Genomic DNA, 109,992 nt, shown 5'->3' with positions numbered 1-109,992 from the left:
GTCCGTCCGTCCGTCCGTCCGCTAACTTTGCGACGCTACTAGTTTTTTATCTTAAGAGCTATTGTTCTACTTTTTTCGCTATTTGGTTCGTTATGGTGTCGAGTCTTGTACCAAGGAAGGAATTTTTTCTGTAACGCTTACAAAAAAAGTTATTGTAAAAAAAACAAAAAACCGTTTTTTACATGTTCCATAATTTTACACTTTTGCCGTTATTAACGATCCTAGAGATCGTTTATAATTTTGCATTGCTATCTGTCGCCTGCCGGTTGGTCTGTCCGTCTGTTCCTTTGTCTGTCTGTCCATCTATCTGTCCGTGTGAACGATAACTTTGTTTAGAAATGTTCGATCGCCTTTACATCTCCGTTAGTTATGAACTGAATTGCATGAAATTCAATATGGGCATAGCTTTAACCATATAATACGCAATGCCAAAAGTTGAATCGAATCGATTCAAAATTCACAGTGCCCTTTTCGCATCTCGACCATTTATAAACCGAATTGCAAACTTTTTTACTTATAAAAGTATTTGAATGAAATTTGATACATAGGCACTTGGAATAAAGGAAAATCAAACGCCAATTTCAAAATTTGGTTTTGCGCATGCGCAGTGCCAACTTTTTTTATTTATGGAAGAATTTAAACGAAATTTGATACATAGGCACTTGGGATAAAGGAAAATCAAACGCCAATTTCAAAATTTGGTTTTGCGCATGCGCAGTGCCAACTTTTTTATTTATGGAAGAATTTAAACGAAATTTGATACATAGGCACTTCGAATAAAGGAACATCAAACGCCAATTTCAAAATTTGGTTTTGCGCATGCGCAGTGCCAACTTTTTTATTTATGGAAGAATTTAAACGAAATTTGATACATATGCACTTGGGATAAAGGAAAATCAAACGCCAATTTCAAAATTTGGTTTTGCGCATGCGCAGTGCCAACTTTTTTATTTATGGAAGAATTTAAACGAAATTTTATACAGAAGCACTTCGAATAAAGGAAAATCAAACGCCAATTTCAAAATTTGGTTTTGCGCATGCGCAGTGCCAACTTTTTTATTTATGGAAGAATTTAAAAGAAATTTGATACATAAGCACTTCGAATAAAGGAAAATCAAACGCCAATTTCAAAATTTGGTTTTGCGCATGCACAGTGCCAACTTTTTTATTTATGGAAGAATTTAAATGAAATGTGATACATAGGCACTTGGAATAAAGGAAAATCTAACGCCAGTTTCAAAATTTTATTTTGCGCATGCGCCGTGCCAACTTTTTTATCTATGGAACTATTTAAGTGAAATTTGATACTTAGGCGCTTGAAACAAAGGAAAATCTTAGTTTATTAGTTAGTTATAGTAAATTAGTTTTAAAATTTAGGTTTGCGCATGCGCAGTTCCAACTTTCTTATTTAGAAAAGCATTGAAAATGAAATTCTTCTCATAAACTGAAATTGAAGTAGCACGTCAACAATGGATTGCCCATGTGCAACGCTATCTTTCATATTTGTGGGCGGATTTTTACGATTTTAACAGAAGTTGCATCTTACAAATGGGAAATGAATGCAAGTGGAAATGCGCTTTATGTAAATCGTTTACGATTACTTTTTAACTTGTTATTCGTGTTATTTGTAGAGTTTTGATTTTTTTATGGGGAATAAATTATATATTATAGGTATATATTATTAAGGATCCTCAGATCCTTTATAGTTTTGTATTGTCGTCCGTCCGTCCGTCCGTCCGTCCGTCCGTGTGCGCTCTAACTCTTTTTAAAAGTGGCCGATTGTGTTGAAATTTGGTATACGGGTACGTTGGACATTAAGAACGGACGCTATTGATTTTCAGGAAGCTGGTTCAACAGGAACAAAAGTTATACGACTTCGAGTGAATCGGGAACAGGAAAAACTGCGAACTCAATATAATAAAAATTAACATATTTCATTCCCTAGGTCATGTATCGAGTTCGGACTTTCGCTAGATTATTCCCTATGACTCTTAGATGTGTAACAATTCAATATAACTCTTCTCTGTGGTCTCGGTCAAAGTTTTAGAGCAAAATGTACCCAAAATTATTCTTTACACATGAATTTAGAGTTGTAAAAGCTTTCAAACGCATTATCTTGATGCTGAAAGAGTTGATAACGTGCACGTTTGATAACCGCATGTGTGTGATTCAAAAATGTTAAATTATTTTTCTGAGGCCACATGGATTTTGATCAAAATATGTCAAAATCGTTAATTATGCCCCAAGATCGTTGGGAAAAAGACTACGCGCATTATCTCAATGCCCAAGACATGAATTTGATGCATTTTTGGCGACCACGTGGATTTTGATCAAAACATGTCAAAATCGTTATTTATGCACCAAGATCGTTGGGAAAAGACTAGGCGCATTATCTCAATGCCCAAGACATGAATTTGATGCATTTTTGGCGACCACGTGGATTTTGATCAAAACATGTCAAAATCGTTATTTATGCACCAAGAGCGTTGGGAAAAAGACTACGCGCATTATCTCAATGCCCAAGACATAAATTTGATGCATTTTTGGCGACCACGTGGATTTTGATCAAAACATGTCAAAATCGTTATTTTATGCACCAAGATCGTTGGGAAAAGACTAGGCGCATTATCTCAATGCCCAAGACATGAATTTGATGCATTTTTGGCGACCACGTGGATTTTGATCAAAACATGTCAAAATCGTTATTTATGCACCAAGAGCGTTGGGAAAAAGACTAAGCGCATTATCTCAATGCCCAAGACATGAATTTGATGCATTTTTGGCGACCACGTGGATTTTGATCAAAACATGTCAAAATCGTTATTTATGCACCAAGATCATTGGGAAAAAGACTAGGCGCATTATCTCAATGCCCAAGACATGAATTTGATGAATTTTTGGCGAAAACGTGGATTTTGATCAAAACATGTCAAAATCGTTATTTATGCACCAAGATCGTTGGGAAAAAGATCAAGAGCATTATCTCAATGATCTAAACATGAATTTGATCTATTTTTATGGACCACATGGATTTTGATCAAAACATGTCAAAATCGTTATTTATGCCCCAAGATCGTTGGGAAAAAAACCAAGAGCATTATCTCAAAGCCCAAGACATGAATTTGATGCATTTTTGTTAACTATAAAATGTATTTTGTAAGATTAAAATAAATTGTCGTTAAAAGTGATTGTAATACTGAGGATCCTTCGATATTTCGTTGTATCGGTTTATTATTATAAGCAAATGCATGGCAACGAAAACTAGTACTAGGTCACAAAAAGCAAAATTGACGTTATCAATGAGTTTCTCATTATCCTGCCTTCCAATGAGTTTAAAATGTTAATCTATGAAACTAATTAAAGTCGCGGCATATTAAGAAAGAAATTCTTAAAATGAAAAACTCGAAGCACATTTGTTTCCCGGTATTAAATTATTCCGGTCACTTGAAGATCGCCTTTGGGAAAAAAACCTCTTTTAGAAGCTATAAATATATCGCTAAACTCGGTTTTCCTTGCATACATTATATATCACTTGCCAAGATTTATAGCAAAGCGTGATGTGATGGAATAGTGAAATAATTCCAAACGTATACTGCTCCATTTTTTTAGGTTTCAATGCTAAATTCGTTGTTTCCGACCCATCACCTTCGGTAGGGGTGTCTTTTTGATAATAAACGCGTAACTATAACGCCGCATTACATAACCATTTCTGATTATAAAAAGATCAACTTCTAAGTATATGTGCCGACGTTTATAATAAAAGCGTCTTTTTGATAAGAACTTCATCTTTTGAAACGGCAGTCGAAATTATATCAAAATTTTTATTTTTTGTACACAAAGGCGCCGGAAGTGCTTTTTTATGTTGATAGCAAAACGCTTTTATGTTACAGATATTTGGGTTTCCATATCGTTTGATCTGTCGATCCATCGTAGAAAACTATACTCACACCCTATCGATGTAATATTTATTCATTTGTGCCTGTTTCATTAGCTAGTTCCATCAGGTCCGAATACACAAGAAAATGGAATATTTACTAAATTGAATTGACGTGCTTCATTAGATCCACATCTTTGAAGGAAAGAAAATTATAGTATTATATAGGAACTACTGAAGTTGTACCTAGTAAACGCTTATCTTTCGCACCTGTGTATGCAAGCGCCGCCGCCGTGCAAAAATGTAAAATTGGGTTACTAGTCCAGGCTAAATAGCTCTAAAATAATTTATTTTCAAAAAAAATTAGTTACCGAGTTTTTCAGGCAGGTGAAATGAATAGAAATTGGGAAAAAATAATTAAAACAGCTGAATTTGTCCGCGGGTGAAATCACGGGGGTTGAAAGGGGTGGAAAGTGGTGTTTTGCAAATTGTGGAAAAACTATTAATTTTAGACGAAAATGTTAAATGTAAAAGTTATAGAGATTAAAAAAATGAGCAACTTTTGTATATACACTATTTTCACATAACCTCCAATTTTCCTAAAAAACCGGAAAAACTTTTAATTTCGTTTTTATCCTTATTTTTGCGAAAAAATATCGTATGGGTTTGAAATTTGGAGGAAACATAGCTTGTTTTATGATAAAAAAGAAGATAATTTTTTAGGCCTGTAAAATTGAACCGTTTTCAAGATCTCACGATTTCTGAAAAAAAACACCTATTTTTCAAGGAGATGAAAAATCTATTTTTTTCATCGTACAGAGATGCGTGAGGTAGCAAAATTTTCGTAACGACTTCATTTGCATAATCAGAAATAAAAAATATTATTCCAATAGAAACATTTTAAGAAAAGCGGCAAAAACTGGGAGAATAGTTTTAAGATATGCATCAGCTATAAAACAGGAAGGAAGAAGAGTCAGTTAACAAAAAGAAATTGTTCAGAAATCAGGAAGCAAGATAATCCGATTTTATTTCGAATTGCTTTTTTGCGGTGAAAATGCAGAAAAAAAGAAATAATAAAGATGTTTTAACTCAAACAGTTGAGCATAAGATAACAAAAAAACATATTCAAGTAAACATTACAGAAGCAAGAAGAGAGATTTCGAAAAAATCTTTATTAACATCCAACATGTTGATTTATCATGTCAAAAACCGTGTATATCTTAAAACTGTTTTTCCAGTTTTTAGCGATTTTCTCGAATTTTTGCTATAGGAATAATATTTTTTTAATTTTGTTTATTAAAATATAATTCTTCCCGAAAATTTTGCTACCCCGCGCACCTCTGTACGATGAAAAAAATAGATTTTTCATTCCCTTGAAAAAAAGGTAGTTTTTTTCAGAAATCGTGAGATCTTGGAAACGGTTCTACTTTACGGGCCCAAAAAATTATCTTCTTTTTTATCATAAAACCGGCTATGTTTCCTCCAAATTTCAAAAATATTATGTAGCCTGGCCTATACTTCGTGAATATTCAGTCTATTTATCGAATGAAGGTGCACTTTCCGGACATTCTTAAATAAAGGAGAGTTTTAACGAACCTCCTGATTTTGCTAATTTGAAGCGCATTTTTTAAGAATTAAAAAAAATGTGGTATGGTTTGCGTTTTGTCCGTCCGGGCCCACTTCTGCCGTTTCGAACTACTTCTAGACGGCCATCAAATTTCGCTGTTTAAAAGCCCCCCCCCCCCCCCCTCCACGAATTATTTTCGGAGATCCTGTTTTTGAAAGTAAAACGTGTATAACTTTTACATACGACCACCAATTGCGGACCTTTATTTATTCCATTGAAATTCCTTCAAAGAAATTGTCCTTACCCCGCCTTGTATATAAGTATTTCGCCTATCCCTGTATATACCCAGTTGTTATGTGCGGTGCATGAGTCGTCGAAATTAGCATGAATATGCGGACAAGAGAAGAAGATGTCGTACAACTGAGAGAATATAGACATCGGTCGTAAGGAGAACGGCGCCTATGTTGCAACAATTAGAAAGTTTTCGTCCATTGTGGACGTAAAAAACTCTTCCGTGGTGATCGACTTTCGGTACGTCACCAAATGGCCGCGTTCGTGAACATCGTTAAACAACAGGCACCTTTAAGGTATTCAACATCATCGTTATTTATTATTATATATATTTGTTCACAAACACCAAAAACATAATGTAATAATATGGACACCACTTGCACCAACAGAATACATACATCGACACTATCCGGTAGCTAAAATCGTACATCAAAAATTACACCAGAATTTACAACTTTTAGGTTTAGATAAAAACATATACAAACATTTACAAAAAGCAGTCATTATCAACACACGCCATATTGTTCGTAAATTCCTAAACATAACACATCCAGTGTCTTATGCTATGATATCTCGTTGAAAAGAGAATTAAAAAATCTATCAAACAATCTAAAAATCCAATATGGCGCCTATTTAACTTTAGAAAGTTGGTAAATATTCCTCAAAAGTAGCCACGTTGAATTTTTTTAACATCAATTTTAGATGAAGACAATAACTTTTATATAAAACTTTTTTTTATATCTCTTACACTTTCGATGATATAAGACATTTAAGGAAATGACCAATTGTAGTTTTTTTTAATTTACGTCGAACCTATTCGACATTTTCACTTTCCACAAGGAAATCTTAAATAAGCACCTAAAACTGCAAAACATTGTCAATTTAACCAATTCTCTATCTTTAATAATAAGAAAGTTACCCATGCAATTCCAGGCGATCTGGGACACACTGTATATAAAACTATAAATATAGGTACTGGTACCATTACAATGGGTAGATAGAGAGAAATGTACTTAAAATGCGCAGGGAGGTAACTGAAGTTATAAAGTAGGTAATGTGCGATTCCGAAGCGAAAAGCGATCAAAAATTCATAATCGAGCAAATTAAAAGCAGGCAGGGAGGGAGATTTTAATTACCTACCCAGGTGCAACAATCGTTATAACGAAATTCCATATAATTAATAAAAATTTGCTAAAAGCTTTTAAAATGCGTGGTTTAATCATATTGTAACGGAAATGCTCCAGACATGACGTCGCCTTTGGCGCTCTGGAATTTTCTACGCGCGCGATAGTGGGATTTTGTGTAGGAATATTCGAGAATGTACTGGACTTGCATTGCTTGCGTGTATAAATGGTTGCGGACCGAACATCGCAGCAGTCTACTACCGAACGAGTACGTAAACATCGAGCGCGGAAATATAAATTGCGAAGTGTGAGTGATATAAATAATCGATATAAATTGTACGGATTTTATAGTGTTTTAGTTTTGTTTAATAAATATTGATATAAATCGAACCCGAATTTATAAATCACGTTACAATATTATAGCGATTATAATTAAAATAACGTGGTGTGGAATTCAGCTTTTGCATAACATCGTAGTAGCCTGGCGAGTGTAAAAGATCTAACACATATTCGTTAGGTTCAATATCGGTTATTAATTATATAAGTGGCTAGTTCAGAATAAGGTAAACATTACAGCAAAAGCTCATAATGAATGGCAATGGATGGTCCAATTGTAGGAAATCGAAGATCCATTAATTTATTTGAAATTGGAGTCGTGTGTGCCATTGTGTTCCCTTTTCATATACTTTTTGCTTTTTATTGAATTGATGATTTATTTTCCGAAAATCAGCGGTCCATCGTTTCTTTATCCTACAGTAAACATATGTCTGCAATTCACGATTTATGCCGTATGAAACCATTTTACATGTGACATATAAGGGGCAAGTTTGGTAACATAAATCATTGCCTTGGCGCCTTAATATGTATACAAAACGATAAAAAGGATTGTCTACAGACAAAGATACGGTCTTTGCAAAAAAAAATGGAAAAAGTAATTATAAATAACATTTCACAGTAGCAACCAAATGGCTTTATAAACTAAATAAAACAAAGGATATATCACGAAAGTGGAAACAGTCGTGGAGAGGAAGCTGTAAACAAAAGAGAGTGATACATGGATGTGTCAGAAGAACTAACTAAGCGGCCATTTTATTATTTATTTTCGTGCGGTGAATTTGGTCTAACAGCTATGTGTGGGAAATTATTACATATTATTTTTTTGTTTTCCATTTTTTACGAATGTACTACGCCACATTTTTATGATCCGTTGAATTAGAATAGCGTATTAGCGCATACATATCTTTTTTGCTTATACGTGGTTGATACAGTCAAATCCCCGAATATAACTATTAACTATAGGTAAATTTATTGAAGCCCTTTTATAATTAGAAAAGTTTTTTCCTCCATTACAGCTTACTCGGTGATATTGTTTTAATAACCACAGCCTTAGCATAATTTAAACTCAAAATTCCGTAGAAAGACGCGGGTTTCGATGTGTAAGACGTGTAAATTAGTTCCTGCTAGGTGTTGTAAATGCTTAGTGATGAGTATATGTATACATTTCTGGTTAAATTTCTATATGGAGGTGTCAAATGAAATGAATGTCGATCATCTAGAACCTAAAATTTGGATTGATCTTGGAAATATTCTAAAAAATCTCAACATAATTAGAATTCCAATCCGCCGCTACGTCGAGCAAAATAATGGACTTAATAGGAAGATCTGAGTTTATAAGGCGGGAATTATGATGGTAGGTATATAATGTTAATAGAAAATGTATTTTGTATCGGATTTGGGCTTATTGATTTCCATAAACGCCTGTGAAACTAAACATTTTGGGCGCCACGCATCCTTGACACGCATCATCATCATCATTTTTTTTGTAAATAACAATTGTATACACAACAACATATGCAGTGTTTGTTTACGGGGATTGGACCGTAACACAGATGATAAGAAGAGAATAACGAAAACACAATTTTTACAAGCACTTACTCAAAATCATACTTCAACTGTGTACTTGAACTTTGAACTCGAACTTGAACTGTGTAGAAAATAAAGTAACTATATGTTCGACAGAGGGATCACGTATTTATATTTTGGTTATATTAATATTAATTGACCAATGAGTAAAGACAACAGAACAGCTAACATCGCGCTTAGAAAACAAATTTTAAGGTAACTCTACGTATGGATTACACAGCAGTTAACTGTAGATTAACTTTATCTAATAAATATATAGAATATAATACGAAGAGGATGAACATTATACACATACAGGCGTCTAGGTCTAGGGTTCTACCCTTAGTGGTCAGTTCCTATTTCAATAACTATCTTGTAATTCTACCCAGTAGTGCTTTTGTCGGTCATTTCTTTTGAGAAAATATTCTAATTCTACATCTCTGCATCTCTATGCTTCCTCATCTAATTGATCAAGTATGTACCTTCAGCCTTCCATCTACGGCTACGCAAACAAAACAATACTGCGCATTACCACCATTTACTGGATTTTTATAATTAAAATACGCATCTAGGGATAACTCAGAGAACAGACACAATCACTCAATAGGTCGTTTTTTTTTTTGGAAGGCATGCGGCTCACAATCTAAGCTATTTTCGGCGCTTGTCTGCAATACTTTTGCATTTATTAAGAGTAACTGAGTAACCACTGAAACAACACGTTTTAATGTGAAACATTGACAAAATGATATTTATGACATTACGATTGCAAGAACACGGAATAGCTGAACTCTAGCTGAAGTTATCACCAAAGTCGCCTACCTTATTATTTGTAAATATGGATGGTGTCATTAAAGTTTAATTAAATTAGAATTTTCATTTACCACCATTCGTAGTTCATTTCTCTACGGGAGCAATATGCTTATTAAATAAGCCGATATAACAGAATATCGGATCTCACTACTACCACCAGTTTTTTAACTAGCATTTATTTTAACCTTGCAACTTATGGATATCAAATTCATGTCGTGGGCATTGAGCTAATGCTCTTGGTCTTTATCGCAAGGATCTCGGTGCAAGAATAACGATTTTGATTTTGATATATAAAATATAAAGGAAGCTTTCATTGTGATCAAAAATGTTCATACGTCCTTCTCGCATGACGCCCTCTATATGTTCAACAAAAATGCATCAAATTCATGTCTAGAGCATTGAGTTGAGATAATACTCCTAGTTTTTTCTCTAGGGCTTAGGATCTTGGTGAATGAATAACGATTTTGACATGGTCTTTCCTGTCACGATTCACTCGAGGTCCTATGATTTTTATACCTGTTGAGCTAGTTTCTTAAAAGAGCGTCCTACTTTAATGTCCAACGTACCCGTACAATCAATTTCGATACAATTTTACACTTTTAAAAAGAGTTATAGCGCACACGGACGGACAGACGCACGGACGGACGGACAAAAATTAAATGCTATAAAATGTATCTGGGGACCTTAACTAGCAGTTATAGCGAACGGGGGGACAAAAGGACGGGCAACCATACAAAACTATAATTGATCTGAGGATCCTTAGGCCCGGCGCACATTGAGACGCACGCGACACACGCAACGCAAACCACGGCAACACACGCGTTGTATTTTGGCGGAATTAATGAGCAAATACATATTTTGACACAATGTACGATACCATACGACTCATATGTGACACCTCACAGTGTCTGTGACACAGAGTGTTTAGTAATTTCAACAATATACAGAGCATGTGTTGCCGTGGCTTGCGTTGCGTGTGTCGCGTGCGTCTCAATGTGCGCCGGGCCTTAATAATTGAAGGTTCAGTTCAGACGCACATTTGCCCTTTAAAATATACTTAGATTGGGACATTGTTTCTTATCATCTAATTATCAGATTAAGCGTACCTGGATTGTACGTTGATACCTTTTTAAAACCAGGGAGAATGTTGGACTGTAAAAGTTTTGAAGCGTGTGCGGTAACTTGATACAGGAAAACTCGTGTCGGTAAACTCACCCCCGCTCCCAGGAAGATTTGTCCCCTGAATATTTGCCGCCAGAAAATTCAACACAGGAAAATTCACCCTCTGAAGATTCGCTCCAAATTATTGGCGCGGGGATTAGTTACCACGCAGAAAATTTGACCCCAAGAAACCCGCCCCCGGAGTATTTTCTCCCAGAAGATTGACTGACCCTTGCAAACTTGGCGGCAGCATATTTTACTGGTAAATTAACTTGTGATCAATTTTCTCGTGATAATTAATGAATTATATAAAATAAGACTTCCAGTCCTATTTTATAATATACCTACATTTACTTCCTCTACACTGTGAGAATCGAAAAGGGATAAACCAGCTTCTGCACTACCTAAGCAAAATAGTTTTGCAAATGATGTGCTAGTCCATTTACATTTTGCCTACCATCACACGCAGTGTATAATTAGTGATGGTGAATTGTTGGATCCATTCTGCTCCGAAGTGACACCCTAGAATTAACGACATTTACGCCAGAAACATATCAATTATTTATAAACAACTTGGTTTCCCACTATTACTATTTACAACAATACACAATAATAATTATTCTTGCAAGAATGTATTGGTATATTTTGGATCAAAGGAAAATATGTCGTTTTTTTCATCCGCATTGTTTTCACATAGGAATAATAATACTTTGTTATTCTGCGAAGAATTTCTTCTAACTGGCTACACTTTGTGAAAGTAAAATTATACTATAATTTTATCGCGAAAACGGCGGCTGTTATTATGTTAAGTATTTGAAAACATTTGCTGAAGTCTGCTATAAATTTAAACAAAAGCGATTCGCTATTCCCCATACAATTTCAGTTCATTGGCGGATTCACTTGTACCATGACTTGAACAAATTGTACTGTACATTAACCCTCTTTTTAGAGAACGTTTAAAATGAGTAAAAGCATAGACTAAAAAAACCCTCCATGGTAAAAGTAATCGTTACAGTTCAGACCATAGTTTTTCTTTGCTTTTAATCTATTGATATTGGTTAAGTTTATTAACGAAGCCAACGAGAAGTTATCACTTTTAAAACGCCCTCGAGTTCGTGGAAATTAGAAAATTTATCAGAGAAAAATGGAAATGCATGTCAAAGACTTTTGACGGTTTTCAACAATAATCTAAAGTAGTAGCGCGTAGTCTAGTAGTAGAGTACATTGTATTATCTCGAGACAATATTTCTTAGATAAGGCAAACTACGCCTGTACTAGCACTAATTAAATAGTGAAAGTAGGTATGTTTCTTCAAAATGTATATAACATTCTTATGTTACGGTAGTAAATTGAGCGCACCCCTTGTCAGATTAAATTATTTATGTATTTAATTAAAACACTTTAACCTAATTTATGGAATAGACACAACATGCGGAGTAGGTATATATTATTAAACGTATTAATTAAAAGATAATTCATCACCTGCCATTGTCCGTGAATTAATTCATATCGAATTGTATAATTTCTCCATCTTGACGATTACTAAAAGTGGAAAACTTGGAACAATACACAAATGAGGAATCGCTACAATATTGGTAACCCCAGGCTATTCTAAAAGACGAAACCTGATTTAGCCCCACAATTACTTTTTAGGGTGAAAGATGCCCAAACCACTCGGTAAAATAACACATATAAACTGTAATAACAATTTATTCGCACTTTTAAATTATCAAACCGTCCATTAATTTGAAAGATACGGTTAAAGTAGTTAATTTTTCTCGCTCAAAGGTGTTTTTTGTTTCATGTAATGTTGAAATTTTGTGGACGCATATCAGATAATGAAATTATATGTCAATTAAAATCGCAAACTCGCACGATGAGTAAACATTAATTCGGCAACCCGGATTTCAGAAACAAAGCAAAATTCATTTCTATTTATCTTGTTTGTCATTTCACTCATTTCGGTCCGCAACTACCAGTGAAGCGCTACACATAAATAAATGAACTGATATAACGGATGTAAATTTGGTTTAAGTATTTATACGGTCTACATTTTTCATTTGTGCACAAATTCCTACAGGAATCGGAGGAAACTGTACATAGTTAAACTTACATGTCCATATGAGATATTTACGAATCAATTGTGGAGATGTGCCGAGATCAGTACGGCGTACATTAGCTGAATTTCGAAAGGGGCGATCAACGACTGACCATCTCGTCAGGTTAAGTGACCGAATTCTCAGGACGTTTGACAATATAGCGAGCATCTAATTGGGGTGTTTTTTGACATCAAAAGTGCATTTGATATGACAGGGAGGTACGGGATATTGGAAAACATGTTTAAGTATAACTTATGTGGCCGCCTTCCAAAATTTGTACGGTCATTTTTAGAAGACAGAACATTTGTCGTGAGAGTCGGTGACGCCTATTCAAAAGTACATGTTTTGGAGAATGCAGTGCCACAGGAGTCAACACTAAGCTGTTCCCTGTTTGGTGTTGCCATTAATGAAATAGCTTTAGACGTTGCTGAGGAAATAGATAAATGTCTATATGTCGATGACCTGATCATTTACTATGCAGGAAAAACAGTCGGTGTCATAACCCGCAAACTAGAAGGCGCAATAAACAAAATCTGGGAAAACGCCAACAGTGTTGGGTTTGTGCTGTCTGAGGAGAAGACGAAGATCTTACACTCTTGTCGACTTCGCAAACCACACTATGACCCACTCTTATTAATGAATGGCCGTATAAAAAGTGTGCCTCAAGAGGTCAAGTTTTTGGGGTTAACATTCGACAGAGAATTAAGATGGTCTAAACATATACAGAATATTATAACTAAAAGCAGAAAGTCCCTGAATGTAATCAGAGTTTTAGCTCATCATAAATGGGGAGCACATCTACAAGACACTGATCGTATCAAAATTTGATTATGGATGTTCTGTCTACTTTACATGTACCTAACAATAAAGCTTTGATTGGGGAACTTGAAAAAATCCAGAATCTTGCAATAAGGTACTCCCATGGGGCATACCCTACAAGTCCCATCGCCTCACTTGTAGAAGCAAATATTCTTCCTCTGGCTCTTCGCCAAAAACAGATATTGCTGAACTACTATCTAAAGGTATTGCTAAATGATAATCACCCGAATTACCACCTGCTTACAGAAGACACCACAAGTACGCGTTTGAATAGATGCTGAGCAATGGGCATACGAGCTAGAGAGGAACTTAGGTATTTACAACTAGAAGACACCAATTTTGAAGATATGTCCGTTAAAGCATTGAATAAAAACACTATTTTTATTCAATGGTTAAAGCGAGAAGTGCACAACGAACTCGTTCCATTTTCAAGACACTTCACGATTCATTCATACTATCAACGTGATACATAGACTGTGATATATTGTAAAGAATGTTTGAGTGTAAAATGTATGTGTTATGTCCTATGTAAGTTATTGTACTGTACATACATGTGATACAGGATGGTGCCTAGCGCAACGAAGCATAGGGATTTCAATGGTAATTCTTTATAGTCAATTACTAGCTCCCCTAATTATTTTAGAGCAAAAGTCTAAATACCTACGTTTTTTTAGAGAAAAAAATACTGCATCTGTTCACTACTCCGGACTTCCTCATTATGGAGTGCGCATAAGGTGCATTTTCCCACCTACAATAGAATAAAAAAAAACAAAAATTAATTCTATTGATTAATTTAAAAAAAAGGGCTAACATAAGTTGACAATTCAAAAAACATTGACGATATTGAATCTAAATTCTATCAAGCAATCTTTAAAAATTATGAACAGCGCAGAATCTAGCTTTGATAACACACAGAAAGAGATAAATTGCGACTAGAAAAGGAAGCTCCTAAAGTTAATAAAAGTAAGTAAGTAAGTGAGTTTTTACTGGCGATAGGAGAAGTTGACTGGCGAGCCTTCTGGCAAGCCTGTCATCTCCTAGAGCCAGTAAAAACTATTACCTGGCGTATAATGTACAATATTTTATTTGTTACTCATTTGTAAACAATAGTAAACGTAAATAATTAGTTCTTAAATTGATCTCGAAGAAATGTCTAAAATATCATGTTATCCATGTAACAGAGACTTCGCATTAATTCTGGCCAATGATATTACTAGATTACTAACTTGTAAAATTTTTACAGGTCAGCTGTCAGTTTTACAAGTCAGTAGCGTTTAAACATGACGTTTACCCGTTTGCGTTTTGTCTTGTTAATCAACGTTTACAACTGAGTAACAAATAAACAAATGTACTATAACGAACACCAAGATTTCCACTCACTTCACAGATTACCTGCTGGCACTAAACACCGTTTAGATAACTTACTAACGTATTAAAAATTTAATCTTGCATTTATTCACTCAGAAAAAGATAGCAATCACTATATGCTTTTCCAACTTCACCTATATAATAAGATTCCTTTTTTATCAACAGAAATATAGACTTTAAGTGGTTCTTAAAAACAGTTGAAAGACAAGAGTACTATTTTAAAAAATAAACCACACAAGGTAATTTTAATTATTCAAACTAATTGTCTGGCAAAAACAACTTTATAATACTCGGTTCAATATCTAAAACTTGGTTATTACGGAGAAAAGGTGTGTAAAAGCATAAATATATTTATGTGCTTAATATTACGATGGGCTATTAATTTTTGAGATGACGCAATAGAACTGGAAACCATTGATCTGGAATACTACGTTCATGAATGATTTTAACCATAAATGCTAATATATAATATTTAGATGCTTTTTAAAACTTTTAAAACGAGGAGATTTATTATTAGAGGGAAATTTCATGATTGGTTACAGATTATTTAAACATAATCTGTCAAAGAACAAAAATATATGGTGTATCACAAAAGTGTCAACCTCTGCAACTGACGATTCCTATACATTAAGATTAAATGCTTACCCATAGATCACTTAGACACAGCCTATCAAAGAAAGACAGATGTTTGGTGTACCTACTACATAAGTATGTTACAGCGGTTGCATCGTTGGGATTGGTTTACATACTTATGTTTTGGACAACATACTTACTCTATTTAATAAAATTACAGGAATTATTATAATGATTTTTTTGTTTTGTTTTCCTCTTTCCTGATAGCGTTGACTATTGTGGCCATCAATAGCTATGTTGGTAAGTATGAATTACATACTATCCCTAGATTTCCAATGTGAGTGTGTGAATTTTTATTTTATTTTTTATTTTTTTTTAGAACCCTACATAACTTCACCAAACACAGACACAGACACTAATCGTTACTTGATTTTAATACGTGCGATTAGTTAACCAGGCTAGACCTGAGTTCTCACAAGAAACACCGACCATAATATTAATAACGAGTATAAGTGTGAATTTTCCAGAAAATTACATAAATTTGAAACTAGCCAGAAATTTATTTTTATAGGAAAATTTAAACGTTACTTATACGTCATTTAAAGGAAGGAAGAAGTAAAAATATTTGATGTTCCACAAAAGTTACAACCGCAGAAAAAACCAGTAGGAAATTTGTCTTTAGACTTTTAGAGGACAATTTTTTTTCGTGCATACATTAACATTACTTCACTATTGTTATGTATAGAAAACAATGTGACCTCATGGTTGCTGAAATTGAAACACTAAACGAAAACTCATTAATTACGTTAAAGCCAAAAATTGTTCGTCGCTGATTGATTGCTAGCATAATCTACCCCGTTGCTTAGAGGATAATAATAATTTACGATCCACGCATCGGTAAGTAAAACAAACTAGGGCGTATCAAAACAATTCGCAAATTCTCCATAGAAACATAACACACATGATACCTCGCAGTTATTGGGCGAATCAAATAAAAAAATTTGACGTTTCTATTGATTTATGAGCATTGCAAAACCCTTTTACGACAAGCGAATTGTAATCCCCGTGTTAATTATTGTTTTACTATTTACTAACGACGGTCACAGCACAAGCGGTCACATTCCCACTGGTCTGAAACCCGAAGGGATCAACTACAACTTCCCGACTTGCCCACTCATGAACATCCACTTTTTACGTTTCTAGAAAGTTAGGACCCTTTAACTCCTTTACGTTTTTTGATAGTTTCCATGTAGAGTTACAGTTGACTTGGGATTTGGTATTAAATTAGGATCGGTGACAATTCGGCTTTCTACTATCTGCAAGATCGTCCAAGAAAATAATTCCAAACTCTTGCAGACGTATGTTCTGACATTTATTTGCCTTAATATTGGATTTATCTGTTCTGAATAACGCTCGCAATTTAAAGAAAAAGTGTAGCATGCTGTTTTGATATTCACATATGAAGCATAAAGCACGAAGATGCAACTTACTATACGAGGTGACGTATTAAATACAAAATCTAGTCTTTTCATCCCTTAGCTCGTGGTCACACACTCTAACATTCAAATCGCTGCATGCTAGGGTAGCGTAGAGCATCGTTGGCATTGCCTTCCTTCCCTAAACTTGGAACCGTAATTTTTTTATAATCTACAAATTCATTGATCTCGGTATCTTAACTTTGCCATGTACCTATTTATATTTTAAATTGCATTTTACATGTTATAGACAATATTTCGTCTTATCAGTCTAGTGATTTTACTCATCGATATGTAACGAGAAGTATCGGTAATTTACGCACAAATCAAGTTCGTCTAACTACTTCACTAAATTGCATTAATTACTATGGGAGTAAATTTTACAACATAAAAACTTTTAATATCGATCATTACCAATAACTCAGCTAAAAAATGTTATTAGCAATTATCTAAAAGCAAATGCCTTCTATTCAGTGAACGAGTTTCTTCAATCCCAGTCCATTGATCTGTGATATTCAGGTTTAATATATTTTAATTTGTTTTGTTTGTCTTTCTATGTAATTGTAGTTTGTTGTTTTCACTTTGACGAATCTTATATATTTCTACTATTTATTGATAAAAGGGGCCTCAAAAATTTTCATTGCTTAGGGCCTCTCAGGACATTAAGTAATCCGGCTCTGTGTCTGATATATTCTCAAAGCTATTGCCACTTCTAGATAGAACCAATAATAGTTTTCCCTATCCATAGTTCACCGCATATGGTGTGTATAGATTAAAAACCGTTTGCTGCATACTAAAGTCTCGGGAATATTTTAGTTCTAAAAAAGTATCTATTATTAACCAATTGGTTGTAGTAATTAAAACAAAATCAAAATCAAACTACAGCTATGATAATCCCTCCCAAGATTTCAGCTGACTATTTCTTAGGTATATTGATCCGACAATGAATTTAATACAACTCCTTTATAGGAGATTCCTCAATCGCTTTACTTATTGTTTCGGGACTTTGGAAAGTTAGGTACATTAACACTGCAAATGTTATAAATCTTTAAGGATTACATTGCCTCAATCCGTTGATAGTATTTTGCAATTTGTATCGTTAAGGGTAGCATGCTCAGATCCTTATTTCGGGATTAGAACTTAAACTTGTAACATATTGCATTAATTCCAGTTATCTAACTCTTTGCTTTAACTTAACCTGATTCTTTCGCTTGACACGAATTATTATACCCTGGATGATTATAATTGTCGTTATTGAAAATCGATTAAACCACCATTAAAGTTGGCACAAGTTCTAAACTATAAACTCCAAAGTGTTGATGATGTAATTATCCTTTCAACCCCTTTAAGACAATTATAATTAGTTACTCTGCATTGTTATAGTAGGATCTTATTTTCTCCATCAAGCCAAAGCTTAAAAGCATATTTTTACCTGATGGTGTTAAGTTATTCAATCCAATACCTATTACAAATAGTTAGCAAAACGCGATGGACACTACCACGTATAGTCCAGTAACTATATACATCAGACCATGCGTCATATCCGGTAGTTCTGATTTTTTGTGGGATTGCTTAATGCTTATGTTGTTAACCCAATGTATAATTCAAGTTTTCGATCTCGAGCCGCGAACGCAACATAGTCAAATATACTAAAAACCGAGAAATGTTCGTTTTCTTTTCAGATTTTGACGATTTTAACCCTGAAGGACCAGTTTGTCGAAAATAACTAATGAATACGCTTTGAAAGTTGAGGCTACAACCGTTTCTATAGACGTAATACTTTACGAGATAATGCTTTTCAAAGTTTATCGATTTTTTCAAAGTCGAAAATTGTTAGCACTATTTTGTTGTTCTGTAATTCTATAAAAGAAAACGAGAGGTGTAAATGATATTCTTAATTAAACTTCAAAACAGTCATTTTATAAAAAGAAATTTTGTTTGACTTCCATCTAAGTATATTCTCCCTTCTTGGACGAGCACGGTTGAGCATCGTCCATTTCCTCACTTGAAAGGTTTGTGGCTGGATTGTCAATATCTTGTGTAACATCTCTCCACAATACATCCTCCACCATTTCTAGATCAGAAAAAAATCAGGGAAAATAAAAAACGGCATCAAAATTATTGTAAAGTAAAAATATCCAGCACTGAACTGAACAGAACTAAATCAAACGATTACACTCTTGGATCTTTGACATTAACAGCTAATGATTGTTCGACAGTTTAGTTGGCAACAGAAACTACCACCTTACAAAATTCATTATTCGTTTTATTTTTCAGCGTAATACCGCCCATTCTTGGCATCTGTGTAAAACAGAATAGAAACGTCACCCATAAAGTATTGTGAAAGATTTTTGAATTCGAAAAATGGACAATTTTCGAAAAGCATTATCTCGGAATCTATTACACCTATACAAACGGATGTGGGCTTAAATTATAGCAAATTTGGTCTGCTTTGAAAACTTATTGAAACGTTATTGGCGAAAAACTGGTCCTTCAGGGTTAAAATCGTCAAAATCTGAAAAGAAAACGAAAATTCCTCGGTTTTTAGTATATTTGAGTATGTTGCGTTCGCCGCTCGAAGTCGAAAACTTGAATTATACATTGGGTTAACAACATAAGCAATCCCACAAAAAATCAGAACTACCGGATTTGACGCTTGGTACCCCCCATTTTCAGGAACAAAGTTACTGGACTATGTGGCCTGTAGAATCCATAATTTCAAACAGTTCCAAGATTGGGCTACTAGTTCAAAAGTTACAGCCCTTTGAATTTTCTTTCGAAATTGGTTCTAGTCTATAACTTTTGATTGAGAAGTCTGATCGAAAAAGTACGAATTGTTTTGGATTCTACGCACCAAAATTAATAAGAAAAAGTTTTTTCCCGAGAAATTTTGGTGTAGTCGATTTTTGGTAAAAAAGGAAGGTTATACACTGCCTTTTTTTGAGCCCCGAAAAAAAAAATTGTCTCAGATCCACCCGGAAAAAAAATTTCTTATAGAATGTGGCCTGTAGAATCCATAATTTCAAACAGTTCCAAGATTGGGCTACTAGTTCAAAAGTTACAGCCCTTTGAATTTTTTTTTCGAAATTGGTTTCTAGTCTATAACTTTTGATTGAGAAGTCTGATCGAAAAAGTACGAATTGTTTTGGATTCTATGCACCAAAATTAATAAGAAAAAGTGTTTTCCCGAGAAATTTTGGTGCAGTCGATTTTTGGTAAAAAAGGAAGGTATTACATCGAAATCACATCAAAAATTACATCGAAATCACATCAAAAATTACATCGAAATCACATCAAAAATTACATCGAAATCACATCAAAAATTACATCGAAATCACATCAAAATTTACATCGAAATCGTATCAAAAATTATATCGAAATCGCATCAAAAATTACATCGAAATCGCATCAAAAATTACATCGAAATCGCATCAAAAATTACATCGAAATCACATCAAAAATTACATCGAAATCACAGTTCCAAGATTGGGCTACTAGTTCAAAAGTTACAGCCCTTTGAATTTTCTTTCGAAATTGGTTTCTTTTCTAGTCCATAACTTTTGATTGAGAAGTCCGACTGCCTTTTTTTGAGCCCCGAAAAAAAAATTGTCTCAGATCGACCGAAAAAAAATGTTTTCTTATGGAATGTGGCCTGTAGAATCCATAATTTCAAACAGTTCCAAGATCGGGCTACTAGATCAAAAGTTACAGCCCTTTGAATTTTTTTTCTAGTCTATAACTTTTGATTGAGAAGTCTGATCGAAAAAGTACAAATTGATTTGGATTCTACGCACCCAAATTAATAAGAAACAGTGTTTTCTCGAGAAATTTTGGTGTAGTCGATTTTTGGTAAAAAAGGAAGGTTAATTACTGCCTTTTTTTGAGCCCCGAAGAAAAAATTGTCTCAGATCCACCCGGAAAAAAATTTTATTATAGAATGTGGCCTGTAGAATCCATAATTTCAAACAGTTCCAAGATTGGGGTACTGGTTCAAAAGTTACAGCGCTTTGAATTTTCTTTCGAAATTGGTTTCTAGTCCATAACTTTTGATTGAGAAGTTCGATCGAAAAGAACTGGCCCTTCAGGGTTAAAATCGTCAAAATCTGAAAAGGAAACGAAAATTCCTCGGTTTTTAGTAGGTATATTTGACTATGTTGCGTTCGCCGCTCGAGGTCGAAAACTTGAATTATACACAGTGTTAACAACATAAGCAATTCCACAAAAAATCAGAACTACCGGATTTGACGCTTGGTACCCCCCATTTTTAGGAACAGAGTTACTGGACTAGTAATATTCATTACCATTTTGGGTTATTAACGTTTACATGAAACGGAAAGCGTTTATTTTCCACAATGCTTCTTGTCAACACTAAGTAATCAAACTTTGTGACCCGGATGAATTTCATTTTCTCCAATGCAGGTTCAGATTTTAGAGAATTACGCGAAGTACGTAAACGAAATAGCTAATTTCAATTGGATTGGATATATGTCAAAAACCTGACCGGATCGATTCGAAAAGAAGTTGGCCGAGTTGGAAAACTGATGGCAGGCGTTTAAAATTTATAAATACCCTTAGGTAAACATCCACAAAACCGGAGTTAATCGATTAGGGTTCAGCGGTAACAAAATTATTTTTCTTCGTATTCCGTCCGATTCCCGTCTATTTAATTCTGGACTATTTGATAAAGTTCCCTACATTTCAAATACCGTGATCTCCTGCTTACAAATCATTCTCAGTCTCAACCGAGGTCTCAACTAGTTATGTAAACATGTCGATATTTCCAGGTATTGCCTATTCTCGCGTTTTCAAGCAGCAACGACGACACTAAGTAAGTTTCTTTTTGTCTTTTTCCTATCAATCAATCTCTGGCAACCTCTTTGGATAGATGTTCGAGGCTGATTTTAATAATAACAATAACCCTACAGAATGGAGAAAATTCATAATTGTTCCTATCTTAAAACCGGGTAAAGACCGGATGGTTGCAAAACACTATCGACCAATAAGTCTGACCTCCTGTGTAGGAAAACTACTAGAACGTATGGTTAACGAGAGGCTCCAGGAGTTTCTGGAAGGAAACGAGATATTGGCATCGTACCAAGCGGGGTTCCGAAAAGGCCGGTCAACTACTGACCATCTAGTTCGGTTGAGTAATAAAATATTAAAGGCTTTCGATACCAGGGAACATCTGGTGGCAGTATTTTTCGATATATCGGGTGCATACGACATGACTTGGAGGCACGGGAACCTGGAAAAAATGTTCAAATATGGACTACAAGGGAACCTACCCAAATTTGTGCAATCCTTTATGGATAACCGAAAATTCATCGTTAGGATTGGTGATGTTTGTTCAGACGAGTATGTGCTAGAAAATGGTGTCCCACAAGGATCAACATTGAGTTGTTATCTGTTCGCCATTGCAATTAATGAAATAGCGATAGCGCATATGGAGCAGGTCGACCGATGTTTATATGTCGATGACCTTATGGTATGCTGCAGCGGAAAGACAATTGGTGAAATTGTACGAAAACTACAGAGATCTGATAACCTTGTGTCTGAGAATGCAAATGCGGTAGGTTTTATCCTATCGGAGGAGAAAACGAATTGCGTGCACTTCTGCAGGCTCCGTAAACCCCATTATGGGCCTGTACTGTTCTTGAACAGTCGACCTATCAACGTAACACCGGAAGTCAGGTTTTTGGGAATGACTTTCGATAGCGAACTGAGATGGTCAAGTCACTTGGAACGATTGATCACAACATGTAGAAAGTCACTAAATACACTACGGGTGCTTGCACACCACAAATGGGGAGCAAACCCCAAAACTCTTCTTGACGTATATAAAGCCTTGATATTGTCACGAATAGACTACGGGTCGTACGCGTATTCTACATGCTGTGATACAACGTTAGGCAAACTAGATAGAATTCAAAATCTTGCCATACGGTACGCCCTAGGTGCCTTCCGAACTAGCCCCACTAATTCCCTACACGTTGAGGCTAATATACTACCACTTCCTTTTCGCCGTAAGCAGCTGATGGTTAACTATTACTACAAAATTCTGATAAATAGGGAACATCCGAACCACCAGGAATTTGTTGAAAATGTAAGAAGGGGGCGTCTTGATAGGTGCAGACCTTTGGCATCAGGGCAAGGGAAGCGATAGCAGAACTTGATTTGTCAGACCGGGAGGTCTTGCATCTGTCAAAGACAGCACGCCAGACCCTTGTGAAACGGAGAATGTGGGAGTACTGGGAAAGACAATGGGCAAACTCAGAAACTGCTCTGAGAAAGGTTAAACCGAATTTAGCACCAATGTTTTTAATAAGTGCGGCAAGAATTGACCTGGTGAGGATATACAGATTGCGACTGGGACACACTGCTATCACACATGAATATTTACTTTCTAACTCTAACCGACCCCAGTGTGAAAACTGTGAAGTTGATCTGTCGTTAGAACACATAATGTGTCAGTGCCCACGCTACGAACAACAAAGAAGGCGACTCGACATTTGTGCAACAGTAGAGGCAAACTGAACAAGTGAAAAGTGTAGAAAGACGCTAATCTTTTTTAAAGAAATAGGACTCCTTAATAAAGTCTAATACTTTTAACTTACCTCGTAATAAAGGCCAATAGCCTCAGCAGCTGACGCCTAAGGAGGGGTTTTAGTGTGTATACCCAATATTCGGGGGAGCCCCACACTTTGTGCGTAAATGCATTTCCCCTCCTAAGAAAAAAAAAATAATACGTTTATCGGTACAAGCCCGAAGGGTAAAATGTTCAGCCATAGCTGTTCTTCGACATGTACCCAACAATCACATAGCAATAAAACATCATACCTACATAATAATAGAGCATAACTTACGCTTTTCTTTACCAGTCCTATTACTAGGTATTAAATTTAAACCTGGCACACACAAACACCCTGTATCTGGCTATACTAAAAAATGTCCCACTAATAGGTGACCAAATGCGTCTGGGGCCTTGTTTATTTTCTCCTACCACTTAAAGTTGGTAAGTCAAAATTACAACTCAAACTGCATCAAACATCTTATTGAAATAAAATGGGTTGCACCTGTCTAGCTCAATCGATTTGAATTTATATATTCCACCTGTGTTATTTGATCTGATTACGTAACCTTTCACACCTGAAAAAATATTACTTCAACATTTGGGTTTTGTGTAAATTGGTACTGTCCAATACATTATAATTCTTGGTATATAAAAACTAGCGCTAGGGAGCTAATCAATGAAAAGAACGGACATAAAATGGACAGCATGGCGATATTCACAATATACAGAAAAGAAATTAAAATAAAAATGATTGACTTTCCATTACATACTCTGTTGTATTCTCTTTGAAATATTTTTTTATCGTTCTTTTAAATAGAATTTTATCTTTAATTTTGTTTATCATCTAAACGATTTAAAATGTAAATTTTGATTTAGTATTATTTAGTATTTACAAAACGGTACTTTTTGTATAAAGATTATGCTGCAATATCTTTACCTAAGTTTGTTTTCTTCATTATAATAATATAATACATTCTCAAGAAGCCTGTTACATACATTATCGATTATTAAAGAATTATGTCAATTAAATTACCATGCGTTAGTAGGTAATGACAATATGTACCTATATGCATATAATCCATTTCATTCTTTTATCTAGTATAGAGAACTTGTTTATTATTATCTCACCAATGGAAGTATAAAAAAAAATGCACTATTGGCACTAATACATGATCGTTTGGTGTGGATCACATTTGTTATATGTTTTAACACCATATATTTTGAAGATTATAATGTGCTAGTACATACTTAGGTACCTTAGTATGTATTCATACTTAACTTTGATCCCTATACATTATATAACATGATGTATTTATTATTACCACAACAAATTATAGGTAGGTACATATAAAGTAGTATTTCATACCTTATATAGTGCATTTAAAACAAAAACAAATGAGTTTGGCAAAATACAATGTTACCATGTTTTATTTATTACCCTATTGACTTTATCGTTACTCATTATTTCTCTCAGTGCACGCTTTTCGGCATTTCACGTCTTTTACACTGACAACTGAACTCGGTAACAGTGCATTATTAAAATTCAAACGCAGAACAACCGGTACCAAATGGCAAACCGGCCGGGACGCCGGGACTTAGATGTGAAATACGGACAATCCCGGTCAAACCGGGAGGTAAGCGTAAAACTATACATATTTAAATAGGTACACCTGCCATGTCGAAATGCGCTATTATGGCTACTTTCTCCTCCCTTCTGAGGTCTTAACTACTCCATAGAGGAACAGGAAATACAATTTCCTCTATGACTACTCCTACAGTTTTCAAGATATTTAATTCGTACTTTTTGCATTCGGTAGCTTATAGCTCTGGCACCTCAACCAAGAAAAATATTTACGATTAATGTGCCCATGCTCATATTGCGAAATGTCAACTTTCTTATGTAGGTACTATGGAGATATTTTTTGAAATTTTAATCACCAGATGCTTCTATCTACACTTTACAGTACCTAAGGCCATATTGTACCGTTCAATTCTATAAGCATCAGCACCTGTTTCATATAATAAATCTAATTGCGTGTACGTATACGTTAAGTCATACGACAGTAAGCTTCATAATAGTAGATCGAGTATGAAAATGCAGAAAAGTCGTCCAGAAAAGTTTTTTTGCACTTTGTTGCTGAAATGTGAGATCTACTTCATTTCATTCAAAAAATTGCAAATTGGAAAAATTGATTTTCCATAATATTGGTTTATACTAGAGATGAAATGGATATCCGGTCTTATTCTTATATCCGGCTAAGTACCGGATAGTAATACAATATCCGGCCGGATACCAGATATTCGAAGATTACAATTTTTTTTATTAAAGTGCAAGAAAGTAATATTTGTGAGGCAAATAAATAAATAATGCAAAAGTTACGTATAAAATAACTAGCTTAAATTAAAGTATGAGGCCAATCACAAGTCACAAAATAGCACAATTTAATATTCAAAATTAATAGTGGTAAATTGTGGTGAATAACTCATAGTGCATGTGAACACGCCCGAATTCGTGCGATTATATGGGCAGTATTTAGAGCTTGTCCAGATGACGCGTTTTACGTCGCGCCATGCAACGTGACCCCAGGCCGAATATCCGGCCATCCGGCCTTACAGCTCGCCGAATATCTGCTATCCAGTATCCGGCCAAACAAATATAGTTTCATCTCTAGTTAATACATTACCTAGCTGGGCTACCAAATTTCTGCAGTCCTTATGGAAGTGAATAAATCTATCGACTGATTCTGAAAGTGAAGTCGTAGTTTTTCCTTCTCAGTGGGAATTAAGAAAAACTGTTTGATATATTTGTTAGTAAAGATGCCACAAATCCACCAGTCAGTTATACTTAATCTGTAGCAAATAATATACAATAATAATAATAATAATAATAATAATAATAATATAATAATAATAATATAAATATTACTGTAGCTACCGCCAATTCGTAATGTTAGTGGATAAAAGTAAAAATGTATACTGTAAAGGGGTCCACAAAATAAAGAATCTCCTTTTAAATAATCATGATGCTGTTTACTAATTTTTCATTTGATTCTTGAAAATCGCAAATTTAACAAAAAAAGGTCCGTATTTCCATAAGGACATTATTTATGACCTATTGTCGAGTTCCACTATGTATATATACTGACATAATAACCGTTAGTATGTAATAACTAATAAACACTATATACAAATATAACAAAGGAAAAATCACCGTTGACAATTTACTGGTGTTTAAAAATTTTAAGTTTGTCTGTGTTTTTTTTTGTTTTCCAGGAAACAATATGTGAAATATGTTACATTTGTTAAATATTTTTACAGTAAAGTTTAAGTATTTTGGTTCAAAACTGATTTGCGGCATAGCATCAAAACCGTGTCCCATTCTCGCAGACTCATTCAGACAAGTTACTAATTTACAACTTCTAAATGTAAATAGGACCTTCGAAGGTTTAGATTACCAAGATAACCTTATTCCCATTAATGTAAATTTTCCTCCTTATAACGGGGTACTAAAGCACGACGAACAAATACACTTGTCAATAGTATCAACAATCGATGGTCCGATTGTGTATACCGATGGATCTAAGAGTACTGAAGGTTGTGGTTGTGCATACTATAACGATTCCACAAAGAAAAATACCTTAATAAAACTATCGGACAAAGCATCTATTTTTACTGCTGAAGCTTTCGCAATCTTAAAGGCCCTGGAAGACGCTCCGCGACATTATAAGATTCTTTCAATAATGTCGGACTCAAAAGCAGTTTTACAAGCGCTCGGGAATACCAAGTACATTTTAAAGTACGACCCAATAATATTGAAGATTAAAAAGAAGATAACTCTATTAAGACACTTGGACATTCATGTAAATCTATACTGGATAAAAGGGCACAGTAATATTAAACAAAATGACATTGTGGATAATTTGACCAAAAAATCGATTGCAGACGGAGCTGTGGATATGAACTGTTTGACGGTCGGGGATTTAATAACTGAACACCGGCATAGCATTTATAAAAAATGGCAAACAATGTGGGAAGAGTATATTGGGATGCATAAGACACAGTATGGTTATATACATCGAAACGTGAAATTTAAGAGCTGCTATGAAAAGAAAAACATGACAAGGTTCTTCTCTTCAACAATTTTCAGACTGAAATTAGGACACGGTTGCTATCCAGCCCATCTGTACCGAATGAAAATTATAGATTCGCCAGCCTGCTCATGTGGTGAAGAATTGGCAGATTTGGACCATATCATTCTAGCTTGCACAACATACGAAAATCAGCGCGTGACACTCCTTCAAACATTAAATAAAGAACGTGTGCCGTTACCCACTAACGTTACCAGCTTACTGTGCACCAACAATCTGATCGTTTATGAAGCACTAATAGAATTTATAAGGATGTCCAAAATACGACTGTAATATTTCACCAAAAAGATAACTGTTATTAGTGTTGTAGGCCCAATTATTTTTTCAGCGTTCGGTGTTGTCTTAATGTGCTTCCTTAATTGTTGCACCCTATGTATAATCCTCGAACGAAGGATTATTAGAATTATCACTGGCCTCGGGTATACAGAAAACGTACGGCAGAAGTTTATTGAACATAACTTATTGACACTTCCGTGTATTTACATCTACCATGCACTAACACAAGTTAAAACCGACATCGATGCCTATATAACTCAAGAAGAGACACATAACCACAATACCCGTAATAAATATTTATTAAATTTAAAACGTTTACGTCTAAACAAGAGTCGAAACACCATGAACTACTACGGACCTAAAATGTATAATCACCTCCCTCTGTGTCTCAGAATTGCACCTTTGAATGAATTCAAGAAAAAACTCAAACCAGTATTGATTAGCAAAGCGTTTTACTCAATTGAAGAATTCATGTCTTTCAATCATTTTAATATGTAATTGTAAGTGTGTTTTTAAATGTTTTTGATTTGACAAGTGTAAAATACTACCTGTATTACAAACACGAAATACATATTATTATTATTATTATTATTATTATTATTATTATTATTATTACACAAGGTCGTACTCCGTATCGTCATATAAAATGCCATGGTAGACCTCTTGGCGAGAAGCGTGTGTCCCTGTTTAATCCTTGTTTATATGTAATGATGCCTTTTCGTATATATAAGTTTAAAGTAATGTGGCTAAATGGGCTGTGATCCCAATAAAAGCCTACAAAAAAAAAAACCTGGTTTACAATTAAAGGCCAATGCATCAGGCAAAGTGTGCAATAGGATCGAGCTTGCTGCACTCGGCCTGTTTCTCTGTAGGACATTCGCGAATTGCCCCAACATTCACTTAGGATGAGGAGTACCTACTGGGGCATTTTCTACAGGTTGCCCGTATATGTCAAACCTAAATCTTCATATTTGGAATTCATCGGTTTACTTAAATATTGTTATAAATAGCATATTTGAAAACAGAGAGGTAAGTATACTACTTGAAACTGGGACATCAGTCAAAGAATATTTGAACATTTTGTTAAAATGAGGGGAAAACACAAAAACATAAGTTAGCGTACCTAACCGTTTATTATAGTGGAGCCGCAATCTGTGGGAAATGACGCAGCCTAATTCGCACTTTACCTAAATGTAAGTACATATGGTCAATACTCAATTCGGTGTAGGTATAGGTATGTTACCGGCAATCTGTATAATTCCGGTATTCTATATAATCCCTAGGAAATGTGTATATAATTGAGAGAAGGAAATTTGTTATACAGCCCCTACCAATGGCAGATGTAATTTCTCTTCCTCTAAGTTGTAAAAGTAAATGCACCTCAAATTTATAACAATGGCCAGCCATTATGATTTTATAAATATTTCCTAAACAAACTCGGAATTGCAATACGTTTCCTAGGAATTGTAGAGGATACCTGACATACAGATTACCAGTAACATATACATTATACAATGGTTTTTTCTGAACTTCGAGTATTTTGGGTTGCCTATATAACAGGGTGCATACTTATTACTTCATTATTGATTATAAAATTAAAAATTGAAATTTTACGGTATTTCATTAAATCTAAGAAGCTACAAACGCTTATATTCTATATGGGTTATTTTTTCCTCAGTTCTGCGCATCGACAAAAATCAATTTTTAATATGCAAAATTGGCAACAGGAAACGCCAATAACCGGTTATATTTGTTGCAATTTATGTATAAAATGTAGGCACCCATAAAATAAACGTAACAAAATAACTATTGCAAAATTAGATAACCGCAGCACGTTTTTTTAAATTAGAAATTCTGCCAAAGTAATATCGTTCTGACATCTAACGTTCGTTTAATAATCTAGTGCTGTCGCTACTAACTGCAGAAAATTACAGGAATCGACTGAGGATTATGTTCTGGTACTCCGGCTAACGATTGTCATGTTCATTGAACATTCATATAACTATCCAATGATCATGTTCTATATATAAAAACATACTACTACTACAACTACAAAGCTATGACCAAAGAACTCTGCTATTATTTATAACGTTGAATATATTCAATGCCAAGACTTAATTTGACCTGTGCTTTTACGATAAACTAAAAACATAATTGTCCACGAATGTAAATTCAAATTTTCGAGCTACACCCAATGCAATTCCAGTATAGGTACTCACTCAAGCCAGTTCATAAGCTTTCCTGCTTGGAAGGCATATAATTGGTTCATGCTTTAAAGTAGGGTTGCCACAGTAACCGTGTTGAATTCCTGAACACCATCCTTCCATCATTGATTATACGTTAGAGAAGGAAAGAGTGAGGATTGATAATAATGATCGTAAAGAGAAGCACAAATTAGTTTGTTATTTCACCCAAAAGTAACCTATAATTCCCTGTGAAACGACATTCCTTCCTGTGTTTTTCGGCTGTCACTTCCGTGCACTACAAAGTACCACTGTTCAATAATGTTTTTAATCGCACACTTCGAGACTTAAGGATCGCATACACATGAAAATGCAAAACAGTAAACAAACTTTGGCTCCGAAATTATGGCCGCCACAGGCTTCAACGCACAGCATTGCCCGTGATAGGATATTATTAGTTCCTTTCATAGTTTAATAAGGATTATGCACACTAACTTTAGCTAAAAGATGACAGAAAAAACAGGATGTTCCATTTAAAAAAAGTGAGATTTTTAATATGAAGTTTTGTTACTTTGAAGTTTGGACCTACAAAAGCACTCTACCGAAAAATCTTATCTTCAAGGTATTAAGTTACTCCGCGCAATAGTTGACTCACCCTGTACAAATCTGTAAATAATGACTATAACTGATATGCTTTCAGCTCCTTTATTTTTCAAGTTGTGCTCTATCTGATTTTACTAGACTACCAAGAAAATAACAGCTTTCAGCACTTTTATGGATATATATATAATTGTATTGTTTACAATGATTTTACGTATGCAAATGTTTACAAAATTGTACAAAATATTAGTTTAATTAAAGTACGTATATGTACCAAAATATAACATAGGAGAAAATATACAAGCACAGTACTATGACATTTACATGAATTGACAAACAAATAATTATTTTTTTTTAGTACTGTTACTCTTAAAAATATATTTACAATTATGAAATATATATATATATATACGATTTTTTATAGATGTAACAACCGTAAAAATAGGGAAATATCCTTTCTTCGTAGAAATAAAATTAAATCAAAAATAACAAATGTCAATAAAATGTAAAATGACTATTGGTTACACTGCTTCCAAGACTCATATCTACAATTTAGATTGGTCAACAATATCACGCAAAGAACAAACCTATGGCATTGTCATGAATCATGATCAACAAAAGATTATTGCTTTTATGGCACAAACGCCAGCATTAAGTACGAAATTAATAATGCCATTGAGGAACTACAAATTCAGCAATGATATTTACGCACTACATTAAAAATTACATGGAATGACAATACTTTAATGTTCATAAAAAACTTTGGCTTTATTATCTAATATTATTTTTATCATTAATACATAATTACTCTTTAGACAATAGGCAATCAATATATAGCAGCCAATCTCACAGTTTCTAGCTGCTCTTTATAATTTTCATGTATAAAATATTTTACAATAAATACTACAATCACTAAAAAAATTATAAACTTCGTCATTGTACCTGTGTTTCGTATAACGGTCCGCGTTCACAAGAGACAAAATAGTAAACATATAAAGCTACCTCAATTGCAAATAACAAAAAAAAACTAAGCGCGATCCATCGAAAAAGTACAATTAATTTTAAATGAGCATTTTTCGTTTATAATACAATTTAAAATTTTCTACTAAAATCACTTAAAAGTAGTCCACGAACTTTAGGTAAAAAATAAAATTAAATGATGTAAATCCAATTTTTGATTTGGTGTTGGTGTATGGTAAAGTGAGTATTTTCTGAAAATTCTCCACTGCATTTCAAATGAATAGACCTCTAGGCGAGAAGTGTGAGTCCAAGACTTATCCGAAGCAGATTATTGTATAGTTTTCGAATATAGTGGATTAATGGCAAAAGAAGAATTAAAAAAATTATAAATGAAACACTCCAACTTTAAATCACAAGTGGCATTGTTACAGTATAAGAACATCAAAAATTTGATGGCGTGCGCGCACTTTTGTTTTGCACAACATAATAAGAAAATACATTAAAAATAGAATAACAATATGTATGTTAGAGATACATGTATAATACTATACTGCAAGATCGTAGTGACATCTGGATGCTGTTCTGGAGCATGTAATCCATTAATTACCTGATTGATATCAAATACAAGCAGCAAATAAAATAAAAATAAAATGTGAAAAAATGGCTCTGTTGCGTACTATATAAACGCGAGACATAAGGGACTCCCAAGTATTTACTGGATTATCTAGACACTCCCTGAGAATGCACAAAAGTTGAATCAGACATTGGTTTTGTGTATAGCAATCAAGTGAAATAAATATGTCAAATGTTCACCAAGGGAAATAATTTGTTATATTTTATTTATTTATTATTTATGTTTATTCATCACCCTACCAAAAATCAACTACATCATTAGTTCTATTTTGGGAATATTTTTTGTTAAAAGTTCCTGGACTAAAAATGGCCAAGTAATTACAATAACAACTAACTACCTATCAGTTCAATTTGACGATATTTCTTTCGTAAATTAGACACGGGATCTTTAAAGAGCACAGGATCTAAACGTAAATTGGATCGGAGTAAAGGCATGTAACCGAATACAGCCGCGAATGTATTAAGGCAAGTCTGTCTTTGAATAAAATGATCTGGATCGTTCCAAGGCGATCGTCCACCACTGGGAGGTTGCTCCTTGTACTGTTTCCTCTGGGTTACCTTAATAGGAGGCCGACGAGTTACATGACTAACTAGAAAATTCATTAAAATGTCTTCACAATTTTGACTTTGTTCCACTGTCTTATGCAACAAAGGACTAAGCCATTCAGTATATAAAATATTATAATAGCGATGATAAAATGCTGCGCCAGTTAAAACTATAGAATAATCATTAGTCCACTTTGACGTATAACCCCAGGAACCCTTGGCGTCGTCCCAATAATGAGACCTGGCTGGATACCCCACTATCCGATCGGGAAACTGCATCCACACCTTGAAAGCAAAGTTCACCTCATCCGTCGTTAAAACGGTATCTTCGTCTAATGACAACACTCCAGAGGTTTGAATTAGAGGATGTGGATAAAATCTTTGCGAAATACTAGGCTTACTTGGATCGGAAGAAAATTGCAGCACCGTTAATGGAACATGTCTTGGAAGAGATGGCCAACGCCCTTTTGGAGGTGGAGTCTTGTCATTAGACCACACAATAATTATCTATGGGAAAAGATTGTAAATAACAATATGTAGATCAAAAATACTTACTCTGGCGACATATTTGCTACGCGCAACACTGATAATAAGACGGTAAAGAGGAGACGAGGAAATTACCAAGGAACCTAGCTGGCAGTAGATCACAGCGGTAAACTGATCCACGCCTTCTTCCATTGTGAATGGAAACTGTAGAGGAGAGTCTGAGAATTGGGGCAGAGTAAGAAGCGCTCCAGGAGAATTATTCCATACTGTTCCATCTCTTGGAGTTTGCTTTGGAAGGCGCTCTCTAATTATCTGTAAAATAATACACTTACTTAGCGTTACATATATCCTTTGTAAATGTTATCAATGCGCAAATTACACCCGAGCCGCACACATACACAGAACGCATTTCGAGACCAGTCAATGAATTTGAATCTTTGATTTTCGAGTAGACAGCTTTGGTCGGTCTATACGTTACCCTCCAAACTTGGGTGTTTCCAACTGCAGACAACTTACATCAATTGTCTGGGATTTATACCATGATGTCAAACAATAGACTATGAAGGATAAGGGTAGACATATGCCCTCGTGAACTTTCTTGTAGAATATTGAGTCCTCTACAATTTATCTTCTACACTTTTTAGGATTTAACCAGGCGATAGTGATTTTGGAAAAAAAAAACAACGTAAAACCCCACTAGTGGATGTGTGATAGACTGTACTTGCTTTTGCCATCTCTTTTCTTTTGTTTGACGATCACAAAATTGATTCACAATTGGGGGAGCACCTCTCTATTTTTCACCATAGTAGCTAATGAGTCATCATTCGCCAATACTTCTGTTGGTTGTGATTAATTTATTCTCTCTTGGAGATTTTAACATCAACCGTCAATATTATTATAATTAAGGTTCAAACAATCACTTTCAATTATCGATAATTTAATGTTATAATAAAATGATTTGTGTGGTCTCTATTTTATTTTACTCTATTAAACAACACATTATACCTGAACGAACTGAGTTGAACACCAATTAGTGAGTACTCTTGTTGAATTAAGCGAAGATTATAAATAAATATAAACAAATTTCAATATGTATTTATATACTTACTTCTAATGTAGTAAAAACGATCTTTTCAATCGAGGAAAAATACTTTTCCCACAATATTTGAGTTTGCTGACGTAATTCCAAAATTTTCGTAGGCGAAATGGAGCGTACAGTATTTGGAACCTAAAGACAATTCAGAGTTAGTAGTTAAAAAATTTAACTAAAACTAAAAGTGAATCGCAGTCACCTGAAGTAGCAATCGTTCATCTGCCCATACAACGGCCTTACTCCAATCAATTACTTGGGCGAATGGAAGCGCCCATCCATTGGAAAGGAGAACGGGAATGCAACCAGCCTGTAGAGCTTCGAGAAAACGATATGAACCCAGGCGACGCCCACGTGGAACCAAACAAAAGGTGGAATTTTGCAGCAATACCTCGTAATCATATCTGCAAAAAATTTAGCAGTCAGATTTCAAGCGTCTCTTGTCGAGACTACAATTTAAGTAGTAATTGGAGTAACTACTGCTGTATGAGTGTATGACCCAACGCGAATTTAAACGATTATTAATTACGATCAATTTTTTATTGGTACATAATTGAAAATTGGTTTGCTTTGGATTCCCTCTATTGTTTTGTGCATTTTTTTCTTAACACAGGACCTAACACATTTTCCCTCAGCGATCTTGACGTACTTTCCGTCAAATATGCGAAAATTGTTTAACGATCTTTTAAAAACTGCCCAAAGCCCCAAATCGCGAAATTCACGTCGCTCTTATTTAGCTTCGTAGATAGATAGATAGATAGATAGTATATTGTGTTAGAAGTTTCTACACTTTTACACGTGTCATTGTTGGGACTTGTACATCTTACTATTGATATAAGTTAACACATATTCGACTGAATACACAATATAATTATACCCGAGGGGTCTCTCACTCGAAAAAATTTGTACACATGCTCCGCAGTGTTCTTAAAAATGGGAACACTGCAAGACACTGCGATGCATTGCGGGGCACTGTGATGCACTGCGACACACTGCAGAACACTGCGATGCATTGCATATTTTGGTATTTCTGTTAAAAGAAATGAAGATACTGAAAAAATAAGACTACTCAAACACTATATTCCATTATTGTATTTTACCTTTTTAGCGCATTTCCACAAAAATTTAAAAAAAATGTGCTATTGTGTCCGTCTGTCCGTCCGTTCCTACCGGCGTTCGATCGCTACTAGTTCTTTATATTAAGAGCTATTCTTCTACTTTTTTCGCTATTTACTATTTAGTTCGTTATGGTGTCGAGGCAAGCACCAAGGGCCAAGGAAGGATTTTTTTTGCGTCGCTTACGAAAAAAGTTATTGTAAAACCTCAATTTTTTTCATGTACCTACCATAATTTTACAGTTTTGCCGTTTATTAACGATACTCGAGAACGTCTATAATTTTGAACTGTCTGTCTACCTCCGTCAGTCTGTCCGTCTGTCTGTACATTTTTGTAGATTTGTGTAGAATTCATTTCTAAAAGTCGAGTGATTGCTACACTCCAACATAAGGTGTTGCATTGAACCTTCACTACCACACAAACATATTGGAGTGTCTGCTAATTTTATTTTATGTAGATGTGAAGGGAATCTGCCATGATTGGCTCTCAATCGACAAATGGTTGCAATAAAAGGCCTGCTGGAGATATTTTTATACCATGGTTGTTGAGGTAAGTTTGGTTCTAATTGTTTGTAGTATTGCCCTTTTGTTCCCATCCTGTACTGTGCATTCCATACCTCTAATATGTGTGCTTTAATACACACCATGACATCTCTTTTAGGAATATGATAGCTAAGACTAATATCTCTACTGTTTGCTGCCTCTTTAGCACGAAGGTAAGCAATTTCGTTACCTTCAATTCCTGCATGCGCTTTTATCCAAGCTATGATAACATTTTTTTCTTGCTTGCGCGCTTGGAAATAAAGTTCAAAAATATTCTTAAGGAGGTGGTTATTATTTCGGTAGAAATCAAAATTTTTCAATTTCTTAATAGCGCTTAAACTGTCAGTAAGTATTATAAGTCGATTGTACCTTAAGCTGAGGACGTATTTTAACGCTTCTACTATTGCAATCAATTCTGCCGAATAAATGGAAGTGTATTTAGAGAGTTTTGAACTAAATCTAAGCTTGTAGTCACTATGATATACTGCGTATCCAACATTGTCATCATTCTTTATTGATAACAATCTGATACAACTGTATACCGAACGATCTTCGAGATCTTCACGCATCTATAAATTTTACAATACACCTTAAGGGGTTGATTCTGTCCCACTAGATCAGCATCGCTTTTAAAACATTGCATGCGCAAATACAAAAGTTGGGTTGCGCATGCGTAATTTTCGTTTTCATTTGCATAGTTGCATGAGGTTTAAAGAATGTGTACTAAGACAAAAAACCAGACATTCATATGTTCTTTGTAACAATAGCGACCTTTCTTATATCCTTAAGAATATTGTGTGCCAATTTTCAAAGCGATCGGGCGTTTCTAAACAAAGTTGTCATACCCACGGACAGACACGAAGACAGACATACAGCAATACAAAATTATAAACGATCTCTAGGATCACTAATAATGCGACACTTTGTCCCTTTATAAATTTGATCCCCAGCTTTATTTTTTTTTAATTATTATTGGTTTAGAAACATTAATTATAAATTAAGATTTACCGACCACATTGCGCACAATCATAAAATAAATTTATGGCGTCACACTGCGGCATTCGGAACGGCACTGTGGACGGAAATAAGGGATATGCAATGCACTGTGGCGCACTGTGACGCACTGTGGCACACTGTGACGCACTAAGGTGCACTGTGACACACTGCGGCACACTGCAGAACACTGCTAGACACTGTACAGTGCAAAAACAAAATGTGTACACATATTGCGGGCAGTGAGAGACCCCTCGATTATACCTCACACAGATAACACCATTGGTTATATCACTGATGTAAGAATGATGTTATGATAGGCTATTTTATCACAGAAAATGAATTACATTTATACTGAGATTAGATTTATCACAAATACAATTGCTATGCAGAAGATCATCTAATTGACTAGGTCAGTAAAGTCGTTAGAGATAAATTCCTCAATGCTGTAAAAAGCCTTGTTTACTAAATACCTTTTTATGAGCGTCTTAAACTGGGTAGTTTGCAAATTACAGCAGCTATATGGTAATACATTAAATAGCTTGATGCAGTAGTGGTAGTCACCTGTTGTGGTGCTATGTAATCTCTTGAAATTTATACGCATATTTTTCCAGTTTCTTGTGTAATGAGCATGAACTGCTTGACATGATAGCACAAACTAGATGGCTATTGCGATCACCATTTTTTGGACATGTTAAAAGTTCATCAAATGTCTACGTTTTAGATCATTTTAGGTAATTTCTTTTGTAAGCTGCGATTACTAGTTGCTTTAATCTTATATTTCATTCAATGTTACTTAATTAATTTATATACAGGGTGTCGATTATTGCGAGAACTAGCAGAGATTTATATAAAACGCTTTATATAAAATCTTCTTCATGCCCATTTAATGAAGATATGCCATACGTTGAAAACCGAGTTGAAAACCGTCATGTCTAGGTAAAAAATGGGTACAATTTTTTTGTAAACGATTTTATTATTTTCTCTACATGGCTATAGAAAACAATCCCTTACATGCCAACCTTTTTTCAAAAATATGTGTTTAGTTAGTGTTTCTGAAGCGAATACAGCAACAGTAACTCAAATCTTGTACATCAGCATCAAATTACATTCAATAGTTAGATTAATGTAGAAGAATTATAACGGTCTGTTAATGCTGAAATGCTTTTCCCTGGACACTTGCTCCCCTGGCCCATTTCAGTCCCTGCTTCTGATTAGGAAAACTAGGTAAGACACATGCGTCCCTATTAGTTTAATGAGTTGCATGACTCATGTGAACTACATGCGCGAGTACGTAGAGTAATAGACGTTTAAGACAAAATTGGTACCTAGCACTGTTTTACTTTGTAATACAGAATTTGAACAACTAGCAAAAAATTAACAATCATATGCTGTATCTGAAAAAACTAAATTACTGCCACTAAACACTGGTGGTTCTTGTCCACATGAAAAGGGGATTCAAACGGATTTGGCGATTACCGACCTATCCGCTTTCTCAAACATTCTTGAGAAATCTTGTCCACCAATAAAATAAAATAAAGCTGTCGAAGGCTTCCTGGATTTAAGAAAAGTTACAGTTGTATAAGACCTACGATATTTAAGTACTACATCAGTGCTCTAACTAAAGCAGCCCAATTTAAATGGTCTTTTCTACTGCGTGTTATAAGCAATGCAGAAGAATTTTTTGAACCCCTTACTAATGCATTGCATGATCAATTTTTGCCAACACTACTGGGAGGTGAAACAGCAAAGCTAGAAGCGCAGCTCTTTTCCCTTCCTGTTCACAAAGGTGAACTTGCTATATCTGACCCTTTCAATACACCAAACCATGCATACCAAACCTCAAGACAAGGCTCATCAATATTATCCACATCCTTAATCAACTCTCAGGATATAAATTTTGCTGAAAATCACAAGTCTCTACATGTTGCAAAAAAGAGAAGGAAATCAACAAAAAGAAATATATTGTTATAATTTTAAGTTCGACCAGCTGCTTTGTGGGACAGCGGCGAAATCCCGTCAAAGAAGTCTCGTCGAGACTCATGGTTAGCCTCGTCTCACCGAATTTTCGAGACGAGACTCGGCGGCATCACTACGGAATTGAATAAAAACTTTTAATTCAATGGTATGAAGGAACGGACAGAGTTCAAAATTACATTGTTAACACGTAACGAATTTTATACATTTGTCGTCGGGAAAAGCAAAACATTGTCCTGTTATCGGAAATAAACTGCATACAAAAACAGTGTGTTCTCAGGTACGCAGGAGAGACATTTTGTGTCACACGGTCGCCGCCACTGTCGTTTGAAGGCAGCGAAGTTGATCGGATTTATGTTTACCATAGCAGTGAAAACCCGTACCAAGATGGGTTATTGGGATATCAATTTTTCAGAACATTTTTGCTCCAAAAGTCCGTAGAGTATCGAGTATAGTATAGTAAAACAGTCGCAGAAAGAAAACCCTATTAAATAGACTACCGATCGAAATTACAAATTTCATTCAATCTCCGCGTTTTTGTGAAAATTCTAACTTTCCTTAATTTATACTGAAGTTTCCGGATTAAATCGTCTTATTTCCATAATTACCACATCGGAAAATATCCGAATCATGAAAATACGCCCAAAATTTATTTAATTTCTTTTATAAAAGTATGACAATGCAACCTATGTACCTATGGTAAAAATAGATCTAAATACATCGAGGTAATACCCATGGGCGTGTTAACAAATTTACAATTAAACGAGAAAATTGTATTTTAATGAATAATGAGCACTCAAGGAAAACTTATGGAGATGAAGACATTTTACTCAACCTACGTGAATAAACAATATTGATTGTAAGACCAAATTTTCTACACAATTACGTTGAGTGTTACGGAAATATATTTTGAGAGTAATTGCAGGATTGCGTAATGCGTATTTAAACTTTAATCATATTATAATCTATCAAAGAAAAAAAATATTTGGCTACTACAAAAGTAACAACCTGGGGCCCTGGAAAAGGATTACGTTTTAAGCGACGTTATACGTACAGCCATTGTTATAAATTCAATGGTACAGCATTCTCTCATAAAAGTGGATCCGTTTTTTTAGCACGGCAATCCTCGACGTGAACGGGAACTGTTAACACGGTTTCATACAGATTTGACGAACAATAACGTAATTTTAAGGCTTGAAGTAAACTTATGGAAAGACCTGAGTTAGGCATATTTCTCGCCTGCAGGAAGTATAGTTGGGTCCCACGTATAAGAAGGGAACAAATGATGAAAATATGCAAAACAGCAAGAAAGTTTGTCATAAGTCAGATAAGATAATTCTAGTTACTAAACTACTTACTTTCTTGGGAGAAAAGGCTCTTTGGTTACTACATCCACGTCGGTGTTAATGTTTTTATCTTATAGGAATTTACCTAAATGTAACAAGAGATGAACATTTTCCCAATTTTAAAACTATAGTATATGGAAACTCACCACTCCTTTGGCATCAACTTTTGTAAGTGCTCTGCACTCAAACAAAATAAACCATCTTCCGACAATCCGTTCTGGAGATATGGGAATATATCCGAACACGATAAGGGGTCGAGGCGTAGGACTATGGTTGGTAGAAATTAATGCATTTCGTTGAGACTTTTCAAGAAAAAGAGTCGCGCGGGAAAGTTATGGTTTGTACAAATCAATTTATTTCAATGAGACCTTGCATTAGAATACCATGAAGGGTAGAACGGATGTCCCCTCCCTCCTCTTTCAAAAGTCCTACTTGGCACCACTAAAGGCATGCATATGCAAAATCTGAGACCAATGCGTTGCAGTTATGCACGTTTTACTTTGAAAAACAGCATCTTAAGAAATAATTCATGGGAGAGCCCCCTCTTAAGACAGCAAAATTTGATGGCCTCTGACACACCTTCAAAGTATAAGCTACCTATTGCAAAAAATTCCAGGCCTCTAGGACCATTCGCCTAAAAGCAGTTCGAAACGGCAGAAGTGGGTCCGGATGAACAGACAAAACGCAAACAATAGCACATTATTTTTAATTCTTAAAAAATGCGCTAAATATTTGGGTGCCGGGGTTACCGCGCCTACTGTATTTACAGCTAGTACTGTGGTATTTCCAATTTCAAGGGGGTATTCAATTATAAAAACAAGGAGAAGGTACCCACCACTGTACTGTCATAAAATAAGCGTTCAGTTAACACACTGTATGCAGTGATCAAAAATGATTAACGATTTTAGGAGTATTCATTTCCGGCAAAACCATTGTCGAAAAGGTTTTCCAACGCCTTTTATTTAAAATTGTGGTAATTACCTGTTTGAGAAAAATTGGCATCGTTGGTAATTTCGCTGAGACTGAGAATTTTTGCCAAATTACTTATCACATTTAAGCTGTAATTATTTCTGAACGCATAATATGCACTTAAGATATTATTAAATTAGAGGCAAAGCGATATATGAGGAAGTTTAACGCGAGGTTTAACGTATCTAATAAAACTAGGGAATTAGAGAGAAATTAGGTACGCCGCTGATCTGTTTGGTAGGTAATTATGCTTCTGACAATATTAAGGGTATGGCTAACCGGGTCTATGAAACCCAAAAGAATATCATAAGTACAGTACATGGATTTATACTCGGATTTATAGAATATCCCTACCAACTTTTTAATTAAAAGAAACGATAATGGGAGCAAAACTAGTTTGCATCAGAGCAAGCATTTACGTCAAATTTAATTTGGTGTGCATACATTAATTGTAGCCAGAAAGTTAGTTTCACGGAGAATTAGATCTAACTCTAACAACCGAATTTGCATTGAGCAACATCCTTGGGAAAATGATTAAATTGGTCCACTAGAATTTTAAAGTTTCACAGTATTCTGCGTTAAATTTGAACTTTAAAGAAGCGAGAAAAAGGCACTGCCATTAGTTGTATTTAGGCTCGCTGGGAAACCGCAACTTCGCAAAGTAATCATCAAACTTTTTCGTTTGGACCAAACGAAAACTTTTCCAACAAAATATTATTAGAAGCAGTCACTGTCTAACTTTATAATTTATTTTATCAAACTTAAATACGCACCATTGCAAGCTGAAAGCAAGGAGTTAATCTCTACTAAAAGCGCTTACGGTACCATCGAAGATACCATGCTTCATTCAAAGAACATGTTGGCCAACAGGCAAATAAAAAGGAGATAAATCCTTCATAAGTAAAATCTGGTTAAAATTTCAAAGATCTCCATAAATAAGAAAGTTGGCATTGCGCACATCCGATTTTTACTATATGCGATATATTTGATTTTACTAGAAGTATCTGTGGTTAAAATTTCAACATAATATATTAATATACAGGGTATTTAAAACATGCGGCAAAAATGTAAATTGCTATTCCTTGGACTATTGTAAGGATATTTTGTCCTTCTATGATTTTTGATACAGGCGCTTTGATTTGATTTAAGAAATCGGATAATTACTGGGTGTAACGCAATCAGAAACGATCCTGGTGTTTTTGAAAGAGTTCGTGAGTCGATGAGAATATTGGATTCTTGCATCCGAGCGGGGGGTGGTCATTTTGAACAGTTCATGTAGATTAAGAAACATTATACCTATGTAATTTTTTTGGTAATAAATTGTTTTTGTCGAAATTCTTTTTCGCCCCGTATCTTCGAAACAAAGCGCCCTATCAAAAATCATCGAAGAACAAAATATCCTTAGAATAGTCCAAGGAATAGCCCCTTAAATTTTTGCCGCATGTTTAATAAATTGCGCAGCCGGTGCATGCGCAATTTAATCGTCAAGATTTTCCCGAGGATTTTCCTTGGCTCAGGTGCCAAGCAATACACTACCGAATGCCAAAAGAAAGAACTAAATATGTTGAAAACTGTAGTAATTAGGCCGCGGACAGGCAGACGGCCAGAGAAAGTGGCTGAAACAGCGTATCAAACCGCTGGAAAAATGCGCTAAAAAGAGAGAGTAATTGTGTGAGAAACCATGAAGAATACCACAGAGTTGTATAAAAGTAAATAGAGAGGCAGTACATAGGACCTTCACGTGGAAAAATAACTCCAACTACAGTGGCCGACCTCTAATGGCGGAGCCATTGGGAAACATGCTAAGTGCGTCAAAGAGGAATCAGCACGATTGTGGCTGCATTCGCTCAATTCAGTTACATAATCACAAAACAGAGCAATAACTTTTCAGATGCCTCAGATTCATTTGTAAATAAACAGACGCTTTGGAGTTGAAGCAATAATTTAAGCATGCCCATTACATTATACCTCGCATTATACTCTTAACCGCCATTTCATTGTTTAGTCATATATGTTTAGTAGGCGACGATATGTGCATAAATAAAGGTTATTTTAAACTCCTAGAAAAAATGCAAGAAAAGATCAACTATATATGAGTGGAAGGAAAACTCTTCGCAAGCAATTGTTGAAACTTTGTTTTCGATACCAGAAGTGTCAGGACAAAAGTAGGTTGGTAATGGAAAGAAGTGACAGTATGGAGTGAGTAAATGCTGACAATCAGATGAAGTATCAGAAGTTTATAAATCCAATAGGGCTGGTCAGAGGTACATCGTGCTGGTAGTCGTTCTGGTTTTGTAGAGGATGCCGCACAGTAAAGCGGGGGATTATGAAGATGATATAAATCATACCAACTTTATGCAGTGGTTAGAGAAGCAGCTTATACCAAATTTACCAGCAAACTCAATTGTGGTTATGGATAACGCACCCTACCGTAGTGTTCAAATAAATAAGCCACCAACCTCGCCACCAACAATTAATAATCGTAAGGAAGTGATACGTTCTTGGCGAAGTTCTTGGTTAGAAGCAAATAACATTCCTCCCACAAATGAATTTATTGACAATGTACAATTTGTTATGTGTTACTTTAGTCAATGTGAGCGGTATTCATTTCAATGTGATTGTTCAAATAACTGCCCATATTTACACAGCAGAAGTGCATCAGAATTGTAAATTGTGTTGAACGTTGTTTACGTTTTGTAGAAATAAAATTAATAATTTTACTGTTTCCCCTTCCCCTCATATCGCGTGGCCTACTTATTTATATTTACTCGTATATTTACTACAGTCAAATTTTGCATGAGAATGTACCTCGGAATATACAGTCTAAATTTCTAGCGCCCTCGGGCACGCCCTGTCAGGGTCTTTCTGAGCGTGGTGCCAATGTACATATCCTCTGCCGATGCTCCATTTTTGAGATATTTGAGTTATTGGCATTTGAAGTTTGTCGACTTTGTGGCTACCCTTATTCGAACTGTGTTTTCGTCATATACACATCTGAAATTCTGTCCCGCACCAAAATAAAATTTCAACTTATTTTATTCTTTCATTGCTTATTTTTATACTTACTGAGTTCATAAATAAATCTTTAAACTCGATCGCACGACAAATAGTATACGATTCCCTTTATACCAGAATCCCAAAAAAATCTCTTCTCGATTCTGTGTAAGCCCCTTACCAGCTTTGTATTGTAGTCTACTGTATTAAAAGTACTTAACGATTGTAATGTTTCTTATTTATTCAAGACACAGTGTTAACAAAATCCTTCACCACACATTGAATTTCTTTTCAATTTTTGTTGCAATTAGAAACCATATTATTTTCACGCCGAGCCTGCTTTAAGGGTCATTTAATTTGAAGCCGGCCCTGTTGTCGATTACTGCGCACACCGAGGCGCACACTCACCAATTTTCTGCAACAACACTGTCTCTCTATTTACTGATATACAACTCTGAGAAGAATACACACATTTGTTCGAGCATTTCTTTCAGTTAAAATATGAGTGAATAACTTGATATGGTATATGGAATATGGTTTGAGCCTCCGATTGCGATTTACATTTCGGACAAATAGAAACGGCTGCTGCATAGGTACCACTTTAGTGACTTAATGGCGGCATCGTTGCGCACAACATTAGTTATATCGTTCTTTTCAATAAATTTTATCGAAACATTCGATATTTTAAAACACCTGATAATTTGCGGCGCACTGATCACCACCAGTAAAAAAAACACATTTTCTTAAAATAAATAATTTTCACCAACCGCATCCGCCAAACTTGTAATGCTATAACCACAAACGAAGAAATATGTTTTAACTGAAACGTCAATGTACATTGTACGTACATTCGCGTTTCATATAAACGTATTATTATATATATATTATATTAGAGAAGACCAGCGACAATTTTGGATTCAGTCGCTACTCAGACGCCTTTTAGTACTCAGTTGGTATACAGAGTGGCCCAACGAGAAGTATACAGAGGGCTTTTAGGGTATTAAATTTAGAAATTTCGAAACTTTGCTTTGCTTTTTAAATTCTATTGATTCGTTTCGGAGATATTCGAATTTGAAACCAAAACAAATGCGATCTAAGTCACCTTGTATTAAAAAAGGTTTAAATTGTGCAAAAAATAACAAATAACTTTAAACCTCGCTTTAAACACACAACATTTATTTCAATAAATGCTCGAATTGCCTTCCGCCTGCTTCCATGCAATAATAAAGATTTGCTTCAAAACGCTGCCGTACATGTTGCAAGATTTCAGGGATAATCGCTCGAAATTGTTGAGTTATACCATAGTGTATTCTATTCTTACACTATGGTTATACGTGCTCGCAACCCCCATAATGTTCCGGGCGGAGTAGCATAAACTTTATTCTTTAAATATCCCCACAAGAAGTAATCTAAATGACTTAAATCAGGGGAAAAAAACCATTTCAAATGTGAATATCTCCGAAACGAATCAAAAGAATTTAAAAAGCAAAGCAGATTAGTAATCACGATTAAATTGGCTTTCAAATAATGTGCCATTTGCCATAGGATTCCATTTAAAATTTTAGGGGTTAAGCTCCCTATGTAGAGGGGTGAAGACTTGGGTTCGTGATTTGTATTCCAAAAGTTGTCCCCCTCGAATACAGAATTGACGTGTTCGAGGATTTTTCGAAATTTCTAAATTTAATACCCTAACAGCTCTCTGTATACTTCTCGTTGGGCCACTCTGTATAATAATTAATTATAATTTATAATTTTTTGAAATTTAAAAATATACTCACGTTTTCGCATAACACCACAAAAAAAAACATTTTATACGAGTAATCCGAGGAGTAATCCATTGGCTGACCAGCAGACCCTGTATGCAATGTGGTGTATAGAGCATCACCCGCTTTTTTCTTGAAGAGGACCATTACGACTTCAAAACAAAATTGGGTGGCCATTCCAACTCGTGGTAGCTCGGTAGGTAAGTTCGATGTCATGGAGTAAAAGCCGATACAACTGAATACTGAATGATCCTCGAGATCTTCACACATACATCATTTTTACCTCGATTTTTACAATATACCTTAAGGGGTTGATTGTATCCCACCAGATATAGCTTGTAAAACAAATTTTTTAAATCGGCATGAGTTTTAGTTTTATTCGAGGTGCCTACAAAATTTCACTTAAATGTTTTAAAAAATTTAAAAAAACTGACTGCGCATGCGCAAAACAAATGTTTTGCATTTGTTTTACTTTATTCGAGGTGCCTAGATAAAAAATGTCATTTAAATATCTTAACAAATAAAAAAATTGGGATTGCGCAAATACAAAAGTTGGAATGCGCGTGCGCAACATTTTTTTTTGAATCTGTGTAGTTGGCTGAGGTTTAAGGAATATTTACTAACAGAAAACCGGACATTCTTAATTATATTCTTTGCGAGGTTAAAGAAACTTTTTGGAGGTTTGGGCAGTTTTTGGGCTGTAACTTTTTGGCCCGTTGGTCTACATAGCCAACGGCGACCTTTATTACATCCTGAAGAACATATGTATCGATTTTCAAAACGATCAAACGTTTCTATACAAAGTTATCGTGCACACGGACAGCCGGACAGACAGATGGACAGATCGTTATAACAACCACTTTCTAAATTGGATATTTAGAGACACAGACCGACAAATACAAAGCACATTTTTTTATAGAAAGAAATGTGGAGAAAAGAAAAGGTCATTTTTAATGGAAAACCTCGTGGAAAACCTTGTGGAAAACATCTATAATTTTTTGCTCAATTTTTTGTATAGCCTAAATTTATGTTGCAGCGATTATTCAGTGAATACTCATATCGAAATGCCCTCCTGATTAAGAAATTCCAGATAAGCAACTTGACGCGTAAAGTTTCCCGCAAGGTTTCCCGACTTTCTCCCACAATTGATTCTTTAAATGTACCATATTCTTTAATAAATTTTTATCTTCCCGTATAAAGTCTTTTATCCTCACTACTTTCATTGATATTTTCGTGTAAGTACCTATAACTCGCGGTATAACTGAAATCCTCGCTGAAATCGAGGCTGAAATCAAACTAAAATGCAAAAAAATCTGTGTTTAGTACCCTCCAGCCTCGCCTCCACCTGTACAACCTGTCCTATATATGGATTAAGTCAGAAAGGAAATGCCTTACCTATCATACTCCTTATTATCTTCATCGCATCGTTCATCCTTCATATCTTTCCAGCTCTTCCCATGTCGACAGGTGGTCACCATAACGATATCCCTTTCATTGTGAAGATGAAAAAGTGCATTCCTAGTTTCCGATCCTATCCCATGAACGTATCGTTTTCCTTTGAAGGCAAGTAAGTAGCTTTTATTTAGTGGAAAATTGTTACTAATAACAAAACCAGGTTCTCCCCCTTTCTCGGGATGCTTCTTATGGAAAAGGGGTATACTAATATCAAATCCAGACCGAATACTATTAATCGAAACACTGGCTTTAGCAAGAATAGCCGTTCCCGTATCGAAATCTAAGCCATTCTCCGCATATGCTGGCCACGTACCCGAATATAGATTAAATATAACATGATTTTGTCCGTTATTCCAATATGGTAACCGTTGTATTCGTATTTGGAGATTTCGTACATAGTCGTTACTTAAACGGTCTCTATCTAAGGTATCTAAATTTAGAACAAACAAGCATGCCTTCGTAGGATCATTCGTATAATATCGCGATTCTTCCAGTACGCTTAATAACTTTTGATAGGAATGACTGGGAACCAAACTGTCATCTGGTGGATAGATGTAGACACGGAAATCCTTGTGACATCGACTAAAATCGAAGCAAGTCTCCATTCGACACTCATTTGTACTTTCACTTATGGGTCTTTCTTTATGCCTAATTGCACTACCTGTTCTAATAGCTTTCAGATCGACGAAATCTGGAAGGAAGTTAATTTCGGTAACACTAATTTCACTTTTCAGTCGATATCCACCAAAGTAACAATAGGCTAAAAAAGCACAAGACACAAACACCAGTAAATATCTTTTCTTAGCCTGCATTTTTAATATTCTAACCTATCCTAAGGTAACATGATATGCTTGAGGCAGGAACATAGTAAAGCAGTCGAGCAAAATTACTCGTAAAGGGATTTATGATAACAAAAGGGTGCTGCATTCTCCTCCAACACAACAAATTCCCAAATTGAGGTACCCTGGACTTCATGTTGAATGATATTTATTCCTACAGTTGAGCATTCAGATGAAAGAGGTGTTTGTTGTGATTGATATGATAAATTTCCTTCATTTTTATTGAGTTTTCCTTCGATACACTCGCTCATCAAAGGCTATTTCATTCATCAATTTCCAAATATTTGCACTTCACTAAATACGGCATTATAAAAAACACGAAAAGACATAAATATCACACGCTACTCCAATCAACACTAAACACTCCCGTCACAGTTGTACTTGCCAACTTGCAGATGTGTTGCACACCGACTCCCTCGGTACTGCGCAAACGCAAGCGCGCTTAAATTTGAATTTGCTTTAATGCGCTATTTAATTGTATTTATAAATACAATGATAAAGCCTTCGGTCATCACTGTGAATTCCAGTTACATTATAGCCCCAACTTGAAAGCAACCGTCATGATCCTTTACAGCATAATATGGAATAAACAACAAGAATTGTAACGTTATTAATGTTATTATTTATTATAATCAAAACCCTTCTACCATCATGGTGTACGGAAAATACATTAACATATCAGATAAGTCACTATAAATCAAGCTATAAACTATGGTGCTCCATTTTTTCCTATCACGCGTTAACTTCATAAGGCGCAGATAGACTAGTAAGTTATACTTGCGACCATCTCGCGGGAGAAACTTGTAATTACACTGTGAGTAATAAGTGTCGTGATATAAACTGTCGGGCACGTTGGGTGAGCCATTGCTGTCGCAAGTTCTCACAAAACTGTTTACACTAGCAGCACTTTTAGCTTCCGAAAATGCTGTCAGTTGATACATCAACCTATACCTAGCAGTTGTTTTCGAGAACTTATCTCACGTTATGGTCCCAATGGTACATCTTTGTGTTGCCGCGGCTGTAGTTTTATGCAATAATGTGAAGCATAAAAGAAAGTGTTGGGTGAGAGAATGAATTCCAAGAAGAGAAAAGTATGGGGCCTGCCATAAATTAATTGATGACCTGAGAATCGGAGAATCATAATCCCGACAATTTAAAAATTTTATTCGCATGTCAGCGATAGACCTTCAGGAACTGTTATTACAAAATTAAAAAGCAGGGTACTCATTTACGTGCCACAATATAATAAAACTCCCACGTTTACTCGCCAAAATATCGAAACGAAATGGATAAGTTGGTGAGAACTTGGCGAGCTGCACTTTTGCCTGTTTAGACTGGCAAGAAAAGTGTCGAAAGAATTCTTCCGCGAGTTCTGTCAAATGGACTCGCAATGCTATTTACACTTAAGAAAGTAATGTCCGACAGAAAATTGCGCGTGTTTTTTTTCTAGTCTAAAGGCACCTTTAGCCTCCTCCCATTCTATGGCTTGACCTTGAAGTATTCTTGCTACATAGGTACATATCCTATGTGGTCGTTATGCTTCCCCTTTTCTTCCTATTTTGAATTCTGGGGTTCCATATGTGTTTCGCAAGCCGACTGTTTTCCATTCGTCCAAGGCGTCTAAATAAGTGTTTTAATTTTTGTCTATCAAAGGTCTCTATCAGAGCATCCACTTCTTTTTTTATCTTCTCACTAGGAATTCCACCAACTCACCTTACCCTTCGCAAGTACTTCATTTCTGTAGCATGTAGGTAGTCTGTTTTTTTGTGATTCGTCCAGCACCCAACTCTCTCTCTACCGTAGGTCAATATTGGTCTGTAAGTAGATTTCATTAACTATTTCTAATTAACTGTTACAGTACCAGGCCTGACGAGAAGGGGGGTAAACGGGGGGATTCCCCCTGGGCCCGGATTTTGAAAAGGGGCCCATTGCATGGTTTTTTGGGAATAAAATTTTTACATCCATAAAGCATACCAATTTCACTAAAATAAAATATTTCATATTATGAGTCCTTGATTAGTAGACTAAAGTAATGTGGAATAGGTAAGTTTTAAGCACAAAAAAGGGGCCCGTGCTTAACAACCCCCCCCGGGCCCCAAGTTTCTCTCTCTGTACAGTACTTACCGAAATAGTTTCTTTCTATCGCCTTTGGCATATTCTAGGAATAACAACAAAATTCATCTTGATAACATGGCATTAACATATACCTACTACACCTACTTACAATAGGTAAGCAGGTAAGTTAAATTATCTTCAATTATAACGTTTGCAGGTTATGTGTATTATTTACCCCTTAAACTTGACAGTTGTACGAAAATTCAAATTTTAGCGCGCTTGCGTTTGCGCAATACCGAGGGAGTCAGTGTGCAACACATCTGCAAGTTGTAAGTACGGCGCCATTCCCTCATTTTGACATAACATTTGTCAACAATTAAATCAATGTTTAATTTCCCTAATGACCAGTTATCATTTGTTGATAACTATTATTAAGAAATGTAGTCACTTAATGAATTACAACAATGGCATTTAACCTCAAATGAATATGGGTATGCGTGCTCCTTATGTAATTTAAAGTTGTAGCAACAATGTTGTTTTCTTAGAACATGGGGTACCTGTGGAAGAGCATAATTCTGTAAAAATGGGAGCTAGTGGCAATCCAAATGCTGCTAAGCTGGCAGCATTACAAGAACGTAAGCAAGTGATCGAGGAAGCTTTGGCTAAACGCAACAAGGAATTACGACAGCTATGCATTCAGGTTTGTCATTTGCTGGGAAAAAATTACCTTGAGCAAAAATGCTATAGGCTTTTAGAGGACTGTAGTAAAAGTAATTTTCTTGTAGCATTTGTGTCATTTGATACTTATTTATGAAATGTACAAGTTACTCATTTCCGTGCCTTTGTATGTTGATTTTCTTTGTCTCAAACAATGCGATAACCTGCCTCTACAATGTCGCAATTTCGCCTTCGCGGTCGCAAAACCGCAGCTTAATCCCTGATTTGTTGTTGTGGAGCTTGTTTTATTCGTATACATATTTTAGGAAGCAGAGCTTACAGGCACTATGCCTACCGAAATACCATTAGACCCAGGCGAGTCACCACCATTGTTTAGACGACGTATTGGAACTGCCTTCCAACTTCCTCAAAATTTGGTTAATAGTCTAACTAGTGAAGATGAATCGTTTTCTTCCTTGGAACTTAACATGCAAGTCCAAGCGAACATGGCAGAAGCGGCATTAAGTTTGGCAAATGAAGCGAATATTAGTAAGGTAATGAAAATTAGCTTGCTGCTGGCAAAGAAACAAAAAGTATTAATGTCTTTTAAATCTAGTATATTCTATAACGATTATAGTTCCACGAACGTTGAAAACTTATTCCTTACAAGTCATAGACATAATTTTTTCCACTACTACAACGAATTGTAAAATATATTGTATAATTCTAACCAGGGTTAGCAGTAGACAATCCACTTGTTAGTAGGCGTGTGTGTGTGCGGTGGGTTGGTATAACAGATCCCTGTGACATATTTGAGTGACATTTGTCTAAATAACCACGGGCGATCCATACACTACGCATGCAAAAGAAATATCAAAGTTATTTGATGAATTCAAACAAGGTTTGCCCGTTGAATTTGTATTTAGTAATTGAAGATGTACAAATACTTGTTACGGTTACAGTACACATTAGGTAAATGTGCGCTACAGGTACTTAAAATTCAAAACTAATTTGTGGGTGCTCAAGCGTAATTAAAATTTTGACAGTTAATCATTTACAAGGTCCTATAATACATGTGCTCATTCCATCACAAGAGTTGGAAATTATTCCACTTCAGTAGCAGAGAGTAGGCGACATTTTGTTGTTACAAATGAAGCAAGTATGACGGGATTCTAAAGTAGTAGTAGAAAAAGAAATGAATGTCAGTTGTAATGTGTTTGACTACGAAATTTCCAAGTAAATAAGTTTTTCCCAGTCGCTCGACACAATTTCTGTAATATGTTTGGGACAGTCTTGCACATTACTCTTTAACACATTTTGTTTAAAGTGTATATGTTACTGGCATACTGCAAAATCGGGCATTTTGCAAAATCCCTAGGCATTTTGCGAAATGACCAATGCAGCAGGCAAAGTGATAAATGGAACTCGAGTTTGCACTTCTCCTGCCTCTCTTTAGGGATTTCGCAAAATGCCTAAACGTTCAGGCAAAGTGAGCATGCTCGAATATTTTCCACAGATTGCGCGTACAGCGGTGCCAAACGTAAAACCGTCGCGTTAGTACCTTCCCCCATTTATATTCTCCACAGTAAATCCAAAACTTCACTCAACAGAAAATGCAGTTTAAACGTGAGCGCAATATTTGGCGAGTACTTAAATAACATCGCAATCGTACGCGTCGTTTACGATCCAATGGCAACGCTGTATCCGCAATCTGTGGGGAAATGACGAAGCCTTCGCACTTTGCCTGCATGTTTAGGCATTTCGCGAAATCCCTAAAGAGAGGCAGGCAAAGTGCGAACTGCAGCTCCGTTTCTCACTTTGACTGTTGCATTCGTCATTTCGCGAAATGCCTAGGCATTTTGCAAAATGCCGGATTTCGCAATTTGCCGGTAACATATATAAAATTTTGTATTCTCATATGGCAATTTCAATGCGCAAGTTAGAAAACAGCTCCATTTATCGAGTGCAATTTGTTATAAAAAGGGATAATCGACTATTTGTATTTGTATTTACTTAAACAAATAAACATGATTATTATTAAAGGTAAGTATATGGAAGAATAGGCAAATATTCAAAAAATTCTTTAATGGCGATCGATTTCGGGCATATTGCCCATCATCAGGCCATGCTAAAAATATGGTTAAAAAAAAAAGAAAATTCACAAACTTATTCGTTTTTCACCATCTTATGACGGTAATGATTTATTATATTCATACAACATGTATTGTAAACCATATTTTCAGCACGGCCAGATGATGGGCAATATACCCGAAATCGATCACCATTAAAGAATTTTTTTAATATTTGCCTATTCCTCCATATACTTATCTTTGATATCACCGGCAAATAATGGACAACTTCATTAACCAGATTATTATTGTTATTGTTATTATATTGTAATTATGCCAATAAGATCATAATAGAAAATTGAAAGTTTTATTCATTACCTACAGACCATGCGGCGACAGCATATGGCTCAATATCAGTACCATAAGAGACAGTACAACGCTTTGGAAGAAAAGTTTGCATTCCATAAAACTAGATCGCAAATGGTTCAGCCCACTCAGTCACCTGTTTTGCAGCATCAGAAGCAAAGAAAGAAGCCAAGACCTCCAGATCCAGGTATTTTTTAACAGATTTTGCACTGAATATCTGAAAATTTTGTTTGTTCGTCGGAGGGTAATCTCACGATAGATTTGACAAGAAGAAATTTTGTTTGTGGTTTGTATGTGTGCGGACTATTTTTTTTATTTTTGAAATCGAGATTGATGTTGATCTATTAGTAGGTATTACCAAATATGTTATCAGTAACGCAAACTTACAGTGAAATTTATTGGTAACACATCAGCCAAATTTGAAGCTAATTCTGGTGTACCGCAAGGCTCTATTTTGGGACCTTTGCTGTTCCTGAGTTTTATAAATGGTCTACCTTCTCAGTTTAGTAACTGTCAATCTTTACTTTTCGCGGACGATCAAATATATTTATGCTCATAACCAGTATTTCTGATTATTTAAATCCATTAACAAAATGGATCAGTGGAGCTGTTTGAATAAATTACCTTTGAACATAAAAAAGTGCCATGTGTTATTGTTCTCGCTCAAGAAGAGTACACTCTTATTTAATTATAAAATTAGCGGGTTAAGTTTCAAACATGTAACTTCCATAAAGGATCTTGGAGTAACTTATGATAATTTAATTAATAATTAATAAAAACATAAATATTACAGTGGCTGGTGCATACAGAACCTTGGGTTTTATTGTGAGGCAAACCAAGAATTTCAAAAGCATAAGACAGTTAAACGACTTTATTTTACATTAGTTAGACCAAATCTTGAAGTATGCTAGCACAGTTTGGCATCCAAACACGTGTAATTTAATAAAAGTAATTGAAAAAGTTCAAAGTAAGTTTTTACGTTGGCGGAGTGCCTTTAACGTTGCAAGTGCTTTAAAGACCAAATTTCTCTATTATAAAAACTTGGCACTTATCCGAACTATAACAGCGTTAGATCGGTTCGTCTAAGAAAAGTTTTTGAAATTCAAAGCTTAGTAAATAGGAGAAATACAATTTTAATGCAGTTGGTTTTTAATATTCTGAGTTATAGAATAAAATATAGTTCTCTTAAAGTTGTTAGAGCGTGTTTGGCTGAAGTCGAGCGATTTACTTGGCCTCCCTATTGCCTACTTACTTAAAAGTAGTAAACATAATTAGAAATACGGTATGAGTGGTATTTTGTACCTCAGCACAATGCAAACGTCATAAATGATTTTTAAAAGGTATATACCTACAGTAGTCAACTTGACTAGTCTCTCTAAACACTCACATTTTATTTTATGGCTTTAGTAACTACAATTAGCTACTTACAATTATTTCAATGCTGTTTAACAACCTTATCACTGCATTTCAAAGCTTCGGGAATGACCTGGTTAAATGCAAAAGTCATTAGAGCAGACGCCGCCATGGCGGAAAATATCTTCCTTTGTGCATATTTAGATTTGTTACAACATTTCGCTTCGAATGAGACTCATCTCATTTAAGTCTTGATACGAAAATCTTCGCTAGCTTAGAAAAACCAAATCTGTCCATAACAAGTTCATGTTAAAATACCGCATGTTTACTGTCAAATATCTCAGAAACGGTACATAGGAACCAATTTTCATCAACTTCTTGTTACTTTTACCTAGGCGCTCTAACTACTTTAACTCGGATGCAAATTAAAATTCCGCGTGTAACTGCCAGAAGTGTACCTTGTTTTTTGTGATCACTTATGTTTACAATAGACCGTTTTTGATAACGTGTAGATGTTAACGAATTATTCAGCTTACTAGATTTAGACTTTACTGTAAAATTTAATATTTTTTCCAAACAATTAATGAAACATTATGTTGTGCCGAGGACTGCCTGGCACTGCGGTGCAGTGTCGATAACGGTGCCCCTCAGATTCCGGGCGACCTCCGAGTGGTGGCTCCTTTCCTTTGGGAAGGGGCTGGCAGCCAAGCCCTGGGCAAGCGGCTCTGCCAAGGTGAGACCGCACTACTCGTGGGAAGGCTAAACAGTGTCCTATCCTTCATTGAGGGGAACGGGCTCTGAACTCAGTTGCGAAAGATAGGGGGTAGGCACAGTGGGCCTCTGGTGTGCCTAAGTGCTACCCGGTCGGGCTCCCCTGCGAATAGAATAGAATTAGGGCTGTGCCCTGTATAATAATGAATAAATAAATAAATAATGACCAAATGACCACCATCCTTCATTAAAATGTAGATACGCAAGACGTGAATTACATATGTTTTTTTTTTGTAGATGATACTATATCAATGAATGCAGCTGTCGAAAACGCTGAACCATTTGGAAAGACAGTATTACGCCACAGCATACGCTCATTACAGCATCCCGTAATGAGTGATAATTCTTTGGAATTTCGCCACAGCTCTGGTCTTCAAAAATTAGCATACAGAAGTTCTGACGGTAGCTTACATTCGGATCTAAATTCACCACTACTTCGTCCCGAAGACGCTATGATATCTGGAATATACCGCCTAAGTTTGAACGGGTACAAAACATATATGGAAAGGAAAGAAATTAATAGCTCACATGTTACATCACATTTTATATCATCACAATCTAATCCTAACCTATACCATCAAACATCACAACCAATACCACATGCCAGCACACATACTCTTCCTTATGTCTCACAACGCAATCCGCAAACTGTGCAAGGCTACCTCATGTATCCGCAATACAGTCCAACACTCCAACAATCGCACGAATATCCCAAATTTGTTGTTACTAACAATAATAACAATAATGGTATCAGACAGTCGAGTAGTCCTGGCTCGACTAGTAGCACCAGTACATATTCCAAATCACAGTACTATCCTCCCCAATTTTATAACAACTGCAGGCAGTATGCTAACGTAGAGCAACAGTGTAGAACATTGAATCCTCATCAGATACAACCGCATCAGCAATATGAACATGATGTGATGAATGTTGGTTTAGGGGGTTACTGGAAGAGAACGGAATCGGGAGAATCGGTTTGGTGTAATTCGACTCCGAATGATACTTGGCAACGAGATAAAAGGTATGTTTTATTTTTTCTGCATCATACCCTGAGGCAATTTAAAATTCTTTTTATTCATGCATTGCGTGAATCGTTTAGCATTGTATTACAGCAAAATGGATTCATATTTGAATTTCGTATAGAAGTATAGGCTAGCCCATAGTATTAGATGTAGAGCTTTTGGAAAATTTTTTAATATAAGAGGTAATTATTTTTAGTTGCATATGATGACCGGTAGGTGGCACAAAAGGATTTCTTCTAAAATTTTACATGAAATCTTTCATTCTGTACCAAAGTACTGTCCATTTTGCATAGCGACAAGTGGTGCACTTGAAATTTAAATGTATTAAAAGTGTACTATTGCACATTAATAATAATAATAATAATAACCCACTCGTATACAACCGAAGCGCAAAAACCTTAACAGCACCACAGGCTCACAAAATACTGCAATATCTCCACCAAAAACCCAAGCAACCTCACAAATACAACCTCAAGAACAAAGAAACACCATAAAAACCAGTAAGGCAACATGCACCACAAAGACAGGTCCAATAAAGTTACACGTCCTAGCAAAGTTAAAAAACACAAAACTCCTTCTTCACAGAAACACACCACGTTATCACAACCCACTCGTATTCAACCCAAACGCAAAGCCAAAGAAACACTTACACAATAAACTCTATATAAAATTACAGGAATTATTATGATTTTTTTGTTTTGTTTTCCTCTTTCCTGATAGCGTTGACTGTGTGGCCATTAATAGCTATGTTGGTAAGTATGAATTACAGACTATCCCTAGATTTCCAATGTGAGTGTGTGAATTTTTATTTTTTTTTTTATTTTTTTTTTTAGAATCCTACATAACTTCACCAGACACAGACACTAATCGCTACTTGATTTTAATCCGTGCGATTAGTTAACCAGGCTAGACCTGAGTTCTCACAAGAAACACCGACCATAATAATAATAATATACAGGAAAAAAATTGCTTGCATTCTTACAAATTACAATGGAAATATTACACATAAAAAACTTAAAATTGAAAACTTAAAAATTCCTCAAAGTTATAGAAACAATTGTTTAAAAGAAGTGTTTTAACTTTTAACTTAAAACGTAGCATTTTTCAAATTTTTCATAGACCAGGGGAGATGGTTGTAGAATTTTACCAGCTATGATTTGTTGTGGTTTACATTTATCGATTCCAAAGTCCATTTGTATGTCAGGTGAAAATGTTTCGGTGATGTGTAGGAGGTGATTAAGTTTTATGCTTGTGGAAAAGTATAATTTAATATGTTATGTAATTGATTAATAGTTTGTAGTGATGTTTGTGTTATTCTTAGGGGTAATGTATTCAGTGTGTGTGATTTCTGTGATAATCCACGGAGAACCTGGGGTGGAAGGGGGCACTGGGGTAGCACTGGGATGGCCTCTACCGACTAAATTTTCACGTCCAATACTGTACTATCACACAAATTTCATTGATGACACGACTCCCGTAACATAGCAACGCATCGCGACAAGAAACGAAGAGTCACTCTAGGCTAGAATGTCAAATGGTCGGTGCGCATAGGTGTTGTTGTAAATAGTGATCATTTTGACGTACAGTAAGTACTTGTTTTGTAAGCTTTTTCAAATAATTTATGATTGTAGCAGATAAAGGATGTCTTGTAAGATGCATGCTGGTGAAATTACGTACTTTTTTTGTTCCATTGCGTGTGGAACTTATTTTTGAACAAAACACTTGCGCTTGAGGTGGAATGGAGTTTTTATTGTGGGACGGAATGGGATATCGGTTTTGCAATACCCCATTCTGCCCCACACATTGAATCAAACCGAAATAGTTTTTTTAATTTTTTTAGATGCCCTGTCCGTACAACAGGAAAACTACTCGGCAACAGTGGTCAGATTAAAGTATGAAGCAAGCTGTGCGAGCAATAATAGATGGCGAAGTGGGCTATAAAAAAGCTGCTATACAGTTCAATCTGCAAATGCAGTGCAAATAGTATAACATTAGTATAACAGTTTGAGAACCATTCAATTTGTCTATCCCGTGCATGGGGTAGAACGGGGTAAATGTACTATTTTACGATAATCATAAAATGTTAACAAAGTCTAATTTTTTTGGAATTTGTGACGTACATGTTTTATAAATAAGATATTTAGTGAACAAATTTTTCATAAAATTAAAAAAAAATATGGTGACCTGCATGTCACTTTTTTAACTTGAAGCATAAGTACCCCATTCCACCCCAGGTTCCCCTATTGCTGGAGTGTGTGTAGAGATGGTGGAATAAGTTTTTCATTAGTGCTGTTTTGTGTTAGTAATCTGTAATATAGTTTTTCGTTATGTTTAAATTGTGTGTTATGGCGCTTTCTGTCTACCCTATAGCGTTTTAAACGGTTTGATTATATTGATAGTTTTTGTGTGAGTGTATCTCTATGTTCGTTATAGTTTGTATTTTGTTCTCGTGTGGTGTGATTGTTTTTAGTTTTGTAGTTATGTGTTGTACTTGACTTATAATTTGTGACGTAAATTCATTTGTGTTAAAAATAGTTTACTATAAAAACAATTGTATGGTAAGGAACCGGCCGATAAGTTTCTTAAACTTGGCTGGACCTTATAATTTTTGTAATTCTGTAAATAAACAACTCAATTATTATTGTCATTGTCTCTTGTTAGAGCTCAGGTCTAGCTTGGTTAACTAATCGCACGGATTAAAATCAAGTAACGATTAGTATCTGTCTGTATGTCGTTCGTCTTGTCATGTTATGGTCAAATGCTACGTAAAGAAAAAAACTAAGTAAGAAACTATTTTCTTTTTTAACCACATGACGTCATTTGACTAATGCTAATGCTAATATTGTATAAACACCACCAATAAATATTATTATGGTCGGTGTTTCTTGTGAGAACTCAGGTCTAGCCTGGTTAACTAATCGCACGGATTAAAATCAATTATTATTATTATTATTCTTATTATTAATGTAGTCGTTTTTTTTTCTGTGTTCTCTGGTTCTAGTGAGATATTAAAAAACTGATCTACCTACTGTATCTGTGCAATATAAATACATAAGAAGTTTCATAAAGCATCTTTTGCTAGTCCACTGACCTTATGGTGATTTTGCGGTAACTGTTCATAAATGTTCATGTTTTTGGAAGAACTGTAACAAACTTTAACTTCAGCAGACCTCTTGCTTGTTTCCTTAAAGGCATACCTGCTTGGTTTGTGACTTGTTAATTGTGCTAAAGAAATACTGGAAGAAAAGATGGCCTCGCAAATTCAGACTTCACTGGACTTGATAACTTTAGAGGATCACCAAACAGTCACTTGCGATGTGAAGGTTTAATTTTATGACGAATTTTGCATATTAAAATATTTGTTAGATTATAATTTGAATGTTTGAGCTATAAATCTAAATGAATATATTATATAGAATTATAACAATTTCACATTGAGTGGAACTTGTAAGGTTTGTTGCTTACAAAACTGTTTTGTGTGTTTATATTTTCATATTTTGAACTGTAACTGGTGTAAAATGTGTACAAGTACTGACATTGTGAGTTTTTTATAAGAAGTATTTCATCTATGTTTTATGTATGTAGTTTATCATGTTCACACTAACTTAGGAAATACAAAGTTCGAAAGGATTTGTACTATACAAGCAAAGAACTCTTTTTAACTTAAGTCGATTCCGGATATTCAACAATAGCTTTGACTGAGTAAAGATGATTGCATTGTACTCTGGTTAAGCAATGAGTAATGTGCTTTATATTTTATTATAAAATGGGGGAGCGTGGTAGTAACTGTTCGATCAATCCACCATACATTCATATTAGCACAACAGACACGACCACAGTGAAAACAATGAATGGCATAAAATAAATTTAGACTGAATTATTTCACAAGCTAACTTTTTTAATAACCATTGCAACTTCCAAACTTGGTTGTTTATTATTGGTCATAGTTTGAACATGTCAAATTATCTGATTAAGGTTCATTTTTTTGGAAATTTTTAGTAAAAGAGAATGACATTTTTAGCGTGTTCATCATCAAGACTATAGAGTTGCTGTTCTTAGTCACACAAGTTGCGCGATTTGCTGGTGGGAATGTGAACCGCGCACACCTCATAGATTGATGTGTTTTTTTTAAATCGAACATAGGGAAATTACATTGCATGCAAACTCCTATGTTTGCATTTAAAAAAAACTCAGTGTATTTGGTTTTGCGCCTGAGCAATGTTAAAAATTTGGTTTAACGCATGTGCAATGCTAACTTTCTTTTTTATGAAGGCATTTAAATGAAATATCATATGTAGACACCGTGAATGAAACAAAAACTACTACCGGTTTCAAAATTACTGTTAACGCATGCTGTATGTTTTATTTATAAAGACATTCAATGAAATTTCTAATGTAAGCAATGCGCAATGCTATTTCCAAAAGCATTTATAAAAAGTTCCATATGTAGACACTTCCAATAAAAGTTAAACTAATGCCCATTTCAAAATTTGTATGTATTTGTATACACTCCACTATTTTTCATTAAACTGTATAGACTTTGACGATAGGCGGCTCTTTTGAAAGAGAATGGGGTAAGGAACTCGTGCCTACCGGTATTTTTTCCTGGTCCTGGCATTAATATTATTAGGAGGAAAATACACTCTCATCATTCATCTTTGCATAATGACTTTTTAATATATATATTTCATCTCACTGTTTTCCTTTTAAGAATTTCGTTTTTAGTTTCTAAAACAATAATATTTTTTTACCGGCTGTCGCTTAGTTTAGTTTTTTATTATTTATTTACACAAGATTTATTTTATAGTACTACAACCATTTATTCATTCCCTTGTGAAGAGCATAAACATATCCAACGCAATATTCCTATATGTATCGATGAGGATAAAGCAATTTTGTAAACAGGAAGGTATGAAAGCTAAGAAAGCTAGTGTAGAAAAAAGAAGCTATCTAAACTATGTAATGGCGGAGATGGAAATTACCTTAGACCAGTTCCGAGCATTCTACCGGCTACTTCGAATTAGGTTTTCCTGCAGTTTTCCTAATTCGTAAGGTAAATACCGGAGTAGTATAGACCAACTTAAGACCTTCTGCAGAGGCACCTCTAAATAGCATTATGCGGGTCACTCTGTAATTGGGCGCATGCCTGTTGAGGGCCCAAAAAAACAAGAGAGGGATAATAATAATAAATGAATATTATTATGTTACTGGTTAATACAAGATTATTAAGTACCTACCATTAATTATCCTGAAATATTCATAAATAATATGCATGCGTTTTCATTTCATTGAAAGTTTCGCCTTCCAACCAAATTCCTAAAAAAGATCACTACTGTAGGTACATCTAAACCTTGTTATTTTTACAATCAGAAGTATGTATTACATATTGATATCCACTTCCTAGCGACATGACCATTCATTCACAGTTTTTATACGATAATGGACAGAAACACCCAGGTTTGGTAGTAAACAATGTAACGTGCGAATGGATTATGTACATATAAATGCGTTCTGAAGCGGACGGAATTTGCTCTCCCTCTCGCACACTTCAGGTCGGTGACAGCGTACATGCTAGACGCGCTCGCCGTATCACCAGTCTATACCACCGTGCCTTCAACCTCAACTTAGATTCTCTGTGACGTTTGTAAACCACAAATTACTGTAAACTGTTAATTTGGCACTACGACTCCTCTTTAAGCAGAAAATGACTAAAGAACTTCATGATATATTTATAAGCAGACACATTAAACCTAACAATGGATTAGTTACATTTTATGTGTAGCACTAAAATTCTAAATGTCAGTATACTTTTACCATTTTACTTACTAGTTACATCCGAAGGATTGTACAGTAGACAAATACTAATTGGTACTGTTACACCCTCTCATTACTTAGTTTTCATTGTTAAGGAAAAAGACGAAACAAGGTGTTGTTTCATATTCATTCCGAAAATGTACATTTTGCAGTATTGTATTATCATTTTTTACAATGAACAATAGCTGCTCGGTTATCTGCGCGGGACATGCATATTTTTAACTTAGCGCGGTTCTGCCAGGTGTCCAAAGTTATAACGTTTATAACCTTTTGGCTTGTTTTAACTTTTTTCTGAACAAATAGCATGTTAGGGATCTATGTAAATCTACAATGAAGTATTGCATTACTGTAGATTTATGTGGCTAGAACGTCCTTATCTCAGCATGCAAATAGAATACTTTTGAAGGATAATCACACTTGGCCTTTGAAGTATTCTCTCCAAATATTATTGTAAGAATATGCAATAATGCAGTTAGTTAACTAAATTCATTGTATACATTATAGGTTTGGTAGTTTAGATCGAAGAAGAAATAAAAGACTTCATAAAAGGACTTCTCCATTAGTTGATCAAAAGTGTGCGACCATTTCGGTGGCAATTCCATACTACGAAACAGCCAGACCTGCACCTTCCAAGCCACAACAGGTACAGTCCTATCAGTAGCTTGCTAAACTTAATAAATTGTGCTTTGCAGATCGCCAATCGCAATAGGCCAGATAGTAGACAGCTTGTACGTACGCAGTCGTTGGGAAGTGTTGGTGCTCAAACTGTCGACAGCGTTTGGCCAAGCGATGACAATTCCTCTTGCGGTAGTGACGCGCACAGTATTAATGAAGTGAATTTGGCAGCCCGAAAGCAAAAGCAGAAAGAATGGTACGTAGGTAAATCATTTTTAATCAGGAAGGTTTACTGATCTTGTAATTAATTAGTTTTGCAAGGAGGGTTATTGGTATGTGACTCATTATTTTTTTATTCTTTTTCTCGCAACGACATTGGACGTCAAGTGATAACTATGTAACTATCAAGATTGTTGGCGATTTGAGAACTATTTAAGCATTCGAAAAATGGTAAGGCATGGTAGAGCAACAGTCTAGCCCAGGGATGGGGAAATAAATATAGAAGAGGGCCACATAAAATAATTACAGCACTTTAGCGGGCCAAAGAGGTTTTATTATAAGTAACAAAAAATCAGTTTGACAAAAATTATTGTTTTGATGTCCTGGGTGTGACATATGAAATTTTCACTGTTCATTAATTATATAGCGTCGAAATTTGGCTCTATTCAGTGGAAGAAATTTGCAAAACACCCTCAAGATGTGCCTCAGTCGTCCTGATCATACATTTGTTTTTGCAAATTTAGATGACTGGTATTAACCGCAGGCTGGATTGAACCATGTTGCGGGCCGCTATTTCCCCATCCCTGGTCTAGCCTCTAGTGTATGACCGAGGACATATCTCTGTGCTACTTTGGGAATAGTGTGAGTACTAGTGGCATTTGACAATGTGAAGTTCTTATAGCACAAACTTGCTTTTCTTGCCACTCGCACAACTCAAAGCTCACAAATAGGTTTACGATCAAGACTTTTGTTTCAGTTGATACTTTGATGTGGTCCAAATAATGCTAGAAACCATGTTAAGTGAGGAGTTAGGGGCCTCAGACCCGCTACCTACTTTATTCGTTTGCGTTTGCTTTTTACATACAAGCACATCAGTTGTATGCATCTTTCAAGCTGGACCTACCCGAAACCTTCAAATTTGGGTTTTTGGTCCCGTCAATTAGCCAAGACGTCCCTGTCATCTGCACAGTAGTAATTAGCGAGGTCCTATTGGAATCTTCTTTTTTTTTTACTTCAAAACTGTTTAAATTCCTTGATATTGGATAAATTATGGAAAATTGATTTTTGTAGTAATGCAGAGTCAATGAAGAACAATTTTGGTCCGTTCATGGTCACCTAGATTAAAAAGGAAAATTAATTAATCTTTGTTTGTCGTCAATCAGGGTTTAGAAGAAAATATCGCACACAAACAGCACTCCTTAAAGTGCCTAATAACATACACAGGGCAGTGGACAATTCATTATTAACATTCCTTATACTTCTAGACCAGAGTTAGGCATTTGATATTGTTGGTCATAAACTGTATGTGCACAGCTAAACGGGGCTGGGACACTTCGCCGAATGCGCACAACTCCGGCACGATTTTTTGATGGTCCATATCGCCGACTAGGGACACTACGCCGACCATGTCCACATCGTCGACAAGTGTGCAAGGGACACAACGCCGACCATGCCCACTTCGCCGGCAGACACTACGACCGACCATGCCACATCGTCGACACATATAACACTTCTTAATGAAGCTGGACGGAGTGCAACACTAAGTAGCTTTTGACGCGAGGTTATTGTATACTTAGAATATATTTTTTTAAACTTTTTTTGAACTAAAAACTCATACAAAAATTCTTAATGAAACCCGACGTAGTGTGAAACCAAGCAGCTTTGGATAGTAGGTTATTTGTAGGTTTAGGACATTTTTTTTTAATGCAAACTCATACAAAAGTTCTTAATAAACCTGGATAGAGTGTGAGGGGCCTGGTTTTTCGAATAGTCGGCGTTGTGGTCACATATGGCTTAGGGCTCCTTGCACGCGGGTCGGCGGTGTGGGCACGGTCGGCGAAGTGTCGTAGACCCATCTAAACTACATGGGTTTGGTCATGAATGCACTTGCCTTGAAAATCGATCTGAATGCGTTTGTATAAATAACTCATCATGGTCAAAGTTATACAATATTAATAAGAGAGTATCTCAGGGTAGTCTATTAAGACCTGTCCTATTTTCGATTTATATCCGAAACTGCCATACTGTCTGAAATACTGAAAAATCTATATGTATGCAGATGACATACAATTGTGTGCATCTTGTGATGTTAATAATGTATCATCCATGACAGTGGCTCTGTGTATAAATACCAGAAGAAATTGCTTTGACCCAAAAGTTTTCATGCTGTGTAATAATGGGACAGATATCGAATGGGTTACTTATGCTAAAAATGTAGTAGTCATTATTGACAACAACTTTTGTACAACATCTAAATGTATGGCATCAGTAGGCTGCAAAGATTACAAAATGCATGCCTCCATTATGCAGTAAACATACCATTCTGTATATGGAAAGAAACCAAATTCTAAAAATTGAGAAGAAATTGAACTATCTGCTCGCTGTGTTTCTCTATAAATTAATGAAGCATAGTACACCTGATTACCTCGTAGAGTATTTTATAAGACGATCCGAGGAACATGCCGTTAATCTACGAATGTATACATTTACAATCCCAAAGTACAACACGAGCAAATGTAGGGGCAGTTGTATGTAATGCAGTCTCAATATTAAGCATAAAAATTTAATTTTTAATAGTGAGTGATTATCTTTATTATTATTATTATCTTTATTTTTTTATATAATCCTGAATATTGTTAAGTATGTAGTAATTATTACTAGCCATAACTTACGATCACCTTTTATATCGGTCTTTGTTTATCAAAAATTGTATGTAAATTTATATCCGAAATGGTTAATTTGGTAGGGTAGAGCCCTGTACAATTTGTGAGATTTCTTCACAATAAACGCTATTATTATTATTATGATTATACAAAGTGTTGTATTGAAACTAAGAGTCATATTCTTATAGGTTTGAAACGTCGTTAGATGGTCCTGCGCCTTCAATTCCAACTCGATCTCATTCAGTAATGTCTTCTGCGGGCCAGTCTTCTATAGCCTCTATATCACCTGAAGAGCAATATATGGAAATGAACGCGCACAAATCGCCATTAGAAATACCAGCCGAATCAAATCCTCAACCTTCTCTGACAGTTCACGAGCCGAATATGGAGTTGTTTAACAATAACATCCCTAAACATGGAACGCTTATACAAGCCGGGCAGTGTAAGCCATATCACGAGGAAACAAAACCTTTTGAAATGTCAGATTTTTACAAGTATTCTACGAAATTCAAGAAATCACCAATTAAGCAGGAGTGTAATGAGAATAGTCAAAGTTCACATGAATCACCTTCACTGGCACAAAGTAACTTAAACCCATCCTTTGGAGAAGAAAGTCCTTCCGTTGTCCAAAAAGTGATTTATCAACCACTGCAACCCATGAAATGTCAACCATTCAGCCCAGATATGTAAATGGTAGCCATTACATTGCATTCTATTGAATTTGTACATTTCAGCACCTTTGATGAAACTATGGATAATATCGGAAGTCCAACTTCCTTAAATTCAACTCTAAACTTCAGTCAACTAACTTCGAATGTTGCCGAAAATTTTTCCGCTGAAATGAATGCCTGGTACCAAAACCAGGAACAAGTGGACAATAACAATACGGGACGACATGCTGCTAATAATCGATCTACCGCTACTCTTGTTTAATGTTACTAAAATTATTGGCTGACTGAGTGCTTTATAAACATTTTTGTACAAATGAAAATGTTATTTTTATACAGTTTATCACAACAAATTGCATCATTTATATATACATATATTTTATAAGAGACTTTTACATTTGTTGGGCAACATTTTCTGGTACTCTGCAAGTATCTAAAATGAATCGCCACATAGACATGTTAAACACATGGAAATATTCCACTTTGAAGTCTCTGTAATTAGTGACTTTAATACTAAAAGAATGGTGGTACATTTCTTGGGTGTTAGTTTGTACATTTTGACAAATGATCTCTTTTATGATTCACTATTTATGGATGGACTCCGTTTTAAAGAAAAATGTTTAATAGCCATTTTACAGATTTCACTGTAACATTTTTCTTATGTAAATCTGTGATACACATCACAATTAGATATAAATGTTTCGTACAGTATTTATAAATTTCTGTTACCTCGTTGTAACTTTAAAAGTTTTTGACTAATGTGTATGCTGCTCATATTAATTAATTACTAATGTTTAGTTATTTGTGAATCAAATTTTTTACTTATCAATTTGAAAAGTTGGTTCTTGTTTGTATGCAAAGTTGTGACCAGTGATTGTTTATATTTATACCAAAGTGCTGTTCCAGTGAGACAAAATTGATTATATATGATAATGAATAACAGAAAAAAATTTGGTTGTAAACTCTGACGTTATTTATAAATGTTAGTAGTCTTAAGTATAAATTTTAAATCTTTGTGAAATTCTTTGATGCATTTCTGTGAGAATTGTTTTGAGTAAATGTTTACTAAAAGCAATTGCAGTATTAGAAGCTAAACGTGATGTTTATATAGACATGTATTTGTACTTCAGAGTTTTTACTAGCAATAAATGTTTTATATTTGAACAAATCCCAGATCTAGTGTTGGTGTACAGTAGGTACGTACATCATGAAAGGTTTTGAAATAAATAATAAAACAAGATGTTGTCTTCCCCAAACAATTCATATTTCTGCTGCAGTAGTTACCGATGTTGCAGAATAAGTTGTTAAAGAGGCTGACATATGTTTCGGTCTGGTTAAGGACAGGCCATTTTCAAAGCAAACACTACAAGAATCATACAATTATAGGGTTGTCTATATTAGTAATTATTACTTATGTATTAAAGGAATCGATGTTCGTTACAACACTGGTTAAACAAACTGGAAAAACATAGATTGGTCAATTACACAACACATATAATTGCAGACAATATCCAGATTAAGCCAATCTATGGACGATTAAGGCCGTGTCACATAATCGCTAGAGTCTAAAAAATCTACACGAAATGTTGCCATCAACAACAAAATAACACCATAAACTAGGTCCTAGCAAAATCTGTTCCGGTACTGGGGATTATAGGCCAATCGTTACTTTAGGCTTACAAGAAAGTGGGCAATACGAAATATTTAGTAGTTTGCAAATATAGTGTAGGAGTACAGTCTGTTTTAAAATTGTGAAGGTTGCGTGTTATCTAAAGTATGGACATACGATTCGAGTAAGTAAAATCTACACCACATTTATAAAGTTTTTAAATGTTTTTCTTTACATAGACTTAGTAGATAGTCAAATAAAGCTGTAGGTACATATTAAAATGTATTTTTAAAACAAATGTTTACTATGTTAGTCCTAATTCTAGTGTTTGGGGGGGGGCAAGATGTATTTAAATAAAATGACAAAACTGAATTGACAGATATTTGAGTAAAGGTTTCCTTAGCAACGCAGTTCGTATTGTCGCGAGAAGTACAACAGCCTATCTGCAGTTTAAAACTTCAAATTTCTATAAATCTATACGACTGACTTCAATATATCGTTATTTGCAATTTACATCTGGACTTATGGATATTTTTTGTCAAAATAAATGTAGGTACTTAGCATTCAACAATTGTGGTAAAAAAACTGTTTATCTCTGCCAGTGGGAAATTCCTTTCTTCTGTGGTTCTTGATGCATTTTGTTCCAAAATCAATACAGATAAATATCCCTATGAAGCTTCGTCACTAAGTACGCAAATTAACTGTGATAAATATTTAATGAAATTCATATAAATATTTCGATGGCGGCGGTGCATAAGAACATATAGGTACTTATTCGAACATTTATTGTAAATTGTTATATTAGGAGACCGTTTTTAGTAATTTGGTATTTCTTTATGTTGAATTCGCTGTTCTAAATATTTTTGATAGAATTTGATTTGTTTTATAGCAGACATTCCATGGCATGACGGATATTGGCGTAGTTTTTGTATTATAAAATTCCATGGCATCACAGATTGTTGAAAAAGATTGGGGTTTTATTTTTCCAATTTTCGGTCTTTATTATGCAAAAAATTGAAAACTAATACGGTTGATTGACGTAAAAAATTTTCTTCTGCAAAAAACCTTAATACATTGTTGCTCTAAAATAATTTGGGGAGCCAATAATTGTATGTGATGAGTTTTACATTGAAATCCCTATGATGCGTTACGCAAGTCACCACCCTGCATAGATAGGTACACGCTAATTTTATTAGCTAATATAAGATGAAAAATTACGTATACAACAAGCAAGTAATATAATATTTCCGTTTCCGAAATGCGCACTTTCGGAATGCTGGCTTTCGTCATTGAATAACGAATGTTTTCCTCAACGCTATTTCCTATAGTAAATCGGATTCTGTTTATAATATCCTCTAGTTTCCGATATTCCACAAATCCAAACAATTATAACGATAACATCGGAAAATTGTACACGTAGTAGAGTATTCAATAATGTAATTTCTACTCAAGTGACGAGGGAAAACCACAAAAATACATACATATGATCTGGTCGTATGGAGTACAGGGATTTACGAAAATAAAGTAAAATGTGTCTAACTCAATTTTCATTGCGGTATAAAGTAGACTACGAACAGATTATTGGTTTCGAAAGAATTAACAAAACCTTTTTCTACATGACAAATTCGACGTCGATCTTTTTCAAAAAAACGTCAATTTGATATATTACGCAATTATAGAAAAAAGTGGGAAAAATGACCTAAAATTCGAATCACCTTGTACCTATCAACAATCACAGTAGATTATTTCTGATAAATAGTAAATAAAAAACAAAATGTTAACGGATAAGATATCAGTGTAGGTATAATCACGTATTGACGTGGATTAAACAACATTGTGAAACATTTTGTCTTAATTTTCACGGTACGTATGGTTTGCAAAATGTTAGTTCGTTTGTCCTGTAAAGTAAATAACTGTTCCCATGTTCAAAGACGAATTCATCTGTAGCCCTTTTAGGTTAGCCGCGCAAAATTTGATTCAAGGACGGTTACTTGATTGTAATTAATAAAGTACTGCTCTACATATTTTCGGGGCCGACAAAAATAAGTGAACAGTTAGGGGTGAATGGTTTTTTATTTTAAGTTTAAAAAGTTTAAGACCTCGTGTTGGATGAGTAATTTTGGCGTAAATACGCGTGCGCAGTAAGAATATTGTGGCGCTAGTTGTGTTCCGTTTGATCACGTGATACTCGCATACCATAAAATAACGCGCACCTCCTCGGATCTTCTTCCTTTCTGACTGATTTTTCGTGGAGTACGGTTGCCACGTAGTGTTAATTACCATTTTTAGTGTTTGCATTTTGGTGCAGTTATTTTTTAATTAGAACATTTATTCATTTCAAAACGTGAGTACTCATCTTTTCTTCTTGATATGGAACGCCTGGCTTTTGCGTAAATTTTGTTACTTCAATTTTACGGCTCGCCGAACGGTTCACCACGTGTCTTGCAATTCTTTATCGGCCGCCATATGTTGAATCCACATTTAATTAATTTCTTCGCTTTTATCTTCGACGTTTTAAATTATTTCTTCATTTTACTAAGACATTTAAAATTTTTTTTCAGATAAAACATGGGCAAGGAAAAGATCCATATCAATATTGTCGTTATTGGGCACGTAGATTCTGGTAAATCTACTACCACTGGTCATTTAATTTACAAATGCGGTGGCATCGATAAACGTACCATTGAGAAGTTCGAGAAAGAAGCTCAAGAAATGGGAAAAGGCTCGTTCAAATACGCATGGGTTCTCGATAAACTAAAGGCCGAACGTGAACGTGGTATCACCATCGATATCGCTTTGTGGAAATTCGAAACTTCAAAATACTACGTGACAATCATCGACGCTCCCGGGCACAGAGATTTCATCAAAAACATGATCACTGGAACCTCTCAAGCCGATTGTGCCGTCCTTGTCGTTGCTGCGGGTACTGGTGAATTTGAAGCTGGTATCTCTAAGAACGGACAAACCCGTGAACATGCTTTGCTCGCTTTCACCTTAGGTGTGAAGCAATTGATTGTCGGCGTTAACAAAATGGACTCCACTGAACCACCATACAGCGAAGCCCGTTTTGAGGAAATCAAAAAGGAAGTATCCTCCTACATTAAGAAAATTGGTTACAATCCAGCCGCCGTCGCGTTCGTTCCAATTTCTGGTTGGCACGGAGACAACATGTTGGAACAATCTGACAAAATGCCATGGTTCAAGGGGTGGAGCATTGAACGCAAAGAAGGCAAGGCTGACGGTAAATGCTTGATTGATGCTTTGGATGCCATTCTCCCACCTTCCCGCCCGACCGAAAAACCCCTTCGTCTTCCACTACAAGATGTCTACAAAATTGGTGGTATTGGAACAGTACCCGTTGGTCGTGTTGAAACTGGAGTCTTAAAACCTGGCATGGTCGTCGTATTTGCCCCGGCTAATCTGACCACTGAAGTAAAATCCGTTGAAATGCATCACGAAGCTCTACCTGAAGCCGTACCCGGCGATAATGTTGGTTTCAACGTCAAGAACGTGTCTGTCAAAGAACTTCGTCGTGGTTACGTAGCTGGTGATTCAAAAAATAACCCCCCCAAGGGTGCTTCAGATTTCATGGCTCAAGTCATCGTATTAAACCATCCCGGTCAAATCTCCAACGGATATACTCCAGTCCTCGATTGCCACACCGCGCATATTGCCTGCAAATTTGCCGAGATTAAAGAAAAGGTGGATCGTCGTTCCGGCAAGACTACTGAAGAGAATCCTAAGGCTATCAAGTCGGGTGATGCCGCCATCGTCAATTTAGTACCGAGCAAACCTATGTGTGTTGAATCCTTCCAGGAGTTCCCTCCGCTTGGTCGTTTTGCCGTACGTGATATGAGGCAAACTGTCGCCGTCGGTGTCATCAAGAGTGTCAGCCACAAGGATCTTACCGCTGGCAAAGTTACGAAAGCCGCAGAAAAGGCGCAAAAAAAGAAATAACCAAACATCGCCATCTTATAAACTTATGTTTCAGTTATTTTTACATATATTATATTTTCATTTTTACATACTGAACACTTATTTTTGACCGTACAACACTTTCATACAATTTTCAAAATTGTGGAATAAAAGTTTATTTCTTAGTTTTTCTTTTTTATTTTTCCCCAGATTCTTCAAGTGGGTAATTTTTATGAAATTATGTTCATTTTTGGGAGAGCTGTTATGGGTGTTTGTACAGATTGTGACCTCTTGCGAGTGATTGAACCAATAACTTGTAAGGGTGGTTGCATACTCGTGTGAATGTGGTAGGCAACACACTATACAATCTCAAATTGCACCATTGAATAAAAACACTAAGAAACCTAGCCCCGTGGAAATAAAGCGCGACAGAGATTGAACTGAGAATATAATGGAAACACTGTCAATAGTGTCGATTCTTGAACTGAGAAGAATGAGAATTTGCTTTCCTCCTATTTACCGCAAAGAGAGTTCGGTGATCACAACCAATGCGGGTGCAAGGGGATTTGTCGCGCTTTCTTCCATAAGCGTTAGGCTTCTTATAGTGCTTTTATTCAATGATTGCACCTAATTTGGGCTGCAAATGCTACTTCTGTTTCACCCATTTGAATTTCACTGTTTGCGATGATCACCTACTCTTCAAACCATCTAGGCTTGCTTCACATAGCATAAGTACTCTTTACATTACATACTGTAATATCTCCAAAACCAAAGAGTTGCCAAAACAACCACAGAAATGCATTGTACTGAAGAAACAAATACAAGTAACGCAACATACACCGCAGTGACAGGTTCACTCACTACAAAGTTACACATCCTAAAACAAGTAAAAAAACGTCCCTCCAGTCAGAAACACAACACAGACATATGTTATATTAGTTACTTGGTGTTTACCTGCGAGCAGTGGTGCACAATTCACAAAAAAATTTATGTTTATGGTTGTATCATTACTGAGCATTTCACAAGAAAAAGAACTTGCCATGTTTTAACTGAAGAAATTATGTAAAATCTTTAATCGTACCATAAATAAAACCTTTTATATGAAGCGTACGTAGAAGAAAATCCAATTACCTCTGTTCGTAATTTAGCTAGAGAACATAACTGTCAGGCATATCGATGGATATTTTAGAATTGAATGTAAGGGCATTGTATAATATATACAATTATATGTGTCTTATATATGGGGTGTCAATTTTAAAACTTACTTTCCAAACTAAAGAAGATATTGAAAATTGCACAAAACCGTTTCGGGGGTATCGAGCCCCCCTCTTCAAATATCCTAAATGGCAACCCCATATATACTTGTGACACTACTGAAAAATGCTTTCCAGTGGTACCATAATAAAGTCAATATTCATTAAGACAATTTAATAATTAACAAAACAAAATTAAATGTTGACATTGAGGGATTTATGGCAAATTGGCCAAGAACTTCAACCTGAGCTGCTTCATTAAGCAATCTTGGTTGCTTTCTTTTTTATTGATAACAGATCCCGTTTCTTCGAATTTAGCGACCAAATCTTGAACATAGGCTAGGTTTAATTTTTATTTTTTTTGTTAATTATTAAATTTTTGTTAAATTGTCTTAATGAATATTGATTTTATTGGTACCACTGGAAAGCATTTTTCAGTAGCTTTCCAACGATGTGTTACAAGTATGGGGTTGCCATTTAAGATTTTTGAAGAGGGGAGGCTGGGGGGTTGTCTATGGGAATCTATATTAGCTAGTTTACTTATATGAAAGGTAAATGAACTGCGTTTCCAGGTTTGATAAAATGACCGTGAATTGTTGTAGTACTGTATTAAAGCACCCCAATTATGAACATCTTCGAATGAGATGAATGTGAAATAAAAACACGGGACAAGCTAAAGTCATTCTGCAGTCCTCCCTATAATGTGAATTGTGAAGCACGTCGTCGTGGGCTTGAAAAGATCCTGTTTGTTGCAACTGCAGACCAAAAGACAAAATATACTTACTTTCAAAATGATTGAAGTGTGCCAATTTTATGGCGTGAAATATTACAGATAGTAGTACTAAAGCCTGAGAATCTTAAAAGTATATAAAAATTTCGCAAAAAAAATGGTTTGTCAAATCCAAACGATTCACAAAATTCTGTTTGGCAGGGTTCATACTGAGGCTATATAGGTATAATATATTGTTGTTAAGAAAAAAAATTTTTTGTTTACAAACGTCAATTTTGGAAAAGATAAAAAACAAGGGACAAATACATTTAATGACTAATTTACATTGAAATTGGATGAAGACCATTGACAATTCAGAAATTCGTTAATGTCGTAAAAACTTTATTTTTTAAAAAATGTTTTAATTTTATTTTCGAAAATTTTGGATTGTAGCCTTACTACGTCGCTAGGTAATTTGTTTAAAAAGCGAGGACTGTAATAATTGGCCCCATATCTACTGCATTGCAATCTCATATATTGATGCCTCACTATAGTTCACCACCCCTGGTACTGTAATTGTGGATTTGATTTTGTATAGCAATGTGACTGTTGCTTAGCATGCAATAAACAAGCAAATATGTACAAACATGGTAACGTGAGTATACCCAAAGAGCTGAATTTACTCCTGATGCTCTATAAGGAGTACCTGTAATAGCGCGAAGAACCCAGCGTTGAAGGCCCAAAAATCGTTTCGAATGATGAGAGTGTCCCCAACAAAAAATTGCATAGTTAATGTGAGAATGTATTAGATGTAGTAAACTAAAACCAGCGTTTTCACGCTTACCTGTCCATACAGCCTCCGCATAACGTATATGTTACGGCTAATCTTAGAGGAAACGTAATCAACATGAAAGGACCAGTTTAATTTGGGACTTGACGTATCCCATGTTTTCTGTATAAAGCCGGTTGGACAAATAAATATTATTATTATTATGGTCGGTGTATCTTGTGAGAACTCAGGTCTAGCCTGGTTAACTAATCGCACGGATTAAAATCAAGTAACGATTGGTGTCCTTGTCTGTGTCTGGTGAAGTTATGTAAAAAAAAAATAAAATAAATAAATAAATAAAATAAAAATTCACCCACTCACATTGGGAATCTAGAGATAGTATGTAATTCATACTTACCAACATAGCTATTGATGGGCACAATATGCCAACGCTATCAGGACAAAACAAAACAAAAAAAAATCATTATAATAATTCCTGTAATTTTATTAAATGGAGTTTATTGTGTAAGTGTTTCTTTGGCTTTGCGTTTGGGTTGAATACGAGTGGGTTGTGATAACGTGGTGTGTTTCTGTGAAGAAGGAGTTTTGTGTTTTTTAACTGTGCTAGGGCGTGTAACTTTATTGGGTGGATTGGGTGGACCTGTCTTTGTAGTGCATGTTGCGTTACTTGTATTTATCGTGGTTCTTTGTTTTTGAGGTTGTATTTGTGAGGTTGCTTGGGTATTATTATTATTATTATTATTATCTAAATAAACACCCAGGAATTTCACCAATTCAACACCGTTTGTATTTTCTATCTCATGCGAAATAATTAAAGTTTGAGTTTTTTGCATATTCATATATACTTAACTCCTTTGCATGGAACCAATCTACAATTTTTCTAGTCCATTTTTCTGCGACCATGGATGCCTCCCCCACATCCTTACGGTGCTCTGAAACAGTAGTGTCATCGGCAAACAATGTGAGATGAGCATCAGGAACTGCGTGACTTATATCATTTACAAAAACTAAGAATAATACCGGTCCCAAAATGGACCCTTGTGGTACCCCTCTATTTACACTTCTAAAATTAGATGTACAACCATCAACGTAAGTGCACTGCTTTCTGTCAGATAAATATGATCGAATAAGCTCAACACTAATGGCATCAAATGCGTAATGTGCAACGCAGTCAATGCCTTTTGCAATTCACCAGAATATATAGTAGGCGATATGCTGCGCTGATTTATTACTAAGCAGGTACATATGTACATACAGCAGGCGATATTGCGCGGCGGCGACTATCAAACTTTATTTATCGCCTCCCTTTGAATTTCAAGAATTTGCTCATGCGTATCGCGTACCACGTCTCGCCTGCGATATATCGTATATCGCCTCAACATGAACCCCACCTTTCAGGTTCAAGTGTATGATCAACATCAACAAAGTCCCACCCAATTGAAATGTTGAACAGTCACTACTTAGGCTAGCAGCACAATGGAAATGCTCTAGAAACCACCTGCATTGTAATACCTTTGGGTGGTTTAAACTACCATATGCTTCCTAAAAAAAATGACAACTGTACATTCCGGAATGAAGCAGTGATCAATGTTCTGAAGGAACATTACTGTGACCGGTTTTTATTAGAAAAACATTTTGCAGCTCGAACCTAATATAAAATTTTAATAACAAAAGTTTCAATTTATCTGTTTTTAAAACATCTACTTTTTGATATTAGATACAGAACAATTGTTTTATCAACTTGTAGATGTATAGGCAACGGTATAGGCATACCTATTGTTTGGTAGTATAAGCTGTTTTGTTTTCTCAAGGTTTCAATATAATTTGAATATTTAAAACGACTATTTTGTTTTAACGCGCTGACAAAATTCATTTCACATAAAAAATTAATTTGTGATCAAAATTTGACTAAGAATGTGAGATGAAACCAGCTGTAACGTCGCCTACTACTACAACCATCAGAGGCGTTCTTAAAAACCGTTTGTGTTTGGCATTTTTTGAATTTTGCTAATTTTTGGAGACAGACAAACGCACCATAAAGGTGTAAACAAAAATAACGATTTTGGTGATGTAAATTAGTTCTGAAAATGAGCGCGGAGGTGGAGCCATCTATTAATATCTAAATAAAAAGTAAACTCGCTTTTGTAGTTGCGCAACGGCAGTGTCTCTGACTTCTCTCGATAATGTCGAATATGTGATAAATGAATATGCCTAAAATGCGTAAAAAAATGTTAATTGTGTTCGTAAAGGAGCCGTTCGGACGTATAATTCTCTAAAATTTGTAGAAAGTGTCGTTTTGCAGCCATTATGATCGTGAAACCTGTGAACTTGTAGTTGTCTACGTATTCAGAGTTCCGAGTATTGGACTTCTCAAGAATAGTGCATCATATATTCCAAAAGTGTAGAGGTACCAAATGTTTTATCTTAAAAATGATATTATTAAACGAGTTGTCATCTTGGCAATTAGAATGTACAAGCATTTCACTGATTGAGAAATTTAAGATCATCAGAGTGCTTGAAACATTGTTTACAAATGCAGGTTCATAAACAATCATGATATGACTTTTGGACACTGATATGCCTGGCAATTTTTAAAATACATACCAACGTCCTCCCGTTTTTCGTTTGGGAAGCCCATTCATTGGTTACTAGTGGTTATCAATAGATTTTTAAAATTTTATCTGCTTACTAGTAGGGAAAGTCTAAATTCATCCAGTTAGGATTATCGGAGGTATTATCCTACAATTGCTAAAGAATGATCATATATAGGTACTTTTTCGTTTCGATGTTTTTAAAGAAGAGTCAAGATTATTTATACCTACTTAACAGGCTTGTTTCTATGGTTACATTGATTTTGAATTGCATTTTAAATGCATATCAAATTAAACAGGTAGAGGTGAAATTTGTAACACCCTGTAAGGTCAAGCCTACTGTTCTCAGAAACATCTTGTACATAGGCATTACAATAAACTGACTCTCGGTAAACAGTTGTAATTATTTTAATACTTGGCAATTGTGTTACCCTAAACTAGTCAAAACGTAAACTGATTTGGGAATAGATATTAAGGTAGCGGCGATAGTACCTCAATCTAAGTGCAAAAATATGCCTGTGAGTGCCTACATAAAAGTTTTTTTCATTTTTCGTAAAAACTATGCCGCAGTAAGTATGTAAAATTATGCAAATTATATTCTAATAGGGATATTCAATTTATTACCTTCACAATTAAACCAACCAGAAAGTTTTAGTCTCGGTTTCAGTGCGTTTCCCTGCATGAATTGTCCTTTCGATGTAAATTCCAGTAAGAAATGTGATAAGCGAGGTGATGAGTTCTTTATAAATATAATACTTGTGGTATTAAAATATTGCTCTGTATATGCAAAACCTTTTACCTAATAGTTTTGTATTGTATTGTAATTGTATTTACCTACTATATGTTAAGATTCGTGCCAATGAACTTTGTGTAAGGTCCGATATACATAGTTATAATACACGAAATTGTAGTAATCTTGATCTAAAGCATTACAGAGTAGAAAAAACTCACAGAAGTTTTGTAAATATTTTGTTTGAACTTTTTAACCTGCTACCTGGCCAGACCAGGGATTTACCGTACAATACCCTGAAAACTAAATTTAAAAAATTCCTTACTGAAGGCGTACTTTATACTATTGATGAATTTAAAGACTGTGATTTATGTGTAATTTAACATGAATGTATAAATGTTGTGTTGTTTCCTTTGACTTCTGTAAATGTTTTATTGGCATGTTAACAGTAATAAATATTATTATTATTATTTTAATATTGCGCCACGTGGACGTGTTTCTGGCTGGCAATCGATTGTTTCATGGGTAAACAATTTTAGGGAAACTGGTGATGTGAAGAAAAAAAAATTAAAATGAGTACGGAATGCACGTTGCGTGGCTATGACTGAGCGACCGTTAGAAAAGTATGCCTCGACGGCGAACACGCGTTCCGCCTTCGTCCACTACATGATGGTGACTACACCACGCGGCGGAAAAACTTTATATGCCCTTCTCTCAAATATACCTATTCCCAATTTCGTCGGAGCATCCGTCGCCTAAGGGCGCAGAATACAAATCAGCAAGTTCCTCTGCCCCACCCTGTATATTATGCAATAACCTTGCACAAATTAAAAGAAATATATTTTCTCAAATATTAAGTACAACCAGTGTAGGTAGTAAAAAACGTACAAACCATATTATTTAACTTTTAAAATATTCGTTATGTAACACTACTCTATGGAACGCCGTTTTACTTTTTAATGGCAACCGTATTTAAGAATTTAGAAGAATGAATTATGAACAAATAAAAATATCTTAGAGATATTTTTAATTAATTACAAGTATCTTAGATATTTTTAATTGCACTTTTTGCTTCAAGGTTATTTAAATTATCTCTGAGATATTTTTAATTCGTGTATACATAAACGGGAAAAAATATAATTTCGGTTTTATCGATATCTTAGAGATATTTTTAAATAATTAAAAATATCTCATAGATATTTTTAATTCAAATAAAGAAGAAACCTCATTAACTTATTTAAAAATATCTCTAAGATATCTTTAAATTGTGTATTTATCAATATCTTAGATATTCAAATATATATAGACTCAATTAAAAATATCTTAGATATTTTAAATTAAAGTTTATTTAAAAATATCTAAGATATTGTAAATTACCGCCATCTAGCAGCAACGTTTACGAAATAGTTATAAAATAAGTTTGACAACCTCGCAAATTTCTTGTATTGGGTACGTCGATCAGCTGATGTGTGTTATTGTTTGTTTTGGTGGAAATTGTGCCAATTCTGTTATTTTTATTATTGGTTTATAGAAACTTATGACTTTTTGTGCGTGTTATTTTTGCTTCAGTGTTGTACTCAGTATTTCTCATTTTCTGTACATTTTTACAGGATCGCGTTAACGGTGCAAGAACATTTAAGAACGTTTTAGTGTAATTTAATTGTAAATACCTAGTGATTAAACATTTTTTGAGAATCGTTTTGGTATATATTAGATTAGATACTAGCAATGGCAAGTTGTGCTATAAATGGTTGTAAAAACAACAGAAAATTTCCTGTGATCAATAAAAAATTTACATTCCATAGGTTAGTTAAATTCAGCACTGATACATTATAAATCAAAATTTATATTCTTTTAGTTTCCTTAAATAAAGGTGAAATGCGAAAAGTGTGGTTAACACTGCATGATAATCTGCACCAACTAATACTTCTTGTGGAAGCTCTAATAAAGCATTAATTGATGAATTTAATGCATTAAATGTAGTATCACAAATGTTACTACGGATCCTTCTGAGGTTTCCTAATGCAAAGTGCAAATGTGAATGTGGGAATTGTTTTGTAGTTTCATATAATCTACAAGCACTTGCTATTGTTCTTCTGAGACGACTCAAAACATCCCCTACATCCATATTTAAGTTTTAAGTAAAACCTAAAACGAGCCGTTGATCACACGCAGAAACGATAACAAACATATACCTATAGATATATGACCACCAATCAATACACGTAAATTAATAATCAGAAATGAAAACTTCACAGAGGTTAGAAAACAAACTAATTACAATGTTGCCAGATGTCTTAATATAATTAAAACCGAACTTCTCACTAGGTGGCGCCAATTTCCTATATCTTAGATATTTGAAATAACATTTATAAATATCTAAGATATTTTCAAATGAGGTGTATTTTAAAATATCTAAGATATTATAAATAAAAATTAGGCATTTTAATATGAAAAGTCGTTTTACTTTTGAATGATAATCGAGTTTAAGAATTTAGAAGAATAAATTTTAAACAAATAAAAATATCTTAGAGATATTTTTAAATAATTACAAATATCTTAGATATTTTTAATTGCAGTTTTTTCATCTAGGTTATTTAAAATATCTCTGAGATATTTTAAATTCGTGTATACATAAACGAGAAAAAAAAATAATTTCGTTTTTATCGATATCTGAGAGATATTTTTAAATAATTAAAAATATTTTTAAATAATTAAAAATAATTAAAAATATCTCATAGATATTTTAAATTCATATAAAGAATAAACCTCACTTTATTGATATCCTCAAAGCTTAACTTATTTTAAAATATCTCTAAGATATTTTTAAATCGTGCATTTATCAATATCTTAGATATTGGAAAATATATTAATTCAATTAAAAATATCTTATATATTTTTCAATGTAGCGTATTTATTGTAATCGTGTTACACAGTATTGAATTGACACAATTAAAAATATCTCTAAGATATTATTGATCATTTACTAATATCTAAAATTTGACAACAAAATGATTTAAAAATATCTTAGATATTTTTAAATAAGTTAATACGGTTTCTTCCTAATTTGAATTTAAAATATCTATGAGATATTTTTAATTATTTAAAAATATCTCTAAGATATCGATAAAACCGAAATTATATTTTTTCTCGTTTATGTATACCCGAATTAAAAATATCTCAGAGATAATTTAAATAACCTAGAAGCAAAAAGTGCAATTAAAAATATCTAAGATATTTGTAATTAATTAAAAATATCTCTAAGATATTTTTATTTGTTCATAATTCATTCTTCTAAATTCTTAAATACGGTTGCCATTAAAAAGTAAAACGGCGTTCCATACTACTCTGGTATTGGTATTGGCTGTTGGGTAATAATTTATTATTTATTAATATTGTAACGGAAATGCTCCAGAATTCTCTGGAATTTTCTACGCGCGCGATAGTGGAAGTTGTAGGAACATTCGAGAATGTACTGGACTTACATTGCTTGCGTGTATAAATGGTTGCGGACCGAACATCGAGTTAGTCTACTATCGAACGAGTACGGACGAAACATCGAGCACGGAAATATAAATTGCGAAGTGTGTGTGATATAATAATCGATATAAATTGTACGGTTTTTATAGTGTTGTAGTTTTGATTAATAAATATTGATATAAATCGAACCCGAATTTATATAAATAACGTTACATTGGTGTCAGGTGTGGAATTAATTAAATTAATTAAAAGTAAGATTAAATTAAGTGCTTGTGCTTGTGTATGCCTGTAACAAGATCTGCTGCCGCTAAAATGGAAGAAACGATGCTCAATTTGCTCCAGCAAATCCAAAATGGCCAACAGGTGTTGCAACAAGAAATGAAAAGCAACCAAGAGAAGTTGGAAGAAAATTCTAGAAATTTTGAAGAAAATTCTAGAGTTCGAGAAAATGGAAGAAAATTCTAGAAAGATTAATGAAGAAAATTCTAGAAATATTCAAGAGAAGTTGGAAGAAAATTCTAGAAATTTTGAAGAGAAGTTCAAGAAAATGGAAGAACATTCTAGAAAGATTAATGAAGAAAATTCTAGAAATATTCAGGAGAAGTTCGAGAAGTTGGAAGAAAATTCTAGAAATATTCAAGAGAAGTTCGAGAAGTTGGAAGAAAATTCTAGAAGGATTAATGAAGAAAATTCTAGAAATATTCAAGAGAAGTTCGAGAAGTTGGAAGAAAATTCTAGAAAGATTATCGAAGAAAAAGTTGAAGATAGAATTACGGAAGTTTCCAAAACATTTAAAGCAACATTCGTTGAGATTGAGCACAAGTATGAAGAGCTGCGCGAGCAATTCTTGCGACTGACTACGGAAGAGCGTACTAGTAGTGCCCCAGATGAATTACTGATGGACCGTCTTCTTGAGGTGCCACAGTCTACTCATTACAAGAAGGTCGACCCAGAAACAAATACAAGAGTAGAAGGCGACGTTCAGCAAGCCCGAGTAAAGCCACCTACTTTTGATGGTAAGATTCCTTGGACCACGTACGTTCGACAGTTTGAAGCAGCGGCTGCGGCAAATAAATGGACTCTTCAAGACAAAACTACAGCCCTGATTCTTGCTCTGAGAGGAGATGCTCTGGATGTGTTGCGGACTATCCCCGAGGATCAACAGAACTTCCAACAAATAGTAGCGCGACTCGAAATGCGATATGGCGATAAACACCTTCAGCAAGTTTACTATGCCCAAGTCAAGAACCGAATGCAGAAACCTGGAGAAAGTTTGCAGGAACTTGAAGCGGACATCGCTAGACTGATTCGATTGGCATACCCTACGGCACCGGAGAGCTTTCTTGATCAACTGGCTGTACAAACATTTATCGATGCCGTTCGTGATGGAGATGCCCAGCAGGCTTTGAGACTGGCTAGGCACGACAAAATTGAGAAAGCTTTGGCCCATGCGTTAGAATTCGAAGCCGCCAAGAAAGCTAGTCATGGAAGTGCGCGAGTACGTATGGTGGAACCTCGCAGTGAGAGCCGGGTAAGAACCATCGAAGAGGAAGGTGGCTCTGAAAGTTTTGAAGAAAAGGTCAGTAAAGTAGTGGAAGAAAAGGTCAATAAAGCAATAAAGCAATACAGTCACTGGCAAAGAAACGTGAACCACGATGTTGGAATTGCGGCGAGATTGGACACGTTCGCCGCAACTACCAAAAAACCATTACAGCAGTCGGAAAACTAAGAAAGGTCGACAGGAAGGGGCTATCGTCGACCTGCAGAAACAAAGCCCCGATCTTCACTGTAAACATTACGTCGTCTGGAAAAGTTCTGAGTCTGTACATCGACGGCCGAGTTAATGGAGAAGACAGATCCTTGCTAGTAGACACAGGTGCAACAAGAACTATTGCAAGACCAGAGTTATTGAAGAATCATTCTCGGATCTCATCTTCGACCGTGCAGTTAAAAACAGCAACTGGTGAAAGAATAAAAACGCACGGAGAAATACAAATGTCTGTCACCATCGGAAAGACCACCATCAATCACCAGGTGCTAATTGCTGATATTTCTGATCAATTCATCTTGGGGATGGATCTTCTTAAGAAACTCGGAGCTGTGTTAGACGTGAAAAAGGGCGTGTTAAAGGTCGGCGATGAAGAACTCCCTTTCCATGAAGACAAAGAAGATGTTATCCGCCTGTTAACCACTCATGACGTCATTATACCCGGACTTAGTGAAAAAATTATAATGGCCACTATAGATGGATATTGTCGCCAGGGAAGCCTACGGATAGTCGAAGCACTAAACGAAAAGGAATTTCTAGTGGCTAGGGCTCTGGTGAAAGTTCAAAATGGCGTTCCGATTCGAATTATGAATTTGAAAGATAGTCCTGTTAAGCTAAGCAAACGAACTGTAGTTGGACAGTGTGTGCCCATCTCGGCTATTCGCTCTGTAAAATCGGAAAATCTATCTAAAGGAAAGTATCCAAGAGAGCTGATAGATATGGTCATTAAAAACACCCCAGATTTGGACAATAGACAACGACAAAAGGTGAAAAATATGCTTGTGGAATTTCGGGATGTGTTCGCGGTAAACGACCAGGACAAGGGAAAGACAAGCATAGTCACCCATAAAATAAATACTGGCAATTCCCAACCGATTAGACAACAGCCAAGGCGACTCCCATTGGCTAAACGAGACGAAGCGGAAGAGATTATTAGAGACATGAGAAAACAAGGTGTCATCGAGCCATCGAATAGTCCTTGGTCATCACCGATAGTGCTTGTAAAGAAGAAGGATGGCTCCACAAGATTTTGCGTTGACTACCGTCTATTAAATTCGGTCACCAAGAAAGATAGCTATCCACTGCCAAGAATAGACGACACCTTGGACACTCTATCTGGAGCCCAATGGTTTTCCACACTCGACCTAAAGAGTGGTTATTGGCAAGTGGGGATGGAATCGACAGACCGAGAGAAGACCGCGTTTTCTATAGGCTCTGGACTTTGGCAATTCACAGTAATGCCTTTCGGATTGTGTAATGCCCCCGCGACGTTTGAGAGACTTATGGAAGCAGTTCTAAGGGGACTAACGTGGCAGACATGTCTGGTATATTTGGATGATGTAATTGTCGTAGGAAAAACTTTTGAAGAACACCTAAAGAATTTAAAACTAAGTCCCAAGAAATGCTTTATGTTCCAAAAAGAAGTTAAATATTTGGGGCACATCGTATCTCGTGATGGTGTTACAGCTGACCCAGAGAAGATTATAGCGATTCAAGAGTGGCCGATTCCTGAGAACAAGCACGAGATTCGAAGTTTCCTCGGTTTGTGCACCTATTATAGACGATTCGTGAAAGGATTTGCCAACATTGCCAAACCATTAATAAAGTTGACAGAAGAAGGCAATGAGTACGAATGGAGTGAAGACTGTCAAAGAGCTTTCGAACATCTCCGGCAGGCTCTTACTAGCGCACCTATCCTTGGCTACCCCAGAAATGAAGGAAAGTTTGTGCTAGATACCGATGCCAGTAACACCGCCATTGGAGCTGTTCTCTCTCAATTGCAAGACGGACAGGAAAGAGTCATTGCCTATTTCAGCAAAGTACTGTCGAAACCCGAGAGGAATTATTGTGTGACTAGGCGAGAGCTCCTGGGTGTGGTAAAGGCATGCGAACATTTCCATAAGTACCTTTACGGCCGCAAGTTCCTGATAAGGACAGATCATGCAGCGCTAAAGTGGCTCTTGCAGTTCCGAAACCCAGAAGGACAGGTGGCAAGATGGTTAGAACGTCTTCAGGAATATGACTACGACATTGAACACAGGGCTGGAAAAGTTCACAATAATGCAGACGCTTTGTCAAGAAGACCGTGCAAGGACAACTGCACACATTGTTCTAAAATAGAAGACAAGATTGGCCATCTGCGACGAACAACTGTAGAGAGTGAGGAATGGAAGCCAAGCGAAATCAAAACGGCCCAAGAAAACGACCCAAGTTTAAAAACTGTTCTTAATTGGATGCGCCACGGACAAAGACCAGACTGGCAAGACATTAGTGCCACAAGTCCTGAAGTAAAGAGTTATTGGGGCCAATGGAATAGCCTGACTCTGAAAGACAACCTGTTGTATAGGACCCTTGAAAGTGAAGATGGCACCGAATCGACGCTGCAATTAGTAGTACCTAGAAGCAAAGTGTCGGAAGTATTGCGAAAATTGCATGACGGCGCTTCCGGAGGACACTTTGGTATTACGAAAACGTTGCAAAGGGTACGTGAGCGATTCTATTGGGTCAACCGTAAAGAAGATGTCCGGCGATGGTGTCAAAAATGTGAGTTATGTGCTACTGGAAACGGACCAGTTTCCAAGAAGAAGGCACCCATGAGGCAGTATAACGTTGGTAGTCCGATGGAACGAGTTGCTATCGATATCGCAGGACCGTTTCCCGAGACAGATGGCGGAAATAAATATATCCTAGTCGCTATGGATTATTTCACAAAGTGGACTGAAGCTTACGCCATTCCAAACCAAGAGGCAGCTACAGTTGCAGAAGTGTTGGTAAAGGAGTTCTTTACACGTTTTGGTGTTCCTGTAGAAATCCATTCAGACCAAGGAAGGAACTTTGAATCGGCTTTGTTTCAAGATGTTTGTCGATTGGTAGGAGCCAATAAAACCAGAACAACACCTTTGCATCCTCAGTCAGATGGAATGGTGGAGAGAATGAATCGTACGATGGGTAAATATCTTTCAAAAGTCGTGGCAGAACATCAGAAAAATTGGGACCAGTACCTCCACCTGTTCCTTATGGCATATCGATCAGCCGTCAACGAGACCACGGGTCAGACTCCTGCCTGCCTTATGTTGGGTCGTGAACTACGCCTTCCATGTGATCTCGAGTTTGGGCGTAAACCCCATGAAGAAGATGTCGCAGGTGAAAATTATGTTGACCAACTAAAGGCGAAGATGAACGATATTCACGACTTGGCTAGAAGTCATATTCAGATTGCCAGCGATCGCATGAAAAATCAATACAACCTCCGCTCGGCCAATGAAACTTTTGAAGCTGGAGATCTGGTATGGCTGCACAATCCACAGAGGCGAAGAGGTCTTTCTCCCAAGCTACAAAGACAATGGGAAGGTCCGTATGAGGTGATCAAGAAAATAAATGACGTGATATATCGTATCAGAATGAACCACCGGAAACCGAAAGTTGTCCACATTAATCGACTCGCACGATATGCCGGATCCAACAACAACGAAGAAGTTAGAGGTATTCGAGAAGAGGAACGCAGCTTTGGGATCGAGCCAAACTTTAACGATTTTATGTCAAATTACGCCCAGCGGAAGAAAGCTCGATTTGGCGTTACTCAGGAAATTTGTCAAAATATTTTTGAGCTTCCGGTTAACGTTTCCATCGCCCATTGTGTCGCCGAAGACCTTCGCATGAGTAGAGGTATAGCTTCCGTATTCCGGAAAAGATTTGGAAGAATCGACGAGTTGTTAAAGCAAAGACCACGAGTGGGTAAAGTACTGCGCTTGGAAGATAGTCAACGCTCTTTGTTCTACTTGGTTTCAAAGAAAACGTCAGAAGGCAAACCCACCTATGAAAACCTCTGGTCTGCTTTAAAAAGCTTAAGGAAACTCATGGCATACTATGACATAAATAGCTTGGCGATTCCGAAGATTGGATGTGGTTTAGATGGGTTGGACTGGAAAATAGTGCGAACCATGATCGAAGTGATTTTTAGAAACACTAGCGTTCGAATTACAGTATGCTGCTTCAACCCACAGGGGACGACCCTCCGCAAAACTGTGGACTGTTACTTTTTCAAGAAAGGTGTTTGTCGAGCAGGCTCTGACTGCAGATTCCGACACGAGGCATTAAAAAGTAATACTAACGCAGTTTCTGAACGAGACGTCCAGAATTAAGAAGGGGGCAGTGTAACGGAAATGCTCCAGAATTCTCTGGAATTTTCTACGCGCGCGATAGTGGAAGTTGTAGGAACATTCGAGAATGTACTGGACTTACATTGCTTGCGTGTATAAATGGTTGCGGACCGAACATCGAGTTAGTCTACTATCGAACGAGTACGGACGAAACATCGAGCACGGAAATATAAATTGCGAAGTGTGTGTGATATAATAATCGATATAAATTGTACGGTTTTTATAGTGTTGTAGTTTTGATTAATAAATATTGATATAAATCGAACCCGAATTTATATAAATAACGTTACAATATGAATAATTCCAGCATCAAAAGATGTCCATGGATAATTCAAAGCCGGTCACGCAGATCCAGTGGATATGCCTCGGGATATGCGAAGATATCTGAGGAATATCTACAGACCTCGGAGGATCTTGTCTTGTCGTCAATATTTCAGTATATGGACACGTACAAATGAATGAAATACTCTTGAAAGGAGAACAGCTTGAGTTTACTTTCTTCAAGTGGTGTGTAATTGGCACTGTTTATTTCATAAAAGAAAAAAAAGTCCTCTCACACCGAGTCTAACACATACTTATACATACAGAGGGTTCATTTGAAAACTTCCCACCACGGATTTATCGAAATCGAGATCGAAAACCACTGATTAAAGGAAAAAACGCCGAGACACCTCAAAGGATTTGTCAAGGGAGACAACTTTTTAACTGAAAACTACTTCACCTCTTTTCACCCTCTAGGGTTATTCCCGAGGTCATTCCCTTACACATTATAAATGACATGTGGTTTCGAGTAATAGCTTATTTGAAAGGTTTTTCGAAGTCCTTTATTTTGAAGTTTGATTTATTAAAATGGGTCAGTTCATTTTCGAGAAAATTAGAAAAATCTTTATTTAATTTATTTAATCGACTTATCTTAATTTGTTCAGGTAGAAAAGAAAATGTGGATTGTGCTTGTGTAGACCCAATTTTCTTATTAATGGAGGGATTTTTCTGAAATTTTTAAAAAATTAAGAGATAAAGCGAGATAAAGTAAACACATAAAAAAATACACTATGCATCCACGGACTAAAAGACGCAAGAAAATTACATTTCACAGACCTCGGCACAAACTTTCTTATTTGCGACGCGATTCTTCTAAAATTTGTGAAGCATCTTCTATAAATGCCGAGATAAAAGCAAACTAAAATCATATTCGGTTGCGTACGCACAAATTGTAATTATTATGTTTTAAAAAATGGATTGAACATGTGTAGATGTACTCGTGTAGATATAACTTTCTTATTTGTGGTCCATTCTCTCCTTCTTATCCTTATTCCTTATCCTTATTCATCTTATAAAAGCCTATTAATAATAATAATGTAAATGTTTATTGGATCTATCTCGGGATTTATTCAATTTACATTATGATTACATGCACATTAAAAACACACGTAAAAAAATGGATTGCGCATTCGTAGACCCAATTTTCTTATTTATGGAGAGATTTTTCTGAAATTTTTAGGAAAAGTGCCATAGGTACCTAAAAAATAAATTAAAAGCGCATAAAAATATACTGTGCATCTCGAGGCGCATCCCAAGACCAAAAGACACGAGAAATTATTGCGCAAGCAAATTAAAATGACGTGTCAACAAATTGTACCAAGAGATATTATAGCCGAGATTATAGCTCTACCCGAGGCTCTACCTTTTTTTTGTATGTCAACAAGGAGAGTATGTATAATAATATTACCTATGAGGCGGGGCAAATACAAAATTTCATAACTTTTTTGTGCCGAAGATATGGTGGGATTTTTACGGCGCGAAGCGATTTTTTTGGAGTTTGTTATTATTGTGGTTAAATCTCGGGTGAAATGAGTGTAAAGGAATTTGGCTGGGATTACCAATTTTTTCGGAAAAAAACCTGTTAATATGAAAATGCCCTTTTTGTAAATCGTTTACCATTACCTACTTTTGTGAAGACCTTTCTCGAACATTCGTACAGATAAAAGTTTTTCCTATCGAAATTGGGTCACTCTGTACAATTTTAAATGGCGTAATTCTCACTGTAATGTTAATTAATCCACGCCTTACCGGAAACTCGTAAAAGTTGGGATTTTCCGAAACGGCTTCAGAGAGAATTAAATATTTCTGTTAGTAAATTATCTAAATGATGAACCTCGGATGAACCTTATGTGATAGTTTTGTCCTCGGTTTTGTCCATCCCCCTAAACGGAAAGAGACAGCGATGTCCAACCTACAAGTTCGGATCAGTGCTAACTGCTATTGAATATGAGGCGGATTAAAACTCTCATTCCAAGTGCGAGCTGGGTGTCAAAAAATTCCCCTATCTTGTTTTAACTCGCTCCCCTCCAATAGTTTTTAAAGCGGCTCAACTATGCATTTTCGAGATATAATGGCCAATTCAAATATTCTTTTTACCGAAGTCATTTCTGGAACACCCATAAATTATTATAATTCGGATAATGACGTAGCTTTAGGTTGATTTATAGTTAGAGGATGGGTGACAATGTTTTATCATGACCAAATGTAAACCGCAAAAACTGAGATAAAATGCCTCCGGTATTCAAAAATGAATTAAACGCTTAAACATGTAATTTTTAACTATTGTAACCAAATAAACTCCCGCTAATAACCCTTCACATTGTCCACGTGAGCGGAAACATGCGGCCGGTGCGGTTGTCGCGGCACGCACTGCTCAAGCGTTTTTGAGGCGGCACAGCAGGTCAAAATATTTGATATTTCCGCGTCTGCCGCTTCAGTCTAACTGCATGCGCTTGAACTACTTTATGTTCGGTGCTTGGGCGTAGGACGCTCTGGTCGCGTTTGCTGTCTACGCTGTGACTGCCGGCCGCGTGTTGCCGCTCACGTAGGACAATGCGGTAGTGGTTGAAGCGGTATATAAAAAAAAACCTCAAGTAGCTTTCTGTTTCATATTTAATAGGAGTGCTAAGGGTAATTTTCATTATTAAGGATCCTCCGATCCTTTAATTGACGTAAAAAAATTTTTCCTACAAAAAACCTTAATACATTTTTACTCTAAAATAATTTGGGGAGCCAATAATCGCATGTTATGAATTTTACATTGAAATCCCTATGATGCGTTACGCGAGGCCCGTTCGCCCAAGCTTTCAGCCGTGGTTTCAGCTCTGATCTGAGCTTTGAGATCCCATAACATTTTTAACGCGTAGGGTAGATTGAAAAGAAATTTGGAAAATAACGTTTTTGAAGTAGGTACCTACTGTCCTTCTCTATACACATACTACCATACTGTTTCCACTTCGCCAAAAAGTCTAGGTAAATAAATCTTTAGTAATGTTCTTCAATATTTGTGAATTTGTTAGCGAGGGGTCATGAGCTTACGATTAGGGACGTTGAGGAAAATTTGGATGCTACCAAAAATGTGTTATATTGCTGAGCGATCAAAAGGACATTTCAGAATAAACTATATCCGTTTATTAAGAATTGAAAGGCTGGTGCTCTGTGATAACTCATTGATTAAAGACCTAGAGGCTTGAAACTTGGTAGAGGTATTTGATTTGTATCAGTTGATTTTCTATTGAAATGATAGCGTCATTAATTTTAGAACGTTTGAACAAAATTAACCGTATACTCGTACAGATAACTAGTCAGATATCATAACTTTTTTCAAAGAGAATAGTCATTTCGAAGGCACTTTAAAAATTCATTAATAGGTAAACTGTCACATTTAGAGTAATTTATTGATATCTTCAAAAAAAAATTTCCCAACAGTTCAGAAGTTATCTCCATTCATTTATATCGATTGATAAAGTTGAATCCGGTATTTTAAATGAACAATATTGAAAATAACAGCTCTTGAAAAAGACGACAACAGTGCCCTTTAGTAACCCGCAGTTTCTCATTAAGCACAAGGCGTATCGACCAGGGATAGTACAAATAAATTCCAATCGTTACAACATATGACCTCCAATCAACTTGACATATACCCCAGCCACACACTCGCCGAGGAGCATGGGAAGTAGCGTGACGAGGAGGCAGAGACATAGTGTGGCAACATCACTCGCATTGCTGCACGTCATGCTCCTCGTTCTGTCAACTGCTCCATGTTTTGTCGGTTTTTTGGGCGCGAGTTAAAGGATCAGCAATACGAGCGCGAGTGAGCGAGATCATGAATTTAATATTATCAGTAAGCCACGGGGCAGGTGTTTTAGAGACCTTACTGTTTTACATGCTGTGTACTTATCAAACAACTGAAGTATATTTGTGTTTAAAACTTCCACCTTCTGGTCAATATTAGGTAGCCTGTATAATACTTGCCAATCAATAGACATGAGGTCAGTTTCAAAAGCGTCAGCATCAAAATCATGAAAATCTCTATATGTGTATAAACAAGAGCTACGCTAATTGATGATCATAGATATTGTGTACACTTAATGTACCAGATTCTATAATGCTAACCGAGATGCTAACATCTCGGGGAACAACATAATATAATCGATTAGTGTACTGCTAGATCTACTACTAATACGAGTAGGTTCATTTATGAATGAACCAAAAACGACATCAAAAGTCGCTTAAAGAAAAATTGTCTAGCATGAAGAAAAAAATAATGCAAACATTCTTCTCATCTGAAATTTCCAATAGAAATTTCACAATTTTTTGTTGTAATAAACTATGTAAGGAAATCTGATTTATATGTGGGGGTGGAACCTCTGAGTGCTTAACATTAAATCACAAAAGCATGTAACTTCAGAAGTTTGTGCCAAATCTGTGTCAAGTGACCCTTTTAGCGTTTAATCAAGAAATTTTTCATTCAACGCTTTTACGTACAAGTATAATTATTATGTTAATTAAAGTAAAATTCAATTAATGTTAAATTATTTTCTTTTATTCTCACATCAAATGAAATAATTTAAAAAAAAACAGCTCCTATGTACATGATAGTTATGGAAAGTCATTTTCTCGCTATCTTGTTGAGTTAGTCAACTTTATTATATTATTGCATAATAAATAGGTTTGAATATATCGAAACGTTGACCAGCGAACCTTATTTGTAGAAGATTAAAATTTTTTTAAAAATCAATAAAATTACAACTTCTGAAAAAACTACTTGAGAAACTTGTACGACTGTGCCTATTAAAATTTTTATAGACCCCGTGTATATTTCCTGTTTTAAGTGCGTTTATTTTGTGTACCGTTTTTTATACTTCAACTTAAATTACATATTTAATGACAATTTCAATTACCCAAGCTGTACTTTACCTTACGACGCGTACAGGAAAACCATTTGTTTCAATTTCTAGTTATTTTTATGCATTAACTCATCAATTTCGATATAAATTTGCAAAGTTGCCAATCTATCATCATTTATGTAGAAATGTACAATTTCAGCTGATTGCGAAATTATCCGTAGGTGGGTAGTTATGAAGCTTGTCTTTTTCTTTGAAAATAAAATAATGACCGGCAAAAGCCCGCGCGCCAGCCTACGTTCAGACGGGATGCTATTGCGCGATGGGCCTTGAGATGCTTGCCGATGCGATACGAAATTTTTTACAATGTTCTAGCAAGTTGCGTTGCGATGGAGTACCTCGCAAGCGATTTACATTGAATATTCAATGGTATTTACGAAAGCAGCCCATTTTACTTTTTAGCCTCTGTTATGTGTACAGCACAATGACGAAACTTCGATGGCACGTACTAGGAAAGTTCTCTACTAACGGATATTGTATTATCCAAATTAATCAGACAAAAACGTAAATTGGTAAATACCCTCAATATGAAGCGAATTGAATTTCATCACCTGTTTGCAAAATTGATGGCGGAATCTGAAAAATATGTTTATTTTCGGATGACCTGGACACATTCAATTATACTGACAATAAAATAAAATCAGTATCTACTTGGGATTTGTGCGATGGCTTGCGATCAAATCAAATGACATACCGGCTTTATGGTTCAGTGGTAGAGCGCTGGACTATAAAACCGGAGGTCGGGTGTTCGAACCTGGGTTGAGGTGCATTTTTCATCTGTGGCAGAGATGGGAATTACCTTAGACCAGTTTCGAGCATTCTGCCGGCTACTCCGAATTAGGTTTTCCTGCAGTTTTCCTAATTCGTAAGGTAAATACCGGAGTAGTATGGAACAACTTAAGACCTTCTGCAGGGGCACCTCTAAAAAGCACTATGCGGGTCACTCTGTAATTGGGTGCAAGCTTGTTGAGGGCTCAGAACAAGAGAGGGATAATAAATAAATAAATAAATAAAAAACGCGGTGTGTTTCTGACAAGAAACAGTTTTTTGTTTTTTAGCTGTACGAGGACGTGTAACTTTATTGGGTGTATCTGTCATGTTGTGAGTCAGTAATGCTGTTTAGGTTTTTGCGTATTATTGTTAGTATTATGGTTGGTGTTTCTCTTGTAAGAACTCAGGTCTAGCTTGACTAACTAATCGCACGGATTAAAATCAAGTAACGATTAGTGTTTGTGTCTGTACGTCGCTCACCTGGTCAAGTTATGTCGGGTATATACATATATGCATAACCGGTGTGTACTATCACATTATAGTTTTGTCAATCCGACGACTTGAGATCTCAACACAGAGATCCTTTGAAGCGCTGCAGTTTTTTCTAAAATTAATAGATGTTAATACGACGACCAAAAGAAAGAATTTTGTCAAAGAAATTTCTATCTGCGCATTCTCTTTTCAACTTTGTTATTTGTGGAGATATTTCAATAAAATTTTGTTAACAAATAACTACTTGTAACACTCAACCCAGCAGTATGTTTAAAAATGAACGTGATCACGCGTTAATATTGGGTTGGGAACTTAACGACAACTTTCATATAAGTTTCTCATATGAATCGCGGAACTCAAAATCAACAGTGGCAAGGATTGCAGATTGAGGAACAAGAATAGCGTTTGAATTAATTAAAATAAACATAAGCATTTGAGGTACTCGGAAACAACTCAATCTGCCCACTTCGTCGCTGTAAAGTGTTCATAGTACCTACTTATAATAATTAGCAAAATGTTTCTAATTCGTTTATTTGCTTTCCAGATTGTCTCAAAAAATAAGCTCAATGAAGTTTAGAAAGCTGTTCAAAATGTGGAAAATTGAATTAATTCCAATTATGATACATCTTTAGTACAGTGCTACCTATGTAAGTAATTGGTTGGTCAGTAAAATTTTGTTGCATTAACCAGAATTACGAAAGTAGTACAAATTTAAACAAGATACTCATTCAGGGAAATTGATTATGGTATTGCTTAAGAAATTATTAATGAATATTATAATACGTGGATTTTCTCTTAGAACACATCAAAATTTAAAATGGGCAATTGTATATGGTGGTGCTACATAATCATTACAATAATTGGAATGGTAGCAGCTGACCGTCAGTGTCATACGGGTGTATCCACCCCAGGCTGTAAGTTTTTGGTTTTTGTCAGCAACATTTTTTATCTCCATTTTGTAGATACTGATCCATATGGGGACATTAATATTGAATATGGAAATCCGTTAGACATTACTTGTATATTAAACGATCATTTCCTTAAACTGCATCCGGAACACTCCAGTAGCAAGTTATACTTCATTCGCGGTCAAGATGTTATTCCCAGTGAAATGGTGCGTCGACATATGAAGAAGTATACTGTTAATTATGTTTGTTTTTAGATTGAAGTGCTAAATTCGACTAGCATTAGTTTACATATAGACAAACCCCCGAAATCCGCATCAGTATATACATGTAAATTAATGAACAATACAAACGCAGTTTGCTTAAATAATGTGGTTGTCGGAAGTAAGTATTTTATTTTTCACTTTGGCCCTCCAATTTGAATGTGGTGTGTTTCTTTCTGAAACTGCAGTGTTAATAAAAATTATTACTATGAGCGAGTACACATCACTAACAATCAGTCTAAAACATAAACTGTATGGTAAATATGGGTAATTGGCATAAACAATCTGCAAATAATTAATTTTGAGTGTTAGAACAAATTTTAACCAGCCTTTTGATTTCAGCAAAACCACTTCCTATTACGGATTTTAAGTGCTACAGTCTAAACTTTGACAACTTAACGTGCACGTGGACTGCGCCTGAAAATTATGCAAAAACTGGTTACAATCTAAGTTACTACCTTCCAACACGTGCGGGCAGGCAGGTAAAAATCATTTTAAGCAAGTAGTTCATTTAAATCGTAGGAATATGCCAAGTCAGTGTCCGCACATAGAAGAGATGGTAAAGAAAGGAGGCATAACGAAATTAAAATGTGTGTGGTCTGTTGCGACGAAACCGCAATATAGACAAGTACAAAGAACATTTTATTTTGAGTTAAATGTTACAAATCATTTTGGTAGCTATCAATTTAATTACACGTTCTCTCATTTTCCGCACGGTAATTTACTCCCTTTCGAATATTACATTGCTCAATATACAAATTGTAGTTTATTCGGGCCCACCTGAAAATCTCACTGTGGTCAATTCGACAACGAATTCTCTTTATCTTCGATGGTCCGTTCCTAAATCGATGCATGCATTTCCTCCAGGACTTCAGCATAGGATCCTTTATCAATCTCAATACGAAAAACAGTGGCGGGTAACAAGGCTTTATTCAAAAAACATTTTTGGCAATTCATTTTAGGAAGCCGGCTTCTTGCGCACTTTAAGCATGGAAGACATGGACAATGTGTATTTTAATGTGACCGGTCTGAAATATGCGCACGCACTATATGACATTCGAGTGTCACTAAGATCTAATGCTGCCGATAAAGATGATGAATCATTGTGGTCTACAAATACAACTGTCACTTGCTTCACAGACAGTAAAAGTAAGTGGGCAATTTGCGTTGCACCTCAAAGAAATGTTGTGTTTCAGTTCCAGGAATTCCTCCGATGACTAATATTGGCAGCTTTGAAATTATCTCTTCTGGTAGTACCCTAAACCAAAGAGAAGTTTTTATATATTGGCAGCAAATTCCTGTAGAAGTTGCGAATGGGGAAAATTTTACATATTATGTCGAAGTATTGGAGAATATGTAAGTTTAGATCGATTATTTATTAGCCCTTCATAGTTCGAAAATATTGTATACTATATACTCTCTATACTCTGTTATATAGGCTTATTATCTACCCGAATCTTTTTAATTGACACTTGAATGATTCTACACAAGCAAATTTCAATATCGCGTTTATACGTCTGGACACGCAATTGTTGGATAAACATCCCATAGTTACAGCAAATGTTGTTACTTGAAATGCAAAAAATTCTCTCCTCGGTAGGCGTTTTTGGGAATTTCGGTTTTTACTGCATATTCGAAAATAGAAAATTTACAATTTTTTTGCATTATCTCAAAGCATGTAAGGAGTGATTTTGGTTAGCGCTCCTCTCTTCTTTTGTATTATCAGAGTTATGGCAATTCTAAGATTGTCGTTTCTTTTGCAGAGAAATTAGGCCACTGGAAATAACACATGCATATGCCAAGTTTACTAATCTCAGCGTTGATCAGAGGTATACATTTCAAATTTGGTCAAAAAATACCATTGGATTATCAGACCATAAGTCTATATTAGTTGTTCCAAAGCAATCTGATCGTAAGTTTGTTCTTTCTAAACGACGAAATTTTTTGACTGTATTTGTAGGTATAAGTGAACCATTGTCATTTACTAAGATCGCTTTTGGAAATGGGCAGTACGAATTATCTTGGGAACCGCCGAGGAATCTCAATATGCCCATAAAGAATTATTCGCTTTTTTGGTGTACGCATGACCGAGATAGACCATACCAGTGCACTGTATGATAGTAATTTTTGGAGTTTCTTCAAATTCATTGCCACTTTTAGGGTCATCTAAGTTGGAAAGAGTTACCCGCCAATCAGACAGTTCATAACATTACAGTCTCGGAGGATACTATACATCAATTTGCAGTGTCTGCAAATGCTGAGGAGTCGAGTAGTGGCATGGTTTGGGCTGCATGTACTGTCATTCATAATCAAGCGATTGGAAAAATGAAGAATGTCAAAATATCTCAAGTGTTCTCAACTCTCATTCAACTTTCATGGAAATTAGAATGTTCTGATCGGGTGGGCAGTGTTGAAGGTTTCGTTATCTATTATTGTAGCATTGTGAAACCGTCCGTTATTAACTGTAAAGGTAGAGTTAAGCAAGAAAAATCCTTGGGATTACGCTTTCAATTATAGGTCCAGAGGAAAGCTTGATTATTAATGATTCCACGGCCGAACAGGCAAATATAACAGGACTTCTACCGTATGAAACTTATATGTTTGCTGTTTCTGTAATAACCAAACATAACAGTCAAAGTCAGAAGAGTGACTATCAATTTGCCACAACTCTTGAAGCAGGTGAGTCTGCGTCTCCCAATTCCATCATTAATTGTTGATCTGACACAGCTCCAAGCAGGCCTTACGGACTGCATGTAATTAATGTTACCAATACATCTATCTCTCTAACATGGAATAGGCCTAATGTAACTAATGGCAGATTGAAATACTACCATATAATTTACAATGGAATGAATGAAACGATTGAAGCCGAAATCGAAGAGGTAACTAAATTTTACTGACCTAAACGATTCTAATTTGATAGTTTTCAGTACACAATATATAATTTGTATAGCTATGTAGAGTACAGCATTAGCATTACGGCATGTACCACGTCCTGTTCCGAACCATCTGTACCCTATTTAGTTCAAACTCTAGTCGGATGTAAGTATCTCAACTGCAGTACTTTTTGATTCACATAGCGACTTTTCAGATCCGGAGAAATGTTCACAGCCGGGGGTCACGTTTCAGAATAATTCGTATATATTGGTGGAATGGGAACGGCCCAAATATCCCAGGGGAAGGAATGAAATTTTTGAAGTAAAATTTAAGGAAAAATTAAATGGCGATAACTGGACTCATCCAATTATTAATGTTACAGGTATTATTTGATTTTTCCGTACAGTTTAGTGGCAAATTGGTCAATCAAAAAAGGAAGTTTTGTCTGAGCTAACCTGTGTGATTGTTACAGTCGAACAATCTGGTGCAAAGCCCGTTTGGTGTATTTTAATGTTGTAAAATGATTTTCAAGTGAGTCCACTTCAAGGCAAGAACTGCAAGCTACAATAATTTAAAAATTGGGCACTCAGCATATGGGATGTGTTGTACAAAGTAACTTTGGCGTTTTATAACGAGTAATGATCCACATTGTCCTTACAAGAGTTGCCTTTTATGTTGTGAGATTTAATTACAATAAAAGAACTTAAGCAAACGAGGATATAGGACATAGGTATTGTTTTTCAAAGTATTCACCGTTAAAGTTAACAGAATTTTGCATTATTTTGAACCACTGCGCAAAACAGTAATCCCAGCCTGAAGTTGGAGAACTTGAAATCGCAACTTTGTAAGCTTCAACTTCTTGTTCTGGCAAATCCCTTCCACGCAACTATTTCTTGATTCTTAGAAAAGTAAAAAAAGTCATTAGGGTTCAGGTCAGGAGAATATGGTAGATGATTAAGAATTTCAACATAACGGGCTTCCTAGAATTCTGTTGTGCGACAAGCAGTGTGCGAGCTGGCATTTTCGTGGTGGAGTAGGATGCGACGATTTTTGTTAATTTTTCGCAATTCGTTGATCACTTCGGGCAAACAAACAGTCGTATACAAATTATTAACAGTTCGTCGATCTTCAGGGGCAATAGTGGCGATATGTCCAGATTTAGCAACAAAACTAGCGACCATTTTCTTGGAAACCCTTCCGGAATGAATCACTTTGTTTGGTTTCGCTTCATGTTCAAACACTCACACAGCCGACTGAACCTTGCTTTCAGGTTCATAACATATTTTGAGACATTTGGACGTAGTTCTCATCGTTGTGATCACATTTTTTTTTATATTGTGCTTGTATACAGTCTTTTGTTCATATTAACGCTAACTTGATTTTTAAAGGGACAAAATATGGAATACAGGATTGTGGATCTGATGGTAAATATGATACCTTCTATATCTCGGTGAGGGCTGTAAATATTTTCAATGGTGAACGGTATGAAGGCTCTTGGAGTGAAGAGCTGGAATCATTTTGCCACACACCTGGAAGTATACTGCTTTGGATGTTATTACCGTTCAGCGTTATGTTTATAATATTTATGGTTTACATAGGCAGAAAGTAAGTGTTATATCTTCACATTTTCAGTCACCATCTTGTCTTTTAGGATGTATTTCCGCTATCTCGAAATGATCGATGTAGAAGTTAAGTTACCACCAGGTTTATTAACGATCGAACCTGTTAATATCAGCCTAAGTGATTACGATGGGTGCCCAAAAATTGAAGATTACGAAATTTTGCCGACTATGGCCGATAAAGAATTGTTATTGTTGAAAAGAAGCGGCAGCCAAAATATGAGTGGCGATTCAAGCGGATGTAGTTCTGCTCACGAAAGTGTTACAGCTTCCATTGATTCTGCAACCCATTCGTCTAATTCATCGGATTCTGGTACGGAGCAGCCGCGCTCTTCGTCGACGGAAGAATTGCAAACAAACTCTCTGCGGTTACGAAACGTCTCCGCCAACCGCCCCATCAGTAACAAAGGTTACGTCACCATGCCTATGGAGAATCCTAAAACGGCTCCGCCGGCTTTTTGTGTTCTTACCGATCAGACTCCCATCGTTAGTGTTAATCCCTCATACGTACCTGTTCCGGTAATACAGACAGAAAATCAGAAGATGCCTTACGTCTTGCCCGATCATTTACCTCAATCTACACCCAAAGACTTGAATAAGCCCTGCAATTCAAGCTATGTGCCATTAAGTTTGTCCCAAATTACTGAAACCAGCAAAGACAGTGAAATGGTCGATTTAGTGAGTTTAGAATCCTATAAGTCTACGGATAGTAGAGAGAATCTACCCATTTACATGCAAGTTGCGGATCCTACACGAAAGGTGGATGCTTGTAATTGTAATCAACCGCCTCTCGATATTGTGGCCCTTGAGACGGGGTACGTTTCAATTGGAGATGCACCTGCTCCAAGACCTCCCGTCGAAATATCTGCATCTGGGTATGTGCCACAGAGATGTTTCGATGTAAAGACACTTAAGGAGGATTAGAGAGAGTGCGTAGATTTATAAAGCAAGGCAACTTTTACTACATCGACTGCAATTTCATTGATATTAACCTTAGCTATCTGTGAAAAGTAGAAAATATGTTTTTATTTTTAGTTTTTTATGTTTTATTTTTTTAATTTTATTGTGCAAATCTTTAACTTTAAGGTAAAAGTTTTATCATTTTTCTATCAATATTTTATTAACATTCTCATTACCTCATCCATATTGTATCAGTGGGTTTATTATTGTTAGATCTTGGTCATTTACAGTTTACCTATTATCATCATGTAGACAATGTTTTAACTTCTGTTATTTTATTGCGTGTTTAATTCTGTTTTTACTAGTTGAAATATGTAAAAAAGAGGCATAATTGTTAGCAAGCAAATTTTGGTGTCTACAAATTATGATCTTAGGCGAGTTGTGTAAATAATTCCCTATTTTTATTACATAAATATGTTGTACTCTTCTACAGAACGATCTGTAGCTAACATATTTTCATATTCATGTATCTTGTATAAAATAAATCCCAAAATTTATTCAAAAAGTTATGCAAACATTCAACAATATTTTTTTTTTGGTAGTGTCGACATTTTTATGCTATGTTCCTGTGTTGATGACATGCTGTAGTTTGTAGTAGCACAGATTTCACACTTTGTGAATCAAAATCTGTATAATGAAAGGAAATTAAATTTGATACAATCCATATCGTTTTGCCGTTTGCTAATGTTCATGGATGGGTTTTTTTTTCACAAAATTTTAAAATAGGATCGCGGTACTCAACCAATTGGTGTGGCCGTGTTGTTCCCCTTTCTGTTTGATTTGTCAAATATGGCACATTTTAATGATCTTCCAATAAATTCTAGTCATCGAGTGTTCTGTAATTCAAATTTTAGTATAGAAGTAGAATTTTCAAATTACAGCGTAGTTATCCACACCTGTACATTATTTACTTTAATAGACTGGGTAATTTGTAAGAAAAATAATGTTCAAAGTGAACAGTGAGTGCCTTTAAATATAACATTTCATATACTCATTAAGAATTTATTGTATTTGCCGTTGATACAAACTTGCCAGATTTTAGTGTAGGTGCTTAAAACATCACGTTCGTTTTCAAGTTCAATGGTATCAGTAAAAGCACTTCCTGTATTTTTTATATAGATATTTTTAAGACTTATTAGACTATGTTTAAAATTTATCATTTACTCTATTCCTTAAGTTAGCTGGTGTGAAAATAATTTCGAATAATTACCTTTAAGATTCATTTGTACATATAATTGTGCGCCATTGTATATATTTTAATTCACGCATTAAGTACCTACCTTTGTAATATCATTATCATTGTTCCTTCTCACTGTATACAATTATTCAAAAAATATATTTATCATTCTACTGTTAACATTTTTTATATTTTGTATACGCACTGCTCTTCACACAGTAGTAAAGTGAAAAGCGAAACTCGACAGGGTAAGGCATAGCTAATTGTAGAGAGAATGTCGGAGAATTTTTCCTTTTATTACATTTTTATAAACAGGAAATCTAAGCAAATTAATAAAATCAACACGCCCCTCAAGAAAACCCACCTCCAGTGTTGATAAAAGTATTCAATACAGCCCATTGGGGAATTTTAGCGATAATTTATACCAACACCATTTTATATTTTTCATTAAAATTATGTATTCATATAACAGCATCAAATAGTTACTCTTAAATTGTAAATAGACTCGATCTCAATTTCTAAAGATATTTTTTTTATCGGTGTGACTAGCCTCCCGGCTCCGGTATTCATACGGATCCCGGTTGCACTATGAGATCACGCTAGTGACGTCAGCGACGACCGGGATTATTATAAATCCTGTCTGACAACTTGGTGCGATGTTTGTGATTGTTTACACGTGGGTTTTACGTTTAATATTTCAGTAACTTTTTCTCTGGTGCTGCTTGGCAAGTCCAAAATTTAATCATTGCGAAAAGGGAGCAAAACGAATGGCTGTGTGTGTTATGCAATCCAGAAATTATCAAAAATCAACCTGATTGCATTATGTGTGCTTCACATGCCTCCTGTGGAAGCACGTTAAATGTACAACTTTAAAGAAAATACCAAAATGTTCAAATGAATCGATTTGTTTGGAATGTAAGACATAATAATTAATATCTACAAGTAACTCAGTTCACACTATTAATATAATTCGTATATATATGTGTTCAGAATTTATTATATTTTTCTAGTTGTAGGTACGATTAAAATATTTACCAATTTTGAATAAATATTTTACTCCTATCCTATACGTATTTAAGTGTATAATGCTATCAACTCTATCTTGAATGTTTAAATAACTTACCCCGCCGGGATTTATAATAATCCTGGTCATTGCTGACGTCACTAGTGTGATGTCATAGTAAAACCGGGATTCGTATGAATACCGGAGCCGGGAGGCTAGTCACACCGTTTTTTTATTTATATTTACCTACCTCACATTATCAATAGATAATGCGGTGTGATTAATTATATGATTATACCTATGGCACAGATTAAAATCTGTATATCTATGGGTACTTTCATCCAACACAAATAAATAGACTTATAGAACAAAATCTTTTCCACTGTTGGCTGTAATGTAATCTAATTGTTGATTATGGGCACGTTGTTATAAAACTACGGGCCGCCTTTTTTAGCGCATTTTCGTAAAAATACAAAAATATCTGGTCACTTTGTTCGCCAGTCTGTCCGTCGATCTGTCCGCTCGCCGGTCTGTCTGTCTGCCCTTACGGCTGTATCACTACTACATATGCTTATCTTAAGTTCGATATTTGGGTCGTTATTGTGTCGAGACTTGCACGAAGGAAGGAATTTTTCTACGAGTACCTACGTTTATTACTAAAAAGTCATAGTAAAAAATCAACTTTTTTTGTAGGTACCAACATTTTACACTTTTGCCATTTATTGCAGGTACATATAAATTCCATATTCTAAGGCTACAAAATGCTTAGAAAATGAAAATGAAATGACGTGTCAAAAGAATAGGTTGTGCATGCGCAATGCTAACTTTCTTATTTGTGGACTGATTTTTCGGAAATTTTAAAAGATCTGTATAGTGTTCCTTACTTATTTATGTCTAAAAATTTTATATATTTGCATGTCCATGTTTATAGACTTATTATTGTGTGTTTTTATGCTTTGTTTTTATAATTTGTAACCATTTGACACATTTTTGCGTAGGTACGTGTTGCTAATGTGTATATACATATTTACCAAGGGCTCTCGGCCTTCTTTTCTAAGTTATCCGCGCAAGCTCCGCTGTTGTCATGCCGGTATGGACAATCAACCTACCTACCTACCACTATACATCGGGAGGCCCCCACAGTAGTCACGCGAGAAAATGAAACCGAGACCTTCGAAGTCTCATTGGAGGGCCTTGACAGTAGACAGTTGCAAAGTTAGTATTACAAGACCAATGCATAGCCTGCCTCGAAGACCGAGTGAAATGTAAAGGCGTTCCACTGTTATTAGATGATTCCGACTGGGCTATTTTCCCCTTCCGTCCGTTTTGGTTAGGTTTAGGGTAGGTTTAGGTTAGGTGTAGGTTAGGTTTGATTAGGTTTGGGTAAGGTTAGGTTAGGTTAGGTTTGGGTTAGGTTTGGATTGGGTTGGGTCTTGGTTTCGGTTTGGTTTCGGTTAGATTTAGCGTAGGTGTAGGGTAGGTGTAGGTTATTTTTAGGTTAGATTAAGGGTAGGTTAGGTAAGGTTAGGTTAGGTTAAGGTTAGGTTAGGTTAGGTTAGGTTTAGGTAAGGTTAGGTTAGATTAACGGTAGGTTAGGTTAGGTAAGAAAATGTTTTTACCCGTTCGATCTCAGAAATTTTTTTTCCGGCTTCAAAAAAAGGCAGATATTACGGTTTGAAATTTCGACCATAAATTCTGACAAACCGTAATATCTCGAGAACGGTGCGTCGTAGATGTGCCTTCCGACCCCTCGTTGGAAAGGTCTCGACCAGCGCTATCGATTGGCGCTGTCAAAATTGCAGTCGATTTTTGGTAAAAAAGGAATTTTTTTGGCCCGAAAAAAAAATTGTCTCAGATCGACCGGAAAAAGTGTTTTACCTTTTGTAAATTTATTATTGTTTAATTTAAGTTTTATTGTTATGTAATAAGTGCTTGTTTACAATGAGAGTATACGTAAAAAATACGTAAAACTTAAAAATTTCGCAAAGTTGAACTGTATAGAAACGTACGAGGGTGTTTATAATGAACGTAATTTTTACGTAAACGATGTGTAAGCCTTGCGCGTAGTCGCAAGAGATGAAAATGTTTCAAAGTTACGTACGGTCAAAGATCGTACTACTATGAAGTACGATCTTTGGTTTATTGTAAACAGCGAAGTAAATTTATGGAAACGATACGAATATGTACGAGTTACGGTTTATGAAATATTTACGTGCACGTTCATTGTAAACAAACACTAAGTATAAATATACTTTATACATTAATGAGAATATATGTAGCTCTAGCTAAGGTATAATTAAAATTTCAAATAGAAATGGTTTGAGCCATCGATTGGCGCTGTCAGAATTTCGACGAAAAATTCAAAGGGCTGTAGCTTTTGATCTAGTAGCCCGATCTTGGAACTGTTTGAAATTACGGATTCTACAGGCCACATTCTATAAGAAAATGTTTTTTTCCGGTCGATCCGAGACAATTTTCTCTTCGGGCCAAAAAAAAAGGAAGTGTACAAACTTCAACCTCAAATTATCGTTTATTTTTTCTATAATGTTATTTATTATTACCTATTCCCCTTTAAAGATTTAAATTATGGAATTGGGATTGAAATTGAAGTAACGAAACGATCTGGGCACGTACGACCGAGGCGCTCTCCGTCGTGCGGCGCTCCATCCCGCCGGCGTGTAAGGGTTCTCTAGTTCAGACTCCCGGCGGCCCCCGGAAGAAGATTGATCTCTCGTACGATACTTTGGAGGGGGTCCTCGGAACCCTTCTCCTGACGAGGACACTCGCTTCCCGTCGTCCGACTCGGATCAAGTGCGGGAAGACGTTCCTCTCGCCAAAACGCTTATGCGACCGCCAACTCGTTACCTCTCATGGCGTGGAACGTGGCAAGCCCGTGGGTCTCGGATGCGGTACCTATCCTTCCCCACCAGCAGCATCGCTTAAACAAAAATTACGTCTTATCTTTTTCAGGCGATTATCGCAGTCAATCCGGAAGGTTGGGAATTGGTTCGGTGACCTACTCGTACGAACGAAGACGGACGTCTTGCTCGCCGGCCGCGTAAAGGTCCTTTAGTTGTGGAAGTGTCGCGCCGCTTTCGAAATGCGGCGGCCCGTCGAGCCCCTCTCTTTTACGAGCGGGTGTTCCGGATGATCGGAAGTGCTTACGTGATTGCTAGTTAAATGCTCCGAAATATTAAAGGAATCCAGTTCAAAAGGGGGCCCTTCGCGTTCGTGCGCCTTCCGTCATCTGACGGTCGGTCTGGTGAACCTCGCGCTCAATTTCGCGCCCGAATTACAGGCAGCTGCATTATCGGCAATCTACGAAAAGTTCAGGTCACGCGAGCGCCCGTTAGATGGATCTACTCGCGATTCCCGTAGATGGTCTTTTGCAATCGTTCGATGTTCGATCGGTAGCCTAACCTCAGGAACTTGCGTGAATTTGTTGTTAGAAATAAATAAATAAAAGGTAGTGAACGTCCATTCTAGAATTACCCTTTCGCTCTTTCAGGCCTAAAGTGGCGGAGAACCGACCGGTCCGGCAGTAAAGGTGGCGGCGGCGGAGGACTCCGCCGTTCCTTCCGAAAATTGAAGCCGATCGCCCCCCGCTTGTTTGGTTAGGTTAGGTTAGGTTACCGTTGTCGAGACGGGTGATGTGGATACAGCAGCACCCTTTGGGCTGGGGGAATTGAGGGAGGCCGTGCGGGGTATCAAGGAGGAGAGGGCGCTGGGCCGGATGGGATAGCGCCGCGACTCGTCAAAGCTGCAGTGGAGGAGGCACCGGCAGCAATACTAGGGATGTATTCCGAGCTGTGGAGACGGGGCGAGTTTCCCACGGAATGGAAGAATGCGAAATTGGTGCTGGCCGAAAAGCCGCGAGCGAATCCGGGGGGCACGCCAAAGTATCGGCCGATATGCTTACTGGATGTCTATGGGAAGCTCTTCGAGCGTCTCATAGGCGCCAGACTGTCGGCCGATATCGAGGCAAGCGGGGGGCCAGTACGGTTTCAAGAAGGGTGCGTCCACGGTACACGCCATATCTGAAGTGGTGGATAGGGCGCGGCAGGTGGGGAGGGTGGGAGCGTCGAAGTGGGGGATTCTCCTCTGCTTCGACGTCAAAAACGCCTTCAACACCGCGCGCTGGGAGATCATAATCAGCCGTCTGAGGGAGAGGAGAGTGTCGCAGGGGGTGCTCAGAGTCGTCAGGGACTATCTGCGAGACAGAAGGGTCGAGGTGACGAAGGGAGAGGTGCGGAGCGTCTTCGGTGGCGTTCCACAGGGGTCCGTATTGGGCTCGCCGCTGTGGAACGTCATGTACGACGACGTCCTGCATCTTCCCTTTCCGATCGGTGTGCTGCCCATATGTTTCGCGGACGACCTGGCACTCTGGGTTGAGGGGGCGACGGAGGGGGAGGTGAACCTTAGGGCCGCCGAAAGCGCGCGGCTTGTGGGGGACTGGATGGTACGGAACCGGCTCGAGATGGCCGTGGCGAAAACCACGGTCGTCATGCTGGGGAGGCACCGGCCATCCACGAAGCTGCAAGTGAGGGTAGGAGACCTGACGTGCGAGCCCGTGAGGGAGGCCAAATATCTAGGAGTTGTCCTGGATAGAGGCCTCCTGATGGGAGAGCACGTCAAGTTGGCGGTCAGTAAGGCGGGGCAGACGATGGCGGTGGTGGGGCGGCTGATGGGGAGGGTGAAGGGGCCTAAACACATAAAGAGGAGGGTGCTAGCGGGAGTGGTGACGTCGACCCTAATGTACGCGGCGCCGGTGTGGTGCGAGGCGATTAGGATCGCGAAATACCGCGGTATGGTGCTCTCTCTACAGAGAACGTCCTGTATCGCGGTGGCCTCGGCGTATCGCACGATATCGGGCCCGGCGGCGTGCGTCATCGCGAAGATGGTGCCTCTGGATCTTCTGGCTCGGGAGAGGGAGCGTGTGTTCCGAAGTGGGGGCAAGGCGAGAATGAGAGAGAGAGAACGGACAATGAACGAGTGGCAGGAAAGCTGGGCTGGCGAGGGGAGGGCCTCCTGGACGAGGCGGCTGATACCCGAGGTAGGCCGCTGGGTGGACTGCGCACACACGTACACTACGTAGTATGTGACGCAGGCCCAATAGGAGACCTCCTTAGAAAGAAGGAGGAGGATGAGCGCGCACGTCAGGCGGAAGAATAAGGAGAAGAACAAGGCCCGCTGGACAGAAGGGAGCACACTTGTGCGTTCCTGCCCAGCTAGAAAGCGTGGCCGAGGAGTGGTTTTAGCGGGTAGGCCGCCCTCCGGGGAGGAGATTCCTGCACTACCTTGCGCCGATAGAACCTAAGGCGCTTGGTGTCTTTAAGATTTCCACCTCTATACAAAAAAAAAAGGTTAGTTTAGGTTAGGTTTTAGGTTAGGTTTAGGTTAGGTTAGGTTAGGTTTAGGTTAGGTGAGGTTAGGTTTAGGTTAGGTTAGGTTAGGTTTGGTTAGGTTTAGGTTAGGTTAGGTTTAGGTTAGGTTAGGTTATGTTTAGGTTAGGTTTAGGTTAGGTTAGGGTAGGTTTAGGTTGGGTTTAGGTTAGGTTAGGTTAGGTTTAGGTTAGGTTAGGTTAGGTTAGGTTAGGTTAGGTTGGAGATAAGGAGACCGCGTGGTTGCCAAATTCCAAGGGAGCTATCCGATAAGGTTGCGAGTGGTACCAAAAGGTAGGCCTTAGGTTTAGGAACGTAACCCGCACCGGGTCGCCCTTATCGGCCCACGCCCTCGGGCGCTGCCGACCTTCCAGGCGATAGCGACTGATAGGTCGACAGGGGCGGAATGGGGTGAGATAGCCGGTCGAGACCGGTGGCGTTTGAATCGGGTGGAAAAGGCGAGTGTATAGACACCAGACTCGAGGGGGTGGGTTCAACCCCTGCGCGCGGGGTGCAAGTGCCTGCACGTGGTAGCAGGGTGCGGAAGTAGAAGGGTAGCACGCTCGGGAAAGGGGTCGGTGGAAAGCCCATAGTGTGCCAGAGTGGTGGAGGCTAGAACGAACCTTATCGGGTCGTGCGTGCGGAAGTGACAGTCCTATCAGCTCCCGTTAAGAGGAGGACTGATAGGCCAATATAGGCGGAACGGTTGATATGATCGAGGCGGGAATAACGGCGTCGGGTTAGTGGTGCTTAGCGGCGTCTTTTGACACCCCACTCGGGGGGGTGTGAACTACCCCTGCGCGTAATAGGGGGCAAGTGATAGGACATAGTGTGGTGTAATATAGTAGCTTAGTTTAAGTTTAGCTTAGGATTACAGACAAGGGTTTAGTGGACATAGTAGGGTAGTTTGCGGGTGCGCGGATTGAGTGATAATGTCGGACGCAGACGAGAGGTATGGGACGCCCATGGCCAGCAGACCCAGGCTTATGAGGTCACCAGTACTATCTGTAAGCAGGAAGGAAGGATCCGGTGCAGAGGAGTTATCTGTACGCCCGGGAGCGAACTCTCGGATGGATGAGGTGGTTCCGGAGACCCCGTATGGTGCGACGATACAAAGGGGGAGGAGAACGGAGAGTAGGAAGAGGAACGACAGCTCCTCGACGGAGGAAGAAGCGTGGGAGGAGATGTCTAGGCCTAAGAAGCTCAGACGGAGGACTGATGAGGGGGAGGAGACGGTGCTGGTATCTCCCAAGTCGGCGGTTAGTGACCTGGGGGACATCAGGAAGCTACAGACGGAGGAGACCCTGATGGAAGGTGAAACTAGGCTGGCTATAGACGAAGCCATTCAGTTTATACGAGCCTCGACGAACACCCACACCAAGTTGAAGGAGACAATAAGGACGATCGACGCCATATATAAGAAAATGTTTTTTTCCCGGTTGATCTGAGACAATTTCTTGTTCGAGCCTCAAAAAAAGGTAGTGTATGC

The 109,992-nt window shown here is 36.3% G+C and overlaps 4 protein-coding genes across 6 annotated transcripts; 3 read left to right on the top strand and 1 right to left on the bottom strand.

Moving 5' to 3' along the window:
* Nucleotides 1-30,930: 30,930 nt before the first annotated feature.
* Nucleotides 30,931-48,948, bottom strand: LOC116166831 (exostosin-1). Its single transcript, XM_031481987.1, has 5 exons — nucleotides 47,652-48,948; nucleotides 34,759-34,960; nucleotides 34,575-34,694; nucleotides 33,536-33,778; nucleotides 30,931-33,487 (listed from the first exon to the last, which is right to left on the bottom strand). The coding sequence occupies exons 1-5, from the start codon at nucleotides 48,521-48,523 to the stop codon at nucleotides 32,765-32,767; spliced, it is 2,160 nt and encodes a 719-aa protein (XP_031337847.1). The 5' UTR covers nucleotides 48,524-48,948; the 3' UTR covers nucleotides 30,931-32,764.
* Nucleotides 48,949-50,918: 1,970 nt separating this feature from the next.
* On the top strand, nucleotides 50,919-68,362 carry LOC116166499. Of its 2 annotated transcripts, XM_031481462.1 has the most exons (9): nucleotides 50,919-51,096; nucleotides 51,151-51,305; nucleotides 51,589-51,816; nucleotides 53,716-53,884; nucleotides 56,059-56,842; nucleotides 63,162-63,300; nucleotides 63,350-63,528; nucleotides 66,343-66,840; nucleotides 66,889-68,362. In XM_031481462.1, the coding sequence occupies exons 1-9, from the start codon at nucleotides 51,087-51,089 to the stop codon at nucleotides 67,085-67,087; spliced, it is 2,361 nt and encodes a 786-aa protein (XP_031337322.1). In that variant the 5' UTR covers nucleotides 50,919-51,086; the 3' UTR covers nucleotides 67,088-68,362. The 2 variants fall into 2 exon arrangements, with proteins under 2 accessions (XP_031337322.1, XP_031337323.1); XM_031481463.1 differs by lacking the exon at nucleotides 51,589-51,816.
* Nucleotides 68,363-70,276: 1,914 nt separating this feature from the next.
* On the top strand, nucleotides 70,277-72,531 carry LOC116166585 (elongation factor 1-alpha). 2 transcript variants are annotated; one of them, XM_031481583.1, is made up of 2 exons: nucleotides 70,277-70,294; nucleotides 70,993-72,531. In XM_031481583.1, exon 2 carries the CDS (start codon nucleotides 71,000-71,002, stop codon nucleotides 72,386-72,388), a length of 1,389 nt encoding a protein of 462 aa, XP_031337443.1. In that variant the 5' UTR covers nucleotides 70,277-70,294; nucleotides 70,993-70,999; the 3' UTR covers nucleotides 72,389-72,531. The 2 variants fall into 2 exon arrangements, with proteins under 2 accessions (XP_031337443.1, XP_031337442.1); XM_031481582.1 differs by lacking the exon at nucleotides 70,277-70,294 and adding an exon at nucleotides 70,617-70,775.
* Nucleotides 72,532-77,226: 4,695 nt separating this feature from the next.
* Nucleotides 77,227-101,803, top strand: LOC116166581 (cytokine receptor-like). Its single transcript, XM_031481576.1, has 19 exons — nucleotides 77,227-77,505; nucleotides 94,863-95,064; nucleotides 95,118-95,232; nucleotides 95,281-95,432; nucleotides 95,481-95,607; nucleotides 95,829-95,964; nucleotides 96,009-96,202; nucleotides 96,252-96,403; nucleotides 96,449-96,635; nucleotides 96,683-96,842; nucleotides 97,250-97,398; nucleotides 97,447-97,598; nucleotides 97,647-97,956; nucleotides 98,004-98,165; nucleotides 98,214-98,368; nucleotides 98,417-98,528; nucleotides 98,578-98,745; nucleotides 99,752-99,968; nucleotides 100,015-101,803. The coding sequence occupies exons 2-19, from the start codon at nucleotides 95,062-95,064 to the stop codon at nucleotides 100,904-100,906; spliced, it is 3,543 nt and encodes a 1,180-aa protein (XP_031337436.1). The 5' UTR covers nucleotides 77,227-77,505; nucleotides 94,863-95,061; the 3' UTR covers nucleotides 100,907-101,803.
* Nucleotides 101,804-109,992: the final 8,189 nt, after the last annotated feature.

This window comes from Photinus pyralis, unplaced genomic scaffold (assembly GCF_008802855.1).
Source record: "Photinus pyralis isolate 1611_PpyrPB1 unplaced genomic scaffold, Ppyr1.3 Ppyr1.4_LG3b, whole genome shotgun sequence".
NCBI lineage: Eukaryota > Metazoa > Arthropoda > Insecta > Coleoptera > Lampyridae > Photinus > Photinus pyralis.
This window is presented reverse-complemented; position numbering and strand designations above follow the sequence as displayed.

Bases quoted from the DNA above. Each gene is read 5' to 3' on its own strand.
- LOC116166831 (XM_031481987.1), bottom strand. From the start codon at position 48,523: ATGCAGGCTAAGAAAAGATATTTACTGGTGTTTGTGTCTTGTGCTTTT. The intron at 34,695-34,758 runs GTGACTGCGATT...AATTGTCTTTAG, and splicing joins ATGAACGATTGCTACTTCAG to GTTCCAAATACTGTACGCTC. The intron at 33,488-33,535 runs GTAAGTATTTTT...CTTTTCCCATAG, and splicing joins GTAGCAAATATGTCGCCAGA to ATAATTATTGTGTGGTCTAA.
- LOC116166581 (XM_031481576.1), top strand. The intron at 97,399-97,446 runs GTAAGTTTGTTC...CTGTATTTGTAG, and splicing joins TGTTCCAAAGCAATCTGATC to GTATAAGTGAACCATTGTCA. The intron at 97,599-97,646 runs GTATGATAGTAA...TGCCACTTTTAG, and splicing joins ATAGACCATACCAGTGCACT to GGTCATCTAAGTTGGAAAGA.
- LOC116166499 (XM_031481462.1), top strand. The intron at 51,817-53,715 runs GTAATGAAAATT...CATTACCTACAG, and splicing joins ATGAAGCGAATATTAGTAAG to ACCATGCGGCGACAGCATAT. The intron at 56,843-63,161 runs GTATGTTTTATT...TATACATTATAG, and splicing joins ACTTGGCAACGAGATAAAAG to GTTTGGTAGTTTAGATCGAA.
- LOC116166585 (XM_031481583.1), top strand. From the start codon at position 71,000: ATGGGCAAGGAAAAGATCCATATCAATATTGTCGTTATTGGGCACGTA.